Here is a 144,179-nt window from a genome sequence, read left to right on the forward strand (position 1 = left end):
CCTTACTGGGGGCGGCAAACAAATCCCCAGTACCGCTCTGCATCTGATCTTGCTGCACAATCAATAAGTTTGGATGGCGTAAGCCCAAAAGGGACAGACGGCCTCACGGGCAGCCCTCCTCTGATACCCCAATAGAGATTTCCAAAGGTCTCTTACTTCTATTGTGGTGCCACGGGGTTCGAAGGGGAACGGTCCACAGAAGCTGCCGTTGTCTCCGCAGGCGTTGCCATCCCGGGCGAGCCCCCACATTGTCAGAGAAAAACACAGTTCTCACTCTTCAGGTTGGGTGCAGCAAGTCAGATACGCTTGATTATCTCAAGTAATTGCACAGTGGAAGAGCGTACAGTAAGACACAGGGTTTCCCCCATCTAGGCAGGTCTCTCCAAGATAAACAATTAGAGCAAGCATTTATACCTTTATTACAGACAATAATGAGTAACAGCTGCATATTGTTTATACATATTCCTTCATATCATCTTATTTTTCTCACCAATTTCCTCTTATAGTCTACATTTGATTCTTATCTAATACAAGGTCACAACAGCCCCTCTCTGTTCTTTTCCCACTCACTTCGCACTATCCCCGCTTCTGCAAATCTCGCGTTATTAAAGCTAGAGTTAGCCTGACTCCTGCTCATTTCAGAGGCCTGCATCCAAATTCCCTTTATCTACTTCCACACAGCTATATTATTACAGTTTTTTAAGCTTAATTTTTTGGTATTTGAATTTCTACCAATAAATTAAATTTTTTAGTAAACTCCCCTCCCCCACCAGTTTTTGACTAGCTCTAAGATACAGCTAGGGCCTGCTTGTTTTCATTCACTGTAGAAAGATAGTTTACCGGACATCCATTGAGTAATGTTGATGCATTCTATTTGGTTTTAGTAAGGGAAAAATAGATTCAATTAGATGGAAACAATCCCAGTTTATAAGAACTGGTGCTTGGCCATTTACTGAAACTGGCATTGAATAGGTTTCAGAGTAGCAGCCGTGTTAGTCTGTATTTGCAAAAAGAAAAGGAGGACTTGTGGCACCTTAGAGACTAACCAATTTATTTGAGCATAAGCTTTCGTGAGCTACAGCTCACTTCATCGGATGCATTCCGATGAATAGCAACCCTTATCAGAGTCATTAAAAATTTTGTTTTCCGTTTCACATTTGCTTATGAAAAGCAGCAAACAGACAAGTTTTGACACGCTGGGAGATGTGACCCTTTATTTCAGTGCAGAAGTGGATCTTACTGAAAATCTCTTTTGAACTTCTACCTAGGAAAGATAATTGCTTAACGGAGAAAAAGATATCAAGTGATTAGATATTTTCACTTCATTCTTATATGAAAGTGAATGAAGCAGAAAAAGCTGAGAGACAGTAATAACTCCATTCTGTATTTAAAGAAGAAAGCAAACTTACTTAGGAAAAAATTGAGCTGCCATTTCTTCTCCTTTATTCCCTTCAGTTTATGCCTTTTACAGAGGAATTTGTCAGCTTCCTAGCTGTCATGCAATCTCTCTCCTGACCCAATGGATAGGATTGGATAAAACATTCTGTCAAAATCCAACTTTTCATGTAAAAACAATTTTCCATTCATGAGAAATTTGTGAAGTGTGTCTGCATTCTGCATAAAATTTTGTTTCTTCATCTAAAAAAAACAAACACCTGAAAACCAATAAGCTTACAGCCAAAAGCTGATATATTGTGGCTGAACACTGGAACATTTTACTTTCGATACCCCACCCTGGTATACGTTGGAGTTGTAATTTGTTGTCCCCATTCTCCTCCAGAGGCACAACTCTGCAGCTATTCTACATCCTCCCATGATGCATCATGGTCAGGGAATCGGTCATTCAACTGCTTCCCTGCATCATGAGGAGAGATCATGGTGCATGATGAAGATACAGTCCTACCTGGGAGCCTGGGGGAAACTGGGGGCATGATGCATCTGATCTACAACAGTCACAAGTGTCAGGGGACCCGGTTATGTCATAGGCAGGCAGGCCTAGTGGTCAGAGTCCAAATGCCTGAGTCAAGGGTCGAAACAGAGTCAGAGTCAAAGGTCAGAGGCAGATTACCAGGAGTCAGGGAAGACAGGAGCAGGGCAGTGACAGGGCAGGAACAAGACTGGGTTCATGGTAGGATCTGGGCTACAGCCCTGGAAGAGCGAAGCAGGAGCAGGGCTTAGAGAGAGGAGCACAGGGAGCCAAAAAGTCCAAGGGCATGTGCATTGAGCAGCCAGCGACTGAACAAACAAGCAAGCTACTGCTGCTGAGCTTAAGAATGGGCTTGCTAGCTTCCTCAGCCAGGACAGTCCATCAGGCAACCTAGCTGGCTCATTAGGGTGTCAGGAGTATGGAACAGGCACAGCTGCAGGGCCTGACTCTTGACAGTAGGGCCGCAGAAGTATTTTTGTATTGAAATATTTCAGTTTTCAATTTTTCACCAAAAATTGAAAGTTTTACATGGCAGTTAGAGTCAGAAAATCAGCTTTAACGGGGATACCAGATCCTTTTCCTGTATCACAGGGCTTATCGAGCCCTCTGCTAGCTGAATATTGAACTGAGCAAAGGTGTGTTCTCCTGAGTAGATCCTTTCCCTGCTGCTTAGCATGGGTAAAGAGAAGGCACCCAGGAATGAGATAGCCGTTCCATTACAATGTTACCGCTAAATATGGCTGAGTTAATAAATCCATGATCACTATGGATCACTTCATTTGGTTGCCAAAATGGAAGTGAATTACCCTAGAGAATCAACAGAAAAATTCAGGACAAAGTTAATCTACTACTGCCACTTAGGTCTACTGCTACTGAGGTCTCATGTGAGAGATGAGAAAATATAATTTTATCTCAGAGGACTGGTTTCAAACAGATAAAGGACAATTTTGGAAGTGACAAACTAAATGATTAAGTGACTTGTGGCTGTTGCATGATTCAGATGAAGGAAGAGGATATTGACAATGACTTTCAAACTTTTCCCGAAGATATTGAGGTAATTGAGAATATCGATAAGTGTTTGCTTGTGATGGAAAAAAAAAACAAAAAAATGTTATTTTTCACACACACACAACTCCAGTGAAAGGTAAAAATGAGAAAATAAAGAGACAAGAAATGGTTATGGGATGCTTTCCAAAATTAGACGCATTTTACGGTAGTATTTATTTATTTTTTTTTAATTGATAAAGTAGTTTTTTTTTTCTGGTTATAATGATCAGCCATGTTTCATAAGCCTTCTGTAATACAATCCACTGGCACCACATTGCATTTCAAACACATTTTTCCTACCTGTCAAACATAACCTAAATATATCCTAAGCCTCAAATATCTGAATGAGCTTCACAGGTGCTATTACATTTGAATAATACTGGTTCCAATAAAACTATTTCCCCATGTTTAATCCCCCCTCCTCGCTGTTCCTCAGACATTCTTGTCAACTGCTGGAAATGGCCCACCTTGATTATCACTACAAAAGGTTCCCCCCACCCGCCCCGCTCTCCTGCTGGTAATAGCTCACCTTACCGGATCACTCTTGTTACAGTGTGTATGGTCACACCCATTGTTTCATGTTCTCTATGTACATAAATCTCCTCACTGAATTTTCCACTGAATGCATCCGATGAAGTGAGCTGTAGCTCACGAAAGCTTAGGATCAAATAAATTGGTTAGTCTCTAAGGTGCCACAAGTCCTCCTTTCCTTTTTGCGGATACAGACTAACACGGCTGCTACTCTAAAACTGGTTCCATTGTATGTCTCAGCAACGTTCAGTACTTTCTATGGAAGTATTGAAAACGTCAGGTTACTTAAACAAATTCATCCCTGATAAGATGCTAAATTTCTCTCCTTGTTACTCGTTCTTCTATTTCTTTTCCTTTATTTCAAATTTACATTCCTTCTAAATCTTGTTGTGCATTTTCCTCTGTGTTCAGTATCCATTTTTCTGTAGGCTTTATTCAGAATGTGACTGTGGCTTTGCCACAAACCTTTGCCAGGGGACAAGCATCTATTTGAGGCTTCCTCCTGCTCCCATTGAAGTCAATGGAAAAAAACTCTGAACTTCAGGGGCACAGGATCAGGGCCTTGGAGAGCCTGGGAACAAGATTACGATGCAGTGAGGCAAAGCCTGGCTCCAGTGCACACTCTTTTCCCCAAAGGGCCAGCTCTGGCACGCTGAGTGTATACATTTGAATTGGGGCCTTAATGACTTCTTTCCTCTCTCACAGCCTATTGCTGTACTGTCTCTAAGGCCTGGGCTTGAATTAAGATACGCAACTTCTGCTAGGCTATTCGCGTAGCTGAAGTCGAAGTATCTTAGTTCGAGTTACCTGGCCATCCTCACGGCAGCGAGTCGACCACAGTGGCTCCCCCATTGACTCGGCTTACTCCTCCTGCCGAGGTGGAGTACAGGCGTTGATTCGGGAATCAACTTATCGCGTCTAGATGCGATGCGATAAATCGATGCCCGATAGATAGATCACTACCCGCTGAGCTGGTGGGTAGCGAAGACGTACCCTAAGCCAGCTAAGTGCAGTGTAAATCCATGGAATGCAGCTTGGAAACACAGCTTTGCTTGATATATTGGAGGATGCGGAGATGCATGGTGCTTGCTAAACGTATGTACTGTACTCGGTTTATCCTCATTCTTCTTGGCCGGTCCTATGCCAGTCTTCAGATTGTACACTTAATGAATTAACTGCTTGGCCATGGTCTGTAGATCCTTGAGTGATTGTTTTAGCCTCTGTGAAAGTAGATTCAATTTAGCTAGCAGTAAGTACAGCTTTCTTTAAAGTTACGTCTGTTTCCATCAGTAATCCCTCATACAGAATAAGGTTGTTCTTCAGTTATCTCATGGGACATATCCCTGTCCTACTATGAAACAAGTTTCCACAATGTAGCAATATATTGGCTAGTACATTTATTACTGATACAGTTTCAGCTGTAAAAGACATACCCATTATCAGGCAGAGGAATGCAAAACATATAGTCTGACATCAAGTATCCAGAGAACGTATTAGCAGAACTTGCTCCCTGTGATCTGGGGACTCATCTTTGCTACAAGGTAGAATACGCATCTCAGACATACAAAACCAGTTTATAAAAGCCACTCCAGCCTCATCATGGCTGGGCAGGAAAGTGGGGTGGGGCGGGGCAGGGAGTGTCAAGGTGCCTTCCCCACTCTGAACTCTAGGGTACAGATGTGGGGACCTGCACGAAAGACCCCCTAAGCTTATTCTTACCATCTTAGGTTAAAAGTTCCCCAAGGCACAGATTTCTTTCTTGCCTTGGGAACCAGCTTCGGTTAAAAACCTGATATGCTACCACCACCAAGTGATTTAAACGAAGAACAGGGGAAGTGCCCACTTGGAGACATCTTCCCCCAAAATATCCCACCAAGCCCTACACCCCCTTTCCTGGTAGCGCTTGGGGGGATATATATAATAATATCCTCACCAATTGGTATAGGTGAACACAGACCCAAACCCTTGGATCTTAAGAACAATGAAAAATCAATCTGGTTCTTAAAAGAAGAATTTTGTTTAAAGAAAAGGTAAAAGAATCACCTCTGTAAAATCAGGATGGTAAATACCTTACAGGGTAATCAGATTCAAAACATAGAGAATCCCTCTAGGCAAAACCTTAAGTTACAAAAAGACACAAAAACAGGAATACACCAGCACAAGCCAAATTCACAAGCCAAATTTGAATTTCACAAGCCAAAAAACAAAAGAAAATCTAATGCATTTTTTATCTACATTATTTACTAACTTTACAGGAGTTGGAAGGTTTCCATCCTTGATCTGTTCCCAGCAAAGGTATCATACAGACAGACAGACAAAAGCCTTTTTCCCCCGCTCCAGATTTGAAAGAATCTTGTCCCCTCATTGGCCACTTTGGTTCAGGTGCCAACAAAGTTATCTTAGCTTCTTAACCCTTTACAGGTGAAAAGATTTTGCCTCTGAGCAGGAGGGATTTTATAGCACTGTATACAGAAAGGTGGTTACCCTTCCCTTTATATTTATGACAGGGGATCAAGCTGGATGCTAGACATGCTCATCAGCAGATGGTTTCTAAAATAGGCTTTGTAGAATATCACAGTTGGAAGGGACTGCAGGAGGTCATCTAGTCCAACCCCCAGCTCAAAGTAGGACCAATCCCCAATTTTTGCCCCAGATCCTAAAATTGCCCCCTCAAGGATTGAATTCACAACCCTGGGTTTAGCAGGCCAATGCTCAAACCACTGAGCTATCCCTCCCCTCCATGTATCTACTCCGATGAGTATAAGTAGTATGCAATATGCTCCAGTAAGGCACGCAACTGCCAGTAGAATGGAGTGAGGTGACAAGGGGGAATACGCCATTCTAATGCTGCAAGCTCCCCTACCCCGTCTTGCCAATGGCCCCAGTAGTACAAATCCCCTCCTACACCTTCATTCCCACTAGTAAGGCTGTGAACTCCTCCCTCTCCCCAAACATTCCCTCACACCTCCTTTCTAATTTTGGTTTCTTATCCCTCATTCTCTGCCATCAACACCTCCTCCCCCAAACACACTTTATCTTCCTCAAAACCTGTCCCCAAGCTTCCCTCCAATCCTGTGTTACCCACCCTACTTCACCCTCACTAAAATGAACTCCTTGGCTCTGGTTCCCTCCATCTCAATGTCAGTGTAATTCACATCACTGCAGCAGGCCCATAACTGGACTTTCCACACTTTCTTCTCTTGTTTACAGTTTGCATTTGTGTATTTCATTTTCCCATGCAAATTCCACGGATCCTTTTAGTACTAAAAACTCTTTCAGTCTTCTGTTCCTCCCCACTAAGTGGGCATACAGTACATGAACACTGCAAAAGCAACATTAATTGTGAATGTGTTTCAAGCCATAACCCCCAAGATTACTCACAGAGGAACATTATGCCCACAAAGGATTAAAAGTAGTATGCATGACACATGCCTATGATGCTACAGCAGCCTCAAGAGGAGCATATGCTAACATGTGGACCATGCCCCTTGGTTCCTGCCAAAGCCATAATTCCCCAGGTCCACCCACAGAACATCAATAGAGGGTTTAAAGAACATCCTAGCAGGTGACTGTGGATACACCAGAACTGGTGGAAGTGTTTTATCCTGCACTCTCCTCTTTGACCAAGACTTTTGTGCTATACACACAGATACAAACACCAGCCCCTATTGTCCTCAGTGATGAATGACCCTATAAAAACAAGATGCTGGATGCAGTCAATGGAAAAACAACACTGCATTCTCAGTCTGTTCAATTATTCTAAACAATAGTGAGGAAAAGAATTAGACAATTTGGAAAAATACCTAACAGTGCTTTTACAAAAACTGAGAGATTCCATCCTGTCTTTTAAAAATAAAAAAGTCTGGTTCCTGGCTAAATTTAGGGGGTTGGGGAAAAGAGTAGAATGGAAGTTATTCTTAAAAAAATATGCTGAAAAATCAAGGGATGCTAAAATATTGTCTCTTTGGAGGACGAGGAGGCTTTAGCCCTAAACCTGCAGTGTGAACAGGTAAAATTTTTGCCATTCATTCCTTCTTTACAATCAATGCCATGAAACTGGCTAACGCCGTATTATCTCTCTTTCAGATCCGCACAATTGTAATGAAAATGGAATGAGTAATCAGAACTTTGGTGCATAATAGTCTGTAGATAATGGCAGTATTCTGGACTTGTCCCATCCAGTATTCTGTATTCGGATACTCTCTTACCAAGATAGTGAGACAGCAGCATCTCCTACTGCTTTAGAATGCTGCTGTGGTCGGTGTTCATGGCCAGCCATAGACTTTTGACTGCTATTTCTGCTTTTTTATTTGAATTATGGCTTGGCTCTTTTATTATTGATTCTCAGTTTCACAAAAGCTGCTATTTACCCTACACGAGGGCATACAGCCAATTGCCAAATAAATTTAGGGACATGCAGAGAAGCAGGTGACCAGCCAGATCTGATACTAGTGTCAAGTATTTCCCTCTGCTCTGAATGTGAAAAGAGACACGTTGGGGGGGGGGGGGCAAGAGAGACACAATAGCCTGGATCACCATGTCTGAATATAGCCATATATAGTTCTCTTGTTGATCCAACAACCCTTTGTTTTTAAACATAGAAACAACCTACCCATTATTATTGTATTACAATAGCACCTCTCATCTAAGTATTTGTAGAGTAGATGCCTCTCAACCAAGACAAACTCCATTGTGTTAGGTGCTGTACATACATATTATGGACACAGTTGCCAACTTTCATGCAGTAAATAAGCGCCCCGACATTCACAATAAGCCAAAAATCAAGTTAATCCCATTTCAAAACAAGGCCAAAACAAGCCAGTCCTTAAGAACACCAACATTCTATGTGACTAGATCACCCCCAGCACGCCGTCTGGGACTGTGGTGGGCCTGCTGTGCACCCCTGACTCTCCCCCCTTGACTCTGCTTGCCAGGACCCTATCTAAAAAAAACCACCGCAACAAGCCAAAAACTAGCCAAAAAGCAACTCACAAGCCAATTAAGCCAAAAACAAGCCCAATTTCTGAGTTTTTTTCTGCAGGTTTGGCATGTCCGATTATGGAGTCCCTGCCCCAAAGAGCTTACAATCAAAATGGAGGACTCAGACAAAAGGGTAGGAAAAGGAAGAATGGCCATACCCATTTTGTAGAGGAGGAAAAAGGAAGCACAGTGAGATTAAGAGGATGTTTACATTGCGTCTGGCAGGATGTTTCCCAGCTCAGGTAGACAGACACACGCTAACTCTGCTTCAGCTAGCACATTAAAAACAACAGTGTAGTCAGGGTAGGATGGGTGGTGGGGCAGGCTAGCTGCCAAAGTACAAATCCACCCTGATGCTCTGGATACATACCTGAGCTACCAAACTGAGCCACTGCCCATACTCTCGAGGTCTACACCGCTACTTTTAGTGAGCCAGCTCAGGTAGACCTAGTGTATATCCATCTATCTGCTCTGGGAATCATGTTTCCAGATGCAGTATCGATGTACCCTAAATTACTTCCCCACAGCAGCCAACACCACCTCCTTAACGAACGCTTTCTTGTCCAACGCACGGTTTACGCATTCTGTCACAGCTGCCGAGGCACTTTTGGAAATTTTACCCCAATTGTTGTTCATTTGGACCGGACATTTGAATATGCTGATCTCCTATCCTCTGAGCTGTCAATTATTTTGGGGCTATGAAATACAGTCTAATTAAAGAAATCAATTTGTGAAACCATTTGTATTCTGGTCTCAATCCTTATTTGCATAGAGACAGCTTTAACACAAATAGATGTGCAAACATTAAAAATGTACTCAAAATGACAGATCTTCGAGCGAATGCACAGCCTGCAGCCGAAACAACCTACGTTAAAGCAATGCCACTAGCCATAAAATGTGTATGACAGTCTCTTTTCCCACGAATCCGAAAATAGAGCGTTCGTCATGAGGGTTTGTTTTCAAATTGTGCAAAATAAACAACTGCAAGAATGGTAGATTAGCTTCTAAAATGTAAGGAAATGTAGAGTCACGTTATGAGGTTGATATTTCTATCAATACTATGTACAACATCATCTTTAGCAACAAATCTTTCAAAATGGCATGTCCTAAGGTATTTGCATGGCAACTGATTTATATTCCATTTTAATAATGCATAAAGTCCCTTTATCTCTCCCCAACTCCTGGAAAACTACACGTTTCAATTCTTTATAAAAATCACACTCTCCTTCCATAAACTATGTAAGCACCATCACCCCAACAATTTATACACCTCGTTAAAATACACACACACCACGAGGGTTATCTTAAATTATTTTGCCAGGATGAAGTATCTATGGCATAAGCAATAAACTGCAATGCCACTCCTACCTCAGTAAGGGCCTGAGCCAACACCCACTGAAGGCAGACTTTTCATTTGCCTCAGCGGGCTTTGGATTCAGCCCCTACTCTGCCTTAGGGAACGCCCACACTGGGAAAACATGTCGTGTTTAAAAGTGTGTTCGCTAACAGGTTTTACCTAATGCATTTTTCACACTAACTTTTTAAATGTGTTCTTTGGTTAACCCAAAGGTGTTGCCTTAGATCATTCAGTATAGTTTGATTTACTTGACATCTTATTTTCCCCTCAAATACTCTTGAACTTAAAAAAAAAAAAAACAGTTACCAATTATTTCTTCAAAAGGTATTTTCAAAACAGTAAACCACCAAGTGAAATCCTGGCCCCATTACTGTCAATAGCAAAGCGCCCCACCCCACAATGGGAGCCAAGACTTCACATTGAGTCTGTTCTGTTGCATACGGGTGCTAAGAGGAAAGAGGTTCCATAGCTTGGTAATCAAGATGGTGCGTATTACAGTTCGAAACACGTTCCTGCTTGACAAAACACCACTAGGTATGTAAATAAAGGGCTGCAGATTGAGTGAATGTTATATCTGAAAATAAACTCTTAAATTAACAATGGTTTCTTTAAAAATAGAGAAAGGCTATATGTTTAATTATAGCAATAAACTGATATTTTAGGGCTCCCGTGGCCACCTTTACTCTTACTGAACAGTATTTTACTACAAAAAACAGACTCTTGGATTTCAATGGGACTACTGGTGTTGTAAATGACTCCTTGCTGTGACTAGGAGTGGCACAACTGGGCCCTTAAACTTTGAGTATTCTGTGTTTTTCAGTATATTAAATATAGACTTTTCTTTCAAGTGAAAAAGAATAAAAATAATTAAAATCAACGTATTTTGAAATCATGCCACTGTAACATCCTTTAGTTGAGCTCCAGTGACTTCTGTGGAACCCTGCCAGTTCACACCAGCTGGCCTGAAATATTTGAGATATTACCAGGGAGACTTAAAATACATTGCCAAAGTCTTATGAGGATGTTTTTTAACTGAGAAACAGTGTGGGTAGAAAATATATAATTTATTATTTGTATTACTGTACCCATAAGGAAAATATATAGTCTTCCCGGTTTGGATAATTATATAAGCCTAAATACATCCTCTAAAAACATCCGGATACAAAATTTAGGCTCTCCGGAGAGTTTATTCTGTGCCTGCACTTTATGGTGACTGAATATTTTAAGGTTTCAGAGTAACAGCCGTGTTAGTCTGTATTCGCAAAAAGAAAAGGAGTACTTGTGGCACCTTAGAGACTAACCAATTTATTTGAGCATGAGCTTTCGTGAGCTACAGCTCACTTCATCGGATGCATGCTCATGCTCAAATAAATTGGTTAGTCTCTAAGGTGCCACAAGTACTCCTTTTCTTTTTGTGAATATTTTAAATACCTAGATACAATAGACCAACCTAGATAGATTCTCTTCAGTTTCAACTAGGCCTGTCAAGCAATTGAAAAACCACCCATCGTGCGATTGGAAAAAAAATCCAAATCGCACGATTGTGAAAAAAGTCCACTCAGTCCTACTTCTTGTTTAGCCAATCGCTCAGACAAACAAGTTTGTACATTTGCAGGAGATAATGCTTCCCGCTTCTTGTTTACAATGTCACCTGTAAGTGAGAACTGGTGTTCACCTGGCACTGTCGTAGCCGGCATCACAAGATATTTACGTGCCAGATACGCTAGAGAGATTCATATGTCCCTTCATATTTCAACCACCATTCCAGAGGACATGCATCCATGCCAATAACGGGTTCTTCTCTATAACGATTCAAGACAGTGTGGACCTATACATGATCATTTTCATCCTCTGAGTCACATGCCACCAGCAGAAGACTGATTTTCTTTTTTGGTGGTTCGGGTTCTGTAGTTTCTGCATCTGTGTTGCTCTTTTAAAACTTCTGAAAGCATGCTCCACACCTCATCCCTCTCAGATTTTGAAAGGCACTTCAGTTTCTTAAACCTTGGGGTTGAGTGCTGTATCTATCCTTAAAATTTTCACTTCTTTGCGTTTTGTGAAATTGTTTTTAAAATGAACATGTGCTGGGTCATCATCCAAGACTACTAGAACATGAAATATATGGCAGAATGTGAGTAAAACAGAGCAGGAAGCATACAATTCTCCCCCCAGAAATTTCAGTCACAAAATGTAATTAATGCATTATTTTTTTAACAATCGTCACCAGCATGGAAGCATGTGCTCTGAAATGGTGGTCAAAGCATGAAGGGGCATACCAGCGTATCTGGCACGTAAATACCTTGCAACGCCGACTACAAAAGCGCCATGCGAACACTTGTTCTCACTTTCAGGTGACAGTGTAAAAAAGAAGCAGGCAGCATTTTCTCCCGTAAATGTAAACAAACTTGTTTGTCTTAGTAGTTGGCTGAACAAGAAGTAGGTCTGAGGGAACTTGCAGGCCCTAAAGTTTCACATTGTTTTATTTTTGAATGCAGTAACACGCACTTGCACGATAAAGAGATTGCACTACAGTACTTGTATGAGGTGAATTGAAAAATACTACTTTTGTTCATCATTTTTACAGTGCAAATATTTGTCATAAATATGAAGTGAGCACTGTACACTTTGTATTCTGTGTTGTAACTGAAGTCAATATATTTGAAAATGTAGAAAAACCATCCAAAAATATTTAATACATTTCAATTGGGAGTCTATTGTTTAACAGTGAAATTAAAACTGATGAATCGCGATTAATTTTTTTAATCATGATTAAATTTTTTGAGTTAATCACATAAGTTAACTGCGATTAATCGACAGCCCTAGTTTCAACATTATTCTTCTTAACTGCCTGTTGTGTACTTCCCCTCTCCCAGAGCCTGCAATCCCACCCTCTCCTCCTGCACCCCCACCCCCTGCCCCAGTCCAGAGCCTGCACCCAGCACCCAAACTCCATCCCAAAGCCTGCACCACAGACCTCCTTCCCCACCCAAACTCCTTCCCAGAGCCTTAGGCAGGTGGTGGGCAGAGTTTCGGGGGGGGGGTGACATTACTGGCCCACAGGGAGGATTTGAGGACTGGCACTGGTCCTAAAATAAACTGAGTTTGAGACCCCTGACTTATAATCACTTAAAATCTAATCTTTTGTAGTTAATAAATCTGTTTGTTTATTTTACCTGAAGCACTGTGTTTGGTTTAAAGCGTGTCAGAGGCTCCCCTTGGGAGAACAAGCCTGGTACATATAAATTTCTTTGTTAAATTGACAAACTCATATAAACTTGCAGCATCCAGCGGGTATAACTGGACCCTGCAAGAAGGAAGTTCCTAGGGTTGTGTCTGGGACCGGAGATATTGGCTAGTGTCATTCGGTTGCACAATCCAAGAAGAAGCTTACATGCCAGAGGCTGTGTGTAAACAGCCCGGGAGTGGGGGTTCTCACAGCAGAGCAGGGTAAGGCTGGCTCCCCGAGTCAAGGATTGGAGTGACCTAGCAGATCACCGGTCCAGAAAACACGAGAGGGGAATGTCACAGCACAGAAGGCATATTTAAATACTCTGTACAAATACAATACAAGTCCGGTCCTGCTCCAAGGTCAAAAAGCAATGAAAACATTGTGTTTGTTATTTTTTTTTTTAATGCGCTATAATAAGGAAAGCCTGCACTGTGAAACTCCTGGTTCCCAGATTACCATTGCTACATTTCTCTGCGATAATATGAAATTCTAACCGACTCCATTAATAAAATGCAATTATAGTTCCATCGGTTTAATGTGGAGTTATAAAAAGTCACCAGCACTCATTCTTAGAGATGAAATTGGCCAGGTTAGTGATGATTACGAGGTATAAAAAGAGATAAACACCTGGACAAAAGGCCTTAGAAGTTGCCATTGCCTGCTGAAGCTTTTAAGGGTTATTTCCACCCCCTCCTTCCGGTCTTAAACATTTTTACCCATAATAAATAACTTTGCAATGTTTACAGAAACAGCATATTCCATGTCAAATTGATTTCATAACTATGATAAACTGTTTGCAGGCAGAAAAGTTCTTGATAGTTACTGGAATTAGGTACAACAGATGTCACATTAACATTTGACTGAGGAGATGACAGATGAGTGATTACAGTGTGGAAATATTAGGCAAGTTGATAATAGGCTTTCTAACACATACTGCTGTCATTTCTTAATGCTGTTGGGCTTAAAAGAAAACCTGAATGAACAGAGTAGTTCATGAATATAAGTAGGTTATATTCATAAGGGTCTAGCTCAATATTTCTTGGGTTTCCCCTATTTACCCCGCACATTACACGATCAATCCTCATACTTGTTTAGGCTACTGAAGAAGGGAGTTACAGGCCAAGAAGAGACACCGTTAGCCAAATATGAAGTATCTGGGTCTTTAGGAAGAGATCTATGAATTTTAGCAAAAGAGAAACTTTTACATGATGGTTACCGGAAGTTATTTCTACTGGATCTAAGGCACAGTTAGTTGCTCAAGGAGCATAGTATTCCCTACTCCCAGGCCAATACATTTGTTTCAGTGCTGACAAAGATTTTTTTTAGCGTGTGACTGTGCACAAACTTCAAAAAAACACAAACAAAAACACACAAGGTGGGGCTGAGTCGCACCAGTGTCCATAAACCAGCAGTGGTTTGTTATTTGTATTATAGCAATATCTGAAGACCGCAACTGAGACTGGGGCTCGATCGCGCTACGTGAAGACCAACCAACCAAACAGAAACAGAGCCTGCCTTGGAAGATCTTGCAATCTACATAGACAAGACAGATTGTGTGGGAAAACGGGAATAAAAGCAATTTGCTCAAGGTTGCATAGCCAATCAGTGGTCAAGACAAGACTAGCAACCCTTTTTTCCTGATTCCCATTCCAGTTCCCTATCCACTAGGATATACTTTTGCCTGTAAACTAGCTTTGAAGTTTTTGGTGAACTTTTGCACTATATGCCAATGCCCACATTTTTGTTTGAGGCTGCAGTTAGCAGTGCATTTTAAATCTGAGCTGAGTTCACATGGGATGGTTCAGTTCCTCCTGTGTGACTTACCACATAGGACTCACGAATCTGAAGCCATTGTATATCATATCCGTACAATGCCTACTTGAGGCTCCTCATGAACTGCACGACAGTATACAGCACTCGTAAAGCTTAAGAATTACTTGACAAAGAAAAATTAAATGTGCCCAACGAGCATTTATAATACACGTAGTATCCACTTTTCCACACATATAGATTGTCCAGCTTTATCCTTGAAAAGATTCAGATCACAACACTAATCTGGACCTTCCTTTTGCTGGGGCCGAGGGGGCGCGGAGGCGGGGGGGGGGGCAGGATAAAACCAAAAAAAAAAACCAAAAAACCACCCAAACACATCACATTAGCTTTTAAGCTTTAAAAAAAACCCACCCCCTAAGAAAACAGGTTTGTTGTTTCTTTTCAAGTCTCATCACACAGAAAAATGAAAAGAATAAAGATAAAATTAGATTTGTTAAAGGGACCAATTGATTTCAGGGGGAGTTAGATCAGACTACTACTTCTTTTAGTTAGATCTTCAAGAAGGGATGAACTCAGGGAAGGCAGCATCTAACTGACCTTCTCCCATCATGTGTACATACAGCGGCCAGCACAGCAAGACCCTGATCTCAGGCTGACAGTGGGGATTGAACCAGGCACCTCTAGACCTAGAAGCATATGTTGCTAAAGCTTGAGCTAAAGAGGCAGACTATGGCTTTGGAAATGAATATAATGATATCATCTCTAGACTGGGCATATTACAGGACACGCAATACACACCATCCAGTGAGTCATGTAATTCCAGCGAAAAGAGGAGGCTCATCACAAACACAAGGCCCACAGACATTCAAATCCCAGATGGCTCCCATCTATGGGGATGTTAACACAGCTGTCAGAAGTGTCTCTGCTGCACTTGTAGAGATCCCGGCGCTAACTTCGATCATCTTGCTAGCTCAAACAACAATGGCTATGCAAGCCCACCCAGAGTCCTGGGTACACTTGTAGCTGGGGGGACAGAACACATTCACACATTTTGTGGATTAGGCTCAGAGGGAGACGACAACACGACACATCGTGACCAGTGGGTTACACTACAACAATACTAAACCTATTCTCTGTACTATGGGTTCTGCCCCTTATGCCTAATTCTTTCCTAATGTGCTAAGCACAACTCCACTAAAGTCAACACAAAGCCTGCTTGCACCAGGGCTGAAAATGTCCCGTTCTATTTTCAGGAGTCTGACTACTCCTGTTATCCTCCCCACACCACATGGGCCCTGCTTATTTCTTCCCTTCCACACCTCACTATTGCTTTCTTTAGGCTTTTATGGACTCTTTTCTTGGGCTCTCCTGGTTCTCTCCTTCTCCAGTTTTATTTACACTCCAAAGCCCCAATCATAGAATCATAGGGTTGGAAGAGACCTCAGAAGGTCATTTAGTCCAACCCCCTGCTCAAAGCAGGGCCAACCCCAACTAAATCATCCCAACCAGGGCTTTCTCAAGCCAGGCCTTAAAAATCTCTAAGGATGGAGATTCCACCACCTCCCTAGGTAACCCATTCCAGTGCTTCACCACCCTCCTAGTGAAATAGTGTTTCCTAGTATACAACCTCGACCACCCCCACTGCAACTTGAGATCATTGCTTCTTGTTATCTGCCACCACTGAGAACAGCTGATCTCTATCCTCTTTGGAACCCCCCTTCAGGTAGTTGAAGGCTGCTATCAAATCTCGCCTCACTCTTCTCTTCTGAAGACTAAATAAACCCAGTTCCCTCAGCCTCTCCTCGTAAGTCATGTGCCCGAGCCCCATAATCATTTTTGTTGCCCTCCGCTGGACTCTGCAATTTGTCCACATCCTTTCTGTACTGGGGGGCCCAAAACTGGACGCAATACTCCAGATGTGGCATTACCAGTGCTGAATAGAGGGGAATAATCACTTCCTTTGACCTCATGGCAATACTCCTACTAATGCAGCCCAATATGCCGTTAGCCTTCTTGGTAACAAGGCTGTTGACTCTCATCCAGCTTCTCATCCACTGTAACCCCGAGGTCCTTTTCTGAAGGACTGCTGCTTAGCCAGTCAGTCCCCAGCCCATAGCAGTGCATGGGATTCTTCCATCCTAAGTGCAGGACTCTGCACTTGTCCTTGTTGAACCTCATCAGATTTCTTTTGGCCCAATCCTCCAATTTGTCTAGGTCACTCTGGACCATATTCCCTACCCTCCAGCATATTTACCTCTCCCCCCAGCTGAGTGTCATCCACAAACTTGCTGAGGGTGCAATCCATCCCATCCTCCAGATCATTAATGAAGATGCTGAACAAAATCGGCACCAAGACTGACCCCTGGGGCACTCCACCTGAACCCTTCAAAGACATAGGACTGTCTTTCATTTACCCACTGTGAGGAAGTCTTACTTCTCTGGGACTATTCTTAGTGGGGAAAAATCTAGCTTCACCAAAATTAATGGCAAAATTGGCATGGATTTCAACGGGGCCAGTATACCACTCTGTCTCAAGTTAAGCACATGTAGGTTTGGCACCCTATGTTGGCGTGATTCAGAATTCGTGTCAAGTGTGAGTGTGTGCAATAGTTATTTTCATATTTATTGATAAATTTGATTCAGACACATTTTGGCCATTTTCATTAATAAGTACAAATATAAAAGCGTTACTTTTTGCTTCATTTCCTTGGTCCCTGTGGAAGTTTGCCATCACCCCAGAAAATCCTTCATCTTTTAGACAACTGTCCTTTGTTCAGTAACTGAAGATGAGAGGAACAAACAAACAAGCAAGCAAAATATATAATGGACTCCATTTGGGCAATAACATTTCTCAGCTGAATTCTAAGTTACTACCTTTTTCTACAAGCCCATTCAATCATGTATTATAATAACCAGAGCGGCGCAAATTTTTTGGTTGAAACATTCAGCAAATTGATGTCATTTTGTCAAATAGTTTCAGAGGAAAAACATTTCCAAGAGATTCACAATATTTCATTTTCACATTTTTGAAAATTGAACATTGATTTTTTTTTAAATTACTAAGAAATTCTCTCTTAAATAAAAGTAAATGTAAAAATATGCTCAAAATCAAAACAAAATATTCCATTTGACCAGAAACCTATTTGCCAAAAATTTCAATATAAAAATTTTCAGTTTGACCCAAAATAATTTAATATTTTTCAGAATTGCCAGTGAACTTGAAAATTCCTTTGTTTGTACAGCTCTAATTACAAGAGCTTTTGAAACAGCATGAAATAACTGTGTGGGGTGCATTTATCATATAACTTGCACGTGGATGTCCTTTATTAAAAAGGTACACATGATTAATTAAATACTTTTCTAATGGTATTTACTTAGCCATTTTGATAAGAAAGTTAGCAATCAAAATCTCAGACAGCAACTTTCAGAAGTTGCTCCCTTTGCTATGGGGAAAGGACTCTGACAAGCACTTATTTAGCAAAGACAAGGAAGAATTTGGAAAGTAAATGGGATCCACTGGTTCTGGATGGAATGGAAATACTACAAGAATAATCTTGGGCTTCCATCTTCAGTCTCAGCTGGAAGTATACTAAAATGAAAAATAAATATGGGAGAAGAGAGGTTATTGGTCGTTTCTCATTCCACACAAATGATTCAATTTGGAATGTATTTTAAGTTTAGGCAAAGGTTTTGGGGGTGGGAGGGAGATGTGTTTATTTTACCCAAACCAGTTTCCCTATCCATCTTCAATTGTCCCTCAGTCATCCCCATTAACCCAGATTGTCACCAATTCGCTAAGCAGAGTCAGACTCTGTTTCCAAGAAGCAAGCAGTGAGATTATCCACCATTCGGTACCTGATAAGAGGAAGTATCTCTTCTAAGAGCAAGGAATAGCTGCTGTTGCTCTAGAGTCCAGGAAGCTTCTAGGAGCCAGGAGCAGCAAAGACTAATTTTTCCAGGATGCTGCATTAAGAAAGTGTAGAAGTTGTCCCGGATTCCTAGATAAAGCAGTTCACTGCAGATTCTATTTGTAATATAAATTCAGATTCCTTATCAGGTGGGGAGTGTGGAGGAGAAAAAGACTAGAACATGACAGAAAAGTGTGGCCAGTGCAGTTACGACTTGCGTTTTTTCCCATAGTTATGATTTTAAAAAAGGAGGAAATGAGATCCAATTTGTCAAAGCATCATTTTTAGTAGCTTTGACCATCTCTGACTACCAAATAAGCATCAGTAGTCCTTGATGGATCAGTGACCCAACTCTCCTCAGATGAGATTCATACTTAATTCATCCACGCTGCTGGTCCCCAGGTGCAGCCTGGTAAAAATACTTGGTTTCTCATTCTAGTTAAAGTTTTCTCTGCCAGTGTGTGGGGTGGCGTGGCAAACCCCTTCTGACCTTTTGAGAGTTTTTCATTCAAGGAGACTGGAGATAATTTCTGATAGATTAGGCCCTTTCATCCATATGGTATTTAAAGTACAGTGGACCATGTCCTAGTGCACACATTTCCAGAAGGCTTTCGTATCTCTCAAATGCAGATGTCACAAACTTAAGGAGACATCATATTGCAACAGCCTCACTATATCCCCCTCGTAGGCATAAGGAGTTTACAAAAGTATACACTGTTCAAATTTGAACTTTTCCCACATGCATCACCCACTTCCAAGGGACACTGAACAAGAGAACAACGAGCTGTTCTGCAGATTGATGAATAGTCATATAAATGCATTCTTACAACTGTCAGCTCTCACATATGGTGATTGACTAGGGTCATTTCATATGGCACTTTGGAGAACATCTCATTACAAATGTAGCCATTTATTTTGGAAATAGTTTGTTCCAAACTAGGAGGATTGCGTTTAGATATGGCATCTGCCAGACAGTATACAATGAACAGTATTTTTAAAAGAAAAACAAAACAAAACAAACAGGTTCTCTGTTTCACAAGCACCAAAACGCTTGACAATGTTTAAACTTAGATGATTTTACGACAGGAAAAATACTGCAACTGATTTTTACAAACGTGCTTGCTCTATAAAAGGTAAATCACAAAACACGCACCACTTCACCATCTTATAATCACAGATCCCTTCGTTTAAAGAGTTAGAATAATTATCCATAAATAATCAAATTCACTGCCTTCTAGGAATTCATGATTTTAATAAATGCAGTAGCTATATTTTTGATGACAGGGTTTTCCATGTGAGTTACGAGAACTGGTCAGAAAATAGGGTTGTTTCCCTGGGAAAAGTTTGCAGGATTTGGCCAAAAAAAAAAAAAAAAAAGCGCGCAAAATATTTCTCCCCCCACCCCCCAGCTTCAAAATGGAAATATTTAGATTCTAAAATGTCACTGCAGTGTCTCATGGAAATCGTAGTTGTTCAGATACCTCTTACTGCCATTCTCCTCTGTAAGCTGGACACTCTGGTCAGATTCTCCCATAATGCAAATATTTTGGCTGGAAACATTTCAGTTTTTGGCCAAAAACCAAACAGTGCTTTTGGGGCACACATTTCCCCTCCCACCCATCAAAAAGTAACAATTTTCAAAGGATATCTGCCACCTTTTTCTTTTCCCTCAAAAAAATTTGCTTAATCAAAAAACTATTTGTCATCAAAACACAAAAAACTGTTCCCACGGTATGCATCCGATGAAGTGAGCTGTAGCTCACGAAAGCTCATGCTCAAATAAATTGGTTAGTCTCTAAGGTGCCACAAGTCCTCCTTTTCTTTTTGCGAATACAGACTAACACGGCTGTTACTCTGAAATAATGACACTATATAAATCCATGGTACTCTCACACCTTGAGTGCCGTGTGCCGTTCTGATCATCCCCTCTCCAAAATTAGGAATTAGAATTGGAAAAGGTACAAAGAAGGGCAACAAAAATGATTAGGGGCATGGAACAGCTTCCAGCTGAAGAGAATTTAAAAAGTCTGGGATTGTTCATCTTAGAAAAGAGTTAGCTAAGGGGTGATATGATAGATAACTGTGGGTCTCAAACTTATTTGATCGTGCCCCCCTTCTTTGTGGCTATAGTGGTTTTTGCTCCCTCCTCCTGCCACACAAGTACACATACTGATAAAACAAAAGCAACTCTCAATAAATACTAAAAACAGTAAGGCATTGATTCAAATATAGCCAATAATAAGAGCAAAAGCAAAACTGCGATTGCGGTGGATGCTTACTATTAAATGCGCATCGCAGCAAACAGATTAACATACAGATTACAACAACTTTGTATAATTCCATGCAAGCTTAACAGTCCGTCAAAATGCACAGCGCCATCTGAGTACCTGATCTCTCTGGAGGAATCAGTGGTTAGTCTAGGTAACTTTAATTCTAGAGACAAGGTGAGTGAGGTCATATCTTTTATTGGACCAACTTCTGTCGGTGAAAAAGAAAAAGCTTTTGAGTTGGTCCAATAAAATATATTACTTCACTCACCTTGTCTCTCTAATATCCTGGGACCAACACAGCCACAACACCATTGCAAACTTTCATTCTAGTCTGTTTAGATGCCCATCACCATGCTGTTTGTGAGTACAAAAAGCCAAGTGTCAGACTCAAGACTAGGGGTAGGCCTACACTGCAGAAACCCTCTACTCTAGACACAATTATGTTGGCAAACTGTGCTATTAACTAATATAGTTGTTTTGCTTGTGGGTTGGGGTTTTACTATACCAGTACAAATTACAGTTTTGCCAGTATAAACTCGGGCCACACAGAAAGACGACTGACGGGGAACCCAGTAACAGTCTTCAAATATGTTAATTATTATAAAGGGAGCTGTGATCAATTGTTTCCCATTTCCACTGAATGTAGAACAAGAAGCAAAGGGCTTAATGCGTAGCAACGGCAAGTTAGAAAGTTTTTCCTAATATCTAATCTTAGACATGCATAGTCTGCAGACCACAGATTGAAAATCACTGCCCTAAGTGATCAACTTCTTCCGTAAAGTGGGAAGTTTGACTGTCCATGTAATTTTATCCTGTTGAACATGAATACCACCATCTAGTTCTTGCATAGAGCTTTTCATACATACAGCTCAAAGTGCTTTACACAGGAATTCACTATCATTATCCACATTTTATAGACATGGAAACTAAGAGGTGAAGGGATGTGCCCAAGGTCACCCAATAGGTCAGTGGCAGAGCTAGGAAGAGAACCCAGATCTGACTCCCAGTCCAGTGCACTTCCACTAGATCACATTGCCTCCCTATGGACAACACAATGTTTATTGTTCAAATAAGGGTGAAATTCACCTTTGTGCAGATGGCCAGGGCAAATTCTATGTACTACTGACATCCTATTTAATTGCTTAGTGGTGCTACGGACCTTGTTTTTTCTCTCTGCACAGCGGTGAATTTCACCCAGAAGAGGAATCCAATCTAGATAAATACCTTGCTGCATTCACAGCACTGCCAACCCCAAGTGTTCAATAAGTGTAAGACTTAATATATATATATATATATATATATATATATATATATACACACACACAGTTTGGGGCTCTTTTTAGTCTAGCCCCCAACCATGAGGACTAAAAATGTTTCTAAGAAAAGAACAGAACAGTTGATGCATGTTATTGACAACACTGCATTCATTTGAACCGTTTATTTGTGGACCTGAGCCAACAACCGCTGAAGTCAATGGGAGTCTATTGCCTGAAATGGCCTTTGAATGAGACTAAATCCTGTAGCCCACATTAGTTTTACTCAGTCCTTACTCAGGCAAAGCTTCCGTTGAGTTCATTGTGCTAACAGGAGTTACGGTATGTTAAACAGCAAATTAGTAATAGGCTCTGAACATTTAAAAAACATTATATTCAAGAGGAAAAATAATACATTTTTTATAAGTGAGGTCACTTTAACTGGGGTGTTTTCAAACAAAGTTTTCAATACCAAGCATTAATGCAAACATGAATTTGCCAGAATCTTTGCTGATGCTTGCAGGACTGAAATGTTTTATTCTAACAATTGCTCTTTTATTTTTATTTTTCAGTTAGAGTTGGTAATTGGCTGAAGGGGCTTAATCATCAGTTTCACTACACTGTACTTCTCTGCTTGAAAAAATATCATCTAAGATTTAATGTCTTGAAATATTATAGGTAAGCTTCACATTTAATTAGGCAGCATCCATTTCTACAACTTGTATTTCCATCAATGGTGCAGTTAATTAGCAGCAGGTATTTAGAACCATGTATTAGCCACTGATAATACCCAGCTGTAGCAGAGTTAAAAATTTACATAAAAAAATTAAAACAGGTTCCTATCTCTGTTGTAGCTGTTTATGTATCTGCCAAAATATTAACATTAAAAACAGTTTTCATTAAAAGTTTTGAAATATTGAAGTTATTTTCATTTCAAAGTATACTAAACAGAATATTTTTCTAAATTATTTTGATTTATTACAAATTAAAAACAAGTGTTCCTAATAAAGTTTTGAATTAAAAACAGTATAACAAAATATTTTTCACAAAATAAATTCATCATTTTTTTAAAAAAAAGCCACACTTTTACCAAAAAAAAAAAAAATCCATTTGAAATATTTTGACCAGTTCTGGTTTCTAGTCGAATGGAACCAGGTAGCTGTACATTGTCTCATCGCAAACACATTTTTGCATCCATAAACTAGACATGGACTTCATGAAGGAGGTGGTGAGACCTATTCATCATGGAACATCTGCTTTGCTCCAACTATTTGATCTCTGTAGGTTTAAAACAAACAAAAGGAGGTATTTCGTCACACAATGCACAGTCAACCGGTGGAACTCTTTGCTAGGGGATGCTGTGAAGGCCAAGACTATAACAGGGTTCAAAAAAGAACTAGATAAACTCATAGAGGATAGGTTTCAGAGTAACAGCTGTGTTAGTCTGTATTCACAACAAGAAAAGGAGTACTTGTGGCACCTTAGAGACTAACCAATTTGAGCATAAGCTTTCATGAGCTACAGCTCACTTCATCGGATGCATCCGATGAAGTGAGCTGTAGCTCACGAAAGCTTATGCTCAAATAAATTGGTTAGTCTCTAAGGTGCCACAAGTACTCCTTTTCTTTTTTCATAGAGGATAGGCCCATCAATGGCTATTAGCCAGAATGGGCAGGGATGGTATTCCTATCTTCTGTTTGCCAGAAGCTGGGAATGGGTGACAGGGGATGGATCACTTGATGATTCCCTGTTCTGTTCATTCCCTCTGGGGCACCTGGGACTGGCCACCGTCGAAAGACAGGATACTGGACTAGATGGACCTTTGGTCTGACCCAAGATGGTCATTTTTATGTTCTAATGCATGAAGCCTAGGTAGATGAACTCATCAGCACTCTCCATGGCACTCAACTCAATCAGGGATTCTGGTAGCCAAGCTCTCAGGTTCTAGACCTTGGTTTCTGCCCTGAGATGTTCAACTGCATAATGTACGCAGCATCTTGGAGACATTGGATGTTGAGGCTGAAATTTTCTGACTTCATCACAAGAAAGTCAGTGTTGTCAGTATAGTCTTGGTCAGTGAACAATTCTTCAGCAAACTTGATTCCAACATGTAGAACAGCAAGTCCTAATATCCAGTTGATAGTTCAACAAAGTAGCACCAGGGCAAGAAGACATTCCTACTACACAGCTGAGGTTGTATAGAAATGTGGCAAAAGCCATGAACCTACATGCACTCTTGTATTGATGTGAAGATCGTGCACCAGTTTTAGCAGAACACCTGGAACACCAACTTCTCTAAGCATGAGCCAAAGTAGTGATAAGGTGGATAGAAAGCTGGCTAGATTGTTGGGCTCAATGGGTAGTGATCAATGGCTCAATGTCTAGTTGGAAGCTGGTATCAAGCGGAATACCCCAGGGGTTGGGGGGTAATAGGCACCTATATAAGATAAAGCCCCAAATATCAGGACTGTCTCTATAAAATTGAGACATCTCATCACCCTAAGTACAAAGCCCATTTAAATTCTGTAGTAAGGTTGTGGAAGGAGGGAACAGATGAGTGCAGGGTACCATCTTCAACCTGCTATATATCTATATAAATATACTGAGGTTGATCCAGGCTGGCTCCAAATAGGCTGGTGGGGAAAATAGATTGGGGAAGGTGAGCAAAGGGCCACAGATTTTATCATCTACTAACCACAGAAAAGCCTGTTGTATTTCTGTGTGTAACAATGAGATGGAGAGAGGATTCTACTCCCCCATTTCCAGTTAATTCTGAGTGGACTGTGTGGAGGATAGAAATGCAGCCGGGGTGTAGAGTGACAACCATTGGATTGCAGCATGCAGCAGAGCAGATGCATGAATTACATGTTTCCATATTTTATTGAGTTCAGTGTTTATGACTCAGCTGTCCATAGCACTTCCCTTTCACTCCTTTGAGGCTTGCAAGCTTTGTAAATCAGACAGACACTGAAATCCCTACTAAAGCAATGTTCTGCTCATTTATGGACTTTAATAAAAGTGTCCCTTTGACTTTAGCACACATGCTTAAATGTGTGAATTTAATCTCCAATAGTGTGCCATTTTACTGCGGAGAGCCAGAAGCAAATCACTAAAGACACATACTTGTCTTTCTTCCAAGGAATCAATATCTTAAAGCCAAGAACCACCAGCTACAGGGATTATATATAAAATAAGTTTAAAACAGCTAAGTTATATTATTGATTTCTTGGTGGTTATAGTGTTCACCATTGTCATTCTATTTAACTTGTTTTAACCTTTTTATTACTACCTTATGAGCTATTTTCTCACTTTTTTGGCTTGCAAGTTTACACTGTACATCAAGCTGCTTATATGATGCCTAGGTCCATGCTGTCATTTTCTGTTAACAATTGCAATGAGAGTTACCCTGTATTGCACTTTCTGGTGAAAAAATGTTTTGGTCCAGCTCTCATTTTTGGGTCACTTTTCCCATAATGACCCGTAGGGATGCACTGCAGATCTCTGACAAATCAGCAGATGATTCTGGAAATGGGTCCTTAAAGGTTGGTTCTGGCCCTTACATTCATTCCAACCACAGAAAGGCAGAGCAACTGAGGTTCATGCAGCTGAATTGTGAGCCCTGGGTACATGGACGGCACTCAACCCAGAGCCCAAGACTAGTTGAATAGTTGCAATGTAATTTCCACAGAGACAGTCCTCTAGTATATGTGATCAGGTAAGGGTTGTTTCCGCTCAACACCACTTAAATAGCGTGGTAGGGCCGCAGTATAGTTGCTATTGTAACGCAAATACATTTTACTATTAAGGGATTGACATATCTTCTAACCCTAATCTTCTGTGATTCTATGATCAGATACACAAGACAGAGAGGGGAAGTGCCTTGCTGAACATCTGACAGCAGGTCAGTTGTAGGCCCAGGATTAAAACACAGGTCTCCCCATGCCCAGTCCAGTCCCCTATCCACTAGACCAGTGGTTCTCAAACTGTGAGGCAGGCCTCCCAAAGGGGACATGGGGATGTGTCAAGGGAGGTGCAAGTTTGATTTTTCTCCCCCTGAAAAAGGGATTGTGGGGCTAGAGCCCGGGCAGAAGGGCTCTGGCTGTCAGCCCTGGGTGGCTGCGGCTCCTGCAGAAGGGAGGATAAAGAGGGATAAAGAGGACAGCCGGAGCCCAGCCACCCTGGGGCTGACAGCCAGAGCCCTGCTGCCTGGGCTCTCCCCATATGATCCCCCACCCGAAGGTGGTGGGGTTCTGGCTGTCAGTCCCGGGATGGCAGCAGCAGCGCAGAAGTAAGGGAGGTGCTGGAGCTCCAAGTCTGCTGTGAAAAGTGATGGCAAATATCATTTTTCACATTGCCACCCTTACTTCTGCGCTGCTGCTGGCATGGAGCGGCCTTCAGAGCTGGTCACGGTATATGCATTCTGTGGGGATGAGCGTAAACAACTACAGACAGACACTAGACTGCACTACACTGTGGTGCCTCATCACGCAGATCCTGTGGCCCTGATCCTGCAAGTGGGTCCATGTCATTGCAAGACAGGGCAGTACAATGGCCCACATACAAATTAATAACCAAAACCAAACCCTACCCAAGGTTTTTCAAGGTATGTGCCTATGATCTATAAACACAGAGGAAGCTTCCTTCCCGCCCCCCACCCCGGCATTCCTCATGCCAACTGATGGCCTGTTTCTAGGTGAACTCTCTTCCCATTCCATGCGTATCAGCCTCCCACCAGAAAATGACCCACAAGTTGATGTTACAAGCAGTCCTAGTTACTCTCATCTACAATGGATACTGTACAGCAGAGGATGTCAAGAAAGCCTTTCAGTAAAACTCTTCACATTTGTCAGCACAAGATTCACACACAAGAAGTTGTCCAACATTTTACACAGCACTCAGAATCATGGACCTGATCTGAAGCCCACTGAAGCCAATAGTAAGTCTCTCAGTTCAGGGTTTCAAATCAGACTCCATGTGCCAATAAAGCTGGTTCACTCATCCACCCAGAATGTGTTAGAATAAGACATGCAAATCCAGAGCTACGCAACACAGACCTCTGTGCTGGGTGGCTGCCATTCAGAAGTTTAGAGCAATTTCTTTTTCTATGAATGACCATAATTGCTTTTTAGAATATAGAGGCCCCAAATGACATTTTCTTAACCATTCCATTAAAAAATGGGAGGGAGGCTTTTGTATAAAAAAACCAAAACCCTTCCAAAAAGTTATGACAAGAAGCTCTATTAATTATAGTTATTTCAAAGACAGAAGATTGGCTAAAATCCCTTAAAAGGCTTTTTAATGGCCATTTCATTTTAATGCCTGACATCTGCCTACAATCTAAATGTCAAAAGGTCTAATTTTTTATTGCTCAAATGATGCCGTAAGAGGCAGTCTTCCCCGTCTCAAAATATAGTCAAGTTATTTTAAACTTCAAGTTACACGATGTTTCGAATGGTACATTAACAAATCACAATGCACCAGAATACAAGAAGTGTCTGTTTGCCCATTTCTGATCAAAGAATCTACCTATACATTATCAATAGATAAAACTATAATCTCTTACATGCATACATAGCTATAAACATATTTCTATCTCTAAATAGTGTGGTAAACCCAGGAAAAACAGCTACAAAGGGCGGGGGTAGTAATTCGTCCCGGGGGAAGCTGCCAATAGGCTGTTTGCAGCAAGACACCAAACCTTCCCAGTAGGGAGGCTGCACTCACTCCCCAGAAGGGAAGGAAAACAAGCACAAGGGACTGACTGAGGAAAGGAGTAGCAGGACCCTGTGCCACCTATAAGGATTTGCCTTGCCCCAAACCTGACTCTCCAAGGCTAAAAAGGACTGAGCCTGCTGAGGCGAACAAGGTATTTTTCCACAATAGACATACACTACTGTAACAGGGTTGCCATTCACTGAGTGTCCCCTCCTGGCCAGGAATGCTTCAGCCGTGTCCTGCTAACAAATTTCCTCCCCTCTTCAGGGCTCTCCCCTTAAACACACACCAAATAAGTAGTCCCACAGTGTCTTCTCATCAGATTTAGATCTCCAGGCCCCTATGGCCAGAATTTTATTCCTTTTTCAGTTTCCCAAAACAGCAAACCAAAACTGAAAAACAACATTCCAATTAGCCTGCTCATCTTGAATTCTGTCCTCAGAGGTGTTTCTTCCACAGCATGCTGCCAGGCCTCTTGCAGTTTCAGTAACACTCACAATCCTGCCTTGCATTATAACCTCTCTCTCTGCAGCTTCTTCCTCATTGCCGCTTCCTGCCGTTCTTACAGTGGAACCACCTGATGCAATCCAGGTCTGCTTTCTTTGTAATCAGGGTGGGCTAGCTCTAGGCCCTCCAGCCCTTAAGGGCAAGCTACCTTGTTACAGCTGTATGTGGGAAGGAAGCATCCATGATAATTTGCAGAATTGTGATAATTATCACACACACTGAACCAGATCACTTACCCTCTCCCACGTGACATGCTAGTTTTGAGGGTAGCCTCTTCTGGATAGCCGCCCATTGTATGCCCTGAGGATAGATAGATATTCATTTCAATAGACATCCAGTAGCACATAATAGCAAATTAGTCTTGTTTAACAATCTCTTAAATAGCTGAGATTTGTGTCCTAATGACTTGATTCTGCACCACTGAAGTTAATGGACATTTTGCCATGGACTTCAGTGAGAGCAGAATGAGGTCCAATTCCCACTATTATTTAAGTCAATAGCAAAACTCCCATTGACTGCAAAGTGAGCAGAACTGGGCCATTCCTTAATCCTCAAGTAATTGCGTATATCTGCAATTTTACTTCATGTCAGGAAAACCACTGGATTGTGACTTTCCTAGTTAAAAATAAGGGTAAAAAGGTACCAGCATAATTGATTAGCAGAAAGCTGTTTGGTTGTCAGGCACATCAGTTGTAACGTGCTGTACAAAGAGCAAGTATTACACGTAGCTCTAAAAGGATCAAAAAATGTTGACATTTATTCCCAGTTTTACTCAAATATCAAGCAATGAGCAGGTGATTTTTTGGCAAGCTGAAAGCGCTTTTAAGAGGGAGGAAAAATACATAATGCATAGTCAAATAATTCTAATAATACATAATAATTCTAAAAAAATACATAATACATAGTCAAATAATTCTAAAAATTAGTTTTAAAAGTGTACTGGAAAGACAAAAAATTGACATTGGCAAATGGAAACAAGAGATATCTTGGAAGATTAAATTGTAGAATCTATAACTGATCTCTTCTGTCTCATTTGTAAGGCTGAACTGACAGAGAAATACTGCAAGTGCTTTTCTTTTGTGAAGGCATGGAAATTTTCTGCATTGACACTGAGAAAGAGTATTAGTTTGCATTTATCAATTTGAAGACAACTTTTTTTTTAAGTAACAAGAAAACATTATTTAAATTTGACAGGAAAGGAAAGGTTACTGCACAAACAATCTCCCATTGCGACAGTAAAATGATCATTTGTGTTTCAATTATTCCTTTTGGGTAGAGTTACATGACTGTTGAGATGCCTTTTTCTTCTCCGATGAAAAGGAACTAAGAGATAACTCAGACCTTGCTAACTGTACTCTGAAATGTTGTGACTAGATGAATTACCCACCAGAGACTATACCAGGTCAAAGATGCTGGAGAGAATCAAGGAAGGGTAAAATGGTTTCTGCAGATAAATAACAAATATGGTACTCTCTTTTTATAAGGCTCTTTGTTCCATAAGTACAAGGTGCATCAGTCCCTAAAGGTTCACTGATTTGATTAATGTAGGCATCTGGAAATTGCCCTTCTACATGCGAAACAGCCAGGAGACGCTTGGAAGACTTGGATGCTGGAAATAAGAGAGGGTTACTTACCCTGTACAGTAACTGAGGTTCTTCGAGAGGGTTGTCCCTGTGGGTGCTCCACTTTAGGTGTCTTGGCACCCTAAACCTCAGTTACTGTACAGGGTAAGTAACCCTCTCTTCTTCTTTGAGGAGTGTCCCTGGGGGTGCTCCACTTTAGCTGACTATGGAGCAGTAACCCTTAGTGGAGGTGAGGGGCTTCCGAGTTGCATTGGTAGCAGTGGGTAGCACCAATCGTCCGAACTGAGCATCTGCTGCTGATTGCTGTATGAGAGCATAGTGTAGTAAAGGTATGGGCTGCCGCCCAAGTAGCTGCTTTGCAAATGACAGGGACGTTATTGAGAAAAGCCACGGATGTAGATAATCCTCTGGTGGAACGTGTGCGAACACCTGGTGGAGCTGGCACCTGGCTGTTTTGGTAACACGTGTGAATGCAGTCAGATATCCGTTTGGATAGTCTGTTTCGAGATAGTTTGACCCTTGGAGCGTTCAGTTGTTAGAAACAAATAATCAGGAGGATTTTCTAAATGTTTTTGTTCTTTCTAAGTAGAAAGCTAGCGTCCTGTGGACATCTAGGGTGTGAAGGGAGACCTCCCTGCTGTTGGTATGCGGCTTCGGGAAAAATACAGGTAGGTATATGGGTTCATTCAGGTGGAAAGGTGAGGCAACCTTGGACGTGCACAAGTCCATGGGGCCGGACGAGTTGCATCCGAGAGCGCTGAAGGAATTGGCGGCTGTGATTGCAGAGCCATTGGCCATTATCTTTGAAAACTCGTGGCGAACCGGGGAAGTCCCGGATGACTGGAAAAAGGCTAATGTAGTGCCAATCTTTAAAAAAGGGAAGAAGGAGGATCCTGGGAACTACAGGCCAGTCAGCCTCACCTCAGTCCCTGGAAAAATCATGGAGCAGGTCCTCAAAGAATCAATCCTGAAGCACTTGCACGAGAGGAAAGTGATCAGGAACAGCCAGCATGGATTCACCAAGGGTAGGTCATGCCTGGCTAATCTAATCGCCTTTTATGATGAGATTACTGGTTCTGTGGATGAAGGGAAAGCAGTGGATGTATTGTTTCTTGACTTTAGCAAAGCTTTTGACACGGTCTCCCACAGTATTCTTGTCAGCAAGTTAAGGAAGTATGGGCTGGATGAATGCACTATAAGGTGGGTAGAAAGCTGGCTAGATTGTCGGGCTCAACGGGTAGTGATCAATGGCTCCATGTCTAGATGGCAGCCGGTATCAAGTGGAGTGCCCCAAGGGTCGGTCCTGGGGCCGGTTTTGTTCAATATCTTCATAAATGATCTGGAGGATGGTGTGGATTGCACTCTCAGCAAATTTGCGGATGATACTAAACTGGGAGGAGTGGTAGATACGCTGGAGGGGAGGGATAGGATACAGAAGGACCTAGACAAATTGGAGGATTGGGCCAAAAGAAATCTGATGAGGTTCAATAAGGATAAGTGCAGGGTCCTGCACTTAGGACGGAAGAACCCAATGCACAGCTACAGACTAGGGACCGAATGGCTAGGCAGCAGTTCTGCGGAAAAGGACCTAGGGGTGACAGTGGACGAGAAGCTGGATATGAGTCAGCAGTGTGCCCTTGTTGCCAAGAAGGCCAATGGCATTTTGGGATGTATAAGTAGGGGCATAGCGAGCAGATTGAGGGACGTGATCGTCCCCCTCTATTCGACATTGGTGAGGCCTCATCTGGAGTACTGTGTCCAGTTTTGGGCCCCACACTTCAAGAAGGATGTGGATAAATTGGAGAGAGTCCAGCGAAGGGCAACAAAAATGATTAGGGGACTGGAACACATGAGTTATGAGGAGAGGCTGAGGGAACTGGGATTGTTTAGCCTGCAGAAGAGAAGAATGAGGGGGGATTTGATAGCTGCTTTCAACTACCTGAAAGGGGGTTCCAAAGAGGATGGCTCTAGACTGTTCTCAATGGTAGCAGATGACAGAACGAGGAGTAATGGTCTCAAGTTGCAGTGGGGGAGGTTTAGATTGGATATTAGGAAAAACTTTTTCACTAAGAGGGTGGTGAAACACTGGAATGCGTTACCTAGGGAGGTGGTAGAATCTCCTTCCTTAGAGGTTTTTAAGGTCAGGCTTGACAAAGCCCTGGCTGGGATGATTTAACTGGGAATTGGTCCTGCTTTGAGCAGGGGGTTGGACTAGATGACCTTCTGGGGTCCCTTCCAACCCTGATATTCTATGATTCTATGAAATCTCCTCTCTGCATCAGGGATTTGAACTCAGATCACCCACTCGCAGGTGAGCATCCTACCCACCAGACTGTTGCTCTCAGTCTCACCTGCTGAAGCTGTTCTACCTTGTATAAATTCTTCAGTATTCGTTTGGGCCAAAGAGTAACAGTGTGAATGGCTCAACAGCCTGGTGATTAAGGACACTCGTCTGCATCCCAGACTATAGTCATATTGCCTCTATTTGAACCAGTGAATATTTTCGTTATTTATATCAAGTAGAACAGCTTCAACAGGAGAGACCAAGAACAACCCACTCCATAACAGCCTGAGTTGAAGTCCCTGCTCCAGAGTTTTGTACCACCATCCATCACTATAGTATCTGAACAACTTCCACATAAAATAGAAATAGAAACAGCAAGGTCCCTCCTGATGGAGTCTCTGGCTCTTCTCCTTTCGTGGATGGGTATAAATACTCATATTATGTTGTCTGTTAGTCTTTTGATTGGTTGGGGTTGGGGTTGTATCAAAATGAGTATCATTCTCAATAGGGTGGGAAATACAGAAAGTTGGAGGGTTCTCCTCCCCCAGAAAATTTAGATGAAAGTGGGGGGGGGGAATGACTTTTTGGTGAAACTTAAAAATTTTAAGCTGAAAACTGAAAATTTCTATTTGAAATGCTGCCACAGTTCCTTATTGGAGTAGTCTGCATGTCTTATGCACCCATTTTCTTCTATGGGCTTGCCTGACTACATCTCCAATGATTCCCCATAGCCTCCCCTTTTACTGAGCCAGTGCAGCCCATCATGGGAATCTCTAGCTGTGGTGTCTCATGGGAGACGTAAACCACCATGGGAACTCAGCCTATAGGCGGGAATAGAGGTATGAGGTATGTGAACTACAATTCCCGTGGAGAACAGCAATGGCATTTCTGAAGGAAAATTTTTCTTCTGTTTTCAATTTTTTTTTAATTTGGCTGATAATTGAAAACTTCTTGATTCTCAGATGCTTGGCTTTTAGATAAAACGTTGAAATTTTCTGCAGAAAGTACATAAATTACGTGTTTTGTCAAAACCCAATTTCCATCAAAAAAGACTTTAGCGATTTGGGGGTGGCAGAAAGCTATGGTGAAGTAGAATATTTTGCAGCATCTCCCAAAGCGGGAACTACACTTAGTCCAGGCATTTAAGAAAAAAAGAAAAGAAAATAGCATATTCACGGATCAAAGTTGACCATGGACCAGTTTGAAAATGTTCAGATATTCCAAACATCAGTGTGTCCAGTGGGTAATATAGGCCATGAGCCATCAAAGCTCCTTACTACATGGGGAACTACAAGCATGTGAGTAGTCGTTGTGCTTATGCACTTTGCTGGACTGAGGCCATAAAGAAGAAATATTTGACTGCCTAATCCAATCTTCAGCAGAATCATTGTGGCCCATCTGCAGAAAGCAAGTTTTTAACTGATGTCACAGGGTTAGAGTGCACTGACTGACATGGGTAGCTCCGTGGTGGAACAATTGCTTTTGGGAGGTCAGTTTTGCCCGCCGTGATGTTGTTTAACATCCAAGCAACCAATGTAAGTAGGGGGGACTAATTCTGGGTCACACTCTGGCTGTTGAGTGGCATCTGGTATTTCAGCATTTGTCCCTGTGGATGAAGTTCTGGTAACAGGTTTGACTCAGGTAACGTGTTAGGTTTACTAGATTTTACCAACTTGTATTGAGCCAGCTGTAACAGTGCAAAGACCAGACCTTTCCCCTGATCTTGTAAAAACTTGCACACAGCCTTAATTTTACACCTGTGAGTAATCCCACTGAAGCCAAGGAGAACAGTCAGTGGCACCTAGTTAAAAGTTTTAACTGCTTTGTCAAAAGTGCCGAACACCTGCAACTCCTAGTGCACTCAAGGGGAATTGGGCATGCTCAGCAGATCTGAAAATCACTCCACTTTTGTTTGGGTGCTTCAGTAGGGATGGATTGAAACTCATGTTTGGCATCTGGATATGAAAATTTGGGCTACATTTAAGATTAAGAGTGGGATTTGCAGAAACTGCCCAGCCTTGGTTTAACTCTGCTCCTTTTGAAATCAATGGTAAAATTCCAATTGACTTCATCAGATGCAGAATCAGGCCAACACGGGCTGCTGTTAATTGTGAATGTTTGGAACTGTGAATCGCTAATGTCTACATAAGAGGCAAACTCACAATTGGACCAGGGCTGCTCACTCAGCTACAATGACTGCCCTCCAGCATAGCCTACAGTGGCTCATCTCTCAGGCATGTTGTGGCAGCCTATCCCTGGGTAGGGCCTAGGTCAGATGATCTCCCAGGAACAGGTATTTCACTCACCACTCCAGCCAGGAGTCAGTCTGTGCAACAGCACCTACTTGGCTAGGAGCCCTTCTGCAGCTTTGCAATTTTACAGACTCGCTAGTCTTCGAGCATGCCCTTAGTCATGCCCCTTTGTTCCTGCCCCAGTCTTGCCAGAACCTTGCCCCAGCTTGCTTCAGCCTTGACCATGCCCTAGTCTGACTTCACTCTATCCATGTTCCTGACTTGCTCCAGCTCTGCACCTACCTCTTGACCTCCATGCCCTTGGACTGACTCCAACCCAGCTTCAGCCTTGCACCCAGACTCTGATTATGATCCTGATTTGGCTTGGCTATGGGCTCTGACCCTGGTTCTGAGCCATGGCCTGTGCCTGGAGCCTGGTTTCAGTGCTACCTTTGGTCTGGTCCCGACCCTATGTCCAGCTTCAACCCTGGGAACCTCAGCTTTGGTTCTTGACCACCACTGCAGCCACCACATGTAACCACCGAGAAATCTGAGTCTGATGCTACACATCAAATCCTTCTGAAACTCCCACCCTAAAAATACTTGGTTGTACTTACTTGCCCTAAAATATTATCAATGTTAAATGCAGGAAGAATGGATCACAGAGTGAAGTGTCCAGAGATCAACGTTTGGATGTTGATAGTGCTAAGATAATGAGGGCACCAAAGCTGCTGTTTTAAACATGACTTTTTGTGAATTTGTTCATTTATAGGGATACCATTTGTGTTTATTCTTTGAAGACAGCCTCACAGTGTAAATGCAAATCTACGCAGTTCCTTCATATCAGATACTACATATTCTAAGTCCCAGAGATAAAAAATTGTCTCATAACTATTAAAACTTTCCCTTTGCTTGGAAGTTATCATATGGAAAATGTCATTTAACTCTGCTTGAATCTGTTACCACAGAGGAGGGGAACTGGTAGTAGGAAATCCGATTTCAAAAGAAAGACTTCCTCCTTATGTTTGGAGGCTAGTATGAAACAGCTGCAGGGTCCTGAAGCTTTTTTCCACCAACTCAGGTTAATCTCTGGTTTTAATAACTGCTGTGTTACAGAAACAGTTTAAAGAGATGGGAAACTGATTGTGTAACTCCTTGCAAGAGTTTGGGATTGAAGGGCAAAACTTTAATTGAATTTGTGCTTCAAACAACTAGAGTAATAACTAACTAGAGTAATAACCAAGAAACTCCCACTTCACTCTATGGGAGTGAGGGGGCCTCCACCTGAGAATTCCACTGAACAAATTATCCCTATATTAATGATCAGAGGCAAGTCTCATTTCCCCCAATGCACATTTTCAAAGCAATAAAACAGCAACCACTTTATTCCCTTATTGCTTTATTACCACCCCCAGCCTTCATTTAAGGGATAACTTAACTGTAGGTATATCACATCAAACGTACAGTGGTGTGACTTGGTTTGCAAAGCTAATGGTCTGCAGTGCTGCTTGGTGTTATTTTTCACTATTCGGTACTGACGGTACCCCAGCGAGGCCTGGACCAAGCCAGATAATCAGTCCAGGGGCTTCAGCACCACCTCTCTCCAGTGATGATGAGAAGAAGGATGACCCAGGGCTGTACACCCCTCGCAACTGCTCTCCTAAAGCTGGACCCTCCCATCACCAGCCACTGGTAGACGCGCAAGCCTTGCAGGCCCAATCCTGGCTGCCACTTCCTATGGCCCTTTCACCCAGATGGCCATACTGGAACCCATACTGGGCCATCAACAGAGCCCAGAACATTAGACCACTGAACCCACCAGCCTCCAGAACACCCCACTCTTCCTCACCAATGGAGCCAGCACCTTCCGAGGCTCAGGATGAGGAGACTGAAGAGCAGGAGGACGCACCTGAAGGAGACACTTTGCCACCTACACACATTTCATCTTCATCTCCAGATGAAACAATCATGCTACCGCCCCCCACTTCAGGGGATGACTTCAAGTCCTTTCAGGACCTTTTTAAGAGGGCAATGGACTCCCTCGACATCTCCTGGTCTGAGCTCCCTAAGACCCAACATAAACTCACTGACATTCTCCAGGCATCCCCACTGATGAAAATAGCACTGCCAATTAATTGCTGCTATAATGAACCCTGCAAAAACCATCTGGCAGACACCAGCTACGGCCCCTCCTTCCTGCAAAAGGTCGGACAAAAATATTATGTGCCAGCAAAGGGGGCTGAATTTCCATTCACCCACCCCACACCTAACTCACTGGTGATGGAGGCTGTAAATCGGAGGGGCAAACAGCAACAGTCTAGATCCACCCCTTATGACAAGGATTGGAAGAGGCTAGACCCCTTTGGGTGCAAAGCCTATACTTCTGCCCCCTTGCAATTTGCATTGCAAATTACTCTGCACTGCTCGCAAAATATACACATAGTCTGTTTTCTACAATGTCATCCTTTACTGAACACCTTCCAGAGGACAAGAGAAAAGCGTGTAAGTCCAACATTTCCGAAGGCTTTCTCATCACAAGGACTGCCCTCCAAACCTCCCTCGATTCCGGGGACACAGCAGCCCGCTCCATCGCGACCTCTGTGGTCATGCGTAGGGGCATCCTGGCTCCACCTATTGGGATTCCCAAGGGAGGGGCAGGCTACGATTGAAGACCTACTTTTAGAGGGTCAGAAACCGTTTGCAGAATCCACCGACGTGTCCTTGCATACTTTAAAGGACTCCCAGGCCACCTTAAAGGCTCTTGGCATCTATGTCCCTGGAAACAAGAAAAAGCAGGGCAGGTTTTACAACCAAAAATTCTGGGCTGCACCATACTCCCAGCCCCAAAGACACTACACCCAATGCCACAAACAGAGGCAGAATCAAGACCAGCCTTTCACGTCCCAACCTTCCACCTCTAGGCAATCATTTTGAAAGTGTGGTCAAGGGCCTGAGACCTCTTTACTCTCTAATTCCGGATCTGAACCCCACTTTAACACCAACCAAGGACCGTCTGTCACCATATTATCCAGTCTGAACCAGCATCACCATGAACAGATGGGTTCTCAAAATTATCCAGCAGGTTTACTCCATCCCATTTATTTCCATCCCACTTACCCACCCCCCTTCCCCGTCCCTCTTCAGGGACCCCTCTCAGCACTCCCTGTTACAACAGGAAGTGACCAAACTCCTGCACCTCGGAGCCCTAGAGCCAGTACTTCTCAACACAGGGGGAGAGGGGTTTATTCCCATTACTTTCTTACTCAGAAGAAAAACGGGAGGGTGGAGACCCATACTGGATTTACAAAACTCAACACATTTGTAAGAACTCAACGCTCCCTATCCACTATCATCCCAGCACTAGAGAAGGGAGACTGGCTCTCGGCCCTTGACCTTCAAGATGTTTATTTTCACGTTTCCATTCATCCGGCACACAGACGATTCCTGAGATTTACTCTACAACCTCAGCACTTCCAATACAGGGTGTTACCCTTTGGCGTCTCCACAGTCCCGAGGGTGTTCCCGAGGTCCTCAATGTAGTTGCAGCTCACCTCCACAAACAGGGGGTAATGATCTTTCCATACCTGGATGATTGCCTCCTCAGAGCAAGAAGGCAACAGGCAGCAACCGGTGATACTCATACCACGATAACCCTGTTTACGAACGTTGGGTTACAAATAAACCACCAGAAATCCACCATAGCTCCTACACAACAACTGGAATTTATAGGAGTCCACCTCAACTCCATCACAGCAATAGCAAGATTACCACATCATAGCTTCCTCACATTGACCAATTGACTAATGACAGTGAGGGACAGTCCCCAAATGTCCGCCAGGACATATCTGCAGCTCCTAGGGGGAGTCCCGACTACACATAAAATGAAACGCATGCCAACACTTCCTTCTCCTGATCCAGAACAAAGTCATCAGGATCCTTACAGACAACATAGCATGCATGTTTCATATAAACTGGCAAGGGGGAGCTTGCTCTTTGCCACCTATGTGTAGAGGCAGTCCAACTCTGGACATGGTGTACTGACAACAACATAGACATTTAAGCTGCCAGAACACTACTGCAGATCAACTAAGCAGGGATTTCTCGCAAACACACGAGTGGGAGATAGATAGCAGGACCCTCACAAACATATTCAAATTATGTGGGTTCCCCATGGTAGATCTATTCGCTACAGCCCAAAATACCAAGTGCCTGCAATATTGCTCCAGAGCCAGTCTAGGGCACCGTTCCCCTTGGCGATGCCCTCCTTGTGAGATGGGAAGCTCCACTAATGTATGCATTTCCTCCCATCCCACTACTTGGCCGTGTCCTCAACAAGATCCCCGATGTGGGATCTCAACCTTGTTCATCCAGCCCATACTTCCTTAACTTGCTGACAAGAATACTGTGGGAGACCGTGTCAAAAGCTTTGCTAAAGTCAAGAAACAATACATCCACTGCTTTCCCTTCATCCACAGAACCAGTAATCTCATCATAAAAGGCGATTAGATTAGTCAGGCATGACCTTCCCTTGGTGAATCCATGCTTGCTGTTCCTGATCACTTTCCTCTCATGCAAGTGCTTCAGGATTGATTCCTTGAGGACCTGCTCCATGATTTTTCCAGGGACTGAAGTGAGGCTGACTGGCCTGTAGTTCCCAGGATCCTCCTTCTTCCCTTTTTTAAAGATTGGCACTACATTAGCCTTTTTCCAGTCATCCGGGACTTCCCCGGTTCGCCACGAGTTTTCAAAGATAATGGCCAATGGCTCTGCAATCACAGCCGCCAATTCCTTCAGCACTCTCGGATGCAACTCGTCCGGCCCCATGGACTTGTGCACGTCCAGCTTTTCTAAATAGTCCCTAACCACCTCTATCTCCACAGAGGGCTGGCCATCTCTTCCCCATTTTGTGATGCCCAGCGCAGCAGTCTGGGAGCTGACCTTGTTAGTGAAAACAGAGGCAAAAAAAGCATTGAGATTTGAACCTGGGTTTCCCATATTGGCAGCAAGTGATTTTACCATTGAGCTAAAATGTACAGAGTTTACTGGCTGAAACTATCAGGTCATATTTTCAAATAGTTTCAGGTTGACCAACATACATTTTTTTGGCAAAAAACTATTTGTCTGAAAAATTTTGCCCAGCTTCACTTACCTTTGCCTCAAGTTTAATGTACAAATTAATGGCAATCGCTATGCCATTGCTTTAGTTTTAATCACATTTTAATCACATTCAATTGCCTAGATATATGATGAAGAATGTCTACAGAAGTGTATCATACGCTACATTTATCAGCAGGGTCATTAGGAACAGTGACATTATGCTGTTTAGATTTTACATTCAGTTGTCAAATTGCCATCTTTTCCTGTATAAGAGGAAAAATAGTCTTCCCTAACCTTGGATAGCAGTTTGCCAGCTGACTTCACTCTTTCAAAGATGTAATTCTCTCAAAATAAACAACACAGAATTGTGTGGGGAATAAATACCTCTCTCTCTCTCTCTCTCTCTCTGGCTATCTCAGAGAATTCTTTCCAATTGTTGAATTCACATTTGGTGGTTTGGCTCTGTGATGTTAGGTGCATGAAAAAGAAGAGCTTCCCTTATGTGTACAATTTATGTCAATTTATGACAGGGTTTTTTTAAAGGAACATTTGCTGTTCCTAATATCTGATAAAGGCACAATAATTCAACCACATGATGTGCTAACTGCATAAGTGGAAGCCTCCAGCATCTTTCTATGCTTTGGAATAGCAGGTTCTTATGGCTCTGAAAAATGTGAATGGCTATCATAATTTTTTTAGGGGGGGAGGGATGCAGTTTGCACAAGTGCCTATTTCCCTATCAAAACCCCAAGCCACAACATTATAGGCTCTGACTCAATACTAGAACTGGTTGGAAATTTTTCACCTCAAAAAATGTCAGTCACAACTGAAAATATTTGTGGGAAAGGATCGGTTTAGATTAATTTCCCAATTTGAAAAAAATCAAAATGATGCAAACATTCATTCTGATATTCATAAAACAAAAAAAGATTTCATTTGTCAGTTTGATGATTTTTCAGTTTGAAATTTAAATTACTTTGTACTTTAAACAAGGTTAAAGGTCAAAATTGAAATGAAACGTTTCAAAATTATTGGAGCAAAATAGTTTGATTGATTCAAAGCATAATTTCTTTTTCAAGTTTGTAGGTTTGCAAAAATATTCAACACACTTCCTGTTCCAACTCAGGATGAAAAAACAAACTATTTCTCGCCTAGCCCTATATAATACTTCACGTTCTCTCTCTACCTAGATACTGGTAGCATCTCAGTACCTCACAAATAACGTATCAACCCTGGAAGGTAGAGAAGTATTATTTCCCCCAATGTTTACAGTTGGGGAACTGAGGCACAGAAAGATTAAGTAACTTCCCCATGGATATATGAAAAGTCTGTGGAATAGCCAGGATTTGAACCCAAAATCACAAACCAGTGCCTTGACTACAAGACTACCTTTCCAAAAGCATATTACTTTTCAACGGCAATATAGCATTATACAAGGTTTCTTTAATGGTGATCTCATCCTTTTGTACATATTCCTCTTGCAGATGGCAGACCAGGTGCCAGCTCATGCCAAGGTCCAGTACCTCACTGAACACTGAGAAATGAACGGTTGGAAACTTGTCTAGCTTATCTGTGGGTTAATATAGTTAAAATAGAAAATAATGTTATAAGAATGTGTTTCAATTTTATGGAATGCTTGTAGTAGGCTGCATATATTAATCCTATTTATAATATCCGTATCCCATGGCATAAAGTTGCACTGAGTGTTTGCATTGTAAACTTCTTTTGTAATCGTGTAACTCTCCAAATAGGAAAAGAAGCATTAATTAATGTAAAGTGCTCATCCTGCACATAATATAGCTCAATGAAGGCAAATGACATCAAAGGACAGAGCCCTTGTTGATTGCATTACTAACTCCCTCCAGGAAGGGGAAGGCTGCATATGAACTCATCCCATCAGCTTGGATTCTGAGTTGAGGGGGGATAAAAATCCCCGACATGGAGAAACTGGGTATCTTTTAACTGTCTACATGCTAAGGGGCAAAGATTTCTAAACATATGCAAGATATCCCCATGCTGCTTGGCATCGGTCAGTTTTAAAGACATATAGAGCTGCTTATTATAGAAGCTTATATTACCTTTTAAAATCTAAGACTAAATTATGTGTGTGTGTATGTTTCCTATTTTAAACTTATAAATAACATTTCTTTTCTTCATTCATTTCTTACAGGATTGCGTACAAGTATTGTCTTTGGTTAGAGCTCTGAGTACAATTCACCTGGGGTAAGTGACTGGTCCTTTGGGACCAGGAGTAACCTGAATATTATTGTGATTTTTGGTGTAAAGTGATTATTTCACAATCCAGCTTGTCTGGGTGGCAAGATAAACTGGAGAGCCCAAGGGGACTGCCTGTGACTCCATGATAAGACTGTTACAGTGCTTTAGGACAGGTTTCAGAGTAGCAGCCATGTTAGTCTGTATCCGTAAAAAGAAAAGGAGTACTTGTGGCACCTTAGAGAGTTACAAATTTATTTGAGCATAAGCTTTCATGAGCTACAGCTCATTTCATCGGATGCATACAGTGGAAAATATAGTGGGGAGATTTTATATACACAGAGAACATGAAACAATGGGTGTTACCATACAGACTTTAACTAGAGTGATCAGGAAAGGTGAGCTATTACCAGCAGGAGAGCGGGGGGACTGGGGGACAGGACGGGACACCTTTTGTAGTGATAATCAAGGTGGGCCATTTCCAGCAGTTTACAAGAACAGTAGGAGGGGAAATAAACAAGGGGAAATGCTTTAGGAGTTCACACTTGCCACCGGTTTGGTGAAATCTAATTATAGAACATACAACCAGTCTGGGGTTTCTGTCGTGCTTTTTGACAGACTGCCCTGAGTTGGCACTCCCAGTCATGAGCCACTCCAGAGAGCATGATGGCCCTTCCCTTCATCCCTGCAGACAGCTGTGTAAAAAGTTGCATGGTTCTGGATAATATTGGCAATGAAAAGTGCTGCTTTATTGGTCACCTGTGATGTTGCACTCCACACTTGGAAGTGTTTTTTATGTCTTTTAGGCTTTGGACAATCTTTATTCCCATTTACAATTCCGCAAAGTTTTGGGTCAAACAAAAGGTCAGATCCTGTAAGTTACTGAGTACCATCAATGGCACCAATTGGCCTTGTCACCTATTCATAACTCAAGCTCAGATTCTGAGTACCATCAAAATGTAGGGAGTTTGGATCAGCATTTTGGCCCAGGCCTTGCTATCATTTTAAACAAACATTTTCACAAAGGTGTCACACCACTTTGGATACATGCTAGATCACGCTGACATTTGTACCAAATGTAAAAAATGGATTTTTTTTTTACCAAAACTAAATTTTAGCCCCATATTTTCATTTCAGTTGAAATTCAGAACCAATAACTGCACATTTTTCAGTAAAAATATTCATTTTTCAAAACCTAAAAGTTGCCACTGAAAACTGATTGGTTTTTAAAACACCAAAATGGTCGTATAATCTGAATACTTCTCTGGGTTTCATTTTATTTTATTTTTTAATTACAAACAAAATAAATCACAGGGAACTTCAACTCAAAAGCATTTTTCAAAGTTGGCAGAGAAAAATCATTGTAAATTTTTTGATCAGCTCTGGTAAATGCAGAAGTGGAACCTATGCAATTTAGTCAGTTCCTCAGCAACAACTGTACAATCCTTTCATCTACTATAACAGGTAATTGATACCTCTTCAGGGGGGAAATACAACAAATTTTAGGCCCTGTCTACACTGGCAAGTTTCTGCGCAGTAAAGCAGCTTTCTGCGCGGTAACTCCCGAGGCGCACACGCGGCCAAGCCACTTAGGGAGCAGAAACTGAGCCGTTGCAGTGCTGTAAACCCCCCCCCCCCCCCCCCGACGAGAGGCCAGGAGCTCTCTGCGCCGGGGATACAGTGCCACGGTGCCAGTGTAGACACCCTAGTCGATTACAGGGCTGCGATTGGCCTCCGGGAGGTGTCCCACAATGCCTGTTCTCGCCTCTCTGGCCATCGGGTTGAACTCTACTGCCCTGCCCTCAGGTGAGCCCCACCCCGTAAATTCCTTTGCAATTTTGGAAGTCCCCTTCCTGTTTGCTCGGTGACGCGTGCAGTGGTCTCAGTGCGTCTCTCCAGGTGGCCATGCCTGCTCCATTCACCCGGCGATCCCCTGCTTGGAGCAATGCCGAGCTGCTGGGCCTCATCGGCGTCTGGGGAGAGGAGGCTGTCCAGTCCCAGCTGCGCTCCAGCCATAGGAATTATGATACCTACAGTCAGATTTCACAATGCATGACAGAAAGGGGCCATGACCGGGACACACTGCAGTGCAGGGTCAACGTGAAGAAGCTGCAGAACGCCTACCACACGGCGCGGGAGGCAAACCGCCGCTCTGGTGCTGTGCCCATGAGCTGCCGGTTCTACAACGAGCTGGACACGATACTCGGTGGTGACCCCACCTCCGCTGCGAAGGCCCCTGTGGATACTGCATTGGCTCGCATGCCAGTCGAGAGTGGACTGAGCCAGGAGGAGGCAATCTTGGGACGAGGAGCAGGAGGGGACCCAGAGGCAGAGGATGACTCGGAGGTCAGAGATGCATGCAGCCAGGAGCTCTTTTCTGCCCTGGAGGAGCCAAGTCAGTCACAGCAGTTGGATCTTGGGGAAGCGCAAACAGGAGAGCAGGACCTGGGAAGTGAATTTGATTTTGGGAATCACTGAGGCGAGTTGTTGGGGGCAGGAGGGTTGCAGAAAGCAGGCTTGTCTCTGTATGATGCACATACCACCACATGCCTAGTCTGAGCGGTGGAACAGTCTGTTGATTGACTCCCTCACTTCATGGGAATCTCCCTCAGAGACCTCCAGGAAACTCTCGTGGAGATAGTGGGCAATCCGCTGCCACAGGTTCCTTGGCAGAGCTGCTTCGTTTCTTGCCCCATTAACGGTAACTTTCCTGCACCACTGGGCCATCATTGGTGGCGGGGAGACCATTGCTGCACACAGATGAGCCATATAAGGGCCAGGGCAGAAGCCACAATCTTGGAGAAGACCCTCCCTTGCTTCCCTGCTCACCCTCAACAGCGAGATATCTTCCATAATGATCACAGTCTGTGGAAAGCATGGGGACAGGAATGATGATCAGGCCCCCATACAGTGCTGGCTCTCCCCAAGAGCCACGTGCCCAGTGTACAGCAGGGTCTGCAAAGAGTGATTTACTCTGCCCCTGCGGCTATTCAGCATCTGGGGGGTCTTGTGGCTCGTGTGTGCTTGCCTGGGGTCAGCCAGTTAGTGACAGGTATGTGAGTACTGGCTGTGTTTGAAATCACTGAATCAGCGGTCTGTGTGTTGCAAACAATACTGCTTCTGTAAAATGTTGTGTTTTGGCTTCACAGAGATGACCTTGGGAGCCCAGCCTCTCTCTGCCTTATCACCGGTTGAACGGCTGCGCAGAATTAGAAAGCAGCCACGAAGAACAAAGGAGGATTTTCTGTGTGAGGTCATGATGCACTCCGTGGCCGAAAAACAGGAATTGAAGGAGTGGCGGGACAGCGAGAAGAGGGACGGAAAGGAGAACGCAGCACGCCAGAATGAAGACATGGAGCAGCTCTTAAACATTATGGAGTGCCAAGTGGACACGCTCCAGGTGATACTAGCTCTGCAAACCGAGCAGCTCCGCGCCCGCCCTCCCCTGCAGCCGCTGTCACAAAACTCTTTCCCATGTGCCCCCCAGATACCGCCAACACACTCTGATCAACCGCCTGGCTCCACTCTCTACCCGCAGCATTACACTCCTCCCTCCTCATAGTCCAGCCATGTGGACTCCCACTACCCACTGCACTCAACACCCATCCCTCTGCAGTTTGGCCCTGCTGAAGTACAGCACCCGCTGCATCGTACTCCAAAGAAGAAGGTTGGTTATGATCCCTAGGCATACACAAATCTTTAGCTGTCCCAGGACCCCACCTCCTCCTGGGACATTCCCTTCTGCCATGCCCCTCACTGTGTTTTTTTGGTTTGACTCTCTCCTCCGGTTGTAGTTTTAAACCTTCTCTATTGTATCCTCCACACCAATCACAATCACCTCCTAGCATTACAAGCACTGCACTCCCGAGCATAGCAACAAATATTAGTGGCTTTCATCTTCAAATTGCTGCCTCAAGGCATCCCTGATCCTTATGGCCCAGCACTGTGCCCTTCTAATAGCCCTGGTCTCTGGCTGTTCAAACTCAGCCTCCTGGTGCTGAGCCTCTGCAGTCCAGCCCTGAGTGAAGCTTTCACCCTTCCCTTCACAAATATTATGGAGCATACAGCACGCGGATATAAGCATAGAAATATTGTCATTGGCCAGGTCCAGCTGCCCATATAGGCAGTGCCAACGGGCCTTTAAACAGCCAAAAGCACACTCAGTCATTCTGCACTTGCTCAGCCTGTTCTTGAACCGCTCCTTGCTGCTGTCAAGTTGCCCCATGTATGGCTTCAGAAGACATGATATTAAGGGGTAGGCAGGGTCTCCCAGGATCACAATGGGTATTTCGACTTCCCCTACAGTGATCTTCTGGGCTGAGAAGAAAGTCCCTGCTTGCAGCTTCTTGAACAGGCCAGTGTTCTGAAAGGTGTGTGCGTCATGCACCTTTCCAGACCAGCCTGCGTTAATGTCTGTGAAACGTCCACGGTGATCCACAAGCACCTGGAGAACCATTGAGAAATACCCCTTCCGATTAATGCAGTCAGTGGCTAGGTGGTCTGGTGCCAGAATTGGAATTGCATGTCATGTATCGCCCCTCCGCAGTTAGGGACACCCATTTGTGCAAAGCCATCCACAATGTCAAGCACGTTGCCCAGAGTCACAGTCTTTCGGAACAGGATGTGATTAATGGCCCTGCACACTTCCATCAACATGACCCCAGTGGTCGAATTTTCCACTCTAAACTGGTTAGCAACCAACTGGTAGCAGTCTGGAGTAGCCGTCTGGGACAGGACGCAGGATGCCCCACAACCCCCTCCACCTTCCCACAACTCTTAGCGGCAGAAGGGGAAGAGATGATCTGTGGGATAGCTGCCCAGAGCGCACCGCTCCGAATACCGCTGCAAGTGCCACAAGTGTGAACACGCTATTGTGCAGGCAGTTGACAGTGTGAACACACAACAGCGGTTTCCCTTCAGCGCTCTCTGAGCGGCGCTGTAGCTGCCGGTGTTGTAACTCTGCCAGTGTAGACATACCCTTAGTCACGTGAACACAAAGTTGATTTGTATGACGAGTTCATGGGATTTTTAACTGTCCCACACTTTGGTCTAACTCTGCTCCGACTGAAATAGAAGTCCCAGCCCCCATTAACTTCAATGGGAACAGAAGACAATGCTTAACACTCTTAACAATCCCACTCAGACAATTTATGTAATTGGCTCTGACTGGTAATAATGTTAACAAAGTTAATGCAAATTAAAAAACATGATTGGATCTTCTTTACATTCCTAAGCATATTTCATTGGTAATGACAACCCAATTTTATCTAATTGAGTATGTGAATGGGTATCGATCTGGAATGGTATGTGTTTGGATGGAATTTACTTAAATTAATAAACCAGTCTACAGATTAGTAACCAATGACATTGGGCATAATTCCCAAAGTGATGATTTAAAGAAATAAGAACATATTTTAAATTAATGTATATTAACCTTTTAATCTTGAATACACTGGTGGTAGATGATGTTATATATACACACACTAATCACTGATCAGTAAGGGGCTGCTCTGGCAGGTGAAATGATGATCTGGGGATGCATCTGCCTCTAATGTATTTTTTTTATTTTATATTTTCTTTATTTCACGCACCTCCAGGACTGGGGCCAGAGCGTGAACATTTATGCACATGCTTAACTGCACACATGAGAAGGCCGTTTTATTTCAATAGGACTACAGACCCGCCTAGAATTATGCAAGAACTTAAGCATCTCTTTCACACACCCCACCCCCAAGATTTATACACATACTTAACTTTCCACAAGTGAATTTGCATTTAACGGGATTATTTGCATGAGTAAAGGTAAGTGCACATGCAATTTTTATAAGATCAGAGTTTTACATTTAAATCCATGAGGATGATGATTAAATAGATGAGACCCATGTTCACTCTCTCTCTCACACACACACACACACACGCAGAGCAGTATAGAAATACTGTGTGTTCGCGTGTCTTTTCAATCTCTATTAGACATTAAAAACAGATGTCATATATACTTGAAATTATCATCATCTATTTTTGTTCCCCCACCCCCTCGCATGTTAATAGTTTTATACACAGATATTCAGTCGGATTTTCTAATACAGAATTATGCGTACCCAATTTGGCAACATGCAACTACTCGTATATATCTACAAAGTCAAGTTTTGCATGAGGAAATCCTGATTTATCCACCCCCAGAGCACGTGCAAGACAATCAATTGCAAAGATACACATTTGAAAATCTGGCTGGCTTTAAAAAAAAAAAGTAGGGTGTCACTGTCATATAATCAGGTCGGCAGTCATGTATATTAAGGAAAAGAATGTAGTGTGGTAACATGCACATATACGCATGTTATAGATCAGGCTGAATTCCAAATTGCCATCTCATTCCCTTTTATTTTTTAATGTCTCATGTCCTAAGGGTTCTTTTGGGGTTGTAATTGTACATGCTGTAAAGCTCAATAACACCTAGTCAGTTTGCATTAATTAGTCTAAAGCTGTTAAATACAACCTTACATAACAGCTGAAAGTGTCCAAAAAAGTTGTTCGGATTTCACAATCCAGTCTAACATAACTGCGCATTGTGTGACAAGGCTGCTAAAAAGTGGGAATGAAAGTGACAGTTCAGCTGAAGCTTAACCCAGTTCTTTGCCAACTGGCAATTCCTTCAAATATCAGCTCAGTCCAATGACGATGCACCTTTCATTCACTCATTCTTGAAGCTTCAATGCACCTAGCAGAATGTATGACCCATGGGGAAATCTTGATGAGACAACAATTATAATTCAAGCTGTACTGTCATCTTTGGCAGAACTGCCAATTCTTGAGAAAAATGGCCCCACTAGGTTTGTGAATTTTTAAATCATGAGCTACCTGCTGTTTATCTAGGGAGCTCACAAATCTGAGAGCTCCATTGGGCTCATAATAAGAAGAAAACTTTTAAAAATCATTCATCTGGCTTGACAGAAAATTAAACTTTTGTAAAGATAGAGCTGCTGGGGGGAAAAAGCAACATTCTCATAGCAAAGGTTTTGTTTTCTCAAATATGTATTTAGCTTTTATTGAAACATGCCTTTAAAAAAAAGCGATCCAGGAAACAAGACAAGCAAAAGGATCTGAGACTCAGCCCTGGTCTACACTGGGGGCAGGAATCGATATAACATAGCTGAAGTCGACGTACTTAGATTGACGTACTGTGGTGTCTTCACCACAGTGAGTCGACTGCTGCCACTCCCCCGTCGACTCCACCTGCACCTCTCGCGGAGCTGGAGTACAGGAGTTGACGGGAGAGTGCTCGGGGGTTGATTTATCGCGTCTAGAGTAGCCGCGATAAATCGATCCCCGCTGAATCAATCGCTGCCCGCCGATCCGGCAGGTAGTGTAGACATACCCTCAGTCACTTAAGGCTAAAATATAAGGCTAAAATATAAAGAAAGGCTTTCACATGTGCTACTGTTTGGTTGAAACAGCAAAGCAGGGAAGGTGGACTCGTTTTGAGTTTCTGTACAAAGGCTACACGATATAGAAACCCATACATAGGTCGGGAGTAGACCTGTGAGCTGGTGGAAAGTGACTGATCCTCTCCTGCTTCTGGAAAATTTCAACTACAACAAAAAATTATTTGTCTTTGCTGAAATTTTTTTCAGTTGAAAATTGATAGCTCGGTGGTTTGAGCATTGGCCTGCTAAACCCAGGGTTGTGAGTTCAATCCTTGAGGGGGCCATGTAGGGATCTGGGGCAAAAAATGGGGATCGGTCCTGCTTTGGACTAGATGACCTTCTGAGGACCCTTCCAACCCTGATAGTCTATGATTCTATGATTCAGCTGTAATTAAGATAGCTGTTCCATTCTGTAGGAAGCAGACATAATAAGGTACGCAGCAGTACACCAGGTGTACCAGGACTCAGAGGCAAGTGCGGAAGGTGCTTCAGCTGCTAGATCCTGTAGGTGCTAGTCCCAGTGGGCCTCAGTAATCACTCAGACACACAGCTAAAGTGAATGGATATTTTACTTGGACTGGCAGGAAGGGGAAATTTTGCAGATACCTTTAGGACAATGTCTGAACCGGTTACACTTCAAGACAAAAGTACAGTGGTGCTTTGCTCGGCTCCTGGGGGCACTCGAGTAGAGTGTTAAGGAAGCCTCAGGCCCAGCACCTGGAGTGCACTCTCCAGCCCAGGCCTCTATGAAATACAAGTAGGTGACTTGGAGGTCTCCTGGCCAGGATCACTTCACGGTGTGTCTCACACTGGAGGCACCACTGCAGTGTCCCCCTGCTGCTGTGTCAGCACTTTCTGTGCAGCCCCTGGTAACAGGCTACTTTAAATGCAGCAGTAGTGAGGCCAAGACACCCCTCCTCCCGAACATCCCCCCCCCCACACACACACACAAACAAACAAACAGACCCTGTATATAGTCATCCTTTACAAGGACAGTAGTCCCTTCTTCTTAGCCCAACACCCATTCCAAGCACACTGATCACTTCCCAGGCTAGTCCCCAGTGTCCAGGGCACTTTGTCTACAATAACCTTCTTCAGGCTCCTGTTTCTTTAAGATTCGGACCTAGCCACTGGCTCCATGTCCCACCCCCCAACGCTCTTCATGCTCTCCAGTGCTCAGCCCTCTGATTGCAGGGCCCTGTCCAGTCTCCGATGCTTCCCCACAAGTTCTGCACAGACCTGAATCTCTGCTTGCAATGCCGGCCAATCACATCCTGCTCCAGAAATGGGTCTCCACCTCCTGCTGCCGCCCACTCAGCTTCTCACTTTGCCTTCTGGTCCCTCCGCTGTCAGTCAGCTTCCCTGTTCTGCCTCCAGCTCACTATGCGGCCACTGCCTTCCCCCACAGCAAATCTACTGGCCAGGCAAGGGTATTTTCATGGAGTTTCTGCCCCCTTTCCTTATTGGCCAGGGAAGTGGGGGTAGATACACCTGGGTGTCCACCCTGGAGGATCATAGGGTATCAAGTTTTCATTTATTTGAAAGCCCAATTTTCTGTCCAAAAAAAAAATAAGTTTTGATAGAAAACAGCTATAATCACCTCTCCATATACAAGCCTTCAATTCTTCTCCCCCTAGAGACACACCTCCCACCCATCTCATGTCACTGTTTTTTTGGCCGGAGGAGCTGGGGGAGAGAAGTTCCCCAGTTAGATATCCAGGAGGGATGAAATATCCCATCCCCTTTTAGCTGCTGGTATAATCTCTCACATATGTCCTGTGCTCTGTAATAACCTCTACACACTGTAATATACCTGAGTAAATCTCACGTTTTTCTTATTAATCAGTGTAGATGAAGTAATACATAGTATGGCTATGAAAAGAATACATTGGGTCATAACTCTTGAGATGACTTGACCTAAATGATACAGCTCATATTTTAGAATTTAATGGTTCACATTAATTCTTTGTCTTGAAAGATTTAACTGCCTTTAGCCACCTTCAATAGAAATAAAATCATCACAGAATTGAGATGAAGATCTTCAGGGCACCTACTTGAAAACATCAGTAAGACTGCTCTGCAGTTATGGAAGATTCATTTTACTAAACAATTACTTGCATTACCTAATTTATAGTAAGACTGCACTGAAAAGCAGATGTTGAAACTGAGCTGAAAGAGACATTGTCAGGTCAAACTTATCCCAAAGTGCCAGTTTTGGAATGCTAAGAGTTCATATACATAGCAAAATGTTACTGTGATCTGTTTAAAATTCCAGTGTAGTTTTTGGGGAAAAAAAAAATCCCTACAATTCCTTTCAATCCAAACAATGATAAACCAAAGGAAAACCAATGTGTTTTGTCCAAGCAGCAATAGAAAAAGTAAACAAAGAATTGAATTAATTAGGGCCTACATTTTGAAAAGTGACTGTTGATTGTTCGCTCAATATGGGATACAAAAAAGGAGCTTAGTTTTTAGAGAGTAGTGAGCACCCACCCTCTGAAAACCCTTTTAAGGGATCTCAAGTTGGACACCTAAAAATTGAGGCACTCCAATTCAAGTCACTTTTGAAAACTTAGGCCAGGATGTTTAAAATTACCTTAGTTTACATTAGTTTATATGTTGAATACAGACATTTTTATGTATGTGTTTTAACAGCTTTCTGGTGCCAGACTTCCGGAAGAGCTTATCTTGCACTTAGGCACTTAAACAGAATGGGCAGATTTTCCCAAGCACTCACTTTGGAGCTCCTGGGTGCTGATCACCTTTGAAAAATTAGGCTCCTTCACTCCGCTGTTTAAGCAGAAGAGGAACACTTTAGAAATACTGTTCCCTCATTTAAGTCTCTAAACAGGAGGTGCTGGATGCTGATGGGTTTTTTTCTTTGTTTGTTTCATTTATTTTAAAATCTGCCCTTGATTTTTAACTTGAGAGGGACCACTGAACATTTTGTGTACATAAATTATGAAAAAAATCCAGATAGCAAGGGCCCATGGCCTCTGACTGATATGTTTGCCTTCTTATCAATATAAATATTAAAAGCACAGCTGATGTTGTCTCAAATGAAAATGAAGGAGGGGAGGGAGGGAGGAACAGAAAATAGCCTTTCTAGTCACTTCACCAAGATCAGAGTAGCTAGAGTTAGCAAGGCAGTGGCAGAAATACAGTGCTGTTCTCCTGGATTTCAGTCTTCAGCCATCATAATGATTGACTGCATATAGATTAAATACAGAAAAATGCAAAATAAACATAATATTTGCCCTCAAATGAGCCACAGTGAATATAAATTTACTTCAGTGTTTGTCATCTAGATATTTATAAGGCAAGGAAATAGAACATGAATCCCACAGAAAGGATTTTTTCTTTTCATTCTAGTAACACCATCACTTTATTGATTGTTTAAGATGAGCTATAAATATTTTAAATATCTGTGGTTCTACAGTTTAACTCTGAGGCCTTAAATCTCAGTGATTTTAAAACTAATAGTTTTTTTGTAATTAAGGACAACCGTCATTTTTTTAATTGTCACCCTAATGAGGGATATCTGTGACATGATGTTTAAAGTAAGAGTTCTTGGAGATTTTTACTCAGCCTTTGCCTTCACATGCTAAAGTTACTAGTACATTGAGTTTTACAAAGTGTACTGCATTCCAACACAAATATCCTCAAAGGAATGCATTTCTGGTAATTGCACAAAGTGTACGGTTAGCGCATTAGGAAATGCTACAGGAGGATCTCCTAAATTAATAGCTGCCATTGCCAATGCAAAAAACGACATTTATTTGGAAATTTTCATCAGAAGTTCATGGCACTCCCTTACAAAACCTAAAATTCACAGTAATAAGATTAACTACTTAAATGTATAGGTCCCAAAATTGTAGTCAGATCTGGCCTTCAGTGTAATTTTTCCATGCTAACAAATAATCCCAGCAAACCTTCACATCTGGCCACCTGTCTAAATACCCCTAAAAAGCAAACAACTTTGCACAACAAGTAAAGCAAAAAAATAAAAATAAAAATGCCACCTCGAGAAAGCCCATGGCTTGTCATGAGAGTCATGAATTCCTGAGTTAATCCACAAGAAGTATCATCTGCCTGGAAAATGAAGTCACAGTCATCTTTATCATCTTCAACACCAGCTCAATGATGAACATGAGAAACCCAGCCTTGGTACCCAACAGCCAATGGGGAAACACATACATCAACATTAAACTTAACCATTCACCATTCTGAGATTGCAAAAGACTGACTCAATGAGATCTGATTTTGGAGCAGATGATTTCCTGCATCTAAGTTTCGTTGGAAAAAAAACAACAACCCACATTCCTCCTCCCTGGTACCCTCTCTATTTGTGCTCTATCAATCACCTTCTTGAGAAGATATGGAACTAATATTAGGATTTTTAAATAAAACAAGAAGAGCAAAGATAATATGGCAGATGGAAACAAACTACCACAGCACAGAACTACACAAATATATTTAAATATTTCTTTATTATGAGAGATGGGTCTGTAATATAAAACTCATTGCTAATAATTCATATATGACACAGATGCAGGAGGACAGATCACTTAATATAATTAAGTGAACTGTAGTTCACATAGATTTCTTGACTTTTCAATAATTCATAACACTGATTTCTTGAAACTTCATTCAGCTATATTTTGACATTCCCTTGTAATGTGCCTGATCTTGCACTACTCATTCAGGGAAACTTCCACTGGGTCCAATAACTATTTTACCTGGATTATAAATCCAGGATCAGGCCTAACAGTTGTATCATGTAAATACACTTTCAGTCCCAAAAGATTTCTTTTTTCAACCATTAAGTGTAATTTAACACTAAAATATTAACCTATCCACCTTGATATTTTCAAAAACAGAACTGGCAAATGTTTCATTTACTACATTCTGGGAAGTATCGTGGAAGCACTCCATGTCTGTACAATTAAACTAGCTAATTATTAGGAGAACTATTTACATTCCAGCCTTGCACACACAGGTCTCACTTAATGGTGCCTCCTCCAAATTCTTCCCTCCTGTAACCTGTGCTACTCCCTGGAAGTTTCATGCAGGTTGCCACAGCAAGCTAATTTGGAAAGCTGAGGTTCTCTCTGAACAGAGAATGAGGTTTTCAAAAATGACGAGTGATTTTGGGTGCCTCATTTTTTGGTTACCCAACTTGAGACTCCCTAAAGGGGTCTGATTTTCAGAGGATGGATGCTCAACACACACTGAAAATGAGGGCCCACTATGATCTCTCAAGTTGGGTAACCAAAAAATGAGGCACCCAAAATCACTCGTCACTTTTGAAAAATTTGGCCATAATTATTTATATGTAACACACACACACACACACACACAGACTTTCATTCCAAAGCACTTCACAAACTATATATGTACAGGACAACTGAAACACAGCTACCTTGAGGCTTCTAAAAGGAAACTTTGCAGAGCCGGCACTAGGCATAAGCAGACTAAGCAATTGCTTAGGGCTCCGAACAGCTCAAGGGGGCCCCCATTTGCTTGTTGTTATTGTTATTATTTTTGTAAGAACTTGCCTGTTTTAATATTGTGTGGGGAGGGGGCAAAATATTCCTGCTTAGGACTCCAACGGCCTAATATTTCCGTTAGAAACTTGGAACTATTTGTGTTGTAATTTTAGTACATTATAATTTAAAGTGTCCAAGATTTCTCTCTGTCCCCTCCTGAAATGAACTATGGCATACGGATGACTATTAATTGTGGGATAGATTCTGTTCTTAGTTATATTGCTGTAAATCTCAGGTAACCCCATTTAAGTCAGATTAGTATTACTGAACATTTCGCTGTGGCAAGCTTTAACCAATTGTAACTGCATTAGTCCATTATAATACATTTAATAGCACATTTCAGAGGATATTGAAAGTGATACTCTCCTATATTATTTCAGAATGGGTCATTTTATTATTTTGCCCGGACCACGTTCAGTTACCAGCTTTATCGCTTCTATGCTCTTCAGAGCATACATCTTAGAATCAACAAATTTATGGAGAAGTAAAAACCTGGTGGGCGGAGCAAGATAAGGCAGTAGTAAAAGAAGTACATTCTCATGTATTAACCAGATGTCTCAGCTTCCCACTTGCCGTGATAGCAGTGCTAACTAAATACAATCTGGTAGCACCACACAGATTCCCTGGGTCTCCATTGCCTTTCAGTGACACCAGTGCAAAATTGGGGGGATAAGACCAACCCGATTAGAAGGGTAGTATTTTACACACTCAACTTCCCAGCCAACTAAATGACGACACATGGCACGAGGCAATAGAGAATCAGGCCCAAGAGCCTGCCCTGGATAAAGCAGTCATGGAAAGGACCATTGAAAGTGATTGGGGAGGGCAGTTTTGATTTACCCTCTGTGCTATCACGTTCATTACCGCATACAAAAGAAAAAGGGATATTTTAGCTACAACCAATACATTCTGACTTTCCTCTGCCTAGTTCCCTGTAGGAAAATAGCTTAGCAATGAAAGCCAAGCAGAATGCAGTGCATTTTGTACCCTTCTCAGTACAGTTATTTTTTCCCCGTTTCATTGCAGGTGTGACAATGATGGATATTTCAAGGGACAACTCGTCCAGATATTAGTGCTGGTGAATAGCATGTTTGACCTTTTCAGAGTGGTTTTATGGAGACCATCCTATTAAATTAAGGATGAACTTTTATTTTACTGTTCAATTGCCAGAGATTAAGAAAACCCAAGACCCAAAATTATTTTGTTAGGAATATCTAATAAGGGCTTGGGGATGAAAATAATAAGCAAGATCATCCCAAACTTTGCAATATCTACTATTACTCACCGTGGCATTCTTTAGCACAACTCATTCGTTCTGCTCGTGTGGTTTATCTGAAGTGGATAAGAGGTCTGACAACAACAGATGCAGGAAGGGACATGGCAAATCGCTGTTAATTCAGACAACTTTTTGAAAATGAGTGACCATGACTTCCATAACTCCCTGTATTCATTTATAAAGAGATCTAAAGAGCAGAGTGAGGCAGTGTGGTTTAGTGGCTAAGGCACTGGACTAAGTCAGGTAAACTGTGTTCTGTTCTCAGCTCCACCATGGACCTGCCATGTGACTGTGGGCAAGTCACCTCTACGTTTCCCTTCCTACCCTGTCTCTCTTGTCTATTCATACTGTAACTTCTTCACAGAAGGGACCACCTTTTACATTGTTTTTGTATAGTGCCCTGGTCTTGACTGGGGCTACTGGATGCTATTGTAATACTAACATTGGCTTAACTCTGCCCCCATTGAAGTCAATTTACCATTGAGTTCAATGGGAGAAAAGTTAGGCCAGGGCTGAGTGCTTTTGAAAACCCCATCGATATAATCCAGTTTGGAAATACCAGTGACCAGGATGCTTTCTAATTTACCTTCTCTCTATAGCCTGAGTCACTCTCTCCCCTGGATGGATGGCGTGACTCTACCAGAGCCCAAGCACATAAGGTTCAGATGCTTGGCATAGGAGAGCAAAAGGGCACAATACCAACATCAGTGTAAGCAACAATGCTCCCAGGGAACTAACCTGTTAGATTAGATATCAGCTAGACAGTAGGGCCTTGTGCCATGTAATTTCCCAGAGTGAAATGGGCCCAGACAAACAGGTTTCCCAGTATGCAACACTGGCATCTATTTACATTCCATAAAGATATCTTTCTTACAAGTCTGCCTGCTTGCTGCATCACTTACTGCTAACAAAATGCCCTGTACATCACCCTCACACACAGTCCTGTGGCTCTGGACACACACTTGATGCCCTCTCAATACCACTTGCTCTTCCTGGTCATTCAGCGTCATGGAGCAAGATTCTGAATTGGGTCCCTGTCCTTCCCAAAAGGATTTGTGGCCCAATCTTTCCCCATCAGGTGAACCTGCTGGCTCACTGTGGAATGATCAGTGTCTTATTTATTTTCTTTACTCACTCGTGCACTTTAATTTTATTTCTTCTGATGTGTTCCGGAAAACTATTGAAACAAATACATCATATCCTGAAGTAGGGAATATACTGAATAAAAGGGACAGTTAAAAGCTTCTGTATTTTTAAGGTGATTTTCTGAGTTCAGCAAAGGATTGTTCTTTCTGGGAAAGAATAAACAGATACGAGGCTGATTATGCAATTAATGTTGTATTATGCAGTCCAATGAAGGTGACTGCAGAATGAAATGATGAATGTATCATTGAAGGTTCCTTATCTTGCTTGCCTTTTGAAAATTGTAATCTTCCTTATGCAGGAACACAATTATAAGATTGCAAACTGCTGCCTAGTCTGCATGTTTTCGTACAGTCAAAAGATGTTTACACAGGAGGGATGACCAAACCTTGGGGTTTTATACCCAAGAGAGTTGTATTAACTTTGACCTTAGTTCTATGACATTTTGGTAAATGTATTTTAGTGATCATAGATTCACTGATCAAAGTGGAAAAGAAGAATGGCTTGAAGAACCGTGCATCGAGATACAGAATGTTTATGGCAATCGTCACTAGAAAGGTCTACCAAAACTACCAGAACACTTTTGAAAGATTTCTCGGACAGGAGAAACACCATGGCACGCAACACTTAGATTGGGTGTTGCTTGGAACTGTATAATATGAGTAACACTAATTCTAAATTGGAAGTGAAAGTAGTGTCATTATTGGCACACCCTAGGAAAAAATGTGCCCAAGATAGGGAACTTTCTGGCTGAAGAACAAGCCAGGGTTAGATCAAAAAGAGGTACAGTGAACCAAATATTCACTTTTTTGTATGATATGCAAGAAAGTGATAGAGAATGATGGGACGGCAGTCCCATTTTGGTGAATTCTGCTACGGCATTTGAAAGAATATGGTACCAAACTTTTTCAGCAACCGTGGCCAGAGTTGGTGAAAATATAATAAAGCTGATACAAAATCTCTGTGGAAGGACGACAGCTTTGGTGTTTGTGGAGCATGAACAAAGTAGGTGGTATGATTTGAAAATAGCAAGCAGACCTGACACTTATCATCGATCCTCAAGTACTATCTTGAGGAAATCTTAAGAACCACCTCTGATGGAAACTTTGACAAGGGTGTATCTGTCAGTGGATGAAAAATTGGCCATCTGTGCTTCCCCAATGATGCTGACCTGCTTGGATTGTTGCAAGAGGCAGTGCAAAAATGGCTAGAAAGAGTAGAGGCGGAAACAGAGAAGTTAGATCTAAAGATATCTCACAAAAAGAAAAAGACAATGGTGACATCTAAGGCTGTTGAAAAGGCAAAGATATGCCTTCCTACATCTGAGGTGGCATTAGAGTTTGTTGAGCACTTTAAATACTTGGGTAGTAAGACCACAACGGACACTAAAATACCAACTAGATAAGAGACAGTGGAACTTGTGACTGCTGCTCTACCATCACTGCCACATTGGGAGATGCAAAGATACCATCATGAAGTTAAAATGGAATTGTTGCAGTCTCATTTTCAGCATCTTCCTATACGCACGTGAGATGGATGTTAAGGAAACAGGACATTAAGAGGCTGTATGCCATTGAATTGAAATGCTACAGATGATTGCTACAGCCTAGCTATAGGCCACACACACAGCTGCTGAGGAGGTAATCGCCCAGATTTACAGCCTAAGTGGAGTGATACCTGATATAAACAAGATAATCGGATGAAGATGACTTGAGTTTGCACAGCATGTGGGTTGGATGGAAGATTACCAAAAGAAAGCGTTCTAATGACTGGTACCAGGTATCATGGTAACAGAGCTGAGTATGATTTGGCACCATGGCTGAGTAGATGGAACGCAGTATGGCATGCTTCTCAGGGCTTTGAGAAGATTGCAAACATGGAGAAAGCTTGCTGGCCAATGACTTGTGTTTTCTTATTCCTGTTCATTGTGATGTGACTATGGTGCTTTGCACTATGACAGAACGTCTGTATGTATTTTACATTATTGTTTGCCGTGTTGTTAGAGCCATATGGGTCAAGCTCTGTGTAGCTCAAAAGCTTGTCTCTTTCACCAACAGAAGTTGGTCCAGTAAAATATATTACCTCACCCACCTTGTTTGTATGTACCTTAGTGAGTGGGTGTCCCTTTATTGTTTCTGACTATCTAAAGAATTGTGCTTGTTTTTTAAAGGAGGATGTATCTATTAAAAGTAGTGATAAGTTATATGGGGCTAACGGGTGACTGATTTTTCACTTTGCTGACAATTCTGAAAAAAATCGCTACAGGCAATGAGGCTTTCTGAAATTTTCAGCAAAATCAAAAACCAGTTGTTTCACAGCAAATTCAACATTATGTTCAACCTGAAACAAACTGCTTCATTTTGATTAAGAATTTCTTAACATATTTAATGTTTTTAAATAAAATTTCACAACAAAAAGTCCTTTTGAATCAAAAAATCAAAATTAAAAAAAAATATCTCAAAATGAAACATTTGAACTTTTTATGGAATTGGGGGGGGTGGAGGTTTAAGGTGAACAATTTCATGAAGGTGACATGATTTTTTCAAAACATTTTGGTGGCGCCGAATCAGCATTTTTCACTGAAAAAGTGTTTAATAGGAGATAAGTTGTGTACATCTCATTTAATTTAGGTCACTGAGGGCAGATCCTAGGAGTACAGACTTATGCTGGTTTTTTCTATATTAACAACCAGATAATCAGCAGCAATAACGTCTTTGACTTCAAATGGAGGATTTGGCCCAAAACATGCAAGTGCGTTTTGAGCTGTTGTATACTAAAGAGTCACAAAGTGCCCACTTGGATTCTCTTAAATGCTTAACTTTTATCAAATGAAGAAAAATACTCCAAAGACTAAGTTTTAGACATATGAGAGGGCAACTTTCTTCTTTTGCCAGCACACTACAAAGCTCCTTACAGCTGTCTCTCCAGATGCAGGGCTGTATTGTACTCCCCAATTTTATCTGTGGAAGGAACAACAGGTGGTCAGAGGAGCCCAAGCTGAATTATCAACCTTTGATAGACTACATGGAAGCTCCTTTATAGGCTTTAACTCAGGTTGCTAAGCCTTGTGTGCATTGTTCTTTTACCCTGAGTTAGCTAACCCAAGTTAAGAACACTATTTTTCTAGCAACCTAGACCCACCTTTTGAGTGAACAGTGCACGTTTGCAGCCTTAGGTGGTATTTTATTTGTGAGGTAGGGAAAGGATTTGGAATGATGTTGTGAGATTCCTGGTGTACCCAACATCCTATTCCTTCCTGTAGAAATGCCCACAGAATTTCCTGTGCAAGCTAGTGGTCATTTCATAACTCTGTGCCTTCTACCCTTCTTGAGTAGGGGAAAAGTTTCAGGCACAAGTGATAACTAAAAGAGGGTGGCATGGCTCCAGGAAGTAGCATAGACCTCGTGCTTTTCTTCCATGCAAATTTCACACACAGATTAGAACCTACAGATATCCTTAGACATATGCTGCTATCAGGAAACCCCTGTCCAGGCCTTGTGTTTAACCTCATAGGGTTCCTATCCACTAATGCTTTGTTTTTTGCCTTTTACAGCTCTTTGTACCAATAGTAATGTTATCAACCTCTCTCGGCCCATAATCCATGCCAACATGAACTTGATTCTCTCCACGAAATCCCGTTCCAGCAAGTAGTGCAGCATTCCTGTGTTTTTGACTGGCACAATAATACTAGTTGTAGAAGTGCTGCTTCTCAAAGACGATAGGGCTTTCTTGGAGGTACACACATACTTTGGTGGTACCACCGAAAGCCAGCAGGTACTTTGATTCTGAACGGCCACTGCTTCTGAAGAAATTAAAAAACCCTCTCATATCTAAACGTTGGGCTGCAAAGTTCTTTCTGAATGGCAACGGGCAAGTAAGGCCTTGTTTCAACAAGTTGATACACAGAGGAGGACCCTTAGACTGATATAGAAGAGAACTGACCAGGAATTGTTTAACAAAATGTTTTTTCATTGAAAAATTCCCGTTTGTCAAAACGGATTTTTTTCGTGGGGAAGGGTCAGTTTCAACACATTTTTCAACTTGAAAAAATTGAGAAAAATATTTCAAAATTGTGGAAAATTTCATTTCAAGATTTTCAAAACAGATTGCAATTTTCTAAATCAAAATCGCTTTCCCTATCAAAATGTAAGCTAAAAGAAAAAGGAAAATACAGCAAGGCAAGAAACAAACCAAACATAAATTTGCCTATGTTGTCTTTATCAAGGGTGCAATCGGGTATTCATTAACATTTTGCCATTGAAATCTCATCATAATCCAGCAGCCTCTTTTATATAATTAATAAAACTGTAGTAAGCAGTTTATAATTCTTTGAACCTGTTACTGTCATATAAAATGTTTGAAAGTGCCTCATTCAGATGCTGTTACAGTGAAATATCTGGCAGCTGTTCGTATTTATATTATAATAGTCAAGTGTCACCTAAGATCCATAAGGCACAGTTGATTGTAACAACTGACCATGAAAAGCAGGTGGTCATGGTCTGTTAACCACTGTCCTAACCTTTTGTATTATAGTGATCAGTACGCAGGATGCTCTTGCTATTTTTGCATTGTTCACTGAAGCAAAAAAATGAAGATAATGAAGTGCCACATTTCCTCCTTCCCCATCAAAGTAGATATTGAAACAGCAGAGGGGGAAAGTCTGTATTGAAGTAACATCTATGTCTTTTGTTTTGATTGCTTATATTAAAATGCATTTGCATACTTTCTTTCATGCTTCCAAATGACTTTGGCTCAGGCTGAACGTTGCTGTGCCCTGCACTGATCTGCTTTATTGTGGTTGGCATGGGTTGTGAAAATGCAAATCTGTGCCTTCACATTTTTGTTCCTTAAGAAAACTTTTATGATTGGCAATATGAGGAAAACAGGAAATCATCACTAAGTGGGTGTACTTGTAGTAGGGTCCCACAGGGACTGGTTTTGGCTCTGCACTGTTTGACATTTTTTATCAATGACCTGAAAGAAAAAAAAATCATTACTAACAACATCTGCAAAGACCGGGAAGTGGTAAAAATGAAGAGGTCAGGTCATTGATACAGAACGATCCAGATCACCTGGCAAGCCTGATGCACGCAAACAGTGTGTGTTTAAATACGGCCAAATGTTAAGTAATAAATCTAGAAAAAAAATACAAGACTTATTTATTGGATGGGAGAAACTATCCAGGGAAGCAGTGACTAAAAAAAAAAGACTTGGTCCTGATGGATCATCAGCTGAACTTGAGTTTCCAGTGCAATGCTGGAGCCAAACAGACTAATGCAATCCTTGGATACACAAAGAGGACAATAGATTAGTAAGATTATACTATCTCTGTATACGGCACTGGCGCGACCGTTACTGAAATACTGTCTGCAAGTTCTGGTGGTCCACAAATCAAGAAGGATTTTGAAAAAAACTGGACAGGGTTCAGAGAAGAGCCACGAAAGTTATTAAAGGACTGGAAAACATGCCTTATAGTGAAAGAGTCAAGGAACTCTATCTATCTAGTTTACCAAAGAAAAGGTGAAGGGGTCACTTGATGCCTTGTTGCCAAGAAGGCCAATGGCATTTTGGGATGTATAAGTAGGGGCATAGCGAGCAGATCGAGGGACGTGATCGTTCCCCTCTATTCAACATTGGTGAGGCCTCATCTGGAGTACTGTGTCCAGTTTTGGGCCCCACACTACAAGAAGGATGTGGATAAATTGGAGAGAGTCCAGCGAAGGGCAACAAAAATGATTAGGGGTCTAGAACACATGACTTATGAGGAGAGGCTGAGGGAGCTGGGATTGTTTAGCCTGCAGAAGAGAAGAATGAGGGGGGATTTGATAGCTGCTTTCAACTACCTGAAAGGGGGTTCCAGAGAGGATGGCTCTAGACTGTTCTCAATGGTAGCAGATGACAGAACGAGGAGTAATGGTCTCAAGTTGCAGTGGGGGAGGTTTAGATTGGATATTAGGAAAAACTTTTTCACTAAGAGGGTGGTGAAACACTGGAATGCGTTACCTAGGGGGGTGGTAGAATCTCCTTCCTTAGAGGTTTTTAAGGTCAGGCTTGACAAAGCCCTGGCTGGGATGATTTAACTGGGAATTGGCCCTGCTTTGAGCAGGGGGTTGGACTAGATGACCTTCAGGGGTCCCTTCCAACCCTGATATTCTATGATTCTATGATTCTATGATCACAGTCAATAAGTATGTACCTGGGGAACAAATTTTGATAGAGGGATCTTCAATCTAGCAGACAAAAGGTATAAATCCAATGGCTGGAAGTTGAAACTAGACAAATTCAGACTTACAAAAAAAGTGTGTCTTATTTCTAAACAGTCAGGTAATTAATCATTGGAACAATCTACCAAAGTTTGTGGTGGAATCTCCATCACCGGCAAGTTTTAAATCAAGATTAGATTTTTTTTCTGAAAGATCTGCTTTAGTTTAAACAGGAATAATTCAGGGAATTCTGATGGCCTGTGTGACGCAGGAGGACAGACTAGATAAAAATGGTCCCTTTTTGCTTTATAACCTATTGATCTATAATCTATGAAAAATGCAGGGTCTAGTGCCAATCCCATATCTGGGATTGTTGAATTGGTCTTGAAGACTTTGGTGCAACTGAGCAGAAGAAAGCATCTTTCAGCCTCCCACCCAAGATATTTATCAATCTATTGTTTGTATTATGGTAGCACTTCGTAACAGCTGTCGGTGTCCCCTAGCACTAGGCACTGTACATAGAATCATAGAATATCAAGGTTGGAAGGGACCCCAGAAGGTCATCTAGTCCAACCCCCTGCTCAAAGCAGGACCAATTCCCAGTTAAATCATCCCAGCCAGGGCTTTGTCAAGCCTGACCTTAAAAACTTCTAAGGAAGGAGATTCTACCACCTCCCTAGGTAACGCATTCCAGTGTTTCACCACCCTCCTAGTGAAAAAGTTTTTCCTAATATCCAACCTAAACCTCCCCCACAAAAACAAACCCAAATGGAAGAGTCCATTGACTTCAATGGATGTTGTATCAGCCCTAATTCTATCCTACTCTTGTCTAGTTTGTATACTGCCCTTACCACCAAAGCATCTGAGCAACAACCAGCCATCCATTAAGCAACGCGACTAACATCTGTCACATGTTTTTCCGTCTCTCCCTTGTCCTCTCCCCAAGGGGGGGGGGGGTTGTATATGTAGCTCCATGTTTATCTTCGAGAAGGCAGGTTGTAGAACTACTCCTTGCATTTGGAATGGAAGATGGGGAGGTTTATGAGATGGTCCTTACTCCCTGTGGGAGTTTGTTCCCCAGTCTCAGAACAGCCCCCAAAAAAGCTCTGCCTCCTACACAAATGAGTGTTACGCGGAGGAAGCTAGATGTGTGTGTGGCGGGGTGCTCTGCAACTGCGAGGCCTACTTCCAATCCTCCCTCAAGTCACATCTCTGGGCAGAGTTCCTCTGAGCTGTGTCCACTGGCTTCCCTTGAGGAGCAGTGGGTGCTGTCCAGGGTTCTCTGCTCTGTATTCCCCTCTGGATCCCTGATTTTATATCTGTGGCCCTCACTCCCATTCCTGTTATTTTCATTTTTTTTGTCCCCCAATCGTATTTGACACTTGGGTCCATGGCTCATCTCCTTGAGCTGAGGGGAAGGGCCTTTAGATGTTGGCAGGCTTCTGCCCGCCCATCCCCAGTACTTCACTAGGTACGAAGACTCACCCCTCCAGCAGAGCCTATAAAAGAAAAAACAAAATGAGTGTTGCCCTTTGTCTTTAACTAACACACTGCACACTTAAACGATATACTTTTAAATGCTCAGGATTTCTAACCGCAATATCTCTTGGCATAGATGCATACATGGCAGCAACTTAAGTAAAAAATGAACAATTTATGCTTATTACAATGGTCCAAAGTCTTAGCAATCCTCCTCTAAACAGACAACAAATAATGCCTCTTCCATATATAAAAGGGTAGAAAAGAGCATTAGAGTATTTTTATGTTCTTGTCAATATCTAGCTGAAAGAGAGTAACAAGGAGATCAAAATAGGTTTATTAATGGAAGCTGATTGCCGCCTACACTATGGTGAGGCTACTGCCTTGCCACACTGTGGCTGAAAGCCTGCAAACAGGTGAGTAATTTGTGAGTAGTCCCAGTGAACCCAGTTACTTCCATGTTAGTGTTGCTGGAGCAGGATGTAGGTGTGCAAAGACTCAGATGAGCAAAAAATATCACTCAGTTTTGAGGGATATAGTTGGGTCACATTTCAGGCCTAATACATTTTTACACACTTATGAAGAAGGGCTGAGAAAAGAAGTCTACAGAAGTAAAACATGTCAAGAAAGTTAACTATGGAACTGGCGGACAGAGCCACTACATACATTTTCAGTATATTCTAGTGATTAAGTGTTAATACATAAAAATGCTCTTAAAACTAAAATTTAAACAAGGAAAGTGGCAGGGAATATGTTCTGTTGGGGTGGCTTTCACGCACGCTTGTTAATTACATTTGCTTAATAGTATTTCGAGTACCCTGAGATGATCTGACAAAAGAAATAACCATTCTTTTGCTTGCAGAAATTCAAGTCAAACATGTCAGAACCAGGGGATTGTCTCTTCGTCAGATTATTTTTAGGGGGGAAAATGAAAGTTATATGGATGACAAAGTGCCACAGATTACAATACAAACAGAGGGAGGTGCATTATCTGTGGTTCCTATTATTTATACTCTAAGGTACTGGCAAATCTCTAGTTCTTAGTTGATTTATACACAGAGTGGCTGCTAGGGGAGGTAGGGGTACCCTTCAAAGAGTGTCCCAAAAAAGAATGGATATTTGATCATTTTCTGATGCCCTGGACGACCATAGCCACTGTGCGGACTTCTTTAATTGGGCTTCTTGGGTCCACTCATCCAGGCAGCTTTAAACATGAGGGTCCTCATTTTACCTATTAGTTTTATGATTTTCAGGCTGGGTTTTGAAAAGTTGCTTTGCGGATGGAGTATCCAAATCTCTAAGTGACTGAAAGCCTCAGCCTCAAGGCTCAGTGAGTGAGAAGAAGCTGAGTGAAGTACAGAAGTCCAACACCTCTTAACCTTGGTTGGAGAAACAATGCCCCTATTCTGCAAGGTGGTTTGTCTCGATGGTCTCTCATGGACATCAGTGGGGCTTTGCATGGATCCAGGCTCCACGTGCATGGAAGAGCTTCCAGAATTGGGGCCTAATTGTACAATATCACATGCCCAAACATTATACCAGGATACTCCACATTTGTCATATGAAAGCTGACAAAAAATGAACCCTATGAAGGCCTACTGAGGAACCCAGCACTAAGTTCACAAGAAGCAATAGGTCTGCACTCCAATTCCAAACAAGTGGGCATTATTACCTAATGTATTTATTACATGCTACCAAATGTTCTTACAGCTGAAAAGGATGACTGAAAGTAAAGGAAAGGCTGTAAAGACTTTAGGCAAGGACAATCTACACAAGACATACAGATCAGATTCACTGGGAAACTAAGAGAAAGATAAGGAGGACTTGTGGCACCTTAGAGACTAACAAATTTATTTGAGCATAAGCATAAGCTTTCAGATGAAGTGAGCTGTAGCTCACGAAAGCTTATGCTCAAATAAATTTGTTAGTCTCCAAGGGGCCACACGTACTCCTTTTCTTTTTGCAGATACAGACTAGCTACTCTGAAACCTAAGAGAAAGATGTTAATTTACAACACAGACTTGATCTTCAACTGGTGTTAACTGGAAGAACTCTATTGAAGTCAGTGGAGTAAAACCAATTGAGGATCTGGTCCTATTTTTTTAAAAATTACCTCCAGTTGCCCTCCTTTGCCTAAGACAATTATGCAGCTCAAAAGAAAACCATAGGGGGAAAAATCACTATTTACAGAAGCAAAAGGAATTCCCAATGCCCAGAGAGATTATGGTTGTCAAGGATAATTCCATTCTATCTCCACTATTTGTAGTGGATTGATGCTGTGATCAGTGGATCCAACAAACTGACTCATTACTCAAGGCCTGCCTTAAAGGGGAAGGTTTTGAAGTTATATCAGTATAACTGCCATGTGGACACACTTCCTCCAGAAGAACAGTTGGGTTTGCTTGAGTTGGGGGTTTTTTGTTTGTTTTTTTGGTTTAGCTTAATCCCCATTGCAAGCAACATAAACTATACTGCAAAAAGCACTCACATCAGAATAAAGGGGCTCTTATACAAGTGCAATTATATTGGTTTTGTTTCACATATTACATTATCCTGTAAAAAAGTCTTTCCATTTGAGACAAGGTCTAAGTCCCTTTCCAGGCATTATTTGTTCATACAGTCCCCTAAAATATCCTCTATAGAAACAAATTCACTAACTGAAAATTCTGGTTAAAACCACACTACCTGTTTATTACCGAATTCTGATCTCATCCCATCTTCAAACCAGTGTCACTTCACTGATGGATTTCAATAGAAAGCCTCCCAGTTTAGGCTCCAAACCAGGAAAGCACTTAAGTCTATTCTTAGTCAAAATAGCACTTATGCATATGCTTAAGTTTAAGCATATGCTCAAGTTCCATCAACTTCAATGAAAGAATCCATCACAAACAGAAGTACTTTCCTGATACTGATATGAGAGCAGGATCAGGTCCTGAGCAGGGACCTCAGGATTTGGCCCATACTGCGTACATGTGGCCAAAAAGCAATACAAAATTCTTTCCTAGCAGATCACCGGAGCAACAAGGAGTTCACCCAAAAACTTCTGAAGCTGCACTGTGAAATTTTCCCATCAGAAGGATACAGGAGCTGCCTTTTTGGACAAGCTCAATACGTGGCAGGTAGCCACCGGCAGCACCTTCAGAGATAATGACTCTTCTATAGCGAAAAGTTTCAGTGACAACAATATCTGTTGGGCTACTCTGCTTGTCCATGTTTAAGATCAGGTCTAAATGTTAATGTATTTATAGATATCGTAATTGTTTTGTATTTGCATTTCAATTATATTTTTTTGTTACATTATCACAAACAGTTGTCAAGGTTCACAATAATGTAATCTCATTTGCACGTTTGTTCTCAGATCCTGCTTAAACAATAAAGACAATGTCTAATATATCTGAATGCACTGCATAGCTCATGGGGGTGCTGGGTAGTGTAATTTCTTTGCTTGTAGAGCACAATTAGGAAAATATGTTAACTTTCAAAAGAACTATATCCCCACCTTAAACCCTGACTCTGCAAAATGTTCCATACTGGCAGACCACTACATCTATGAAGAGCCCCACCAATTTTAAGGGAGAGCCATGTGAGCTAGGGTGACCAGACAGCAAGTGTGAAAAATCAGGATGGGGATGGGGGGGAAGAGAGGTAATAGGTGCCTGTATAAGGTGCCAGCAGCAGTGTACACAGACCCTGCATTTTTGTACATTTTCTAGTGCTTTGGGGCCCTAATCTCAGTTGAGGCCTCTAAAATGCTGGCTTTGATCTCTCTTGGTAATAAGGTGTCAGAGATGTGGCATCTCTTGAGCCTTAAGGCCTGATCCAATCACCATTGAAGTCAATGGAAAAAACTGCCATTCTTAATGGAATATGATCGCCTCATGTACTCTGTGATGCCTTAGTTTATGATACATTGGTAATTAAGAACAATAAAGTCAGAAGATTATTCATATTATAGACAAAATGATAATGTAATAAAATGTTTGCATTTTAAAGCAGAGAAAAAGCCATTTTTGAAAGGATGCCACATACCTGAAAAGCAGCATGCATCAAAATACCTCCCTACAGTAGGATGGTCTTCCACACTTCTTAAATAAATAGCAATACTTAACTTCGGTTTAACTTACAGACATTAAAAGATTATGGGCTACTTCATTAGCTAGGTATGTTCTATCACCTTTAGTGCAAATATTTGTTAGGTGAGCAGAAATGCACATTAAGAATAAAAATGAGTGTAACATTTTGTTTGTGCTTCTTTTAAACAGTGTTATCCAAGAGTTTCTTTCACCCTTAAGGGCTTTAATGATGATTCTCAACCCCAGGTCTAGTTATTGCTCAATATTTTCATTAGTAACACACTATTTGTGTGAGGAGGACGGTGTTAATCAGTTTCTGTACTTCTAGCCCGTTAGCGTTCCATTGAGTTGCCATTAACAAATACAACTGTTTTTGGTTTCATATTTATCAATAGCGATCATCCTTACTTCATTACAGTTATGGGCTTTTTTTCCTTTTGTGTGTTTTCTAGATTTGTAAGGGGCCTATTCAAATGAGTTGATATTAGAAAGAGCCCTTTTAGTGTTGTCATCGTCTACATACATAGAGGACTAGTATATACCCTGTCCTGCAGGTGTGTTCTGGAAGGAGAAAGTGAAGAGAAAAAGTTTAGAGGATGGATGAATTTTGCAGGGAGTTGAAGAGAAATGTAATCCTCTCTCTTCCCCGGGCTGAGAGAAAAGTTGTGACATACCTGTGTGGCATCAGGCCTTACTTTGACAGCCTTGTTAATTTATTAACATAAACACCTCTATCTCATGTACTTTATAGGATTTTCTTAACATAATCAGTATTTTCATGTACTTGAGTGGTCCAACATTCAGGTTAAAAAAAAATCAATAAAAACCCAATAATGGATTTTGTAAAACTGGGCATTTTTCAGCAAAAACTGAAAACGAATGGCCCTCGTGCCTGTTATTACTTGAAACCATAGGGCTAAATTGTCAGTGCTGATCCAATGCCCATTTAAATCAAGAGGAGACTTTCCACCTGCTCCAAAATGCATTGGATGAGGCCCAATATACACAAACTGTTTGCTGGGATCACCGAGCTATTTGGCCCTGGGGCTGATTCTGTGCTGCCCCCATCCCCACTGTAATTTAGGCTTCTGTGAACTACATCCATTTGTAACAACTCTGTAGGGCCAGAGAAAGCCCAAAGGAGGCTTTGCATCTGTCAGTATGTGCCTCATTCCTTTTAGATTATGAAATGCTTCTTAATAGCTCCTCATTGAGTACATATTGTGGGAACACCAGTCAACACATAAGGAGAATCTGTTCAAGGAAGTCAGACTGCATGGCTATTAGAACTTTCAGACAGTAGTAATGCTTTCAGCCTGCTGACCCTTCCTTCCCACCACCTCATCCCTATGTGGTATTTGTGACCAGTGGTTGGATCTTCATCCCAACCTATGGAGATATAGGGATAGCCACCACGAAGCTCAGCTCCAGCCTGTGCAGAATCCCCCTTCATGTCCTCTACGCTCCCCAATGCGTTTGTGCTGCAATGACCCCATTATATTTACCTTACCGCTATGGAAGGACTGCTTGGCTTTCACCCTATGTGACTTATGACTTTTTCTTATGTATTTCCATGGCCATGGATGGCTTATCAGCAGTGGGGATTTGATCCTGGTACATCTGGATCTAAATGCAAGAGTCTTTACTGCATGATCTAAGAGACCCATCTCTGCTAGCCAACCGTAAACAGGCTCATCAAGGTCTATCTGTCTTACTTAAAGAATAAGTCATAATTTGAATTGTAAATTTCACTCTTCCCCACCAAAATAAATTAAATAATAATAATGTTAGCTGCAACTGGAAAGGGAGATGAAAGATCCATATATACTAATAAAGAAAAAAAAGCAAAAGAGGAAACTTAATAAGTCAAAAGTCAATGGGAACCCGGATTCAGATTTCCAACATCCGAAATTTCAGGATGAGTGTTGGTTTGGCCTATTCCAAAGTGAAAGGACCATGTATTAGGTCTTCATCTGCTGTAAACCATCACAGCTCCATTGAAGTGTTCTGCTGATTTACACCAGATGATCACATAGTCTCACTAGTGAAATTCAGATCCAGACGTGTTGTGTTTGAACACCCCTTCAGTTCAGCGGTGTTTGAATCCAGGAGTTTTGTTCCTTCCCGTTCTATAAAAATAAGGGACCATAATTATTTCTTCATAATCTCAGCGACTGTCAAGGTGGCTAACATTTTGAATTACTATAACAATGTCATGATTCAGTCATCTGACAATTTAGGAAACAAGTCCTGACTCATTTTCAAGTTGGCAAAGCACTGATGAGTCAGCAACACAGTCAGTCCTCAGAATTACTTCTTACAGCCATTAAGTGAAATTCCATCTGCTTTTCTGGTTATGAATGTATTTCTTATTCCACGCACATGTGTCAAATTGCGCTGTAGGTTAAAAAACACTGAAAACATAATGCTGTTGCCTCTGAAGAAATAAACCTTTTAGGGAAGATTAGATCCATAAATTCCCTAGCTCACATTGCCATATGCTTCTTTGCCAACTTTCCATACTTTGTTCTGCACCTCTGCCTCAAACACGAATCCAATCTTAAACAAAAGAGAATAAAAATAAATTGATCGCAGGGGAGAGAAGAAACTTCAACCAATTCGGCATTAAAAATGAATCACTCATGGCTTTAAACAAACACTGAACCATTACATTTCTCTCAGGATTTAAAACCCTACAGTTCGCTCATTCTGTTTTGCTCACTCTTGTCCCCTAGAGTCAGCTCCAAGAAATAAATACTGAGAGTTTTTAAGATTCTGATCCAAAATCTATTGCAGTCAACAGGAGTCGGTTCAATTCAACTACATCTCATTGGCAGGACTAAAAAGTAGAGTTGACATAAAGATGACAATGCTGTTTCACGGCAACTTTCAAGATTTGGAAATTTGTCATCATTCTGCACTGGAACAAACCCAAAACCTTTTGGTTGTTCTAGAAGAACACAGAATTACAGCAAAATGCTTGTTCTCACTTTGGGAAAAGATGTTGAAATGTCTGAGAGAAAGAGAGATTAGGATACTGGCTGGGGATGTGGAAGACCCAGGTTTAAATCTTTACTCTTCTGCATGATTCAGAGCAGATATTTTCATCCCAGAACACTCTGATTCAGGTAGAGGAGGGACTTCAACCTGGCTCCCCCAGACCAATACCCTAACCACAAGGCTATAGAGTTGGTTGCTCTTTGAAGCCATTTTGAAAAATAAAAAGTCTTCACTGAAATAAAAACATTTCAGTTTCGATTAATTTTGTTTCCTGACTCAGCTTAATCTCCTGTCTAACAATGAGGTTTCAATTTCTCTGACCTCCTGGTTCGGTCTGAATCAACTTCAGAGATCTGAGTAATGAGTTTGTCCTTTTCTTGCCAGCAAGACCTCTGTAGTAGCTGTCATTCTATAGTACCTCAGGTTTGGGGTTTCCCCCCCTCTGTTTTTCATTTTGTAAGTCTGAACTGATGTCCTTTTTCAAAATTAAAATGTACATATATGGGGGAGAGCATTGTTTGGAGGTTTTTTTAATATTTTCCCCATTACTTTATTGCTCATAAATGGAGTTGGGTTATTTACCCTCAGAAAGAAAATACACTTTATTCTCATATCATCCTTGTGCAGAGGCTACATTAATATTCTCTGTATAACTCAGTTTCAGTATATTTGCATAATCAATGCTGGACAGACGGTCCTTGAGACGGAAGTCTTCTGCTTACCTATAAACCTGGTAGAGCATATGCACCAGCAGTTCAACCCTGCCATGCATTGGACAGCCATTGGCCTGGAAAGGGCAAGGTTAAAGTCGCTCACTGTCCAGTCCCAATCAGTTCTTAGCCTTTCCACGGAGACTGCCAGCAAAGGTGTCAACTGGATTTTCAAAATTCAATTTGGGATTGTACACATGAGGATGTCACCACGTATTTTTCAAGCCACCTACTGCTTTGACCATTTATAAGGGATGGTTTCAGATCAAATCTTTGGACATGTTCACTCCTGAATTTAGAAGCATTTGAAATCTACATACCACACAAGCCAGTTTTTACTTTGTTACTAGATCCTACCCTCATTTCTGTTTGAATTATATACTGATCTAGGAATTCATAGAATCATAGAATATCAGGGTTGAAAGGGACCTCAGGAGGTCATCTAGTCAAACCCCCTGCTCAAAGCAGGACCAATCCCCAACTACATCATCCCAGCCAGGACTTCGTCAAGCATGATCTTAAAAACTTCTAAGGAAGGAGATTCCACCACCTCCCTAGGTAATGCATTCCTGTGCTTCACCATCCTCCTAGTGAAAAAAGTTTTTCCTAATATCCAACCTAAACCTCCCCCACTACAACTTGAGACCATTACTCCTCTTTCTGTCATCTGCTACCACTGAGAACAGTCTAGAGCCATCCTCTTTGGAACCCCCTTTCAGGTAGTTGAAAGCAGCTATCAAATCCCCCCTCATTCTTCTCTTCCACAGACTAAACAATCCCAGGTCCCTCAGCCTCTCCTTATAAGTCATGTGTTCCAGTCCCCTAATCATTTTTGTTGCCCTCCACTGGACTCTTTCCAATTTTTCCACATCCTTCTTGTAGTGTGGGGCCCAAAACTGGACACAGTACTCCAGTTTGAGGCCTCACCAATGTCAAATAGAGGGGAACGATCACGTCCCTCGATCTGCTGGCAATGCCCCTACATCCCAAAATGCCATTGACCTTCTTGGCAACAACTGCACACTGTTGACTCATATCCAGCTTCTCGTCCACTGTAACCCCTTGGTCCTTTTCTGCAGAACTGCTGCCAAGCCATTCGGTCCCTAGTCTGTAGCGGTGCATGGGATTCTTCCGTCCTAAGTGCAGGACTCTGCACATGTCCTTGTTGAACCTCATCAGATTTCTTTTGGCCCAATCCTCCAATTTGTCTAGGTCCCTCTGTATCCTATCCCTACCCTCCAGCGTATCTACCTCTCCTCTCAGTTTAGTGTCATCTGCAAACTTGCTGAGTGTGCAATTACCTTGCTAGAGCAAGGACATTTGTTGCTAAGAATGTACCAGGCTTTTTTTTTTTCATATTTCCCCAAACACACACATCCCTATTGTTCCGTTAGGTATTATGAGTAGTATAATACAAAAGGCATTATTTGCAGAATTAAGTACTATCATTAGAATTACCACTCGAGGTCATCCAAAACATCGCTGACCTGATTTTCAAAAGGTGCTGAGCAACCACAGTGACATCAATGGAAGCAGCTAAATGCTCAAGTTTCCGTCCACTTTCTCATATTTTCTGTCTGTTTTCCAGCTGGCAACAGTTGGCAAACAGTTGGAAAGTATAAGGAAGTAGTTCCCTGCCCCCAACCCCCTCCATACTATCTTATTGTTTTCCACTTTTTGCCAATTGGAAAACAGGGACAAAGTATGAAAAGTGTCCCTTTCTGCCCCCACTTTCTCAAACTTTGACTGTTTTTGAACTGGAAAAAAAGTCTGTGTTACTTTACACACACGCACACACACTCATACTCTGTGAAAGGAAGTGAGAGAGAAAGAAAGAGCACGCACTCATTCACTCTACTTTTAAAAGTGAAAGTGCTACTGAAGTCAATGGGAATTAGGCACCAAATCTGCTTACGTAGTTTTGAAAATACCAGTAAAGTGCTTATCTGCATCTGTAGTGCCTACATACCTTTCAAACTCTGGACCTAAAAGAATACGTTCCCAACACTCAATACATATTGATTGACACACAGTCCAGTGTTAAAGATACATCCAGATGAGTAAAAGTTCTTGTTCTCTAGCAGGTGTAGCAAGGTCAAACTGATCTGTACACAGGGACCTGAGAAACCCATTAAGACCACTTTTGATGACTAAATAAAAACTGAGTACAGATTTCAAACAGCTGTTGCAAGCTCCTGGGAGACTACGGAAGTAGTTTTCGGGTTGTGACCCAGTACAGGCTCGCAGAATGTAAGGTACTGGGTCATGGTGGCTCTGGTCAGCACCACTGACCAGGCCACTAAAAGTCCTGTCAGTGGTGCTGCCCAGCTAAGGGAGGCTAGTCCCTACCTGTTCTGAAACCGCGCTGCACCCTGGAAGCGGCCAGCAGCAGGTCCGGCTCTTAGGCAGAGGGGCCACAGAGCTCCGTGCGCTGCCCCCTTGCATGCCTCCGCCTATGAGCTGGACCTGCTGCTGGCCACTTCAGCGCGGTCCACAGTGCCAGGAGAGGCAGGAAGCCTGCCTTAGCATCCCCCCTGCACCACTGACTGGGAGCCACCCCCAGTAACCCCGCACCCCAACCCTGCACCCCAATCCCCTGCCCCAGCCCTGAACCCCTCCAAACCTCGAACCCCTTCCTGCACCCCAAGGCCTTCATCCCCAGCCCCACCCCAGAGCCTTCACCCCCAGCCCAGAGCCCTGACCCCCCTCCTGCACCCCAACCCCCTGCCCCAGTCCAGAGCACCCTCCCACACCCCAAACCCTTCACCCCAGCTCCATTGGGTTGCGGGCATCAACAATATTCTTCAACGGAGTCGCCAGAAAAAAAGTTTTAAAACCATTGGATTACAGTACTTTCAAGATAATTAGAACAGAAAGAGCCATTATGCCCCTAAACTCAGAAGCTATTTCTGCGTGCTTCAATAGAGGGCCACAGCTCTAAGCCCTCATACCAAATTGGTTTGGGTCTCATGTAGTGCTCCTAACCATGTTGAAAGTATTCAATTGGCCATTTTACCTGTGCAAGTATGATGCATCATTTCTGAAAAGGCAGCTCATAAAAGCCCCAGAACAGAAATACAAACCATAGGCTTAATAGGCTTACTCATGGAACTATCTAAATTACTGTACTCTTCACATTCTCCAACAATGCAATATTAGAATAATAATTAAACCAAACAGTTACATTGTCTGGTATTATCACCTCTGAGATTCCATAGTGAACCTTCCCATCTGCTCTTTCAAGCTGCAGCCTGCCTTTCTATTATGGATGCAATGGTAGGATACTGCTGGCAATAGGCAACTAAAGCATTTATTATGCTGGCCCAGGGTATAATGGCATGAGTGTTTATTACTGAATTGGATAAAGCCTTTCCAGGATTACCTATTTGCTAGATTTGCTGTTCTTAGCCTTTGCTTTCAGTTCATCATCAAAAAGGAGCAGAACATTGGCACAGAATAAGAAGATTCCACATGCTGCTAGGTTTCTCACAATTCTCAGAGCCAATATGCATTTGCCGGACAAAGCCATTCATGATAGTTTATTTTATTGCTAAGGGATGATTTGCATTAACTATAGATGGCAGCAGTTTCCAAAAGGTATAAACCGTGATAAAATTAATGGTGTGCACATATGAAAACAGCATGCTCAATGAAATTCATTTTGTGCAATGAAACGTACCTAAATAACTGCTCAGCTACACTTGAAGTGAGGTAAGATGTGTACTAATTGTGCTTTATGCACAAACACAATGAGCCTATATTTAAATTAATTTTGCCTGGGGACTTCAGGTTTACAGTAATCTTATATTAAAATATATTGTGCGATGACATGGTAACTCGGGCTCCGTAATAAAGATGGTGGAAAAACAGCAATGAGAAAACAATCGATCCCTCTTAAGAGCTTATATGATTCCTTTCGAACACCAACTGAGCTTTAAATTTTCTGGACCAGGATCACTGCTGGATTAAACATTGCACCATTTCATTGCTACTGCAGTGAAACAAAAGCACAAGAAGCCCCATCACTGCTGACGACCAGCCTTTCCCTTACACACTTGGCTCAACCAGAATCCCGCACCTTAGAGGCTTAGCATTCTCCTTTGACCCTTCTATATGGAATTTACACTGCTTCATGAACCTTAACTTGCATTCAGCTTCAGGCTTTGCAAATAGAGTTGAACAAGTGGAACTTTTATTAAACCTTGTGCTCTGATCTGTACACATGGCTGTGTTGCTTCCAGTCTAACTCTCCACGGACCCTGTTTACCTGGTATCCCCTTAATAACGGTTCTTCCAGAGTGTGGACCCCTGACTCTGCTTCCACTGATCATGATCCATCGTCCATATTTCCAAATATTTTAACAGCAAAAACATAACTGATGCCTAGACCCCCTCCCCGTGTCCCTTTGGACAGAGGTTTGTAGCACATAGCTGAGTTGGTCTCATCTTTACTGCCAGAAACAGCGATGGGGATGGTTAGGTCCAGTGGTCAGAGACATGGGTCACTGCCAGAGTCAGGACTCCAAAGCGGGATTGGAATAGAGGCCAAAGTAGGACTAGGAACAGAACTGGAGCAAGAGCAAGGCTGGAGAAGGCTGAGGCTTGGGGAGTCTGTCCAAACCCTGGAATGACTGAGGTGCTGTTCCCCCTGTTTCAGAGGGGTAGCCGTGTTAGTCTGTATCAGCAAAAACAACGAGGAGTCCTTGTGGCACCTTAGAGACTGACAACTTTGTTAGGGACACGGGGAGGGGGTCTAGGCATCAGTTATGTTTTTGCTGTTAAAATATTTGGAAATATGGACGATGGATCATGATCAGTGGACGCAGAGTCAGAGGCCCACACTCTGGAAGAACCGTTATTAAGGGGACACCAGGTAAACAGGGTCCGTGGAGAGTTAGACTGGAAGCAACACAGCCAGGTGTACAGATCAGAGCACAAGGTTTAATAAAGTTCCACTTGTTCAACTCTATTTGCAAATTTGTTAGTCTCTAAGGTGCCACAAGGACTCCTCATTGTTTTTTGTTCCCCCCGTGAGGCTTATACACCTGCTCTGAGAGTCACCAGACCGGGTCCTGGGTTGTGGATTGGCTGGAGCCCAGCACAGGAGTGACTCACCAGTGGATGTGGCTCAATCAGGCTCTAGTTCAGGGATGACTCATCTCCTTACATTTACCTCAGACTCAGCTGGTTACGGAATCTTTTATATAGTTTAGTCTAAACAAGTGACAACATCAGGAGTGATCTGATTCCAAATACAGCAAGCTCTCTCTGTGGATTCTCCTGCCTCTCTGAGGGGTTGGCTGCAGTATGGTTCTCTGTCTCTCTGTTCTATGATGATCTCCATCTCTCTGTAGGCTGTTTCTGGATGTTGTGTCTGCTGGTTCATAAGTGCCTCATGTTCCTTTGGATCACTTGTCCCTCTTGTCCCTTGTACAACCTGCAAGTCACTTCACCCCTCTTGACTCATTCAGCCCATCTTACTACAACAGGTCTCCCCTCATTTTGATACTGCTATGAGCCAAAAATGAGAACAAGAGGACTGTACCAGAAGAAAAAGCCTTGTGTAACAGTCTCTTAGCTGTTTTCACAGTTGATTCCACTCTATCCTTTTGCTGTGGAGGAAGCGTGGTGGTCAAATGCCCACGTGTAGGCAAATTCCTTGAATTCAAGGCAAATTGGCATCTGTCCATTGTCTGTGAATGGAGTGTGTGGCATACCATCTCTTACAAAGTGGGCCCTCATTTTGCCAATCACCGACTTGCTTCTTGTGTCAGGCAAGGCACAAATTCCCAAAAGTGTGACTGGTAGTCCATTAATCAAGTACTGCTTTTCCTTGCATGTAAATAAATCCGCTCCCACCTTTTTTCCCCATGGTCAGGTGGGCAGCTCATGTGGTAACAGAGTCTCTTTCTGCTGGCGATTATCACATGTCCGACAAGTGTCACACCCTTCTGTCAATGAGGGGAGTTATATATTCATTCCCAGCCACTAAACACACTTTTGAGCCCATCTATGGCAGGTGTCCAGGTGTGATGCATATATTATTTGCATGACATCCTTCTTTAATGAGGCCGGGACATCTGCACACTCAGCTCATCTTTAATTTGAAAATAGAGTTCTGCTCCTATCAGTGCTTGGCTTTTATTTTCTGGCCACCCTGCTAGTATCACTCTTGACTGCCTGTAGTTGGATGTCCTTTTCTCTAGCCTTTTTTTTTTTTTTTTTGAGCTTGCAATTTTCTGTTGTGGTCTTGTTCAGATTCTGGATCATTGCTCCCTTCACCTCTAATGAGGAATCACATGCAATTATTTTCACCCCAGACAGTCCTTACAGCACTTGGTTGTCTTCATTAGAATACTGATGCCCAATAGCATGCGTAGGCATCAGTAGCGACCCAATGGTGTGGCAAAGTTTGTCAGCATACTGGGCTCTTTATCCAGTTTTCTGTGCCTAAACCTGTTCTTCCCATTGCAGACTGTAAAGATTCTGACTTTGGAAAGTTCTGGAAAGATGGCATCGACCGTGGGCAGTGAAAAGAAGCATTTTTAATGCCCAGTTCAGTGACTGAGTCTATATGGATGTGTAATTGGCCTGATGGTTTCTTTACCACCACTATGCTGCTTACCCCAGGCTGTACTGGCCTCCTGAGGTGCTACAATACCCCTGCTGGGCAGGCTGTCGAGCTACTTGCCTACTGGATTAAATAGTGCCACTGGAATTTTCCTCCGGGGTAGCTACACAGGTTCCATTGTGGAGTCCACTTCCAGTCTCAGCTTTCCTTCAAGGTACCCATCGCCTATGAAAACATCACCCTACAGTTTTGAAATGGCCTCTGTTGTCCATAGGATTTCCCTTTTGCTTCTTGCACTGTAGCTATAAAATTCTGATACTGCAGCCTGATCAGATCCATGGCTTGTATGGCTGTATCCCCCAAGAGGGGTCTGTGGTGCTTACCATCTACCATCACAAACTTCAGCTGGAACCATCTGTTATTTCTTAGGTAAGTTACTATGATGTCATGTTTTCCTACAGGCTGCGTTATTTTTTAGATTGCACCTGCTCTTTGTAATGGATGTGTTTGAATCCAGTTCACCACAAAGAATCACATTGCAGGAGGCCTCACCATCCACCTCAAGTTGCTCAGAGCATTTCCCTATTAACATTGTTGTATGCAAGGAGGTTGGTGTTACCTCTTGTTACCTTTCCTGTCCCAATAGCCTGAACTTGATATGGTCTTGGACTCAAGGAGAATGTCATCACCTCTGTCAGATGTGCTATCTCCCTCTTGTACAAGTCTGACTGAATCTCTGAGACATTCTTCTGCGCTTGCAAACACTGATGATGTAGTTTAACTTGCCACATTCCTCGCAATGCTGTCTTAACGCAGGACACTTCTCCTTTACCTGCCCATGCTGTCTCCCACAGTAAGTGCATCTCATTATGGGGTTTGGCCACCTGCTCTCCTTTACTGTTGTCTCACTGCGTGTACTTCTTGGGGGCGTTGTGCCTTCTGAAGAGAAAGGATGAAAGCCCTAGTTTTCTGCTGCACACCCCATGTCTATGCAGCTGTCTAATGTGAGATCACCTTCCTGGGGCAGCTGCTTCCATGGGCAGTGATCCCAACTGCCACAGAGTATCCTGTCCCAAATTAGGGAGTCTGCCAAGTCTCCAAAATTGCATGCATCAGCCTGTGTGCTTAAGGCATTAACAAAGGGGTCTATCCTCTCCCCTTCAGACTGGCATCTAGTGAAAAACCTGTGTCATTCCATTCTATGTGACTTATGTGAAGCTTGAGGCAGTGGTGAGCTTCAGAGTGGTGCAGCCTTCGCTGCCTTGTTCCTCAATAAGCTTAAATAGTTTTACTTTTCTGCTGTTGTCATCCTCCTGCATGTCCTGGTATGTGTACAGCTCAAACTCCTCCTTCCACCAGGTCCATCGCTGGGCTATGTTTGTATCTGCAAAATCCAGAGGGTCAGGGGGCTTCAGACCAAGTTCCATGGCACATGCTGCCAGCTACTGCACTGCAGACAACTCACAGCTCAGACACACCATGTTTCATTTGCAACAAATGAAGCTAAATGCAGGTTAAACTTAACAAATGAAACTTTATTAAACCCTGTGTACTGCTCTGACGATGCATCTGTGTTACTGCCAACTTAACTCCCCACATTTCCTGGTGTCCCTCAGGAACTGTCCCTCTGGAGAACATGGGGCCTCTGACTCCAGTTCCATCATCATGATATATGTGTTGTTGAAAAGCCAGACAACTCAGTATAACCTGTTGTCACTACTATATCCTCTTTGTAGAAAAAAACAAAACTGAAACAAAACCATTGGTTAAAACCACTAACAATCAATATCTATAGCTGCATTGAGAATGACCGCTATCAGAGCACATTTCACAGCAAGTACTGTCTCGGGTATTCATGGCTAAAACGTTGGCAGCTCGTCACTAAACCCCTGAAATTTTCTGAAGGATTGGGTGGTATTTGGACCTCAATGTTTAAGGTGTCTAACAATAATGAAGTTATTACAGGCCATACTTACCAAGAAGAGTGGAAAGTGTTTTTTTAAAAAAATACTTGGGCACATTTCACAGACAAGAAGCATTTGATCAAACATCACTTTTGAAAGGAAGTAATTCAAATGACATGGTACATTTCCAACCTGTGATAAACTCCAGTGTTCCAGCACTTTATCCTAATCATCATCATCAAGAACAGAGGTAACACCACGGGGCTAGCAAACTTATCTTAGTCTGCACTTTGCTGGGTAATGCTTATAACGAAATATACTGAATCTACTGATAGCATAGCATGTCCTGCTATGTGTGGGGGAGGTGGGGCATTCTGGGAATATCCTCTTCTCCAGAACTATTTAAACACATGACACTTAGTGCCATCTGATGTACATCTGTTTTTTTGAGCCTGGCAGGGACCATGCATCAGTGAGTCCATCAGAGAAAGATAAATCTCTGCAACAGTTTGGCAGTGGTACTTTAATAAGTTTCCTATGAGCCTTGAGAACACCTTTCAGTGTGTGGATCATTGCATGTGGTAAAAACTATAAAACTTCTATCAAAATCTGTGCTTTAAACACACACACATATCCTGTGGTTGGAGTTGCTTTGAACATCTTCACTTACAGAAACACTAGCCAGCATTCAGCCAATAGCCAGCCCCATCTAGAACCAGATTTAGAACAAACTTTTCCAATTCAAGATGCCTTATTCTGGTTTCACATACTAGGTTTCCTCAATGTGTGAACCTCAGAAGGTGCATTCCTGGTGGCATTTATCATCAGCTTGGCCAAAACCCAACTATTTTACATTCCCTTGGAGGTGTGTGTGAAATACATGCCCACACAGAGACAAGCACCAGGATGAGTTACAATTTAAGACCTATTTTGAGTATGTAAGGGGCGTGTCAATGTTACCAAGAGCTTGGGTTGGCTCTCCGAAATAGGGGTGAATTTTCCCCATTAGGTGTACTTCATTGACTAGGTAGTAAACCCATGGACATAAACAGAGTAAGGCACTGTACTGCCATTAGAGTGCAATGAAAGTAAGGTTGGTATAACTGAGCACAGGCTGGAGTCAGGAAGTCCTGAATTATAATCTTAGCTCTGACACTGGCTATCTGCATGGCCTTGGCCACATCACTTCACCTTTTTGCCTCAGTGTCTCTATCTGTAGATTAGGGTTAATACTGACCCACCTACCACACTGTGGGCAAATAAAAATTAGTCATGCTTTGATCATGTAAGGTGCTATGTAAGTGCCAAATACTATGCCATAATTATTATATGTGATAATTTATTGCTGTCTCTACTGTTTGGATTTACAGTTCTTTGGTAGGTAGCCTAATGCTACAATTAGACATTCAGTTCATGCCTCTGCTTTGTATTGTGTATAATCCTCTGTTACAACCAGAGCATTGGGGGTACCAATTTGTAGTGATCCATGGCATCATATTCTCTAGAAAGCCTTCCAAACTTGTGAGATTAACATCCAGAAATCAGAACAGGTGAATTAAACATGTAGTGGTGTGTAACAATCTTAGGTGTGGCAGATTTAAAGCTTCTCTGTAATTTATGAATGCTGTATGTTGGCCTAGTCATTGGGTTGTGGTAATTGTTTTCTGTATGATTTTATTGGTTTATCTCAGCAAGACGTTGTCTGGAAACACAAGCAAGAAGGAGATAAATGGCTAAGATAGCCACCTGTCTGCAAACACTTAATGGGTCTTAAGGGACAATGGCATGACTATTTGCTTTGATAATGTTGCATCCTGTCTAATCAACCTAGAACACTGGTTTGAACAAGGACACAAAAAGGCCCACAAACACAGAAGGCCAAAAGAGCTCTGGCAGGATTAAATGGGACTGTCTCCTAAGAGAAGAGTCGTAGTTGTTTGTGGGAAATCAAATGGTGATACAAGGCCCCACTGTGATGTCTGAAGAAGCTAGGCCTGCCTACATAACCATCAGGGGATGGTAGGGATTTAGGACATGGCTCCACTTGCAGATGTAGAGCGCTTTGGGTTAAACCGGCCTTAGAGCGCAGTAGGGAAAGCGCTGTAATCTGTCCACACTGACAACTTCAAGCGCACTGGTGTGGCCACATTTGCAGCACTTGCAGTGGCATTGGGAGCGGTGCCTTGTGGGCAGCTATCCCAGCATGCAAGTGACTGCAACGTGCTTTTCAAATGGGGGGGAGTGGGATGGAGTGTGACAGGGAATGTGTTGTGTGTATGTGGGGGGAGAGCGAGTGGGTTTTGGGGGGCTGAGAGCATATCAGCATGCTGTCTTGTAAGTTCAGACAGCAGCAGACCCCCCTGTCCCCCACCACGCCTCTCTCTCTCTCTCACAGCATTCCACACTAATGGTTGCTTTGTCTCAGAGCAGATAAGCCACCGGCTGTCAGAAACGGAGCTTTCAAAGGGCATATCCGCATTCCTGCAGCGATTCAAAAACAATGACAAGAATGGCCACTTGACTTAAGGGGATTATGGGACATTTCCGGAGGCTGATCAGAGCACAGAAAAGCAACACCTCATCCACACTGGCGCCGTGGCGCTCCAGCGGGGGCGCAGAAAACGTTATTCCACTCGCCGAGGTGGAGTACCAGCAGCGCTGTAGCCATGGAGTCAGAGCAATCTACGTGCCTTGCCAGTGTGGACGGGGAGTGAGCTAGTGCACCCGGGACTCCTTTATTGTGCTGTAACTCGCAAGTGTAGCCAAGCCCTTAGATAAGGGCACATGTTTAAAATGTTGTAAAAGCATTTCTTCTATAAAAGCTTTGTCCCTGCTGCAAAACAAGCATTACTTTGGTTTAAGTAGGCAGGCTGGTTACTTTATATCACTGGTCAGAGACTCCCCAAAGGGAAGAATTGTGGGTCTCTGAGATCAGTCAGACCTGTAGGTAAGCACCATGGATACACAGGGTAGTGTAGTACAGGATCTGGGGGATGAGTGGGCAAATTGCAAAATTCCATCCTGGGATAGGTGACAGCATAAATTCTGACACATGAGGGGGTGCTCTCAGAAAGAAGTGTAGCTAATTCTGTAACTGACATGCGGGCATTCTGTAGTTTCTCTGCTTGTTAAAAATGCTAATTCTTGGTTTCTCTGCTGGTTGTTAAAGTTGTTTATTTCTCTTGATTTGGTTTTCGGGTCTGCGTTTTGTGCATATTCCCTTTACTGTTTCTGTCTTAAAAAGGAGAAAGATTTAAGGGGTCCACATTTTTCCAAAACACTGAAGACACACCATTTTTCTTTCTGGTTTACCTCACAATCATCACATCCACCCTTTATCTATTTTCTAACCTAGGAGACATCATGGGACACCTTTATCCAGCCAATCAATGCAGCTTTTTGACACTGAGGCCCAAGGCTGCAAACCCTTTTTCTTGTGAGTAGCCCTTACACCCCAATGATTTCAGTGGCACTCACATGCATAAGGGTTTGCAAGATCAGTCCTAATGCAGTCATTTCACTCTTTGCAAAGCTGAATATGGTGCCTCTACTGCCTTCCTGACCTAGGGAATAAGAGTCCAAACTGGAGTCTCTCAGGAAAGGGCAGAGAACAAGCCTCTGAACTCTCCAGAGAACATAAATTGACTGAGGGTATAAAAGAGAAATCAGACCATTCATGCTAACTATTGTCCAAGCTTATATGAATCAGATTCAGACTTCCCAAAGGCCGGGAGTATAATGGTCCAATCCCTAATCTATAGTGTTCCAAAACCATTAAATCTGCACTGCTAAAAGCAGTTAAGGTTACAAAGTGACAATGGTGGACTTGCCCATTGTATCAATTACAGAACACAAAACTTAAAAAGGACGGAAGAAAATTAATAGTTAAGTGTATCATAGCCTCACAATGCCCACATATTAAATATATTTGGGGAAGTTCTCAAAAAGAACTAAAGAGATTTAGGAGCACAAGTCCCATTTATTATCAATTTTTGAAATTTGAAAGTTAACCCAATACTCTTAGCAAGTATGGAAATGTTTATTTTTCTATGGACAGCCATGAAGTTCAGATCTGGATCAATTTGACTTTGTACAAACACTGCGGGCATTCATAGAGAAGTCTTCATTCAAGTCCATCAGTAAAACATGCCTCTTCTCTTATAGCTCAAGCTGGTCAGAAAATAGAGGTTGACTTCTCAGCAAAATATCACTCCCTGAAATATTTCAGCTGAAAACAAATGTTTTGGTTCAAAATGGTGTCTCATGGAAGTTATAGTTTGAGTGTTTTATGCTCTCACGTTCCTCCTCCTCCTGGGCTCTCTGGCTTGAAGACATCTCCCATAGTGAGAGGTATAGGAGTACCTAGCTGTGGTGCACTATGGGAAATGAAAAGGGCCAGACAGCCCTGGCTCATAGAGGAGAAAGGAACAACTCTGAGAATTTATTCAAAAAAACTAATTTTCTGTACAAATAATAATAATAAAATAAAGAATAAATAATAATAATCATAATATAGTTGTGATGGAAAACTTTTGACCAGCTCAGCCTTGTAGTACAAGTGAATAACAGGCCCTTATAGCAATATTGTAAATTGCCATTGAGGAACACGGTGTAGAACCAGCTTACCTGAGATACTTTCATTGCCCTATGTTCAAATGACAGAACAGAACTGGAATTGCTGATTGCCTCAGAGAATGGGAGGCAGGGTCTTCTCTATCAACAGCCTACACCTTTGAGGAGCCCAAAGTTAGTGTGCACCATTAGCCTTCTGTGACATCCATATTGCTGAGTCTTTCAAATTCCTTCTTTTTGTTATGTTCTATTTGTTCACAGAGCCCAGACCCTCAAAAGTATTTAGGAGCATAACTCCCACTGGACTTAGCTGCCTAAATACCTTGTGGGCTCTGAGGCCCAGATCCTCCAGACACAGAAACCTCAAAGCCTGACAGGCATATTCATTTAGGCCCAGACTGGGGAATGGAAATAAGGGGCAACTAGCCCAATCACGGGCAGGAAGTAGATGTAACCATAGCTTTGCTCCCCCTATTCACAACCTGCCACCCCAATGTGACCGATTACTCTTTACTTCCCAGCACTGTGCTACATGCTTTCTGCCTCTCAATGATTAGATTATTATTCGTGGTTATTGACACTACGGCATTGATCACTTAACTCTCCCCATTGCACCGAACATTTTATAGATGTTGTTCTCATGGGAAGTAACAAATAGAGCTGTGTGAATAATCCCCTTTTTTGGTTTGCTGGCAATTCCAGAAATTGTTATTGACATAAACAATTTAACAAAACCAATACAAATTCACAAACTGCTTCCATGTCACCAAATCCAGAAAGAGTTTTGGCCAAAAATGTCATCCAGCTCGACTAACCAATGCAAATGGTTTTCTAGAGAAAATTAGAATGTGCCCACAAGCAGTAAGAATTGGGGGGAAGGGATAGCTCAGGAGTTTGAGCATTGGCCAGCTAAACCCAGGGTTGTGAGCTCAATCCTTGAGGGGGCCATTTGGGGATTGGTCCTGCTTTGAGCAGGGGGGTGGACTAGATGACCTCCTGAGGTCCCTTCCAACCCTGGTATTCTATGATTCTATGAATTGTCATTTCTCATCAAATCCTGTTGCCACTGACATTCCTAGTAGGTCCTTAGTCTCCCAATTGCTCAGCAGCAAAAAATAAAGAATTTCATTCCCATATTATTCATGATGTCCATCAAATCCCTTCAGTTCAATAATAAGAAGTTACCTGGGATTTTATGTTTCTCGTATTTCCAAGCCATCTTTTATGGCTCAGTTGTTAGAAACACGTTTTACTGAACAAGGCTGAAAGTAGATTTTATGTAATGGTAAAAAAAAAAAAAATTAACGTTTCTATATATATTTTTCTCCTCTTACTAAGCTGAGGAGAGCTACCCTCTGAAAAACTGGCTAATGATTCATCTTTTACATCTCCAGTCTCTCAAACAAGTTAATTATAAATGAATCACCTAGACTCAAATTAATAGTTCAAAGAATTTATTTCAGGTTGATTACAAACTCAAAATTAATTGCATGTTTGCCTAAAGAGTCATGAATATGGACAGATAAATAATTTCACACTTAAATAAGATGAAACTCAGTTTTATGAATTTTACCTTGAGTTTTTGGGGGATTGTTCAAACTGAAGACGTAACTTACAGATAGGATGAAATGAACCCACATATATTGTTACCCTCAATTAGATTTGTTTATTTAGAATCTAAGGCTTAAGGGGCAGGGACAGTGGGGACTGAATCTCACCTGTTTTTTTTTTTAAGAGTTACTGTAATTCAAACAACATTGCCCCTTCTTCCAGCACCAGCTAATCATTCTGACATCAGCATCACCTGTGTGCCAAGTAGTAGCAGATGTCTCGGGCTTTGCAGGTTGGCTTCCCAACTGAGGAGTAATCAGTGACATGGAGATTGGATATATTTCAAGCGTAACTTGTTTCATTTACACATATAAAGGAGTCCTGCAACAGAGATGGTCAAGCAGCAGGAAGTGTGATCTTTTCTGACAAGAATTTCAACCCAACAGTAGTGCCCAGGTCCTAGGAAACAACTGTGACTCAATAATTTATTCTAAGGAGAGATCAAACCAAGGAGCAAACTCCCCTGCTCTTTTCATAGATCCATCTTTCCAGAAGCTGTCTCTGTCGGAAGCTTACATAACCAAAACACGACCACAGCATCTCCCCGCAGGACTGAACATTCACTCACACACGAAAGAAAAAGAATCTGGAAGACTGTGCAACAGCGACATCTGGTGACAACTCCTATAACATTAACAAAAAGAACAGGAGTACTTGTGGCACCTTAGAGACTAACATTTATTAGAGCATAAGCTTTCGTGGGCTCCAGCCCACTTCATCAGATGCACAGAATGGAACATATAGTAAGAAGATGTATATATATATATATATACATACAGAGAAGGTTGAAGGTGGGCTGTAGCCCATGAAAGCTTATGCTCTAATAAATTTGTTAGTCTCTAAGGTGCCACAAGTCCTCCCATTCTTTTTGCGGATACAGACTAACACAGCTACTACTCTGAAACATAACATTAATGGACAATTATGGCCTGGGATTTAGAGAAAGAATATAGGGGGAGAGAAAAGGGAATGACAAGCCCTAGTTCACAAGGCTGGTTAAACTGTCTTGCAGCGTTGTTAAATGTGGTCTGCATAAGCATAACACAATGGTTAAATGAATATATATCAGGGATTAGAGGAATGTAATGCTTATCAGTGATTTTATGTGTCACTGCTTGTAGTGGTAAAAAATAAATATGTCACAGATGTGAAGGTTACATGGGTACCGTGCCAGTACCTAAAGCAAGAAAATAAATATCTTTCATTAAATGTTTATGTCACTGATAGGAGATGGATTAAATAGATATCCTTCAACATGGTGATGGGAAAATGGTTATATATGAGGAAGCCTCTGTACAAAGCCATCCATGCTTCAGAGACTGTCCACTGAATTGTTAATACATCAGATAATTTTGTCTGTGCAAGTGGTCCCAGGAGTAACTATTTATGTGATGTCTATTGGAAGACATTTTTGTATATATTATTGTGTACAGGAGCCAGTTTATAAATATATCAGTAACATTGAGCCAGAGACAAGACATGGTACACTGAATGTCTGTGGCTGATTTGATGACACATACAATGTGTTCATTGTTATGGATGGGCAAATTTGTTTTGCCTACTTCTTGAACATCAAAATTTAAAGAGTTAGATTCAGACTTAAGAACACAAGAATTGGCCATACTTCGTCAGACCAATGATCCATCGAGCCCAGTATCCTGTCTTCTGACAGCAACCAGCACCAGATGTTTCAGAGGCAGATCATAACAGGGCAATTTATCAAGTATCCATCCCCTGTCATCCATTCTCTGCTTTGGGTAGTTAGGACACCGAGAGCAAGGGGTTGCATTCCTGCCTATATTGACTAATAGCCATTGATGGATCTATCTTCCACAAACGTATCTAATTCTTTTTTGAACCCAGTTAAAATTTTGGCCTTCACAACATCCACTGGCAAAGAATTCCACAGGTTCAGTGTGTGTTGTATGAAGTAGTACTTCCTTATGTTTATTTTTTTATGCCTATTCATTTCTTTGACCCCTGGTTCTTGTGTTACATGAAGGGGTAAATAACACTTCCCTATTCACTATGTCCACACCAGTCATGATTTTATAGACCTCTCTCATATCCCCCCTTATTCATCTCTTTTCTGAGCTGAATAGTTCCAGTCTTTTTAATTTCTCCTCATATAGAAGCTGGTCCATACCGCTAATATTTTTTGTTGCCTTTCTCTGCGCTTCTTCCAATTCTAATATATATCTTCTTTGAGATGGGGTGACCAGACATGCACACAGTATTCAAGGTGTGGTCATTTATATAGTGGCATTATGATATTTTCTGTCTTCTTTTTCGTCACTTACTTTCTGTTAACTTTTTTTGTTTGTTTTTGGATTGCCACTACACATTGATCAGAGGTTTTCTGAAAACTATTTGCAATGACTCCAAGATTTTTTTCTTGAGTGGTAACAGCTAATTTAGACCCTATCATTTTGTATGTATAATTAGAATTATGTTTTTCCAATGTGTATTACATTGCATTTAACACTGAATTTCATCTGTCCTTTTGTTGCCAAGTCACCCAGTCTTGTGAGATCCCTTTGCAACTCTTTTCAGTCTGCTTTTGGACTGAACGTGAATGCTGCTTGGTTCACATACCTGTTTAGGAGACACTGTGACAAAGGGGCCAGAGAAAAAAGGCATTGTGGAAAGAATGAAAACAGGTTCAGGTCACAAAGCCCAGGATCCAGCTAAGGAATGAATTTCCAAATGGGACAAAGCTAATCCTGACACTTTAGGAAATACTACAAAACTTCCCATTTTGACCAAGCCTTTCCACTCTAACAAGAATGACATTCACAGCCTCATTGCCTCCATCTGCCTGCCCACATCCTCCCATGAAAGAACCCAACATGCTGCAAAAGAATCTAATGAAACCCTACCTCAAGCAGAGCTTTTATACCCCCAACAAAAAGGGACAATGGTCAGGCTGCATAAAATCCATTAGGGACTTCCTACTGGTGATCAATTTAATGTGGAAGGCACTCAGACACAACGGTGATGGGCAACCATATATAAAATTTAAAAAAGTCTAAGTGTATTTATTCATTATGGTACCTGGGCAAGTGCTCTCAGGAAGCTTGGTAGTAGTCTGCAAAACAGCAGTTACTGGAGTATGCAGTTGACATGGTGATCACAGACTTGATCTTCCATCTCCCAAAGATTCATAAGCAGAGTTAGTACTACCCAGATGGACTGTTACTGATCATGCACTCATTAACAATGGTTGGCACCCAACAGCCATGGATGCATGAGTTGGCAGAGGAACTGAACTTGACACTGATCATTGGCTTCTGCTGAAAAGAGGGTGTATCCGACTTCAAAAGACAGCCAGTTAATGGGATGAAATTAGTCAATTCAACCCAAAGCTCTTATTACAACCGAGCTATCAGACACCTTTCTATTCGGAACTACGTAAGGCCATTGAAGCATTAGCGGTTGAAATCTCACTCCCTCTGTCATTTGATAAGGAATAGTGTTGTTTTAAGTCTTCGGTGCTGACCACTTCCAGCTCAGTGCTGGGGCCTCAGCCCTTCCAACACCGTCCACAGATTGGAGAGAAGACACTCAGAGCAGTTGGAGCTAAGAGAAAAGTGAGGCTACAATTTGAGTCTTCAAAGACACATTTGCCTAGAGAAAAAGCAGAGACTGAACAGGTTTGATTCTGGAATGTCAAGTCATTGTGTGAGAAAGATAAGGAATCCTGGTGGTCAACTCCGGCAGCCAGTTTTGAACAGGCTGCCACCAGGCATGGTCTCCACACCCTCAATTCAACCTGCAGGTGTTTGTGGAGGAATGTGGCACCAGCTTTTCCAGTAAAAAATGAGGATCATTGAATCACAGAAGATGAGGGTCACTGAAGAGACCTCAGGACATGCTTTGCTCTTGTAGCTCCCAATCTTGGTCACCCACAAACAGCTTACAGTATGCAGGTCACACTCGAATTTATAGCTACAGCCCCGATCCAGCAGCTCTGACACCAGCAGCTGGTCAGCAACACTACAGGCATACTCTGGCTTCCAGCCGCCTTGACTTCTACTTGCAGGGTGAACCCAACCCACTCCCAGTCCTGGATTTTTCCAAAAACATGTGTTCTACGTGGCCCAGTACTCTCCTGGATTGTTCAGATATGTAAGGTCTGTTAACTCTGTAAAGGGTAGTATTCAAAGGTTTGTTAGTTTAACTGGAGTTACCAAACAGTTCACTTTAAACACAGTCCTGGATTAGTTTAGATTAAAAACAAAACAAAAGAAGATAGGATTAAGTGGATTCAAGCATCTGGTATTAAAATCAGAAATGGTTAAAAGAGAAAACAAGATAAAATGCTTCTAGTAGCTAAAAATTAACAAACTAGACTTGGCTCAAGGTGAAATCCACACCACAGATCTCCAGCAAAATGGCTGACTAAATTCTCAGGTCAGAAACTCCCCACAAAGTCAAAGTGCTGACTCCTTTGTCTTCTTAGGGAAGAGAGCGAGAAAGAAAACCTGGGGTGTTTTTGCCCCTCACTTTTATACTCCGGACACCCTTTGAAATGCATTTTCCTAAGGGTTACCCTGAGATAAAGTTAATTGCAGCTGTGAGGGAGGAGACATGGATTCTAGTAGTGAATGGTTCCATGGTGGTGGTTGCTGAAATGCAGATTGATCTATTCCTGCCCCATCTTCATTGCCAAATAATGGCCACTTGGCAGGCATTTGCCAATCAACTTTGATGACACTTGGATAAGGCATCAGCGTGTCCTTTGTCTTTGAGAAACCAGTTTACCCCCTACCCACACTTGTCTGGTAAACACACTGTAGTCAAAATTTCAGCTTGTGTTCATAACTGAATATTTATTTTGTACATACATTACACAAGAATATTGATGATCAATGTGTTTTTAAATGATATCTCAAGGCATATTAGTACAATAATGTATAGGGTGTGAATAGGGGGTGTTTTCAGTCATGGAGGGGGGGGACTAAAAAACGCTGGGTTTTTTGCACCTTAAAAAATTGGAAAACTTCAAAAACTGTGAAGATTTTGAAAAATCAACATTTTCCCCATTAAACATACTTACCATATTTGCTCAATTAACAGGATTTCAGCAATGCACAGGAGCCCCTATCAGGAATGAGGGCCCCACTGGGGTACTCTGTATTCTGCCAGATGAAGTCCTTATAACACTGACAGGCTTGTCACAGTCTATACGCATCGAGTATTTTGTCAGAGTAAGAATGTTAATATGTAGCTCTGATATAGCATCTCATCAGTAAAACTCAAAATACTTCGCAAATGAGGTCAGTGTCATTATCCTCATTTTACAGATGGGAAAACTGAGGTAAAAGGTAGTAAAGTGACTTGCTCACTCAACAGGCCAGGGGCAGATCTAACAATAGAACCCGGGTCTCCTGGGTGTAACCCACACGCCTCCTGGGTGTGATGTTCTGCCCCATCTAGTGGCAGTGAGACCACTTACAGAGACAGAGACTAATGAGTTTGATCTACAGCCTTAGCTAATAGCCATATATATGGCTTTTAGCTCATGCAGTAGAGGCTCATGCACTAAGCTCCAGAGGCCCCAGGTCCAATCCTGCCCACCGACGACCTGGGTCTGTCAACGTTGCTCTAGTGCAGTGTTCTATTCACTAGTCCACAGTACCTCCCCTCTAGCACATTTTAGAACGTGCCTCTAATATCTTCTCGGTTTGTGTCTCTGCTAGAATGCACCAAAATCCCTAATTCTTTCTATTCTTTCCCTAATTCTTTCTATTTCCATAATACAATGAATACATCTGAAAAGAAGTTAAGAATCTTTAGCTAACAGCACCATAAGGTTGCATAGGAATCTGAAAGAAAAGTATAAAACTGACAGCAACTCGTCAGGGACAAGCACGGCAGAAATTTCTCTTTAACTTGTAATCAGATCTTAGGGGAAACAAATGAAGAGCTGACAGTGTATGTGGATCCAAAGAAAAATATTCCTACAGCTCTTGGCTGAAGTATTTAAAAACCCTGACTATAAAGAAGAAGCAGGTCACAGTGGGAAAGATGAAACATCCAGCAAGGAAAGAGAGTAGTTGATTACAAATCTGGGCAGATGAAATGTCCATCAACCACAGAAAACCAGAGTAACTGGGCTTTGTGGCTAGGGAGGGGAGATCTATATGAACCAAGGGGCAAGTCTTGGAGCTCAAGGAGAGCCTTCCATTGCAGATTTTCCAGCTCATGAGTTGAACAATATCCACAGCCTCTATTCCCCTCTCACTGTTGAGGCCAATGAATCCATAAAAACATGGGTGGCATGGTCCATTCCATGGCCAGCATATGCAGGACTGCTGCAGAGAGCCCTTCAGCTATGTTCTATGATTGCAGACGCAACCCCTGTATGGCTCTGCCTCCCATCCAACCCCAATGAGTGGCTTAAGTTGTGTCAAGAGAGAGACTTGCCCTGCTCCTCAAATCTCAGGTGAAGTTCGTCCCTGTGGTGCCCTAACTCATATAGCTCAAGATACGTGCACTTTAGCTGTTACAAAGCCTTTTCAAATAAAATGTCCTTGTAGATTTTTCAGAAGTATTCAAAGCCTGGCCTGCACTAAAGGATATTATTCAAGGAAGATGGAGATACAGAAACACTTTTTCTCACAGGAGGCTGCTACGAGAAAGATGATCACATTATAGAAACTGAACCCTTGTCCTGATGATAAGGCACTAACTTGAAAGTTATGGGTGGGATTTTCAAAAGAGTTGGCTTAACTCTTCTCCCATTGAAGTTAGGATCCGACCCTTAGATTCTAATGTACATCATTCAGAGACTAAGGCGATGTCTACACTTACTGGGGATCGACGCTGCTGCGATCGATGCAGCGGGGGTCGATTTAGTGGATCTTCTGAAGACTTCCATTTGAAGACTCCCATTGCTCTCCCATCAACTCTGGGACTCCATTGGAATGAGAAGAGTAAGATAAGTCAATGGGAGAGCATCTCCTGTCACTGCAGCGCAGTGTAGACACCACAGTAAGTCGACCTAAGCTACGTCGACTCCAGCTATATTATTTACATAGCTGGAGTAGCATACCTTAGGTCGACTTACCCCGGTAGTGTAGACAGCAAAAGGCCAGAATGGACCATTACGATCATCCAATCTTTTCTTCATAATACAAAGAATATTGCCTAGTAATTTCTGCATCAAGCCCTTAACTTCTGTTTAAACTATATAGTATCAGAGTAACATATATGGACTCCACCATTCTAGAGCCTGATCCTACCAACACATACAGCAGTGGCCAATTTCACTCCTGTGAAGTCTCTGTCCCTGAGTCAAACAGGACAAACCACATGAGTAAAGTGACTCATGTTTGAAGGATTGGACCTATACGTACTGAAGCTATTTCTAAGCCTGGGCAAACTGTGCTGTTGTTATATTCAGATTCCAAGTTAGCTTTAATGGTGGTGTGTCTTTTTCCTCCTTTCACCCCACCAACCCCAATGGTGTTCATAAAAAGAAATGTGACAAAGTTCCTGCTCTACCTTGGTGGGTCTTCCGCTTATTGGCGGATTTGCTCACCTTGGAGCTTCATGGCAGCCCTCATGGCAAGCCCTTCATGGCAAGCCCTCAGCTTGGCCGTTTTCCTGAACCCACAGTCCAGGTCGACTCCTCCTGTGTCTGACCAGGAGTTGGGAGGATTTGGGGGGAACCCAGGCCCGCCCTCTACTCCGGGTTCCAGCCCAGGGCCCTGTGGAATGCAGCTGTCTAGAGTGCCTCCTGGAACAGCTGTTGGGCTACAACTCCCTGGGCTACTTCCCCATGGCCTCCTCCCAACACCTTCTTTATCCTCACCACAGGACCTTCCTCCTGGTGTCTGATAATGTTTGTACACCTCAGTCCTCCAACAGTCCGCATTCTCAATCTAAGGTCCGAGTGCCTCTTGCTCCCAGCTCCTCACATGCACACCACAAACTGAAGTGAGCTCCTTTTTAAAACCCAGGTGCCCTGATTAACCTGCCTTAATTGACTATAGCAGCTTCTTGATTGGCTGCAGGTGTTCTAATCAGCCTGTCTTGATGGTCTCCAGAAGGTTCCTGATTATTCTAGAACCTTCCCTGTTACCTTACCCAGGGAAAAGGGACCTACTTAGCCTGGGGCTAATATATCTGCCTTCTATTACTCTCCTATAGCCATCTGGCCCAACCCTGTCACAGAAAGTAAAAACACAATAGATCCTGATCTGAGCAGGTAAGTTACACAAAGGAGTTTGCATTCTGTACCAAAGCTCTTTGGTCTTTAAATCCCCAGAATGCCAGCAATGAGCAATAATTTGTCCTTGTGTGCTAGTTTCTATCAGACATGCTTTTCTTTCAGGATTTATGCCGGTGATCATCTCTAGAATAGGATCTGATGTGCCACAGATGTTACTCTCAAAAGCCCTTTCTCAATAAGTGACAAAGTAAATGTAAACATCTCCTCAGTGTAGCTGTTTTTCATTTCAAGGGATGAGTACTGAAAAATGAGGCTTGTCATCTGTCCATCACTCATTTTGTGGCTGATGAAACAAAGTAAATGCTTTAATAGGCCTTATAAGTAGGTAACGGACCTGAAATGGACATTCTGAAGCATTCTAATTAGTTATATATATATATATACGGATTCTTGGCTATGTTTTTTTCCTCTGTATACATATGAAAAAACTTGCAATTTTGTTTGGAAATCAGCAGCCCATTTACATGTGCCAATGGCACTGATGCTAGATTTGCTTATGCATTTAAATATCCCTATTTTAAAACCCAATCCAGCCATTATTTAGTTGGTAAAGGCACTTAAACATATAATGTGTTTTTTATTAACTGCTAAAGAATTCAGGTCAAATTAGGCATGCTATTCTATGAAATAATTAATACAGGCTCAAATCTTTTTGAATTTCCCAGTGGAAATCAAGAGAGATACAAGCTTTAGTGAGATAAATAACTAAATGAAACTCACAAAATTGGTGTGCATATCCACCACTTAAGTACAGCTCCAACTACCAGGTGCTTGAGCAAGTAAGTGTCAATTTGATATAAACTTCTAAAGTTGACAGACTGCAGAAAGGAAAAATAAGTAGATCACCAAAACGAAGCCTTCTTGAATAGTTCTGATTTGAAGGTATGTTAGGCTAGGATAAAAATTAATACGAACAATCGTCACTGACTGTCTCTTCCCAGTCCTTTATTCCATATGGATGGGATTTTCAAGAGTGTTCTGGGTTGGTCTAATTCTGCTCACACTGAGGTCACTGGGAGTTTCACCATCAACTTCAGTGGAAGCAGAGTCAGCCAATACTCAGCACTTCTAAAACTCCCACCTTAAGGGCCCAATTCAGCACCCTTCTCTCCCAGGAACTGCCTTGAGTGAGGTGGGAGCTGAGTTCCTTGTAGAAAGTGCTCCTCACTTTGCAGGCAAAAGGCTATGGAAGATGGTAAAGGGAAGGTGCCTGCCTCTAAGCCAAGGAAAATGAAGGGGCAGATAAATCCAAGTCATCTTTGGCCTGGTAGAGACCCCAAAACCTTGATGCACTGAACCAGATTCACTTGCAGAGTTACAAGAGGTACCTGAGGCAGGTTCATTATACAAACTCATAGCTGCAGTGCAACTATGAACAGAACAACAATCCCTCAGCCTTACTAAAGTGCTTCCCAGGACACACGAATCAGTTAAACCTCTAGGTAACGTGATTTCAGTCTGGCAGTAATCTCTTTACACTATTTTTCATAGGCCCATGTGAAATGACACCGTAGATCTGGCACACTTCGGTCATTTTAAGCCCAACCCTGGCCTTATAACTCATGAAACAGTGTGTTCAATGGAATGGGTGTGTGAGACACAATGTGAGTTTGTACTTCCCTTAATTTAAGGGCCGTGGAAAACAGACAGGAAGTGGAGTGAGATGGCAAAGGAAAAAACAATTTAATGTTGATTGGCTAGGAATGGAAAGTATTTTCCTGAATAGAAACCTAAGTGACCTTCCCCATTATCATGGAGGATACGCTGGAAGTGGGCTTCTGATGCAGACTGTGGAAGTGTTTCCCATAGTTTGGAGGGGTTCGTGTCTGGGATTTTGGTTCAGGCCCAACAAAATAAAACATGTCCCAAACAATGCGGAAAAACTGGAAAGAATTCAGAGACGAGATTTGTAGGAATGAGTTGAGGCCAAAAACCAACTAAAACCCCTCCAACGCATTATTAAGGATCTACAGCCTATCCTGAAGGATGACCCAACACTCTCACAAATCTTGGGAGACAGGCCAGTCCTTGCCTACAGACAGCCCCCCAACCTGAAGCAAATACTCACCAACAACCACATACCACACAACAGAACCACTAACCCAGGAACCTATCCTTGCAACAAAGCCCATTACCAACTGTGCCCACATATCTATTCAGGGGACACCATCACAGGGCCTAATAACATCAGCCACACTATCAGAGGCTCGTTCACCTGCACATCCACCAATGTGATATATGCCATCATGTGCCAGCAATGCCCCTCTGCCATGTACATTGGTCAAACTGGACAGTCTCTACGTAAAAGAATAAATGGACACAAATCAGATGTCAAGAATTATAACATTCATAAACCAGTCGGAGAACACTTCAATCTCTCTGGTCACGCAATTACAGACATGAAGGTTGCTATCTTACAACAAAAAAACTTCAAATCCAGACTCCAGCGAGAAACTGCTGAATTGGAATTCATTTGCAAATTGGATACTATTAATTTAGGCTTAAATAGAGACTGGGAGTGGCTAAGTCATTATGCAAGGTAGCCTATTCCCCCTTGTTTTTTCCTAACACCCCCCCCCCCAGACGTTCTGGTTAAACTTGGACTTATGCTGGAAATGGCCCACCTTGATTATCATGCACATTGTAAGGAGAGTGGTCAGTTTGGATGAGCTATTGCCAGCAGGAGAGTGAGTTTGTGTGGGTGGGGGTGGGGGTGTGAGAAAACCTGGATTTGTGCTTGAAATGGCCCACCTTGATTATCATGCACATTGTAGGGAGAGTGGTCACTTTGGATAAGCTATTACCAGCAGGAGAGTGAGTTTGTGTGTGTGGTTTTTGGAGGGGGAGGGGGTGAGAAAACCTGGATTTGTGCTGGAAATGGCCCACCTTGATTATCATACACATTGTAAAGAAAGTGGTCACTTTGGATGGGCTATTACCAGCAGGAGAGTGAGTTTGTGTGTGGGGGTGGGGGTGGAGGGTGAGAAAACCTGGATTTGTGCTGGAAATGGCCCAAATTGATTATCATACACATTGTAAGGAGAGTGATCACTTTAGATAAGCTATTACCAGCAGGAAAGTGGAGTGGGAGGAGGTATTGTTTCATGGTCTCTGTGTATATAATGTCTTCTGCAGTTTCCACAGTATGCATCCAATGAAGTGAGCTGTAGCTCACAAAAATTTATGCTCAAATAAATTGGTTAGTCTCTAAGGTGCCACAAGTACTCCTTTTCTTTTTATGATTTACAATGGGAGGCTTAAGGAGACTATTCATTTGACTCCTTGTACAGAGGATTAAGTGGTGATTGGATCACAGTCATAAGTACCTATACACAGGGGAAATATTTTGGATACTAGAAGTCTCCTTAATCTAGCAGATAAAGGCATAACAAGATGCAAGGGCTGGAAGATGAAGCTAGTAGGTACTGTTACAATACACTGAATGCAAATCAGATTATTAGGATGGAGCTGATAGGGCCGTAGTGAATTCTGACCAAAAATACAGACGTGGCTTATCAGCAGTCTAGCTAAACTAATTTTTCCATGTTGTTGACTGGGAAATAAAGCAGGGAACTCACAAGTGTTAATAATTTGTTTGGGAGATAACCTATAGTTCCCACAATGTGAAAACAATAGCCAGGAAAAAGACATTTTGAAACTTCAATTGATAGTGATAACATCAGAGAGCTTTGAAGATTAGACTCTGCAGTACCTACAACAAAGGTTTACAGGAACAGATGCTTACATGCACAAATACACAGCACAGCCAGTCAAAGGACATTTTCTCTGGGAACCCAAGTAGAAATGTCTGCCTCTCAGCACCTTGTCAACAGATGGCCTTGCAATGTTTCCAGGAACAGACACTGGAAACAAGCACATTTTAGACACAGCAAGTCAACAGCCTAATGGTATGTGACACCTTCTTAAATCATTTCCGTAATAGCCTTGGAAGTGTGGCTGCTATTAGGGCTTGGTGAGGACTGGGATTTAATGTTAATATACAAATTACGGTATTCAACATAAGCACAGAGGTGAGTCAAGGTTCAGCATAGACCAACAAACAACCATACGCTCTCTCACCTCTCCTGTTTGCCATTGATTTCATTCGAGAACAAGTTCAACAGGTTACAGCAGGTACTGCATGGCTCAGGTGTACACTGGAAGATTTAGATTTTGCTAACATAGCTCTTCTAAATGACAGCTCAACCAGCATGCAAGCAAAGACCAAAAGACTATGTAGCATCACAAGAGAGAGGGGGTTAATCATCAGTTATGGCTAAAAAAAATCTTAAAGACCAAACTATGAAACTTCAGCTGAAGTGTTCTTTCCAGCTTAACACATGGATGTGAAAGCTGGAAATCCATCAAAGATACAGACATCTACATGCCTTGGAAAGCAAGTGCCATCGAAAAATACTCGGTATTAATGGAAAGAATATATAAGGAATGCCAATATTCATTAAAGAGATGAACAACCCCTTACCTCTAAAAAGCTATCTAGAACACAGGAGGGAAATATTTAAGACTTATGTTAAGAAGTCGGTGCGTCTGCTGTGGCAGGCATACCATTTGACTCCTAGCGGAACCAACCAACAGAATCAGTCTGCTGAACACTGCTCAGAGTGGGGAGGCGGAGATGGGCGGGGGGGACCTATGGGACTTCACAAAAGACATGCAAACAGCAACCCAGCCAAAGCTTTGCCCCTTGCTCTAACGATATCTGTCAGAGCAGGAAGGACTCAGCGCAAACCACACTAAGAAGAGGTTTTCAAAAGCATAAATGAGAACTAGGTGCCCAAATCCCAGTAACTTTAAAAAGCAAGTCTGGCCAGTGTTTAACTGCCCTTAGTAATAATTCACCCCTGTTAAATACCAAAAGGAGTACTCGTGGCATTTTAGAGACTAACAAATTTATTTGAGCATAAGCTTTTGTGGGCTACAGCTCACTTCATCGGACGCATTCAATGCTCAAATAAATTTGTTGGTCTCTAAGGTGCCACAAGGACTCCTTTTCTTTTTTGCGAATACAGACTAACACGGCTGCTACTCTGAAACCTGTTAAATACCAGTAATCCACCCCTGTTTAACTATCACTGCATTAGAGAGTGCAAACCATACCAAATAGTATCATAAATCAAAGGCATGAGTTCATATGGCAGTGGTAGCAATCCACCAATTCAGTTCACAGATATGGCCATCACCTTAGCAAATGATAGCAAATGACTGATTTAATCAATAGTTATCTTACCTCTGGGCAGGCTGTTCTGGGGTTGCTTGATGGAGGGGATGCTTTAAGAAGAGCTAGATTAAATTCTGTCATTGCTAGACTCGAATATATGATTCACATCAATATGTTCTTTGATTAATTTAGCCTCCTTTTTCTTTGTCTGTGAAATGCTGGCAGACAGATCATGATTTCGTTCCTCGTCATTACTGCAAATTGTGTATAGTGACTAAGCTCAAACAATCCCTTACTGCAGCATCCAGACACAATCATAATGCAAATAATAAAACTTTTCCTGCACACACTGGTAGTTACTGAAATATTGACACACATGATAATAGCGTTTACTCCAACCACTATTGAATGTAGGCAAATCACTTCATAAAGCAATAAATTTGATTTCTTTATTAATGACAATGCTAAGAGTTCACCATTTCAAGGAAATTTACTGAAAACGATTAATAATAGTTAAAGGTGAACGGTACTAAACTGCTAAATGGGAAACATTTATCTGGCATTAGTATACACAACAGAAATTAGCACTGTTTCAAGAGTTTAGCAGCAGACAGATTTATTATCATGCTCAGTATATAAAGCAGCAACTTCTAAAGGTTTATATTTTTGGAAAAAAATAGAGGAAGAATGTTTTCTTGTGGGAAAATAATTATAAAATTATGACTATGTTAATGCTTACCTCTTACGTGTTTTAAAAGAAGACACACAATGAATGGGAGGCAAATATTTGGAAAGTGGTAATGATGAAAGCGACCTGCCAGGAGGAATGGTAATTGACAACTAATGGGACAGAATTACATAGTGGCCAAAGAGACACAATAAGCCCCAAACCTCCACCCCTGCCTGCCCCTTTCATAGATTCTGAGGCCAGAAGGGACCACTGTGTTCACCTACTGTGACCTCAGAGGTCATAGAACCTCCACAAAATAATTCCTAGAGCATATCTTTTAAAAAAATCCAAGCTTAATTTAAAAATGGTCAGTGACGGACAATCTGCCACAATCCTTGGTGAATTGTTCCAATGGTTAGTTACTCCCACCCTCACAAATTTACATCGTATATCCAGTCTAAATTTGTCTACCTTCAACTTACAGCCATTGTATCATGTTATACCTTTCTCTTCTAGACTAAAGAGCCCATTATTAAATACTTGTTTCCCATCTGGGTACATGTAGACTAATCATGTCACCCCTTAACCATCTCTTTGTTAAGCTATACAGGTTTTGCTCCTTGAGTCTATCACTGAGGTAGCTTGCAACTCTGAAGGTGGTGGGAGAGAAACCAGTCACTGCTTCAAAATGAGTGCAGGGATTGGGGTTATGTCTGTCCTTTGTATGGGGATGAAAGTGGTGAAAGGCTTCTTGTATGCTATCTCCCCTATATACCACAGGCTAGGCACAATCTAGTCTTTCACTATTAGGTGTGAACTACTAGCCCTTACTGAAGTCAGTGGGAGTTTTTCCATTGACTTCAGTGTGGCCAGGATTTCATCCTACAGGTTTCTTCTGGGGAGAGAGGGAATGAAGCTCAAATGCTATCTATAGCATCACCATTAGGGGACATACTTCGCTTTCACAGACCCAGTATGTGGCCGTGCATCACCAAAGAATGAGAGAAACAGAGGTTATGGGGCTCAGTCTAGCAGATGCTCAAAGACAATGCAAAGGGAAGCAGCAGATGCCATTCTGTTTTTCTGCCAGTCTAATGCCTTGATAACTCTACCATCAAATCAAATCAACTATCACTATTTGTCACCTGTACATGCATAGCCTATAATTTAGCATGCTCCAGTTCACCGTGGATGAACAGAGATGAAGCAAAGTCATTTACAATGTGCTAGCAGCCGCTTGCCAGGCAATTAGAAAGCTTCAAAAAATGGACAGAACTCATTTCTGTTCTTCCTCCACTGTTAAAAATGTAATTTAACTCCATGCCACACTGTGAGTTTATCTGATTTTATTAAAAGGAAAAGAAGCTCAAATTGTTTTCCATAAACAAGGCCTGGTGCAATTTTCTCGTGTCTCGCTTCTCTCCTGTTGGTAAATTTAATGTCCTTAGAGTTGGAGGGATGGAAGAGGCCGTGACAATCAACAAGTCCAGCCTATCTAGTCTTATCAAGTAAATAATTGCAGATGCCCTTGTGTTGATAAAATAGTCCTTCGGAAATAAACCCAATTTTGAAATAAACTTGGTTTGACATTTAATTCAACTCTGTTTCAAGCAGCAGATGGCAGAACAAATACCCCGAGCCAATGTCATCTGCGAGGGTGGCTTACTTCATATTGACTCCTCAAACTTACCTAGAAGGAAGAGCAAACTGCTTCCATGGAGCTTCCTCCGTGGGAGTCAGAAACCCACACCTGGGTTGGGAAGAAGTCAGGGGGTAATACACATCACATCTCTGCCCCCACACCAAACCCTATCAGAAAAAACTTGACTTTGGGTTGCATTAATTTTTCTGTGCTCACCCTGACTCCTCTTCAGTGGGAGTTCCCAGCTCCTTTTTTACCCTAACTCTGAGAAAAACTCATGCTGCCAGACCTACATCAACTCTCACATTAAAAGGTAATTTCCTTTACAATATATGTGCACATAGGCTCCATGGCTGGTACCACAGAGCCCAAACCAAAAGTCTGGATCCAAACTCCCACACAGTTTGGGGGAGTTCAGAGTGGAATATGGACTTTCTAAATTGTCTCTACTTATATAGAAGGGCAGAACCCTATACCCACAGATCCAAATACCCATGGAATTTAAGAATGGATAAATCTGGCTCAAGCTTATCCCTACCTGACTGGTAATACATTATTTTAGTGGCGACTAGGTACAAATGACTGTTACCATAAGTTCTGCTATTGTGGTAAAAAAAAATCATTCATTTGTTTCTGTTTGTTTCTACAGTGAGTGAGTGACTCTGGAAGGAGTTTCTTTTTAGTTAAATGAAACTAGGATAGGTTCCATAAAACCTAGACTTTCATTGGAGTCTGAGGAATTTCACACAAATATAAATATTGGCATTTTCAATGAATAATTATTTTTCTTAAATTGCAAGTTCAATTAATGGAAACTCAATAGCTTGCGCATTGCTAAACATATCTAATGTGGGTGTTAAATGCATGCAAAGTGCTACCCAAGTTCTAGAGTGGTTCTATGTCAATTCTTTGAAGTGTTGATACACTACTCTTGTGCCGTTCCCACTCCAGAAAGATCTTGGAATCTCTGTGATTAGTTCACTGAAAACTTCAGCTCATCACACAACAGCAGTCAAAAAGGCTAATAATGTTAGGAACTCTTAGGAGAGGGATAGAAAATATAATGCCACTATGTAAATCTATGGTGCACCCACACCTTGAATACTGAGTCCAGTTCTGGTTACCCCACTGTCCAGACATACCAAGCTCTAGACCAGAGGTGGCCAACCTGTGGCTCCGGAGCCACATGTGGCTCTTCAGAAGTTAATAGGCGGCTCCTTGTCTAGGCACCAACTCCGCGGCTGGAGCTACAGGGGCCAACTTTCCAATGTGCTGGGAGGTGCTCCCGGCTCAACCCCTGGCTCTGCCACAGGCCCTGCCCCCACTCCACCCCTTCCCACACCCTCCCCTGAGCCTGCCGTGCCCTCGCTCCTCCCCCTCCTTCCCAGAATCTCCTGCACACCATGAAACAGCTGATTGGGAGGTGCAGGGAGGTGCGGGGAGGCGCTGATCAGCAGGGCTGCCGGTGGGTGGGAGGTGCTGGAAGCAGGGTGGGGGAGCTGATGGGGGGCTGCTGACATATTACTGTGGCTCTTTGGCAATGTACACTGGTAAATTCTGGCTCCTTCTCAGGCTCAGGCTGACCACCCCTGCTCTAGACAGTTTCCTTTCCCTCACAGTGGGAGAGAATCTAGTTTTAGAGCTGGTGAAGTGCAGCGAATAAAGAGGTTGGGGAGAAGTGAACACACTACAAAGTAGGTAGGATTGCAGTGCAGCTCCTTCAGTCTGGAATAGTAGTTGTATCATCTCCACACAGCTTTTGTGTTGTGTTGGAAGCTACAGGGCTAGAAGCTGCCCGACATACACCGTGCTCACAACTTTTACTGGTGTTAAGGAGCTGTGATTGACTGTGAAATGATTCTGTTAGTGGCCAGTTCCTTGTTATGGAACGAAACAGCATCTGTGACAGAGGCTTATTGTATCATGGGATGGTGTGAAAAGTAGGAACACCTGTGCCCAGGAAAGACTTTGAAACACTTAGTTTGTAATCAGCAGCAGTAGTACACGCAGCTTATAAGTGGCATTACATGTTTAATACACTGTTCCTTGCTCACACTGCACAGAGTCCAACTGATAATCGGAAGAGACAGAGATAACTACCTCTGGGCCAGCCAGGGCCCACTGAGAGCCCTAGTGTTTCAAATCCAACTGGGAAGTCAGGAGACATTCCCCTCTCTTTCCCGCAAAAAAGGGTTCCTGGAGAACATGGGGGTAGACAGTCACCATCACTGCAATTGACACACCCAGATTCAGTGCTTTCACACTGGTCGGTTTGGAGCTAAAGTAGCAATGGGAACTGGGAACAACGCAAGAGCCGTGTGTTGTAACTTTGGTGACTTGAGAAAGGAGCGGGCTCCTTCCTTGGGTCGCCACCTTCACAGCAAATAGATCCCTCCTAATTGTAACCTGGTGAAAGGAGAAGGGTCTTACACTGGGTCCACCTCTTCTGCTGGGACTGGTCAATAGCTGTAGGTGGGCTCCACTCGGCCTTGCTAGCCAGAGAGGAGCATATCATGCCTTTGCTGCCACCAGCACTCCCCCTTACAGTGCATCTGCTACGAGCAAAGACAAATCTAAGAGAAGGTGTGAGGCGAGGGTGGGAGTAGACCAAGTAGCAGCTACATGATGTTGTTCCAGGTCTGTTCTGCCAATATTCCCTCATGGTTCCCCGGAAAACCTTAGCCCTGTTTGGTCTTGGACCTTCAAAGTTTGGATCAGTGAGGAAGTCTCAACAGCCATCATATAGCACAGAACCCAGATCCATGGATCCTACCCTAACTCACCTTGCCCCATACCTCTTCCACTTCACTTGCCAGCTCTGTTCTATCTCCTCTGTCACCCCACTGCCCACAGAAACCTTATTCAGGGCTGCTACACAACCCATCCAACCCATCCAACTAATCCATCCCAGCTTCTACAGTCCCCTTCCCATTTGTAAACTGAAGTCAGTGACAGCAGGGTTCATACAAAGTTTTTATACACACAGAAGTCAGGCAATTCAAAATTACGGTCCCCACAGCAACTGAGATATGAACCCTTTGCAAAAAACAGTATTTTCCATTACTATGCAGTGATTGCAAACATACATATTAACACAAACTTATGTCAGCTGAGTCAGAGTGGCTTTGGGCATTATATTTTGTTTTTAATTTCTGGACTTGTGTATGTACATTTTCAACTACAGTGTTACCTTAATACAGCGTTTGATTGCCCTTTGGGAGGAGGTGTGAATGGAGGTGGCATTTTATTGCTTTGTTTTTTAAAAAAAGGACAAAGAAAAGGAAATGGGTGTTAAGTGTAGGCCTATTGAGCTTGGAACATTTCTGGCAACTAGTAGTTCACAGAGCAACTCTTACCTTTCACCTTGCACTTAACAGGCTGTCCTGAAGCAGAGTGAGACATTCTAATAATGAAGAGACAGCATATTTCACAGTAACCTGGGTGTAAGTTCCTGGGTGAGATTCCTGGATTCTGATACTCTTCAAAAGGCACTGCCCCCTTCTGCAGTAAGTTCCCTCTGTTGCCAAGAGCCTGGGAGCCATGGGGGAACCCATAGATCCATCAGCTAAGTCTCTTGTCCTCAGAGCACACAAGAGTGCAATTGCTGCTGGCCATTTGGGTATGGCTCCAATCTGGTTCTTTTTCAGGCTATTTAATAGATGTTTAAGGATTGCTGTACTTTTGAATTTAACACCAGTACCATAAGCAGCCAGCCAGGTTGTAATAGACAGCATCTCAGGCTCTCTCTCCACCCCCCTCATTTCCTCCAGTCCACTCTCCTAGTCCCTAAAAAATAAATCAACCCACACCCTTCTTCCAGTTCCTTGTTCTCCAGCTCAGTTCCCAAGTCCCACCTACTGGGGTTTCCTGCTGTTAGGTGTTGATTGTTCAGTTATTAGGCCACCTCTTTGTCTTGCTGGACCCTCTGCTCATATGGGTCAGTTTCAGCCACTTCTTCCATGACTGTATTTATTCCCTCTGGACAGCAACGTGATGCGCACATACCACCTCCTGCACTGTTCCAGGAGCAGTGTTAACCTTTGCACCCAGTGTAGCAATGCAACATACAGAGGGAATCTGAGGCACACCTAGGATTCATAAAAAATCAGAAGATTCCTATTTTGTCACAAGTCATTGATTTATGAGGTAGGCTGGAGGACCACTTCCACACATAGTTCTGAAATGTAAGATGTTAGGCAAGCCTCATGCATCAGCTTTTGAGGAGGCCACCTTTACCATTATAACTAAAGTCTTGCACCGTGTAACACTTTGACATTTTGTTAGGAATAAAGAATATTTTAGCCTGGAATGTGTAATTACTATTCCTTGTGATGAGTGAACCTCAGAAGGTTCTGAGCGGTTGAGCCTCCAAGAATCTAATAAATGACCGTCTCCAGTTTATGCAGCGTGCTTTCAAAGCACTAAAAAAACATTAAGAGCCACAATGCTATTTTCTTTGAAGTCCATGGGAATTCAACCATTTGCAAAGTTTGCATAAATCTGTGTGAACCTAATGTGATGGGCAGCTCTCAGGGGACTGACTGAAGATTTTGCAACACTTTTTGCTGAATAGATGTTTGACATCCTTTAGTCAAAGTCCTTAGAGGTGCTTCTGTGCCTGAGTTAGGTGTCTTGTTGCTAACCCTACTAACCTTTATCAGTTTTGTTGCTCTCCTTTGAGTCCCTCTGATTTTTTCACATTTTTTGTAAAGTGTAGTGCCCAGATTTGGACACAATACTCCAGCTGAGGCCTCACCAGTGCTGAGTAGAGCAAGACAATTATGTTGCATGTGTTATAGACAACACCCAATGATATTAGCCTTTTCTGGAACTGCATCACATTCTTGACTCATTCAATTTGTATAACACCAGATCCTTTTCAGTAGCATTACTGTCTAGACAGTTATTCTCCAATTTGTAGTTATGCATTTGATGATTTTCCTTCCTACTGTAAGTGCTTTGCACTTGTTATTGAATTTCTACTTTTCAGATAACAATTCTCCAATTTGTCAAGGTCATTTTGAATTTAATCCTGTCCTCCAGTGTGCTTGCAGCCTCTCCCAAGTTGGTGTCATCCGCTCCATTATCCAAGTTATTAATGAAAATATGGAAAGGTACTTGACTCATGATTTGCTATCGAATTGGGAGGAAATATCTGCCATACCCCACCATATATGTCCTCCCAATTTGACAGCAAATCATTAGTAACTACTGAGTATGATCTTTCAACCAGTTGTGCACCCACCTTATAGTAATTTCATGTAGACAAAAAGAAAAGGAGTACTTGTGGCACCTTAGAGACTAACCAATTTATTTGAGCATAAGCTTTTGTGAGCTACAGCTCACTTCATTGGATGCATTCTGTAGCTCACGAAAGCTTATGCTCAAATAAATTGGTTAGTCTCTAAGGTGCCACAAGTACTCCTTTTCTTTTTGTGAATACAGACGAACACGGCTGCTACTCTGAAACCTGTCTTCATGTAGACAATCTCATTGGCAAATTAAGGAAATGTGGTCATGTGGGACTATGTTAGTAGCCTTACTAATGTCAAAATATCACTACGTTTACTGCTTTACCCTATCCACTAGGCAGTAAACCTGTCAAAGAAGGAAATTAGATTGATGTTGGCTATTCCTTATTACTGTATTATACTCTAGGTACTTACAAATTGATTGGTTAATAAGTTGTTCTAGTATCTTTCCAAGTATCAAAGTCATGCTGACTGATCTATAATTCCCCAGGTCCTCTTTGTTCCCCCTTCCTAAGATAAATACTATGTTTGCCCTTTTTCATTCCTCTGGAACCTCATCCGTCCTCCAGGAGTTCTCAAAGATAGTTGCTAAGGGTTGAGAGATTGTTTCAGCTAGTTCCATAAATATTCTAGGATAAATTTCATTAGGCTTTGGTAACTTATGTACAGCTAACTTATTTAAGTACACTACTCTTTAAACTTTTCTTTCCTTATCTTGGCTAGTATTCCTTCCCCCTTGTTGCTAATATTAATTGTGTTAAATATCTGGTCACCATTCATCTTTTTAGTGAAGACAGAAGCAAAACAGGCATTAAACACCTCAGCGGCCTTTTTATCAGTTATTAGCCTTCCTTTGCCACTATAGTGGAGGGTCTACACTTTCCTTCATCTTTCTCTTGCTCCTAATGTACATAAAGAACCTCTTATTGCCTTTTATATTCCTTGCTAGGCATAACTGACATTGTGCCTTCTCCTCCCCTTCAAAATCTCACATAATTCTGCGCTACTGCCTACCTATCTGACCATATTTTGTTGTGTTCTCAGCCCCTACCCCCAAATCCCAACCCACTCTGCAGCACTAGTGATGCTGGACTCAGTATCTGGTTCTCTCACACCCGTGTTCCTTTCCCCACACTGACTCCCGTGTATGGAATGCACATGGATTGTGCTCACTCAGTGGGTAGTTATTCAATATTTCTTTTTTATTTTCATTGTTCAATGTGTGTCACTAAGCCTTCTTCACGGCAAGCTATCTGAATGCTGCACTGAATACAGAATTAGTCATTTCCTAAAGGGCTTTTCTAGGACTGTAATATTTGAGTGCTTCATGGCCATTAATGTATTTATCTTCATAATGCCCCTGTGAGGGGAAGGAATGGTATTATCCCCATTTTACAGTTGGGGAATAGAGGCAAAGAGACTTAGGCCAAAATTGTCAATAACGTCCACTAATTTTGCGTGCCCAACTTGACTACCCTAGGACCTGATTTGTCAGAGTAATTAGCATTTTATCACACTGTCTCAAAGCACAAGATCTAATCAACATCAGTTGCAGTTCCAATGCTCAGCACTCCTCCAAATCTGGCTGTGGGTGTCTCAAATTAGGCACTCACAAAATGAACCCCCCCATACTTAGTTGCCACCTGTAAAAACTTTTGTTTAAGTGACTCACTCACCATCAAAGAGGAACTCTGCGGCAGAATTAGGGATAGAATCCAATTCTCCAGGCCGGCATTCAACCCCCTTAACTATGAGACTATCCTTTCTCTTCGGGCCCTGCCTCATTCACTGCACAGCTTCCACCTTCTGCAGCAACTCAGGCTGAGAGTCTGACAGACATCAGCCTCACTCACTACACACCTTCATTCATTCTGTGTGCAACATCCTTTCTATGGAAAATATAGTGTGCGGTTAACTATTTTGCCAAAAAGGATGATCAGGGTTATGTCAAATTTCAAGTCCCTGATCTTGGAGCATGGAGGTGCCAGAGATTCTTAATGAAATAGTTAAATTCTTATAAGATTTCTCTTTACTTCATTCTTGGTAATGGCTGAACTTGTTTTGCTGAAACTTAACACACACCTAACGTGTTGTTTGTGAGTTAGGAAACTAAGGCTGGACTCTATTCCCAGTGTAGTAAAATGGGTCAGAGACTGGACTCCTACTTTTCTACCAGATATTGCTCCCCTGAGCCAGCCCTGAGATGTTAAGGATGATATATTATTAAGAAACAATATACATTAGGCTCAGCAAATTCAATTTTTATATTTTGATGTATAATATCAATCTTTAAGCATTTTCTCTGATGACTGATTTAAGTGGCCAGTTGAGCACAATTATGGGTTTTAAGCATTTTTAAAGGTTATTGATTTAAATTTTCCTAGTTGCAGGAGCACAGAATTATTTAATGACAGTAGTTTTAGAGACTGAAGTAGTTTTACAGCCATTAACACATTTTCAACATCACCTCAAAATATAAAGTAAATATCTTCAGACTCTAATAAATTCTCAATCAGCATTTTTCTTACAGTGCCTATCTGTAAAATTTCAGTTATTGATGGAAATTTTTTTATCAGTTTGTGTGTGCGCCCTGAAATCAATGTTTAATAACCGTTACTGATAAATCTAATCCTTCCAAGCCTAAAGATAATGATCTACCTGTCCTCTTTGCCCCCAGTTCTGCAATCTGTGTGAATGGGAAAGCATCTATTCAAGTTGAGTAAAGGTAGCAAAATTAGGCCATTAAATATTATTTGGTGGATCAAGAAACTTTTGGTTTCCAATGTTTAGCATTTAAAAAGCAATAACTAGACCAGGACTGTAAAACTGAATATTTTCTATGTCTGTCTGTCATATAAAATAAAGTTTTAACTTGATTTGATCCATTTAACTGAAAAATTGATGCAATAAAGAGACTTTGGTGGTTCATGACTTGCTAAGTAATATCTAAGAATTTCAAGACCATACAACCCCCCCCAAAAAAAAGATTATTTGAATGTTAATAGGCAAGCATTTGAACCCTCCGTCCATCAGTAAACCAAAAGAAACAATAGTTTTCAATAAAATATTAACTTGTTACTCAGCATAGCCTCTCGTAGAGCTGAGCTTGATGTGAAGATCATCTAAGGGTTAGCAATCAAAGTGTTTAAAAAGCATCTACTAGAGAAGAAGTTTCTTTTTTTATCCATTGAGCCACTAAGAAAACCTAGAGAAGACACCAGTCTTGGTAACTCCACCAGTTTTATCAAGAGAGTCTTGTGATATTTATGGTTTTCATTCCTCACTTAAAATCTCACTCCTGGAATTGAGACATTGCATGTGAATCTCAGCTTTTTTTTAATTTTTATCTTTTGAAAGAGGACTTTTCAAGCCTTCATTGCTGCATGGAAAGGTTGACTGAGGGGCATCCTGAAGGCTCAGAAACCACAAGGCAAATAAGAACACAACATTTATTACTTAATCTCTTAGGAATTGACACATGAATTCTGAACACTGGGGACTGTACTGAATACCAGCAGGGTCTCCTGATCCCACTGTGAAATCCATGCAGACAGGTCTATGCTGTGGTGCTGAACTCCCAACTCCACGGGACTCCCTGAAGGAAGATCCAATTGCAGGCTTAGTACCATAAGAATGCACACATTGTAATTCAATTCATTTTCTGACTTCCCCACTTTACTGCCTAAGGATCACCCCTGAGATTTGACTTGGGCTGTACTGTTTTTACCAGCAACATTAGTGACCTTTTTTGGTAAAGCAATAGTTTGTCCAAGGTGCCAGATCGTACCAATAAATCTATTAAACTGAAAACAAGCGTTCAGCTTTAACTCAATACAAGTCAAAGGAGAGACTGTTTGCTATGATGACAGAACCATATCTACTGAGGGGAAACCTTCTGAGGGAACAGACTTAACACTGGGATTTTGCTGAAGTTTCTTGGATAATTGTAAAGCTCTTATACACAGAGCACCAGCTTCATGCTTGATAGCAGGGGGCAAATCCCAGGAGACTAGATCCTTTAGAAGAGCATTTTTATAATGAAAAAAAGTATAACTACATCCTCTTAAAAGGGATGCTCTTCGTATGCTACTTTTGAACACAGCAGTCGTAGGAATAAGCGGCCCAATGGTCAAGACAGCAAATAAGCATCAGGCAAAGAAACAAGAAGAAATTAGTGCAACTCTGTTGCTAGGTGACACTCCAGGGGTCCTTCTGTAAAAAAAAAATAATTAAAAAAAAACCCCTCTGGCCCAAACCCCATCCAGAGCGTACTACGATTTTTGACTGGGAAATTCGGGTAAAATGTTCCTGGTCACCCTTGCAGGGCGGTCTCTCTTCCCCTGAACTCACAAACACTTTGAGAACATGGAACATAAGTATCTTTGCATCTGGGGTAAAGGGAAAATAGTAAAATAGAAAACTACATATGAAAACCCCTCTGTACACATACAAACAAGCATCCCAACTCAAAGCATCAGGAATTTTGCCAACCCCACAGTTCCTAATAGTGGAGTGTCTGTCCTATCAAGCTCTAGAACTCTTAATCCCACCACAAACTCTACCCACCTAAAAACACACTCACAGTTTGATTAGTCTCAGTGGTAGCCAAAGGCTGACTCTCCTCTGCCAGTCTGCTCCAGTCCAGAGAGAAATGCTCAGGTAGGCTCTGCTCTGATGTTTGGCTACGAGGGCCAGTTTGTGATATCAGTTTTGCTCCTGGCAGCCTGGAGGATCAGAGCACTGTAAAGTCGTATGCCAGGTTGCTGCTGGTCTGGTCAGGCCTTGCTATAAAAATATATTCTGCTTCATACCATGGCCACCCACACAGTCTGGTCTAGTGCCTCAGATTCACTCCACACAGGGAGCCAGATTGCCTGATGAAGCGCCCAGAGCAGAACAGGACCTTTGAACAAAAAGTCCCTGCTCCTTATTGAGCTTGGGCTATATTACCAAACCAAAATCTGCTACCCATAAAGTCAGGCGAATACTCCCCCAGGGCACATCCTGCATAATTCTTATACCCTTTCATGGGCACAGCAAAGATAACATATCACATTTAGACAGCAAAAAGACAAATTTCCACCCAAAACAAAATGCAGGTGGAGTTCTGGGTAAGCAATTGACGTAAAAAGCTAACCGGCACTGACTTTTCCTCATTTCTTTAATAGACAGGGCAAAGAGATCTACCTCTCTAGGTCTCTGGCCCTGAGGTTTACATTAAATTTATAAAAACCTTAGGATTTTGATATGTTTTTATTTATTGTGTTATAACAAGACCAAGTCTTGAAATAAAGGATCAGTCTTTTGAGGAGTCATCCAGTTATTCACTGATCATTCCAATACTAGTGAATTAGCCTTATTTGTATTATACTTTCTATAAACAAAGAAGATATTTTCAGTAAGAATGGCTTTTAGCGTGACTGAAGAGAAGAAAACAAGGAAGGTTACCATGACAGAGCACACTGTGTGCAAAAATCTGTGCGGAACCCAAAATGGCTGCCCATCTGAGGTCAGCATGATCCTCAGAGATACAAAGCTGCAGTACACCGAAACGTAAGTAATAGTAGTATGGCTAAATACTCTACACTTTTTTCCTGCTTCCCTAGTTCTGCATTCCATCGTTTCCTCAAATGAGTATTAAAACGTTTAGTTCTGGAATGAGATTTTCAGTCTGATAATAGTTGTCTATCGTAACTTTTGTTGCTGGCAGGTTTTATTACATTACATATCACACATTCTCCTTCATAGTCACACATGATTAAATATCCATATGGCTTAGCCTATGGAGGAAGTAGTATTACATTAAAACATACCGCACCAGTCAATCAAAAGAAAAGGACAGGAACACATCCCCATTTACGGAAAGCCCCATGGGTTTGTTGGTATTTCTCGTTTACAGTTCACTGGAAGGGAGAAGTGAACTTGAGCCCTAACTGTAGCAGGCATTTGAGGAAAGAACAAGGCATTTTATTTTAAGATGCTCACTCCATTTCAGATATTTTTCAGGATAGAATTCAAAAAAGTCAGAGAGCTTAAAGTGGTAATAGTCTACTGTCCTCCGCTCATTTTAGGTCTGTGCACTCTAAGGCCTTTTGCACTTTGACTCATAACAGCATCTCTGACTCTAAATGCTTGGCTTTTCAAGGTGGTTGTTATAATACAAGGTGACATGGATTCTGTTTGTTGTCCCTTTACAAACCTCTATTTTTTTTAAAAATAGCTCATTTGGCTATGTTTAGCTTGAGGCTTTTTAATGGACAACTTCTCTTCCTGTGCTACCACCACGGTATCTGCTGGTGCTTCATCCCAGCTCCTAAGTGGTCAGTAACTGGTGGACCATCTGATTCATTAACTGTGCCTGCATTCTCATCCAGCCTGGATCCCAATAGTTCCTCTGCAGAGATGTATAGGAACCCTGATGGAGCTAGCCCTCCACATCATGCAAGGGTGTCACCTCCTTCCCATGCAGAGGGTCCCCAAATCCACCCCCAACACAACAAGACTCCATTAGAGCATTGCAGGCAAAGTCTCCTAGCTATGGTGCGTAAGGACAGGATTGACCTATAACTGCTTTCCAAATACTATGCCACCTTAACATAGTTACCATCAGCCTCATACAGAATACTTTTGTAATCCCATCCAATGTTTTCCTTTTCCGTGGATTATGTATGTTACAGCTTGTTAATACTGAGAGATTTTCCTCATATCTCCAAGGTTTTGGCTGCTGTAGATTGGCCTGATTTTCATAGGACTTATGCAGCAGAAAAAAATACAACTCTATTTCCTCTTCCAAGAAGTTTGCTTTAAATGTAATCATTTCCAAACAGGCATTTACATTAATCATAGTGGAACATGTTATGCTTGCCAATTTATGGTGGCATGCCAGAGCAGGCACAGTCATGAGGCAGAATCCCATCTGCTCCCTGAACTGCCTGCATCTCATTAATTACCGCAGCTGACTCTGAAGCTGTAAGACTCTTACAGTGCAAAGGTAGCACTAATAGAATGAACCGCAAGAGGCAGAAGCTCTGGCTCTTGAGCCCTGTAAAACAAGACTACATAGAACAGTAGAACGTGAATGAGGGGGAGCAACCCTGCCCTTGGAGGGCGATAGATCAAAATAATCTACAGAGTTTTTAACATCTCTAACTTCTGCAAATCACAAATGGCCCCCTCTCTGGCCAAGTTAATTGGATGTGCATCCGACGGTGATGTAAATGGTCTGTATAATGCATTGGTATGTAGCTATTCCCAGCATGTTTAACTCTAGCCAATGACTGCTAGACATTGACTAATTGCAACCATGATCCCAGTAGCACAGTTGATGAAGTTCTTCCCTAATTCCACCAGTTCTCTTGTGCTGAGACAGCGCTATGGTGGCAAAGTTGTCTCTCCAGTTAGATATTTAATCTCTCCTTTATGTGCATTCACACCCAAAATACATTTCTTTCTAATCCCAGACACAAACGCATTGTTTATTTCTATGACAGTAGCACCCAAAAGGACCAGTCAGGATCAGGACCTGATTGTGTTAAGAGCTGTACCATACTTGGAAGACAATACTTGCCTCAAAGCACCTATGATCCATTTTAAGGCAAGACCAAAAAAACAAGTGTGTGAGAGTTATGCTTTTAGCAAGCCTGAGGCTAATGCTAACAGATCATATGGTTGATAGTTTCCCAGTGGCAAGGGAAGACAGGGTATTGATTCACACAGCTGTTGAGTCTCATGTTTAACCAAAACTGCAGGTCTAACAATGAGACTCAAGGCATGTTTGGTACACAAAAGATGGGTCAGTGATGGGGAAACATTGTCAAAGCTTACCATAGTAAGAGTCTGGGTAGAAAACACTATATTTCTTTATTAAAATGAAGGTGAAGACAACTGTTGTGATAAGTATGGACACCATCACAACTGAGAAGTTTGCAGGGCTCATTTTAAATTCTAATACAGCTTTTGGCTATTAGACTTTTGGATAAGGGAAGCAGAATCTTTATACCATCTGACTCACTACCAAGTGCACTGGACTAGAAGAACTGTCTCAAGTTGCCATACAGCGGATAGCCTACACCTTTAATGGTGAAGTAACAACAGTTTATGGTGCTCTAGCCCTGTGTAACTTCAAAGTCACAACAGGACTAATTCTTCTCAAGACATGAGAAGTTAACGGGTCGGATTTTCAGCTGGTATAAGTTCATGTAGCATTGATCTCAGAGCTGTGTTGATTTACATGGAGAGTCTGACCCATTACACCAGTGTAAAAATAGACATTTTATTTCACCTTATAATAAAATTCATTTCTGAGTAATTTAGAACTTTTGCCAGCTTAGAAAAGTACCAATTTTGAACAGGAACATTTTAGTTGAGCTACAGTAAACGTTTTCTATGCCTGGTGTAACATTTGATACTCAACTGTCTAATTCATTGTAGTCATCTCATGTGCTGTCTACATATTACAATTGGATCTTAGTGTTCTTCGTCATTATTGTAGGACAGTCAAGGTCTTTTCTTTCCATGCAACAATATGAGAACGTCACATTGACCTATTCCCTCATAACCATGTTTGCCAACATACAAAAGCCTGACTACATACTTATATACACTAATGCTGTGTTATGTTATGGTGGCTTCTGAAGTAGAGTAGCCTGTGGATGGATGGGGGGAGAAATTGAACAAATTTACATGCAGACTTTGTTGTATCTTTGCATTAACTTTAAGATTAACTATATTTTACAATGAAAGTTACAAATAGTGATGAACAAACTTACATTGTTTTATAAGAAGAGGGCCCCTGTGATCCCTCAAGATTCAATGCAGAGATGCCCATTTCCCTCTTCCCATGAGGAAAAGTGTCTCTCTCCAAATAGACTAGATGCTTTGTTACCTCAGTGGGGAATCCAGCATCATACTGCTCTGTTATCTTCAGATCAAAAAGGCCCATTTAGCTGGATTATAACCCCCCTCCAAAGTGGTTAGACCACTCTTTCTACATCTTAGATGTTCCAACCTGGGCAATCAAGGTGAAGGTCCATGCTATTGTTTTGTATGGGTAAGAGTCCATAGCCCTGAATAACCAATTCCAGTGAGGTGGACTCTCCCTTCTGCTTTTTGGTGGATGTTTGCCAGTGCCAGACTCCCTTTGACATGCTAAAATACACTTGAAAAAAAGGGGAACAGAAGAGGAGGTTACTCACCTGTGTAGTAACGGAGGCTCTTCAAGAGGAGTGTCCCTCTGGGTGCTCCACTCCAGGTGCTGGTGCGTCCCTGCGCCTTTGCGCGGAGATTTGTACGGCAGTACCCACGCGGTGCCTACATCATGCACTACTAGTGCCTTAACAAGGCATGCGCGGCCATGACTTCTCCGTTCCTTCTCTACAGCGGAGACCGCTCCAAACTCCGAAGTAGAGGAGAGGAGGGTGGGTAATGGAGCACCCACAGGGAAACTCATCTGGAAGAACGTCAGTTACTGCACAGTAACCGCCTCTTCGAGAGGGATGTCCCTGTGGGTGCTCTACTCCAGGTGATGAAAAGCAGTATCTCTAGGATGGTAGGGGACTTCGGATCTGGTAAGAAAGTCATAGACAGCATGGCTCGAGCTAGTCGAGTGTCAGTCAAGGGTCCCTGAGTAAGGGCATAGTGTTTGGCAAAGGTATGTTCCAAAGACTAGGTGGCAGCCTTTCAGATGTCTATGAGGGGAATATTACATAGGAATGCAACAGACATTAAGACAGATCTGGTAGAGTGTGCCTTAATAGAAGTTGGATGATGTGTCTTCTTTAATGGGTAGCATAAACAGACACAGTCGGATATCCAGTTGGATATTCTCTGGGTGGATATTGATTTGGCCTTAGATCACTCTGCGATTGAGATAAAAAGTTTAGGAGAAGCCCTGAACAATTTAGTCCTACCCAAATAAAAGGAAAATGCTTTGCACACATCAAGAGTGTGCACTGCTGCCTCAAAAAGAGTTCACATGCAGTTTAGGAAAGAAGGTTGATAGATGAATAGGTTCATTAAGGTGGAAGGATGAATGTACCTCTGGGAGAAATTTGGGATGCATTTGGAGCATGACTTTATCATGTTAGGTATCAACAGAAAGGTTATAAACTGCTAAGTATTATTATCTGTTTAAGTCCAAGTATCATCTTTATATATGAAGTTATGAATTGTTTTTGTATCTCAAACTTGTTGTTTTCTTGGGTGATGGCCCAGGACAGGTTTGCATCAAGGACAATTAGAGATCTCTGAGGCAATGGCTAACCCATGATTCAGCAAGGAACGTATGAACATGAGGTGAGAACACGTGAACTAAGACTCCACCTTTTGCCAGTAACTTTCCATGCAATTGGGCTGAAAGCATAGAAGGAGACTGACATCACTTCTTTGTCTTCATTCTTGCTCCACATCTCTAGATATAAGAATCTTTGAAGAAGGGACTGATGACCCCCAATCTATTTGGGTGAACCAGAGATACCTATTATAGGCTAGCAGATTTACCAACACTGCTATGAACCTGATCTATAGACTCTGAAATCATTAGCGATTGTGACAGGGTCAGGCAAGATGGCTACAGGAGAGTAATTTTTTTTTTTTTGAAGCAGAAAATAATTTTATTTGTGTAACACTTACAAAGAATCACCAAAGAGGATAAAGCAAAACTATGCAACAAAACAAGAGCAAACAGAAGGTATAACACAGCAGCCTTCAGGAGGGAGAAGCGTTCAGGCTAGCCTGGGCCCAGAGTGGGGGGGCTTCCTCGACACTCGTGGTCTTCCACCCTCCTGAGTTACCTGGTGGCCTAGAGCGGGGGGGCTTCCTCGACACTCGTGGTCTTCCACCCCCTCGAGTTACCTAGTGCCACACCCAATGTCAACCGATTATTCCTCTCCTGAGAGTGCCCGACAAGATGGGCACGGCTGCAGGGTGGGCGGTTTGGGGTGGGGGGGGGTTACACCCACGTGTTATAGGACCCCTCCTAGGTGACAATAATGATGGTATCCACAGTGGCAGCGGCTGGGGCTGGGGTCTCTCGCTCTTCCCCTCAATCAAAGGGTCAGACGGAGGGAACCGGACAGGGTCACTGAGCAGAGAACCTCGGACAGCACCCACCGCTCCTCGAAGGTGTCAAGGGAGTTGGTGGACACCACCCAGAGGAGCTCCGCCCGGATCGTGAATGTACTGTGGATCGGAAAACGGCCCTACAATCGCAGGACGCTTCATTAGCCAACCTCCCCTCTCTGGTTTTATAAATGGCTGTTTTAGCTAGGGCTAAGAGGAGGTTAACCAGGAGACCTCGCGATTTTGTGGGGCCACGGATGGGGAGTGTGTAGATAAAAAGGTGAGGGGAAAAGTGTAGCCAAAAGCATAATAAAATATTCGTGAGGAGCCGGAAAAGGGGCTGCAATCTGGCACACTCTAAATATACGTGCGCCAGGGTTTCCCTCACGTTGCAAAAAGGGCAAGTATCCGAGATGGGGGTGAACCGTGTCAAAAACACGCCCATGCTCACAGCTCCGTGAAGGAGCCGCCAACTAATATCCCCGACGGGCCTCGGAACCAAGGTGGAATACAGGCTGGCCCACCGAGGTTGCTCACCCTCCAAAGGTGGCAGGAGGTCCCGCCACTTTGTATCGGGGCGGGACACCAGGGTGAGGGCGTGAAGGGTGTGAAGCGTGAGTGTGTATAAATATTTCCGTGGCGCGATTTGGAAACTGACCGGCTGCAGTTCATGCAGCCGGCTTGCAGTGAAAGGGTGAGGGGTTTGTTGGGATCTACGGGATAGGGGCCCAATTGAAAGGTCCGGCAGGCCTGGGGTAGAGGGTGGGCGGGGTACGCCCTCGCGCAGGGCTTGGTTAAGATAAGCCCGAGCAGCGGGCATCAAGACGGCCTTCACTTCCTGAAGTACGCGCCGGGGGGTACGAGATCTAGAGAGCCCCATGTGCCGGGCGAGCGTCAGGGGATCCAGCCAGTCTCCCCGGTCGTAGTCCAGGAGGTCTCCGACTCTCGTCACTTCCTCCAGGACCAAACTCTGGTGCACTGAGCGGGACTCCGCCACCTGCACACGGAGCTGGGGGTTGTGTAGCAGGGGCTCCGTGAGGAGATCTACTCCCACGGTGGCCGCCACGGACCTGGTCGTTGAGAACAGTTTCCAGGTCTGGAGGAGGTCCTGGTAGAAGACTGGCAGCCCGGAGAGGTCTCGCAGAAAATCTCTCAGACAGAGATAAAAGAGCTGCCGGTGGTATCGGAGCCCTTGGAAGCGGCGCAGGAAGGTGTGTGCCAATATGCTCCACATCGAACTACCTGCACTATAAAGGAGCCTCTGCAGGGCCTGGAGGCGGAAGACACAGACCTGAGTGTGCAGACACTTCAGGCCCTGCCCTCCTTCCTTCAGGGGTAGATGAAGAACCCCAACAGGAGCCCAGTGCATTCCTGACCAAAAGAACTCTAGAATCGATGTCCAGAGGTTGCTCAGGAAACCCGGGGCAGGGACCAGGGTGTTCAGCCGGCACCAGAGCGTGGACAGGACTAGTTGGTTAAGCACCAGTGCTCTCCCTCAGAGGGAGAGACATCAGAGTAGCCTCGTCCATTTCCGGAGCCGCTCTATCACCCCGCCTTCTAAATTTTGCCAGTTCTCCGGCGGGGAAGGGTGCGTGGCAGAAAGGTAAACGCCTAGGTAGAGCAGTGGACCCGCACTCCACTGGATGGTCTGAAGCGCGGGTGGGAGGGAGCTCACCTGCCGCCAATCCCCCACCGCTAAGCCAGAGCTCTTGACCCAGTTGACTTGGGCGGAGGAGGCTGCCGAATAGATGGCCTGGCAAGCATCCACCCATGCCAAGTCGCCCGGGTCCTGGACCACGAGGAGTACGTCATCGGCGTACGCCGACAGGACCAGCCGCAGCTCCAGCTCCTGCAGCACCAACCCTGTCAGCCTCCTGTTGAGGAGACAGAGGAAAGGCTCGATCGCCAGAGCGTACAGCTGGCCCGAGAGGGGGCACTCCTGCTGCACTCCTCGCCCGAAGCTGACCAGCTCGGTCAGGGTCCAGTTGAGCCTAACCAAACACTCCGCGGAGGCATACAGCACCCGGAGAAAACTCACAAACTGAGGTCTGAATCCAAACGCCTGCAGAGTGCTCAGGAGGTACTCATGGTCTACTCTATCGAACGCCTTCTCCTGATCAAGAGACAGGAGGGCGAACAACAGACCGTCTCTACGCCCGAGTTCCAAAAGGTCTCGGACTAGAAATAGGTTGTCAAAAATGCTGCGACCCGGGACAGTATAGGTCTGGGCTGGGTGGATCACGTCCGCCATCACGGACCCTAGCCGCAGCGAGATTGCTTTCGCTACGATTTTGTAGTCCGTGCTAAGGAGTGAGACGGGACGCCAGTTTCGTAAATCGCGGAGGTTCCCCTTCTTCAGCAACAAGGCGAGCACTGCTCGCCTGCACGAAAGAGGGAGGACCCCGCCCTGCAAAGACTCAGCCCAGACAGTGGCTAGGTCTGGGCCAAGGAGTCCCAGAACGCGCGGTAGAACTCCATGGTCAGCCCGTCCATGCCTGGAGATTTATTGGTGGGCATGCGACGGAGGGCTTCCGAGAACTCAGCCAGGGTGAGAGGCAGCTCTAGTCGGTCTCGGTCGCCCACGCTGACCGTGGGGAGTTCCTCCCAGAGCACCCTGCAAGCGCCAGGATTGGTCGGATCCGGGGAGGAAAGGCTTGTGTAGAAGTCACGGGCCCTCCCACACATCTCCACCGGATCCATGAGGGGGGCGCCGTCTTCTGCTAGAAGGCAGGTGACGTGTTTCTTGGCCCGCCTCGTTTTCTCCAGGGCGTAGAAGAAACGGGAGCGGCGATCCATCTCCTGAAGGAGGCGGATGCGGGATCGAACAAAGGCACCTCGGGCCCGATGGTCCTCGAGGGCCCGGAGCGCCTCCCACTTCTCCCGGCACGCTCCGCAGAGGAGCGGGTCTTCGGGGCTGGAGGCCAGACGCCTCTCCATCTCTAAGACCTCCCGTTCCAACTGCTCTATCACTGCATTTCTCCGTCGGCTGGTGCCCCGGGTGTAGTCACGGTAGAAGAGCTTGGCACGCACCCTCCCGAGATCCCACCATCGCCGCACCGAGGGAAAGGCACGCCACTGCTCTCGCCAGGCCAGCCAAAACTCCCGGAAGGACGTCACGAAGCCCTCATCCTCCAACAGGCTGTTGTTAAAGTACCAATAGGCCGGCCCCGGCCTCTGTGCATGGAGGGAGGCTGTTATAGTGGCTAGATGATGGTCGGAAAAAGGGGCCGGCCGAACGTTGGAGGAGTGGGCCTGTGAAAGATGGAAACGGGAAAATAAATACGGTCCAAACGAGAGTGGTGTGACCGACGGGCCTCCACCCACACAAAGGTGAACGTGGAAGTGTCATCTGGGTGGTGGTCACGCCAGACGTCTACTAGGGAATGATATTCAACTATTTCTCGGAGAATGTTTGCAGCGGCCGGTCTCAGCTCGGCCTCTGAGCGGTCTCGTTCCTCGAGGGTGGTGTTAAAGTCCCCTCCCAGGACTAGGCACTCGTGAGAATCTAGGGTGCCAAGGAAGTCAGACACCCGCTGATAGAATTGTGGCCATTTCGGGCTCGTAGTCGGGGCATAGATATTAACAAAGTTGACCATGAGCCCCTCCATATGGACTCGGAGATGCAGCAAGTGGCCCGGCACGGCCTCAGTGACCCCTAGCACGTTGGGCCGTAGGTTGGAGGAGAACAGGGTCACCACTCCAGCTTGCCACATCGTGAAGTGGCTAAAGTAGACCCCGTCCCCCCACTCCAGCCGCCAGCTGTCCTCGGTGGTCGGATCCGTATGGGTCTCCTGCAGGAAAACTACAGAGTACCCCCCTTCCCGAAGGTAAGAGAGCACCTGGGACCTGCGGAGAGCCATCCTATAGCCCCCGGTATTCAAAGTTGCGATAATGAGAGGCGTCATGCGGAGGGCTGGGGGGGTGGGGGTTCCTTATTGGTGGAGGTGTTCGTGGCCCCGGCAGGTCACGCAGCAATCCGTGACCCATCCCATAATTGAGTAAATCATTACGGAAGCCATGGGCCCGCCTGTAGGCCGCAGCACCGCGCCTTCCTTGCCCTCTACCCTCCTTTATAAGGGCCCTTGTGGCCTGGAGGATTTGATCAAAGTCCCCCCATAGCTGGAGAGCCAGCTGTACCCTGTTGCGGGCACCACGGATGTTTTGTAAAAACTTCTGCAATGCATTTCGCAGCTCATGGGGGGGGTGGGGTTGCGATTTCCGGGTTGTTCTCTGGTGGGGCTCTTGATGCAGCCTCGTGGTCCGCTGAGGCGGGCAGGCAGGGTGCGGACTACCGACGGGGTGTCTGACAGGCTAAAGTTATTAGGTCCATCTCACACCTTGGGGTAGAAGGGGATGGCGGAGGGAAAATTGCAGCTCCTAATGGGTTGTGGCAGGAAAATGCAAAGGCTGCTCCCTGGGGGGAATCCGCAAAAAACGGAAAAGAAATAACCCCAGGGGTGGCAATAGCATTGCAGGAGGAGGTGGATTGGGCAGGGAACAGGGGTGGGGGCGGGGGCAGAGGCGAGGCTCTGGGCTTCGGGAGGCAAGCAGCTGAAAGGTGGTGCCTCCTGAGCAGATTCGAGGGTTGAGGGGTGCGGGAGGAGGCTCCCAGTGATGCTAGGCGCAGGCTCTGTGGTGGATTTGGCGGCCATGGCATCAGGTGGTGGACCACCTTCTGTAGGGTGCCCACCCGGGAAGGTGGTTAGGGGAAGGGAGCATGGGGAAAGGGGGACTGGGGGGAGGTTGCCCAGATCGAGGCCAGCCGGCAGTAGATCATCCTCTCCCTGGGTGACTGGGGTCAAACCTAGGGCCTCAGTTTCCTCATACATGGAGGAGAGGTCATCTTCTGCTACCCCGGGGGCCTCTCCTCTGGGGCCCGCCTCGACGGTCGCTTCGGGGTTCACGGGAGGCTCAGGTGGTATCTGGGTAGAAGGGGCTTCCTCAGGGGTCTCGGAGGGGAGGGTCTCCCCTGGAGGGGAGATTCTACCTTCCAATGCCATTCTGTCTTCCCCTCCCAACACCGGCGGATGGATCTGATTCGTGGGCATAGCGGAAGGCTCAGTATCAGTGCCTCCCTTCCTGGTCTTCCAGGGGGCCTCCACATCGGATGGGTGCAGCGGAGCTCGAGCCTTCCGCTTGCCTCGCTTCCCCTGGACTAGGGTCCAGCTCTCCATAGCATCATCTGGGGGTTGGTTAGCAGGGGTCAGTTAGCAGGGGTCGTGTCGGGGGGCAGAGGCGATGATTCAGCGGTTCGGGGGGGTAACAGTGAGGCAGCATGAGAGGCAGGGGGTTCTCCTTGGGGCGGGCCCTCTCCTATACCTGGTAATATCTTTGCTGCACCCTCCTCCATAGGCTCTGCTGGATTGTTAATAGCAAGGGTGGGATTCCCTTGCTCGTCTGGGCGTTGCAGGGGAGGTGTCTCTTGGGCCCAGATGGGAGCAGCGGTGGATCGAGCAGGAGGAGAGGTGGTTTCAGGTGCCGGGCAGCCAGGGGCGTCGGCAACGACGGAGCCCATGTCCTGCCGGGTCTCGGGGGTCTCGGGTGCCCCTCCCCCCGGGCCAAAGGGCAGTTTCTGCGGACATGCCCCGCTGAGCGGCAGAGGTAGCACCGGGCCTCTCTGGTGGAATAAAAGACCCGATAGCGGGCTCCCTGGTAGGGGACTAGGAAGGACCCCTCGAGCGCCTCTCCGTCACGTGCCGCCGGCAGTGGTAGAAGCTGCACTTGCCGGCGGAACGAGAGGACGTGACGGAGGGTGGGGTCCTTGCAGCCCAACAGGAGAAGGCTGATGACAGAAACAAGTTTCCCCAGCGTGGAGAGAGCGGGTAACAGGGCGGCATTGGGTAGAAAGGGAGGGACGGAGGTGAGGACTAGGCGAACGCCCAGGTCCTCTAGCGGCTCCAGGGGGACAAACGCCCCCCGCACCTCCAGGCCCTTCTCCACTGCCTCCTGGGCGGCAGCCTCCGAGGCTAAGAAAAAAACGACCTTCCCGTACATTTTGGAGGCCGCCACGATAGCCGTGGGTCCTACCACCCTCGCCAACGCCTGCACGTATGTCTCCACATGGGGCGAGGCGGGGACCAGGAGGCAACGGACGCCGTGCTTCCTGGTCATGGTGGGAAAGGGGCCCCGACTGCTATTGATGGTAGCGGAGGCGGTGGGTGGGCGAGATGACGAGGCGGCAGACGGGGGGGGGGTGCCACCGCCCGGGCATACGTCCTGGGGGCCGGGGGAGGGACACTCGCAGAGCTGGTGGAGGGAACAGTGGGGAGGGATGGAACAGTGGGGAGGGATGCCATGGTCAATGATGAGGCCACAGCGGTGGGGGCAACCCCTGCCATGGAGGGCCTGGTGGGTTTAGCGGGGCCCTTTCCTTTCTTCACACCCTGGCCTTTCCGGCCAACTGGGGGGGGGGTTCCTAGAATCTGGGGGGGGGGCGGTGGATGTTGCAGTGGCAGTAATCGCTCGGGTGCCTCCTGCTGCCGATGCCCCAGTGGGGGCGGTGGCAGATGTTTTGACAGCAGTGGTGGGGGGGAGGGCTGGGGGGTTGGGCAGGGGGGTAGGTGGGGGAGGGGCAACTGAGGTTGTTAGAGGGGCCTCACCCCTCTCATTCCCCACTATTGTGAGCGGGGAGAGACGGGGAGACACCAGAAGGAGGAGGGGGAAGCAGATTAACCACTCCTCCCTGCTGGGCTGCAGGCAGGGGGGGGTGCCAAATGGGTTGGACTGGACGGGGGAGGAAAACAGGAGTTGGGGTCCGGTAATAGGGGCAATCTGTGGGGTAAACAGTCTGGGGGGGGGGACGTGGACCCACGCACGTTTGTCCAAAATCTCTCGTTTGGTCGGCTGTTGTGTCTGTCCGAAATGGCAAAATTCAAAGCAAACAGCTGAATCCAAAGGCAGATGGCAAGTTGCCAGCAGGGATGGACGGCAGGGGGGCCGTGACGGTTGTAATAGTGTTGGTGGGGGGGCACCGATAGATCGGGGGCAGCTCCGTGCCACACTCCCGTGCCCCTACGAACGCAATTAAAACACAGTCAAACTCCCCCCACACGAGAGTACAATTCAAAAGTTACTCAGTCTTACGGCCTCCTCCATGATGGTTCGTAGCTTCCCTGGGTGATTTTTTCTGTGGGCTATCTTCTCTTCCAGCTTTGTAATGAGGCTTTCAGCAGGCCAAGAATGTTGCAGAGATAAGAAGAATCTTCCTAGCTCAGTACGGGTTTAGAAACAACAGCAAAACGGCTGGGTCTGGGGGCTTCCACTCCCCTCCTCCGGGTAGCGGGTCGGCAGTCCTCCCCCCCTCCTCCGGGGGTTTCAGCTGGAGCAAAAGTGGCGTCCGAGAGCAGGCGTGGAGGGGGGCTGGCAGCAAGCTGGCAACCGACCAGCACTCGAACGGCAGCAAAAAAACAAAACAAAAAAAAAAAGCGTCTGGCCCGGTCACGGGGGGAACTGAAGCAGGGTTAAAAATTAAGAAAAATCCAGGCCAGGGGGCTTTAGGAAAGCATAGAAAGCAAATAGAGTAGCAGCAAGCGAAGGAGGTCCCTTTTCCCTGGGTAAGGGAACAGGGACGGTTCTAGAACAATCAGGAACTTTTCTGGAGACCATTAAGACAGGCTGATTAGAACACCTGCAGCCAATCAAGAAGCTACTAGAATCCATTAAGGCAGGCTAATCCGGGCACCTGGGTTTAAAAAGGAGCTCCCTTCAGTTTGTGGTGTGCGTGTGAGGAGCTGGGAGCAAGAGGCACTAGGAGCTGAGAGTGAGAAGGCGGACTGTTGGAGGACTGAGGTGTACAAGCATTATCAGACACCAGGAGGAAGGTCCTATGGTGAGGATAAAGGAGGTGTTGGGAGGAGGCCATGGGGAAGTAGCCCAGGAAGTTGTAGCTGTCAGACAGGTATTACACAAAACACTATAGACAGCTGTGATCCAGAGGGCCCTGGGCTGGAACCCGGAGTAGAGGGCGGGCCCGGGTTCCCCCCAAATCCTCCCAACTCCTGGTCAGACACAGGAGTCGTCGACCTGGACTGTGAATTCAGAAAAACGGCCAAGCTGAGGGCTGCCGCGAAGCTCCAAGGCGAGCAAACCCGCCAATAAGTGCAAGACCCACCAAGGTAGAGCAGAAACTTTGTCACAATGTACATAAACAATATATAATACTGTACTCCGCCATGATGACTGTGAAGCTTGGTTGAGGTGGTGGAGTCAGAGAGTGAAAGAGGGTGGATCATCCGGCTGCTCCTCTTACTTCTTCTTTCCAAAGCACCAGGGGGGTGCTCAACTCCGGGCTCTGCCCCATGCCTGTCCCGCAAGATCCCACCCCAACCCTACCTCTTCCTGCCTCCAAGCGCGCTACATCCTCGCTCCTCCCCCGTCCCTGCAGCCTCCTGAACGCCCCAAAACAACTGATCGCTGTGGGTGGGAGGTGCAGTAAGGGAGGGGGAAGGCTGCGCCGGCAGGCAGGAGAGGGGTAGGGTAGAGGGGAGCTAATGCAGGGGCTGCTGGCCCACCTTGGTTCCAAGCCCCTATGGACAAACTACATTATAAGCAAGCATTGTGCAACTTTAAATGACTATGTTCTCGACTAGATCAGTGACATAACAATGAAACAATGTTAACCGGGACGCCGTTAAGTGAGGAGTTACTGTAATTCTCTTTTTTTTATTAATAAACCTATAGTTTCTCGTTACTAAAGGATTGACTACAACTATGGTATTTGGTAAGATCTAAAGTGTGTGTGTGTATATATATCTATCTATCTCCTGAAGGACTGGCTAATCCTTGTGATTTGAACCACCTTATATAGGATGAATCTGTAACTTATCATAAAGACCAGATGTACGGGTGATGATAGGGCCTGAATTACCTAAGGGGCCTCTATTTTGGCTTCCTGTTAACCAGTGTTGTGATACAGCAGCTCACTTTTGTTACTGGCTTGGTGGATTCTAATGTGCGAATCACTAGCAGTTTGGGGTGGTTTTGCCCTATTTTTAATCAGCCTGTCCTGAATTTGGCAGTCTCAGCTGTGACCCACACCAGACGCAGTCACACAGGAGTCTCCCAATGAAATTAATAGGCAGCAGGTTTAAAAACAAAATCAGGAAGTACTTATTCACACAATGTGCAATCAGTCTATAGAACTAATTACCAGGGGATGTTGTGAAGGATGAAAGTATAAATAGTTTAAAAAAAGAATTAGACAAGTTCATGGGGAATAGGTCTATCCATGGCTATTAGCCAAGATTATCAGGGATGCAACCCTGTGCTCTGGGCATCCCTAATCCTCTGGCTGCCAGGTGCTGCATCTGTATGATGGGGCTGGATCACTTGAGGATTCTACATTCTCTTCATTTCCTTTGAAGTTTCTGGCACTGGCCACTGTAGGAAGAAGGGATACTGGGCTAGATCAGTGGTTCTCAAACTAGGGCCGCCGCCTGTTCAGGGAAAGCCCCTGGCGGGCCAGGCCGGTTTGTTTACCTGCCGCGTCCGCAGGTTCGGCCGATCGCAGCTCCCACTGGCCACGGTTCGCCGCTCCAGGCCAATGGGGGCTGCGGGAAGCAGCGTGGGCCGAGGGATGTGCTATGCTGGCCACCCTTCTCGCAGCCCCCTTTGGCCTGGAGCAACAGAGCCACGATCGGCTGAAGCTGCAAACGCGGCAGGTAAACAAACCGGTCCGGCCCGCCAGGGGCTTTCCCTGAACAAGCAGTGGCCCTAGTTTGAGAACCACTGGGCTAGATAGACCATTTTTCTGATCCAGTATGACAATTCTTACGCACTTGCAGTCCTACCATGGTCCTCAGTTCAAGATTTCTATTGTTGAGAGTGGTAGGAGGTTTACTTTCCTGCTTAACCGGGTGGATGTTCTGTTGTCAGTTGCCAAGTATCACACCCTAAATGAAAATTTGGTGTCTCGATCAATACAAGGGATAACCTTAGGGGAAACTCATCCATTATTTGTTGGTATTATGACAACACTAAACACCCCCATCTGACCACATAGTTCCATTGTGCTAGGAGCTGTACATACACATTAGGAGACAGTCTCTGTCCTAATCAGGTTACATTGTGAATGGTTCGACATGCTGGGAATTCATTTGACTGGCAATGTAGCAACACTATGAACACAAAGAATCCAACTGCAACACATGGACGACTTGATATAAAAACCAAATATAAATATTACAATGCACTTGTTTTACTTTTATATTTTTAATCTGATGTTTAGTGATTCAGTCTCACTCAAACTAATCTAGTCAATAATGAAATTTTGCTGCAGTAAATTAGATACTGGTAATTAATGAGTTTTTCTTAATGATGCCACAGCCCCTATTTTCTTTAAATAATTGTAAATGGGACAAGAGATATCCGTCCATAGATCTCTAGCTTTAACTTGCAATGTGAGCCTCTGGGGTATGTTTCATGTAACTGGACATTTCTAAATTGAATTAAGTTACCTCCATACAGAAGAAACCCCAGAAACAATACTATGCATCTCCTAAAGGGAGTGGGGGGAGGTGTCTTTTTCCTCATCCTGCATTATCTTCTCCTCAAAATACTGTCAGTATAAAAGATTAATCAGTTTGAATATAATTTTCCACATTCAATTATAATTTTATATTAGTTGTGCACTGGAAATGTGGTGACTTGTCATTTACATAAGATGCCAGTCAAACTGACATCGAGTTTAACCTTGTATTGTCCTTGCAATGGATGTGATGGCAAACTCCAGGATGCCATGAGCTGACAAGCAACGCGAGTCATTCACTTCTCAATAAAATATATTTGAAAAATCACATGAAAAATGGAGTTCACTCATATTAGAGCTGCCATTCTTGATCCTAAAAAAGATTTTTAAAAATTAAGAGATTCTATCTGAACTTCTGTCCTCTATTGGAGAAGGACTTTTGAAAGTAAAAGTCCCATGTATTTTTTGTGAAATTGTTCCAACTAGTTTTCAATTAGTTTTTAACAACTATCTATAGGCCATAACTAGCCATCAATTTTTAACATAGAAATCCTTGTTGTCAAAAGGGGACTCTGGTTTTAAAAGTTAAAGGCACGGTATCAAACTGAGCTGTTTTAGATAGTTGCTGAAAGTGTGCCTGCTGAAATGGATGCTTGCCAGGTGTTTCCCGCTTTAAAGGATTTTCTCTTTTTTGCTTTTTTCTAACATGCCCTCAGATCCCTTTGCTTCCAACATATTATCACTCATCTTTGTTAACCTTAACTTTAAAAAAAAATTGTGAAAAAAATATTTTTTATTGAAAGTGAAATTGAGGGAAAAAGTGTCTTGACAGTTTCAGCTTTAAATATAGTTTTCATTTAAAAGCCTACTTCAAGTTTTCATTTTCAAATATTTGTAAAATTCCCCACTCCAGGTCCCCCCTCCCCCCGACCCACCAATTTCCTTCCATTCCCCAGCTCCAGGAAAATGGTGGGGGAAAGTGGGGAAAAAATGGCCAAGAGAGGCACAGAGACTAAGTGTTGTCTCCAAGGTCACAAAAGGACTCAAGACATCAGGTTCAATTTCTGGGTTACCCAGGTGGATTCAAGAAATCTGTGCAAAAGTTACATTGGTTTGTAATCCTGATGGGGGCCTCTGGGTACTAGTGTGATAGAAGTATTGAATTTTGTAATTATTAAGCTTTACCACAGTACAAACATCTATTCAGCTTATTAACCACATCTCCTTCCAGCACATTTGTGAGAAGGCTTGGAGTTTTTAGCCTTATTCCCTCACTAGTATGGCATCTGCATAGTTCATAAAATCGCACGGAACATTTTTCAGGTCACCTCAGACTTGGATAATTTAAATTGCTATAGCGAGATTCCTGGGGGCCAGGGAAGGGGAGAAAATGAGTGAGATTTTAAATGTCTCACTGAAACACTACCAATAAAAAAAAAAATTAGGGTGCTTTAAAAAACAAATAGATCCCAACAGTGAGTCTCACTCCAATGGAGAAGCTTGGCAGGTTTGAACTGCAAATGGGCAATGGCATAATTTGTGTATCCGTTAAACAGTAAACATAATATTCTTTCTTTTGTCTTTCCTTGATTTTTGCTTTTTTGTGCTCAGCCTAACAGCAGGAAACTGGACCCCTTTTGATTTTTCACATTGCCAGATACAGCAGTTTGCTGTTTTTTCAGAAATTCTTTTATCAGGGAGAACAGTGACCCAGGATAAAGAATGAATTGCAGCGATGCTATCAGAAGAGCACTCTTCACACGCCATACTGAATAATAGTTACTGCTTGGAGCAAAGTGGGAAAAGAACATTTCATTCTTTTATTTTCTTTAGATTTTTTTTTAAACCATGGGCTTAGTTCAGAGACCATAAGAAGAAAACAGAGGGAGACATTGATTTCTTCCTTGTTAATGTAGTTCGGATGATCAGCATAATTACACATCTACAAGTTGACATAATATAAATAAGTTTAGAAAGGATTTGCCTCAAGAATGCTTGATGCAGAGTCCACTGCAGCTTTTCCTCAAAACACTTATGCTTTGCAAAGAAAGTGAATATACATCAGTAGTGAAGGGCACATATCAAGGCAGCACAGAAGAAAACCTAGCTCTGACACAGTGCTTTTCATCAGATCTCCAAGAACTTGACATAGGAATCAGTATCATTCCACCAATCTCACAGCAGGGGGAACTAAGGTACAGGGAGGGGAAGCAACTTGCCCAAGATTTCCCAACACGTCAGTGGCAGATCTGGAAATAGTGCACACTGCCTTCCCCTAAGCCCTCTGTAGATCACATTATTATTTTAGCAATATTACCAAGAGGCCCTAACCAAGATTGTAGCCCCACTGTACAAAACATAGTAAGAGAACCCCTGTTCTCAAGATCTTACATATAAACAGACAAGACAGGGAAAACAAATGAAGTGACTTGCCCAAGATCACATGGCACATCAGTGGTAGCACAAGGACCCAGGTCTTTAGGTTTCCATACCAGTGTCCTACCCGTTAGATCACACTGCATCAATAATCTCAGAGTGACAAAAGCATGGATGAACAGAGCAAGGTCCACAGCCAAAAGAGCATCTCACCATACTTGTCAAATACAGATGAACAGAAGTGGTCTTGGCAAGAGTTAAAAGCAGTTGAAAGAAAAGGAGGACTTGTGGCACCTTAGAAACTAACCAATTTATTTGAGCATAAGCTTTCGTGAGCTACAGCTCACTTCATCGGATGCATGCAGACTAACACAGCTGCTACTCTAAAAGCAGTTGAGTATCCATTAACTCCCTGCTTGTCAACCTGAAGAAGAAACAATGGGTCACTCACTCAAGGGGTCAGGTATAAGCTTTGCCTTTTCTTTCAATTGCATCCCCTAGGCCTGACAGCATTGCCTTGTCCTGCCTGAGGCTAGGTTATCTAGCCCCAACCCAAGCCCCAGTATCAAACACTGAGTAAGGTACTCTGTTACTACAGCTCAGTCAGAGAAGAGGGAGAGACAGAACTGGGCATCACTAGCAGACAGAAAGAACAGTGACCCAGTCCACTGCACTGATCCTCTGCCTCCACAAAACCTTAGCTGTGCACTTGTCCACACATAAGGAATAAGGTCACAACTGGCCTAACAACAGAAGCGGTTGGTTTCTCTACAGTCATACAGAAAGTTGTAACGGCTATAATTCTACACTCAACAGGTTGAGATTTGGATGCTCTCATCTGAGTCACACACAATAAATATTTTCAAACCCATCTATTTACTTTTACCGTTACTGCACAAAAGCAGAAGTGATCCAGCCTCATGAAAGGCACATTAAAATAACCATGGCCAACTTTGCTAGACAATGCATGTCCATGTGACCCACACAATTTTTTTTTCAAAGAGAGAGAGGTCACTACAGGAAAATATATGCATGACGCTGGCTTGCAGTGACAGATGTCATGTTTCTCTGCATGTTGCAAAGGGCAAATCCTCCAGTTCTGCCACGTAAAATGGCAGTGCTACCATAGTAAGAAAAATATTTGCAGCAAGTTCTATTATATTAAGAGGTGTGAAAAAAATCAGGAACAATTAATTTACAAAAATTATTTATTTTGCAGCAGACAAATAGCGGTAGATCCCCAGCACACACTGAGAGAGAATGTAAACAAAAACCCAAAACAAATCACCTTTGAATACATGGCCATGCAGCCAGCCCCTTTTTCACTGAAACACAGATGCTAAGAGAAACTGTTAATCAATGTTTTAGAATCCCTACCAGTTCAGCAGTATTTTAGACAAGTATAAAAGAGAACCATATTGTGCACATAAGCTAAACACAGGTTCTCTGCAAAGTTGTCAGTAACTTTCACCAGAGATGGGCAGAAAATACCTTCTCATTCATATAAAGATCCCAGGGCACCTTTTTAAAAGGTTATGGATAGGTCCAATGCCCTGGTTAATTTCTACTTCTCCAATAAAAGTATTTCTTTTGGGTACAAAATTAGGCCCTGCTCCTGCAAATGACTCTCCAAGGGCTATCGACTCATGTTTAAAGGAACTCCAGGGCCTATGGCAGTGTAGATCCACAGAATAAAAGGAGACAATAAATGAGTGGCAGGTATTGGAGAGGGGGGAGGGAAAAAAAACCCTAGGACCTAATCTAAAGCTTGCTAAGTCAAAGGGTGCCATCTTATTGACTTCATTGGACTTTGGATCAGGACCTTAGACAGAACTAGCTTCGCTACAGGGACCCCACATGAGAGTGGGATTGCATAGTGTCAGGTGCTAGGCAAACACAGTTAGAGGCAGCCCCGGCTCCCAACGAGCTTACAATCTAAACCAACTAGACAGAAGACAGGACAGGAAAGAGGCACAGAGGGAAAAAAATGGTTACTCACCTCTTGTAACTGTTGTTCTTCAAGATGCGTTTATCATATCCATTCCAGTTAGGCGTGCGCGCGCCACGTACACAGTCGTCAGAAAGTTTTTCCCCTAGCGGCAATCGTCGGGTCGGCTGTGGAGCCCCCTGGAGTGGCGCCTTCATGGCGCTCAATATATGACCCTGCCAACTTGGCGCCTCCTCAGCGCTTTCTTGCCAGTTACTCCGACAGAGGGGAAGGTGGGCGGGTTTGGAATGGATACGAGCAGCACATCTCGAAGAACAACAGTTATGAGAGGTGAATAACTGTTTTTTATTCTTCATATCGATGTTCATATCGATTCCAATTAGGTGACTCCCAAGCCTTACCTAAGTGGTGGGTTCGGAGTTAAGGAAACGCTGACTGAAGCTCCGCACTGCCAAAAGCCGCGTCGTCTCTGGCATGCCGGACGATTGCATAGTGAGAGGCGAAGGTATGCACCGAGGACCACGTCGCCGCCCTGCCGATTTCTTGGATCAGGACCTGGGCCAAGAACACTGCTGACAAGGCCTAGGCCCTCATGGAGTGTGCCGTAAGAGCTGAGGCCGGTACTTTGCCCAGCCCATAGCACATGTGGATGCATGATGTGATCCAGGAGGATATTCTTTGAGATGAGACCGGGAGCCCTTCCATCCGTCTGCCACTGCTATGAACAACTGGTTCGATTTTCTGAATGACTTGGTGTGCTCAGTGTAGAAAGCTATTGCTCACCGCACATCGAGGGAGTGCAGCCTCTGCTCCCAGTTACTGGCATGCGGCTTAGGGTAAAAGACAGGCAGGAAAATGTCCTGACTGGTGTGGAAATGCAACACCACCTTGGGGAGAAAGGTCAGGTGTGGCCTGAGTTGCACCTTATCCTTGTGGAAGACTCTGTAAGGCGGGCCAGAGGTCAGGGCCTTTACATCTGCGAGAAGGGTGTCTGAGATAATGGCAACCAGGAGAGCTACCTTCCAAGACAGATACAGGAGGGAGCAAGTTGCCAATGGTTCAAATGGGGCTCCATGAGCCTGGAGAGGTCCCACACAGTGACAGGCTGCCGGATCTGGGGATGTAGGCAGTCCAGACCTTTGAGGAAGCGACCAACCATAGGGCTGGCGAAGACGGATCAACTAGAAGATCCTAGGTGGAAGGCCAAGATAGCAACAAGGTGAACCCTTATGGAGGATGCCGCCAGGCCTTGCAGTTTCAGGTGTAGGAGGTACTCCAAGATGAGGGGTACAGGTGCCTGAGGGGAGTTGGGGGTGTATGATGCTGGTCTAAGTGCCACCTCCATAAGGAGCTGCTTGAGGTGAAAGTCTCGCTCCTTTTTGGTTCTGGGGCAAAACCCCTAACAAATCCTGCACCAATCAGCTTGGTGAGCCTCCCCCAGATACTTTAGACAAGCGTCATGGGGGTCACCCATTTGCATGGGCTTGCTGCAGGACTTGCAGGGCTTGGACCCCTGGGACTTGGGCATGTAAGCCCTCCCAAGACAAAAGGGGTCAGGACAGAGGGTAAACCCCCCAGCCCAACTGCTAACTACTAATACTAACTAACAACTAAAAACTAACCAATACGTACAGAGAACAACAAACTAACAAACAAAGCTAGGGAAACGTGGTAGAACTTGCTGAGCAAGACGCCACAGTTCCAACGACCATCCCTGGTGGTAAGAAGGAACTGAGGAGGCGCCAAGTCGGCAGACTCATATATTGAGCGCCATGAAGGCGCCACTCCAGGGGGCTCCACAGCCGACCCGACAGGTGCCACTGGGGGAAAAAACTTTCCAACGACTGTGCACGTTGGTGTACGCACACCTAATTGGAATCCTTATGAGCAACGCATCTCGGGTGGGAGTGGAAGAGAGGGGGAAGGGATGTGAAAGTGTGACAAATATTCAAATCAAAATTCAGTTTTAAATTCAAATGGACCTTTTCATAGGCAGCTCTCTTACTCTCCCTCTCCACTTCCACTGTTTGATCTATGCAACATACTGCACTCATTTTCTGTTCTCATTCAAATTCACTTGCATTTAGGACAGATTTTTAAGTAAGTTTACGACTGAAGATAAAAAAATGTGCATTTGATGAATGTTAGTTAAATGTGTGTAACAGAGAGGGCACAAACAACTTTGACACTGAAAAGTCATCTTATTTGGTTAAGGAAAGAAAGTTGATGCTATTTTTGTGGTATCGCATTTCCTTTACCTAGAAACTGTTATGTCCATCTCTTCCATTAGGTGGCCTGTCAGAAAGACAGTGTAATATAGGCGTAAATATAATTCAGTCCAATGCAGACGCATTATCTTTTTCTATTACTGTAGCACCTAAGTGCCCTAACATTAAAATTCTAGTTAGTTTCCTGTATTAAAATGAATGACAGATATAATTAACCCTTTGTTTCAGATAGTCTCAATTGATCTGTTGAGCTAGCTAAAAACAGAAAGAAAGAATGAGGCTTTGGTTCAATAAAGCACCGAAGAACGGTACACTTTAAGCATTTGACATCAAAGGGAACTATTCAAATGCTTAAAAAGTTTAGCACATGCTTCAGTATATTCCAGGACTGTGGACTACAAAGAGTTAAGCAAACTTGAATGGTCACAGAATTCCTAACTTGTATTACATGTGTGCAAGAAATTAATGCTATTTACATTAGCCAATACAGTTAATAAAGGCTATAGAGTCTCCTGTCTGAAGACATTTACTTCTGTGTAGCCCTAAGGATTTATCTGCTTGCTTGCATAGCTATATCTTTTCTTATAAGTTTAAGTATTTGATGTATTGTAATAGGTTTATAGATGTATATTAAAAATACGTGTGGCTGTAATGCAAGACACCTACAGGCCAAAAACCTGTATGTTTAGCTAAGGCAAAGTTAGCATATCTATATTAAGACCTTTTACCCAAAAAGTAAAGGCATTACTTCTCCTCACATGCTCTCTTTGAAGAGCTCCCCTCTCTACAGCGGTTTACTCCAGCACACTTTCAGCAGCATACACACTCTTTTGAGGTTGCCACTGGAACGGTAGAATATAGATTAATTCCCATACCCAGTAGCTTTTATTAGTAGACAGTTGGAGCCAGCTGGACTGAATCCCAGTTCTAATCCACGGGGTAGTCAATCTCCCTACAGTTGCTTCTTGTTAGGTCTCACTTATTGGATTTTCCCTGCCTTTCCCCCCTCCAGCAGAAGTTTACTCATACGTGAATACAACAGATAGATGGTGGAGGGAGCACAAGGTCATAGTGAGACACAAATAAGTGTAATAATAAATAGGGAATCACAGCACCCCACCTGCCTAGCAAAGTGTGTAATGGAACCCAAAGTCAGACGACCTGTGTGGGCTTTCAAACAAATGTCAGCTTTATACCCATGCAGTTGTGCTGTTCCAGGAGTCTTGCACCAAATGCACATATCCTTCCTGCCAGCCACATCCATCCCTTATTCACTATGACCCAGATTCACAAAGGGGCTTGGGCACTGCAATACTGAGAATTGAGTGCAACTTTTAGGCACCATGAAAATCACAGGAATCACTGTGATCTACAAAGCAAGTTAGCTGTGTAGGGTCCCTATAAAATGAAAGAGACCTCAGGAGGTCATCTAGTCCAACCCCCTGCTCAAAGCAGGACCAACCCCAACTAAATTATCCCAGCCAGGGCTTTGTCAAGCTGGGCCTTAAAAACCTCTAAGAATGGAGATTTCACCACCACCCTAGGTAACCCATTCCAGTGTTTCACCACCCTCTTAGTGAAATAGTTTTTCCTAACATCCAACCTAGACCTCCCCCATTACGACTTGAGACCACTGCTCCTTCTTCTGTCATCTGCCACCACTGAGAACAGTCAAGCTCCATCCTCTTTCGAACCCCACGCCAGGTAGCTGAAGGCTGCTATCAAATCCCCCCTCACTCTTCTGCAGACTAAATACGCCCAGTTCCTTCAGCCTCTCCTCATAAGTCATGTCCCCCAGCTCCTTAATCATTTTTGTTGCCCTCCGCTGCACTCTCCCCAATTTGTCCACATCCTTTCTGTAGTGGGCACAATACTCCAGATGTGGCCTCACCAGTGCCAAATAGAGGGGATCTGCTCCTTCGATCTGCTGGCAATGCTCCTACTAATGCAGCCCAATATGCCGTTAGCCTTCTTGGCAACAAGGGCACACTGCTGACTCATATCCAGCTTCTCGTCCACTGTCATCCCCAGGTCCTTTTCTGCTGAACTGCCACTTAGCCAGTCAGTCCCCAGCCTGTAGCGGTGCATGGGACTCTTCCATTCTAAGTGCAGGACTCTGCACTTGTCCTTGTTGAAACTCATCAGATTTCTTTTGGCTCAATCCTCCAATTTGTCTAGGTCACTCTTGACCTTAACCCTCCCCTCCAGAGTATCTGCCTCTCCCCACAGGTTAGCATCATCCGCAAACTTGCTGAGGGTGCAATCCATCCCATCATCCATGAAGATGTTGAACAAAACCGGGCCCAGGACTGACCCCTGGGGCACTCCGTTTGATACCGGCTGCCAACTAGACATTGAGCCATTGATCACTACCCATTGAGCCCCATGATCTAGCCAGCTTTCTATCCACCTTATAGTCCATTCATCCAATCCATACTTCTTTAACTTGCTGGCAAGAATACTGTGGGAGACTGTATCAAAAGCTTTGCTAAAGTCCAGGTATATCACATACGCCATTTTCCCCATATCCACAGAGCCAGTTCTCTCACCATAGAAGGCAATCAGGTTGGTCTGCCATGACTTGCCCTTGGTGAATCCACATTGACTGTTCCTGATCACCTTCCTCTCCTCCAAGTGCTTCAAAATGGATTCCTTGAGGGCCTGCTCCATGATTTTTCCAGGGACTGAGGTGAGGCTCACCAGTCTGTAGTTCCCTGGATTCTCCTTCTTCCCTTTTTTAAAAATGGGCACTATATTTGCCTTTTTCCAATCAGCTGGGACCTCCCCCAGTCACCACGAGTTTTCAAAGATAATGGCCAATGGCTCTGCAATCACATCAGCCAACTTCCTCAGCACCCTTGGATGCACTGCATCTGGCCCCATGGACCTGTGTATGTCCAGCTTTTCTAAATAGTCCTTAACCTGTTCTTTCACCACTGAAGGCTGCTCACCTCCTCCCCACACTGTGCTGCCCAGTATAGCAGTCTGGGAGCTGATCTTGTCTGTGAAGACCAAGGCAAAGAAAGCATTGAGTACTTCAGCGTTGTCCACATCATCTGTCACTAGGTTGCCTCCCCCATTCAGTAAGGGTCCCACACTTTCCCTGACCACCTTCTTGTTGCTAACATACTTGTAGAAACCCTTCTCATTACCCTTCACATCCCTTGCTAGCTGCAACTCCATTTGTGCTTTGGCCTTCCTGATTACACACCTGCATGCTCGAGCAATATTTTTATACTCCTCCTTAGACATCTGTCCAAGTTTTCACTTCTTGTAAGCTTCCTTTTTGTGTTTAAGCTCACCGAAGATTTCTCTGTTAAGCCAAGCTGGTCACCTGCCATATTTGCTATTCTTTCTGCACATCGGGATGGTTTATTCCTGCACCCTCAATAAGACTTCTTTAAAATAACAGCCAGCTGTCCTGGGCTCCTTTCCCCCTCATATTAGCCTCCCAGGGGATCCTGCCCATCAGTTTCTTGAGGGAGTCAAACTCTGCTTTTCTGAAGTCCAGGGTCCGTATTCTGCTGCTCTTCTTTCTTCCTTTTGTTAGGATCTTGAACTCGACCATCCATGGTCACTGCCGCCCAGGTTGCCACCCACTTCTACTTCCCCTACCATTTTTTCCCTGTTTGTGAGCAGCAGGTCAAGAGGAGCATGGCCCCTAGTTGATTCCTCCAGCACTTGCACCAGGAAGTTGTCTCCAACACTCTCCAAAAACTTCCTGGATTGTCTGTGTCTGTATTGCTCTCTCAGCAGATGTCAGGGTGATTGAAGTCCCCCATGAGAACGAGGGTCTGTGATCTGGAAACTTGTTAGTTGTCTGAAGAAAGTCTGGTCTACCTCATCCTCCTGGTCTGGTGGTCTAAAGCAGATGCCCACCACAACATCACCCTTATTGTTCTCACCTCTAAACTTACCTCAAAGACTCTCAACAGGCTTTTCTCCCGTTTCATACTGGAGTTCTGAGCAGTCATACGGCTCTCTTACATACAGTGCAATTCCTCCACCTTTTCTCCCCCGCCTGTCCTTCCTGAACAGTTTATACCCATCCATGACACTGCTCCAGTCATGTGAGTTACCCCCACCAAGTCTCTGTTGTTCCAGTCACGTCATAGTTCCTTGAATGTGCCAGGACTTCCAGTTCTTCCTGCTTGTTTCCCAGGCTTCTTGCATTCGTGTACAGGCACCTAAGATAACTAGCCGATTGCCCTGCTTTCTCAGTAGGGATCAAGAGGCCTCCCCTGTTGCACCCTCCGTCTTGTGTTTCCTCCTGGTATCCGACGTCCCCATTTACCTCCGGGCTTAGGTCTCCATCCCCCAGGGAAACTAGTTTAAAGCCCTCCTCTCTAGATTAGCAAGCCTGCCTGTGAAAATGCTCCTCCCTCTCTTCGTTAGGTGGAACCCATCTCTTCCTAGCAACCCTTCTTCCTGGAACAGCATCCCATGGTTGAAGAATCCAAAGCCCTCTCTCCAACACCACCTGTGCAACCACGCATTTACCTCCACAATTCGATGGTCCCTACCAGGGCCGTTTCCTTCAATGGGGAGGATGGATGAGAACACGACTTGTGCCTCAAACTCCTTTATCCTTCTTCCCAGAGCCTCGTAGTCTGCAGTGACCTGCTCAGGGTCATTCTTGGCAGTATCATGGTGCCCATGTGGGGAAGTAGGCAGGGGTAGCGGTCTGAGGGCTTGATCAGTCTCAGCAGACACTCCGTCACATCCTGAATTCTAGCTCCTGGCAAGCAGCACACTTTGAGTTTCCCGGTCTGGATGACAGAAGGATGACTCTGTCCCCCTGAGGAGGAAGTCCCCGACCACCACCACCCATCTCTTCCTCTTGGGAGTGGTGATCGTGGAACCCCCATCCCTAGGACAATGCATCCCAGGCCTTCTGGTTGATGGGGTCTCCTTCTGATCTCTTCCCTCAGATAACTCTTCCAAACCATGTTCCACCATAGTATCTGTTCAGAGAGCCTGAAAACTTTCTTACCTCTATGCACATTGGGGGTACATGGGTTCTCCTCTTTATTCTTCTGGAGATCACATGCTGCCAATTTTCTTCCCCGTTCTGTACTGCCCTCTCTGATTCTTCAGCACGCTGTGCCTGCAGTGCCAAACGCTGGCTTCTGTCCGGAAAGAATTCATTTCCTCGGATACAGCGCAGGGGTAATACTTGGGTCTCTAGCCCTTTAACCTTCTCTTCCAATATAGAGACCAGCTTTCACTTTGTACAGACAAAGTCGCTTCTATCATCTGGGAGAAAGAAACATGAAAGCTGAACAGAATGCTGGACATAGGTGGAGAGGAGAAGGGGATACAATTAAGAATGGCTCCTTTTATGAGTGCCACACACACAAAAATTCATGGGGATATCCATCCAATATTTTCCTCACAGAAAACAAAAAGCAACCCAAGCATTTCATTGATGGACAAAGCAGAGCATCACACCCATTCTGTAACATCTAGAATCCATTCAGAGACCATTGGGAAGAATGGCTGAGCCAAATCCCTCAGTTGGTGTAAATAGGTGTCATTCCTTTGAAGTTAGTGGGGCTATACTAATGAACAGTAGCTGAGAATCTGGCCCCATTATATATAAAGCTGCAGTATAAGGAAACAATCATACACCATATCCATGATATATCACTTAGTGCAATTGTAGATCCAACAGAGATGTGGCCCTCACATCCACTTAGAGGGAAAGGAAATCAAACACAGCATAAAACACCTCCAAAAAGTCTCCAGAATTGAGACTCTTGGAAGCTAGATGCAACTAGATGGCTAGACCTGGAGTATACACCCCTACTGACATGAAATAATCAACCCATCTATGTTGCCTGTCAAGTACTAAGTACTATAAGTAGTGACGGTAACTAGAAATTTTATGGCGAGTTGTGTGTGCACCAAATCCCATGTATGTTTCTCCTCTCTTGTCTCTGCCAAGATTTTCTACAGGTGGTTCTTACATTTAGCATTTTAAGGGTCTGATCCAGGGATGTGCTGAGTACTTGCAGCTCTCACCAATTGCCATGGGAGCTGCAGCTGCTCAGAACATCTCAAGACCAGGTATTAAAAAGGAGCAAGGTACTATTGAAGTCTTCTCAGTGAGTATGATGATCAGGCTAGTATTGCTCAATGCAGGGCATTGGGGAGGCAGGTATTGCTCCCTGATTCTCAAGGTACCGTAGCCCTAATGCAAGTCAAACCAGTTTAAGTGAACTGATATAGTAGAGGGGATCTCTAACCCATCCCCTCCCTCCTTCCGTTCCAGAACATGCTCCCTGTAACAGAGAAGCTGTCATAAGAGCTTCTGGTTTTACCCCAGTGGAACATTCCCTTCTACCAGGAGGGTTCAAAATTATAGCCAATCTACTGTATATCAGATATGACTATATGAAACCTGACTTTCAATGTACAGCAATCATAATGGACACCCACCCAATGCCATGGCACCATTTTGGTACAAGTTTAAATTCACACTATGAAATAGTAGCATATGATCTATTCAAATAGACGTCCCCCAGCAACTATATGGCGAAAATCAACCATAATCACAGCATCCCTGAAACAAACCCCTTATTGTAACTCCTTTAAAACCCCTCTAATAGAGGTCACACATTGAGGGGTAAACATGTTACACAGACCATTTTGCTTGCTCAAAGCTTGGTTGCACATTCATCTATTGCTTTCAAGCCAATAACACATGCTCCTGCACCATATCAGGCTAACCAGAGCCATGAAACCATGCGTAAATTCAAGTTTAGGTTATCTATATCTGTTACCCCCCAGGTGACTGGAGATAATAAAGTTTCCAGAAAGACTCCAGTGATCTTTTAATGAGGATTGTCTCATTATGCAGAATTATTAGAACACTCTCCTTAGGAAAAGTCATATTTGCATAAAAGTCTGATTAAAACCAGTAAATCTCCTCTAAATCCTAAATCTAATATTTCTAAGTTCAGTACAGTTTTGTGCTTTACATTGGTGATCCCCATACTTAGCTCATCTGCCTTTCAGCCCTCCTGATTTTAGTTAGGAGACTTTCATTCCAGGAAGTTAATATAATACTGCATAGAGCATTGCCTTTTTATGGACATGCCTGTTGGAGACAGCCTGGAGGAGGAAACCTACAAGGATCAACTCTCAGGGTTTCCCCCTGAAATCATAGGTTTCAGAGTAACAGCCGTGTTAGTCTGTATTCGCAAAAAGAAAAGGAGGACTTGTGGCACCTTAGAGACTAACCAATACAGACGAACAGTGCGCCAAATCGGCTCCCTGTCCCTGGGTGTAGCTATAGTTTAGAGCTGGGCAAATAACTTATTTTTTGGATCACTGGCAGTTCTGGAAAATTTTTTAAAAAAAATATATTGATTTGAGTCAAGCCAAAAATGTCAGTGAATCAACAAATTCTGTTTTAGGTCAAAATCAATGGTAGCAAGAAAGAAAACTATTCTGTAGCGTGGGGGTTAGGGGATTCACTTAGGAGGAGGGAGACCCAAATACCTGCCCCACAACTGACAGAAGGAGGATTTGAAGCACAGGTTTCCCACATGAGTGCTCTAACCAATAAGCTAACAGTTATAAGGGGACCATAGCCACCACTCCTCTTCTTTGGCCATTTTGTGAATGGTGCCAATTTGTGTCAAATTCATGAATAGTTTCAAGTAAACTAAAATAATACTTTTTGACAAACTATTCATG

The sequence above is a fragment of the Lepidochelys olivacea genome, assembly GCF_965140295.1.
Source record: "Lepidochelys olivacea isolate rLepOli2 genome assembly, chromosome: 5".
Lineage (NCBI taxonomy): Eukaryota > Metazoa > Chordata > Testudines > Cheloniidae > Lepidochelys > Lepidochelys olivacea.